Source organism: Pelobates fuscus, chromosome 6 (genome assembly GCF_036172605.1).
Source record: "Pelobates fuscus isolate aPelFus1 chromosome 6, aPelFus1.pri, whole genome shotgun sequence".
In the NCBI taxonomy this organism is placed as follows: Eukaryota; Metazoa; Chordata; class Amphibia; order Anura; family Pelobatidae; genus Pelobates; species Pelobates fuscus.
This window is the reverse complement of record NC_086322.1, coordinates 182,375,256-182,519,434: the sequence shown is the minus strand read 5'-3', so window position 1 is coordinate 182,519,434 and position 144,179 is coordinate 182,375,256. Positions and strand designations below refer to the sequence as shown.

At 41.7% G+C, this 144,179-nt stretch overlaps 1 protein-coding gene across 1 annotated transcript; it reads right to left on the bottom strand.

The window, feature by feature from the left end:
* Positions 1-36,288: 36,288 nt before the first annotated feature.
* Positions 36,289-117,970, bottom strand: NPY2R (neuropeptide Y receptor Y2). The gene is made up of 2 exons (XM_063458549.1): positions 117,732-117,970; positions 36,289-38,727 (listed from the first exon to the last, which is right to left on the bottom strand). Exon 2 carries the CDS (start codon positions 38,691-38,693, stop codon positions 37,527-37,529), a length of 1,167 nt encoding a protein of 388 aa, XP_063314619.1. The 5' UTR covers positions 38,694-38,727; positions 117,732-117,970; the 3' UTR covers positions 36,289-37,526.
* Between the last annotated feature and the right edge of the window lie 26,209 nt (positions 117,971-144,179).

Here is a 144,179-nt window from a genome sequence, read left to right as displayed (position 1 = left end):
TCGCCCGCCTGCCGCCACCAACAACACTAGCACCACAGCCGCTTCACTTGATCTGTCAGAGTTATTTACACATCAGTTGGAAGAAATGAGTGATGCACAACCATTATTGCCAGAGGATGTAGATAACAGGGATATGTCTCAGTCAGGCAGCATTAAACACATGGAGGTACGGTGTGATGATGATGATGTTGTACCCGCTGCTGCTTCCTTTGCTGAGTTGTCAGATACAAGTGAAGCGGTTGATGATGACGATGCATCCGTGGATGTCACGTGGGTGCCCGCTAGAAGAAAAGAAGAACAGGGGGAAAGTTCAGATGGGGAGACAGAGAGGAGGAGGAGACGAGTTGGAAGCAGGGGGAGGTCGTTGCAAGGAGCTAGTGGCACAGTCAGATAGCATGCATCGGCACCCGGGGTCAGCCAGACAGCACGCCAATCAACGCATGCTGTTGCCACCACCAGAATACCATCATTGCAGAGCTCAGCAGTGTGGCATTTTTTTTTGTGTGTCTGCCTCTGACAACAGCAATGCCATTTGCAACCTGTGCCAAAAGAAACTGAGTCGTGGGAAGTCCAACCCCCACCTAGGTACAACTGCTTTGCGAAGGCACATGATCGCACATCACAAACACCTATGGGATCAACACATGAGTACAAGCAGACCACAAACTCAAAGCCGCCATCCTCCTCCTGGTCCAGCATCTTCAGCCACGTCAACCACTGCTGTCCTCCTTGCCCCCTCTCAACCATCCGCCACTCCGTCTCTCGCCTTGAGCAGTTCCTGCTCATCTGCCCACAGTCAGGTGTCTGTCAAGGACATGTTTGAGCGTAAGAAGCCAATGTCACAAAGTCACCCCCTTGCCCGGAATCTGACAGCTGGCTTGTCTGAACTATTAGCCCGCCAGCTTTTACCATACAAGCTGGTGGAGTCTGAGGCGTTCCAAAAATTTGTAGCTATTGGGACACCGCAGTGGAAGGTACCCGGACGAAATTTCTTTGCACAAAAGGCAATCCCCAACCTGTACTCGATTGTGCAAAAGGAAGTAATGGCATGTCTGGCACACAGTGTTGAGGCAAGGGTCCATCTGACCACTGATACCTGGTCTGCAAAGCATGGTCAGGGCAGGTATATCACCTACACTGCGCATTGAGTAAACCTGCTGACGGCTGCCAAGCATGGAATGCGTGGCTCTGCAGAGGAGTTGGTGACACCGCCACGACTTGCAGGCAGGCCTGCTGCCACCTCCTCTACTCCTCCTACTCCATCCTCTTCCATAACCTCCTCGGCTGAGTCCTCTTCTGCTGCTGCGTCTTGCTCCACATCAACGGCACCCCCCCAACTCCCCAGGTACTATTCCACATCCCGGATACGGCAGTGTCACGCCATCTTGGGGTTGACTTGCTTGAAAGCAGAGGGTCACACCGGACCAGCACTCCTGTCCACCCTGAATGCACAGGTGGATCAGTGGCTGACTCCGCACCAACTGGAGATCGGCAAAGTGGTTTGTGACAACAGAAGAAATTTGTTGGCGGCATTGAATTTGGGCAAGTTGACACATGTGCCGTGCATGGCACATGTGTGTAATCTGATCATACAACGCTTTGCGCATAAGTACCCAGGCTTACAGGACGTCCTGAAGCAGGCCAGGAAGGTGTGTGGCCATTTCAGGCGTTCCTACAAGGCCATGGCGCACTTTTCAGATATCCAGTGGCGAAACAACATGCCAGTGAGGCGCTTGATTTGCGACAGCCCAACACATTGGAATTCAACACTCCTAATGTTCAACAGCTTGCTCCAAGAAGAAAAAGCCGTTAACGACTATTTGTATGACCAGGGTGCTAGTACAGCCTCTGCGGAGCTGGGATTTTTTTTGCACGTTACTGAACGCTCATGCGCAATGCCTGTAGGCTCATGCGTCCTTTTGAGGAGGTGACAAACCTAGTCAGTCGCACCGAAGGCACCATCAGCGACATCATATCATTTGTTTTCTTCCTGGAGCATGCCCTGCGAAGAGTGCTGGATCAGGCTGTAGATGAGCGTGAAGAGGAAGAGGAAGAGTTGTGGTCACCATCACCACCAGAAACAGCCTTATCAGCATCGCTTGCTGGACCTGCGGCAACGCTGGAAGAGGATTGTGAGGAAGAGGAGTCAGAGGAGGAATGTGGCTTTGAGGAGGAGGAGGAAGACCAACCACAACAGGTATCCCAGGGTGCTCGTTGTCACCTATCTGGTACCCGTGGTGTTGTACGTGGCTGGGGGGAAGATCATACCTTCAGTGAGATCACTGAGGATGAAGAACCGGATATGAGTAGCTCGGCATCCAACTTTGTGCAAAATGGGTCTTTCATGCTGTCGTGCCTGTTGAGGGACCCTTGTATAAAAAGGCTGAAGGAGAACGACCTGTACTGGGTGTCCACGTTACTAGACCCCCGGTATAAGCAGAAAGTGCCTGAAATGTTACCGAATTACCGCAAGTCAGAAAGGATGCAGCAGTTCCAAAATAAATTAAAAAGTATGCTTTACACAGCGTATAAGGGTGATGTCTCAGCACAACAGGAATTTAACAGGGGAAGAGGTGAAAGTAATCCTCCTCCTCCCACGACCACGCCGGCAAGGACAGGACGCTTTACAGACGTGTTGTTGATGGAGGACATGCGGAGCTTTTTAAGTCCTACGCATCGCCACAGCCCTTTGGGGTCCACCCTCAGAGAACGACTCGACCGACAGGTAGCAGACTACCTCGCCTTAACTGCAGATATCGACACTCTGAGGAGCGATGAACCCCTTGACTACTATCCCAATTTGCGATAGAACTTCTGGCCTGCCCCGCTTCAAGTGTCCTGTCAGAAAGGACCTTCAGTGCAGCAGGAGGTATTGTCACTGAGAATAGAAGTCACCTAGGTCAAAAAAGTCTAGCTTACCTCACCTTTATTAAGATGAATGAGGGATGGATCCCGAAGGGACTGACAGTGGGCGATACATTCGACTAAAAAAGGCCTGATGAAGGGGACGTAACAGGCATTAAACTGATAAGAATAGTACTACTTAACACACCACTCCTATCTGGTGGCACATTAGATTACACGCGCAGTGCCCCAAATTTGAAGTAGGAGGACCAACCAAGCATCTTTTTCCATCTCCCGGTTCCTAAAATCGATGCCATATACACGTCCCCTGATAGGGGACGTAACAGGGATTAAACTGATAAGAATAGTACTACTTAGCACACCACTCCTATCTGGTGGCACATTAGATTGCACGCGCAGTGCCCCAAATTTGAAGTAGGAGGACCGACCAAGCATCTTTTTCCATCTCCCGGTTCCTAAAATCGATGCCATATACACGTCCCCTGATAGGGGACGTAACAGGGATTAAACTGATAGGAATAGTACTACTTAGCACACCTTATAATAACGCAGAGAGAGGCAACGCAGAGAGAGGAGCCTGAAGAGGAGGAGTCAGAGGAGGAAGGTGGCTTTGAGGAGGTGGAAGACGAAACACAGCAGGCGTCCCAGGGGGCTTGTTGTCACCGTTTGGGGACCCTTGGTGTTGTACATGGCTGGGTGGAGGTAGAGACCTTCAATGACATCAGTGAGGACAAGGAACGGGACATGGCTAGCTTAGTATCCAACCTTGTGCAAATGGGGAGTTTGCGTTTGTGCAAATGGACTGTTTGCGGTTGTTTGCGGTGCGTTAAACGGGGAGTTTGGTCTGTCACTGTGAAGCGGATGTAACCCTTACACTACCTGATCGATACAACATCATACCTGATTTTTTAAAGCACGTTATTCCAAACAGTTTAGGAATGTTAGGTGATTTATGCCCTTTTTGGATTAAAACCAGACTCTGCATCAACTATGTAATTTTCCATGGGAGTTTTGCCATGGATCCCCCTCCGGCATGCCACAGTCCAGGTGTTAGTCCCCTTGAAACAACGTTTCCATCACTATTGTGGCCAGAAAGAGTCCCTGTGGGTTTTAAAATTCGCCTGCCTATTGAAGTCTATGGCGGTTCGCCCGGTTCGCCCGTTCGCGAACATTTGCGGAAATTCGCGTTCGCCGTTTGCGATTGGAAAATTTTATGTTCGTGACATCTCTAATTGTGATTGGATGACTCAAGACAAGGTACTGCAGCAACTAAAGAAAGTTAATGTAAACAAAGCTCCAGGGACTGACAGTATTCAACAACTTAAATTGAAATAAGTGAACCTCTGTTTTTTAACAGGATTTTTTTCTTTCAGGAATTGTACCGGAGGATTGGAGTAAGGCAGATGTGGCTTATATATTCAAAAATGGTTTTAAATCTGTAGTAAAAACAAAGAGAACGTTACCGGCGCTCTGGCCTAAATCCCTATGTACATTTAAACAAAATGGAGGCTTTTTAGTTTTATTCCAATGGCCATTTCAATATAATTCTCATCTGCCACATCAAGGCAAGCCCCAAAAGGTGAGTCCTACTCTAGCCATTAGATTTGCTGATATCAGCCAAGAATCTCCAATTAGACAGGAAGGGGCATTTTATAAACCCTTTCACATTTCACATCCCTGTGTACATTTTGTTTAAATGTACATAGGGATTTAGGCCAGAGCGCAGGTAACGTTGTCTTTGTTTTTACTATGTATTTTGAGCTGTTAGATACTAAGCTACTGCTGCTATAAGCGCAGTGCTTTATCTTTGTGGTTTTAAATATGTGCCTGGAAATTATAGACCTGTGAGCTTAACTTCTGGGCTGGGAAAGTATTTAAATGGTTATTAAGCAATAATACTAAGGAATTAATTGGCAATAACTTTATTTTAGATAGAAAGGTAGATAGATAGAAAAGCAGATAGGTAGAAATAATCAACATGGTTTTATAAAACATAGGTCATATGAAACAAACCTAATTGCATTCTATGAAGAAGTAAGTAGCAGTATAGTTCAGGAAGTTGCAGTGGATATAAACTTCTTGGATTTTCCCAAGATATTTGATACAGTTCCTCACAATAGGTTAAAGTTAAAACTAAAAGAAATTGATCTAGATGATTATTCTTGTTCTTGGGTAGAATGTTGGCTTAAAGATAGAGTACAGAGAGTTATCATTAATGGTACATTTCCAAGCTAGACACAAGTGGTCAGTGGTGTCTCCCAGGGTTCTGTTCTGGGACTGCTTTATTTAACATATTTATAAATTATCTTGAAATGGGCATTGAAAGCCATATTTCAGTGTGTGCTCATGATACAAAACTCTGTAAAGTAATACAATGTGAGCAGCATATTGCTTTGCTAGATTATGGAACTAGGCACTCAAATAGCAGATGAAATTGAATGTTGAAAAATGCAAAGTTATGCACTTCGGGGTAATGAATGCACAAGTAACTTACATCATAAATGGTAGTGAATTAGGGATAACACCACAAGAAAAGAGATTTGGGGATTGTTATAGACAATAAATTTGGCATCAATCTGCAATGTCAATCGGCAGTTGCTAAAGCCAGTAAGGCATTGCCATGTATAAATTGAAGCGTTAATTCTAGGAAGGAAAACATAATTTTGCCTCTATATAAATCACTGGTAAGACCACACCTTGAATATGCTGTTTAATTTTAGGAACTTGTTATAAAGAAGGGTATTATGGCATTAGAAAAAGTGCAGATGCAGGCTACAAAATTAATGAAAGGAATGGAGTATTTTAGTTATAAAGAAAAGTTAACAAATGTAAATATCTTTAGTTTGGAAAAATATAATGTAGTTTGGATTAGCCGTATTAGTCCAGTAGACAAGATGCCAAAATACCAGAGTATTGCAGTATGCAATGATACCTTTTTTATTCGACTAATTATTATGTTAGTCCAATAAAAAAAATATCATTGCATACTGCAATACTATGGTACTTTGGCATTATATATATACATATATATATATATTGCATTCACTATAAGAAACCCTTTCCTTTGCCTTAGACTATATCTCCTTTCTTCCAGTTTTATGTGACCTTGTGTTCTATGTATAGTCCTGTTTATGACTAGATTTCCAGACAATGGTTTATATATATATATATATGGTCTGGATTTCCTTTGTCTGGTAATCTATTCATAAACAGGACTATACATAGAACACAAGGTCACATACAACTGGAAGAACGGAGATATAGTCTAAGGCAAAGGAAAGGTTTTTTTTATAGTACGAACAATAAGGATGTGGCATTCTCTGCCTGAAGAGGTCTATACAGATGTTTAAACAGCAATTGGATAAATACTTGCAAACGCATATTACTCAGGGATAACATTAGAGGGGTTATATTTTCTTGATCCAAGGAGAAATCAGGCTGCCATTCTGGGGTAAAGAATGAATTTCTTACCTAGTTTGTTTCTAGATTAGAGGTGCTTCAAACTGTGCCTTTTTTTGGATCAACAGCAAAAACAGATGTGAGAAAGGCTGAACTTGATGGACGCATGTTTTTTTCAGCTATGTAAATATGTAACTAACTATGTAACTATGTATATTTCATATGACATAATTAGGTTAGTGTTAAGATCGTTTAGGAGTTAATGGCTTGTGTTAGTCTACTATAGGGGTTACTGTTTAATGTGTTATATATTGGGGTAGTGTAGAGGTTAAGTAAAGATCTTTAAAATGTGTTTTACCGCTCTGGAGTGTAATTCTCCGACATGAGCCATGTATATGATTACTGAGATTAGAACCTCCAGACTGCATTACGGTGTTTGAGTGTTCTATGCATTATTACATATTCGTTACAGCAAATAATTGTACAGATCATGTTACTGTTCATGCAGTACGGAATTCTAAAGCATGAAATGCAATTAAAAATACAATTTTATATATTATATACATAATATATATACATAATATATATACATAATATATTTATATCTTGCAATACTAGGATAATCAGTTATTAAGAGTAAAAGCTATATTTGTAATTTATTCCAATGAAATGCCACTTACTAAATAGAGATGTATTACTGTATTACACTACTTTGGGAAAAAAGAGAGAGACATGATAACATTTTCCATTACTTTGCTGAAAATAATTGTGCAAAGTACTTTTATATAATTATAAAATGAATGCACTATCTTAACCTTTCTACACACAGCAATGACTCCAATTATAAGATGAAATAGTTATATAACACTAAATCTTGCATTGAAAGAAAAAAATTAACACTATATGACTCTTTACTACCAAGTTCTCTCCATTTAAAATATTAGCATGACATTTATTTGAAACACATGATGGATAGCTAGAACTTATACATTGGATAAAAGAGCTCTTTCATGAAGAGATCGCTGTTCAGTAATTTGACACTATTTACACCGTTTAAATTATTCATTCATATTTTCATCTTTTACAGAAATATTGAAGGGATAAAAAGTTTTAGAGACAATATGGTAATCCATTATCCGACAATATGAAAGGGCAAATGCCCTCCATATATGTATTTGTAAGGTATATAATTTAACAGTACTTCCAGAATGTAAACACAGTGAAAGAGTAGCAAATATCACTAGTCGGTATGACATACTGTGAAAAGCCAAGATCACTGAAAGTGAGTAATGTTCTATATAAATAACATACTTATAATGGAACATTTTCCCAGAATTTCTTTATTTTCTTCAATATTTGAAAAAAAAATTACAAGCAGAAAAATGAAACACAGTAGTGCTGTGTCATTTTTCTGGGAACTTATGGTACACAGTTGTTAACTTACTCTATTCTATTATAGCCTCTTATTTAGCTCACCAGGATTGCATTGTGTATAGATATAGGTTCTACTTCAATATGGACAAAAAGCAGAAGACCATAATGTAATGCTCAGACATATGAGTCATTACATAATTGAATAGACTGCTAAATTTAAAATATGGTGAGACAACTATAACCCAGACTTAAAAAAAAATCCTATGGATGTCTCCCTCAGAACATGGATTGCTTGCAGTTCAGCTGTCACCTCATTCACCTTATGATTTTTTGTAATTTTTTTTTTTACAATCTTTATTTTTAATGAGTTTAGACAAGTATTCAAACATTAAGATAAGCGTGTATGTGAGAAACTGGATCCGGTTGAAGCACCATATTTTATAGTAAGGAGTATATGTTATGTGTAATACATTGTTTATCTAAGAGCTGTGGTCTGCTACTATTAATGTTATTAATTATGTTTTGTTTTTTTCTATATTAGGGAAAATGAAGAAATTCTAGTAAAGTACCAGTATATTATTTTTATTTTTTTTGTAAATATCGTTTTATTGAGATAGTTTCAAGGTAAACAAATCGCATTTAGTCTGTGAGCAGTGCGAAACACGCAGGTTTCAGTCATTCAAAGACTCGTTTGTGGTTTTGAGATACGCAGATCTCCAAAGAAGTAGTGGTAGTTAAGACTCGCAGGTCTCTGGGCTCAATAGGTTCCAAATCAGTATATTATTTATTTAATGCATAACTCATGTTTAGTAATTTTGGTTGGTTTTACCTAGAACATTTTTTTGATGTTGCTAAGGTCTTACTTGTTTTTAGACTTGTGAATGGTGAGAAATTTTGTTTCTGTCGAACCACTTCGTCTCAAAGCAAAATTGTTTTAGAACGGTTACATTTTACCTCTATGGCGGCTCAGCTTGTCCACATTTGGTTAATGAAATAATATTAGGGGAAATATGTATCAGATGTACAGAAAGGGTGTGAAAGTAGGCCATCCAGTATATATATTTTTCAGTAAACTGATAGCCTCGTTTTGCCATCATTTGATTTTCAATTTTAGATCAAGTGATAAAATGTAACCAATCGAGTTAAAAAGTGGAGGAGCTGTAAAATTTGTATAGCTATATATTTATTAAATGACGATTTTTATACAGCTCCTTCTTCATTCCCTCTACTGCTTACTAATCACTTGAGCTGTGAATTAAATCAACATTAAGTGGCAGTCGCCTAGCCATGATTCATCTTTTTTTCAATCAATCATCTCTTTGTATTTTGGTGCTCTGGGTGGGATTCCAAATTATGGTTCAACACAAACACGCTCATCCATAGCTTGAGTTGTTTGTTTGATTATTAGTCCATATGGTGGTCACCTGATCAGCCAAAATTCTGAATAATTGCAGTTTGTAACTAAATGGATTTCCAAGTCTAATATTTATTTATATTATTAGCACTTCCATTACAAAGATATTTCTAGTTTAGTGAACTTTGGGAAAGCTATCCACAATCTGCATGTCCTGACTTAAACCTATTATGAAGGTAATCCCCTAGTCCCTGGATAATTTATCATGGGTATAGCAATACCAAAGCTTTGTGGCATGGGAAGTTGTGGAGGACACAAGCTGCCAGCTTGGCTGCTGCAGATTAGTAGAAAGGGAAAGTAGACCTAACCAAAAAAAAAGTTAAAGAGATCCAGGGCTTTACCAGCTGACATTAGGGGCTCTCTTTAGCAATGCCCATTTAGCAATTTTCAAAAACAAAACATTTTAAAACCATTGATTAAGCTATCTCCTTGACACAAATATGGGATTTAAATATACAGTACTAAGAGCATTTACGTTTTCACTATTTCTAAAAACCTTCAGCCAGTGAGTCAAGTTTACTGCTGGATGACAAACTGAACATCAAGCTGAATTCTCAGGTCACTGCCACAGATGTAGAAAAAACAGGTACAGTGGAGAATTGAGAAAATACATTTTTTCTAGGCTGTTAGCAATTAGGTTTTTTCCAAAGGAGGAAATGCTGTATTTCCTTCACAAGTGATTGTTAACATAAAAAAATATAGATTTTTAAGAAGCTTCACATAGTAATATTTAAATGAATTCCAGGTGAAAATACATTTTACATTTGATACAGAGAGCAAATTAAAAAAACACACTTAGTATATATTTTATTATTTACATAAATAAAAATTGTACATTAATACAGATTGATTTTACAAAATGCATTCGTGATTAGACTTTTATAGTCAGGTAAATGAGTAATAACTGCATGAAAGTTGGTGGTTGCAAGTAGCATAAACCTTGGTAGAAAATGTCCTTTTTTGGACAATATATATATTTTTATCTATAATGTATTTTTTTGATCCATGGTATGTGTTATATAACAAATGTTTTCAATGGGTTTGATATTTCAACTTATTTATGTTCTACACAGTTATAAATATGCAAGTGAAAATTATTTAGTGTACATCATGTTTTTGGTTACATTACCCCTCCCATCCCAATCTCATAATTGTAAAGAACTTGCTTTCCACTCAGGGCTGGTGCTGTCATAAGACAAATTACACATTTGATTGAAACAATTTAAAAGGGGTCACTCGGTAGATCCATATGCCAGTGAGGTGAGCACCTCTGATCAGTGCAGAACTCAGTGAATGCCCACTGTCAATTCAATGCTTCTTTGAGAGTAACAGAGTCAGTGCTGGGTTACCAGACAGTCACTCTGATACCAGAGAAAGACAAAGCACTAACAGTGCTTGGCACCTGCTCCCCCTTGGCTTACTAGAAACCAGGCCCCATTCCCTCACCAGACCAACAAGTAAGCAATAAAGAAGGGGTGTGATCAATCATTAAATAAATAAATAATGCAGCCATTGGTACATTCAAGTGTATTATGCACAAACAAATAGAGTGATATTCAAAGTGAGAAAATAGAAAGAAAAAATATGATAAAAAGTTGTTAGGGAGAAGTAGGGTATGCAATGGACATCCCACTGAGAAAGAGCATTCTTAGCCCTGCCTCTATTCCAGGACCAGTCTTCAAACAGCAGAGAATAAAAATGACTACACTTGGGCTCCTTCCAATCCCTCTAGAAATGCTCTGGAAATGCACACTGATTGCATGCTCAAAGCCAGAAAAATTTAATTTTGAGAGGGCACTATTCGTTCTATGTCTGAAATCTTGCAATATTTGTTGTTGTTGTTTTTTGGTTTTTTTTGCAGTTTTTATTTAACAAAAAGTTGAAGTGCTAGCTATTCCAATGTTATGTTATTTTTTATGAAATTCAACTTCTTAGAAAATGTCCAATAATGTAAAGGTTGTTAACAGCATTTCCAGTGGGGAATATTTGGGGCATGTGGAGATACTGTGTCAAATTCCTTAGGCAGTTGTGTGCATTGACTGACCTCTATTCCAGGTACAATGAAAGCTCTCCAGGGTATCATTTGTACCATGCCCCAATTCAGTATAGGAGTTGGTTTCTTCTACTCTTGAAGACACTGTCACCATGTCTGTTTGATTACAGTGCATGGGGATGAGGGCTTTTGCTGAAGTTATGAAGTATATGGTAATGAAGCACAAACTATTTCATAATGGCTTGAGAGTGAATTTTATAATACTAAAATGCATGTTTTCTTATATTTCATTTTTCATGTTTTTGCGAACATATGTAGGAAGTTACAATCTATAATATATTTAAAACCCTAATGATATCTGTTGTAAGTGCAATATTTCTAATTAACATTATTAAAGAGGATAAAATTACATTGTACTACAGTTCTGCCCCAGCTGAGCTAGTGACAAGAGAAACACGGATACAATGGCTCTAGACTGCAAGCTCTGAGCAGCAGGGCCGGATTAACATAGGGGCTGATGGAGCTGCAGCTCCAGGCCCCGGCCCATGGAATAGGCCCATTTTTTTTTTTACACACTACTCTTAGGTTTGCCACCTGACTGGTATTTTACTGGCACAGCTGGTATTTGAGGCTGTCTGGCCATGCCGGTATTGCAGTAATACCAGCAATACAAACGCAGGTATTTTTCTCAGAATAAATGGAGATTACTCTGCAATACCAGCACCGGCCAGTAGGGGTCACTGTGTGTGGAGAGAGGCAGGTATAGGAAGTTACAGCATATCCCTGCCTCTCTCTACTACTCACTGATCCATGAGGGAGCAGCAACACAGCACAGAGTCCAGACAACAGCTCTACAGTAAGTGAGGGATGGGGGGAAAGATAGTAGGGACACATGGGGACACTGAGACACTAGGGGACACATGGGGACACTGAGACACTAGGGGACACTAAGGGACATATGGGGACACTCAGACACAGACACTAGGGGACACTGAGACACTAGGACATATGGGGACACAGACACTGGGAGACCTGGGAACACAGACACTTGGGGACACTGGAAAACATGGGGACACTGAGACACTAGGGGACACTGGGACACATGGGGATGCTGAGACACATGGGGACGCTGTGAGACATAGGGACATTGGGAGACACTGAGACATTGGGACACGGAGACACTATGTCCCCATTTCTCCCAGTGTCCCCATGTCCCCCAGCCAGTGTCCCTAGTGTCTCAGTGTCCCCAAGTCTCCCAGTGTCTGTGTCCCGTGTCTCTCAGTGTGCCTAGCGTCCCCATGTGTCCCTATATGTCCCAGTGTCCCCATGTCTATGTCCACAACTGTCCCCATGTCTCCCAGTGTCCCCAAGTGTCTGTCTCCCAGCCAGTGTCCCCTAGTCTCCCAGTGGCCCCTAGTCTCCCAGTGTCTGTGTTCCCATGTCTCTGTGTCCCTAGTGTCTTAGTGTCCCCAAATGTTTCAGTGTCCCCATGTCTTTCAGTGTCCCCATGTCTTTCAGTGTCCCCATGTCTTTCAGTGTCCCCAAGTGTCTGTCTCCCAGCCAGTGTCCCCTAGTCTCCCAGTGTCTGTGTTCCCATGTCTCTGTGTCCCTAGTGTCTTAGTGTCCCCAAATGTTTCGGTGTCCCCATGTCTCAGTGTCTGTGTCCCTAGTGTCTCAGTGTCCCAATTTCTCTCAGTTTCCCTAAATGTCTCAGTGTCCCCATGTCTCCCAGTGTCCCCATGTCTGTGTGTTCCAGGGTCTCTCAGTGTCCCCATGTCTCTCAGTGTCCCTGGGTCTCACTGTGTCCCCAGTATCCTAGTGACATGGGACACTGGGAGACTAGGGGACTGGGCGACATGGGGACACTGACACTGTGATACATAGGGACACTGAGACACTGGGTGACTTGCGAGACTGAGACACTGGGAGACAGGAAGACATTGGGAACAATCCATCTATACAGCAGAATCAAACTGTGAGTAGTTTGTTGGTGATTTTACAGAATTTTCTCTGATGTCACTCCTTGTGATTATACAAATGATTAAGGCTGGTATTTTTTCCCAAGAAAGCTGGCAACCCTAACTACTCTTCACATACTCTTGCTTAAAGGAGCACTACAGGGTCAGGAACACAATCATGTATTTCTGACCCCATTATGTTAAAACCACCACCCTGGCCCCTTCTTGCCTCCCTAAGTATGGTAAAATATAACTTGTATTCAAGTCTGCAGCTGCTGACTCTGCCTCTGAACTGACTGTCTGCTGACATCATCAGACGTGGTGGTCTGAGCAAATTACAATACTTGCCCATGGGATTGGCTGAGACTGTTAACTAGGCAGATCAGGGGCAGAGCCAGCACAAGTCCAACATAGCCCTGGCCAATCAGCATCTCCTCATAAAGATAAATTGAATCAATGCATCTCAATGAGGAAAGTTCAGTGTCTGCATGCAGAGGGTGGAGACACTGAATGGCAGTGCTGCACACTAGGCAGTACTGCCCCAGGAAGCACCTCTAGCAGCCATCTAAGGACTGGCCAGTGGAGTTATTTTCTCTGAAAAGACAGTGTTTACTGCAAAAGGCCTGAATGGAATGATTCTACTTACCAGAACAAATACAATAAGCTGTAGTTGTTCTGGTGACTATAGTGTCCCTTTAACCCCTTAAGGACACATGACGTGTGTGACATGTCATGATTCCCTTTTATTCCAGAAGTTTGGTCCTTAAGGGGTTAAGTTTGGAAGCTTAAGAGGAATGTATGGGAACAAAACCTGTGTGGACTGGCTGACAATAAAATTAGTTTAGGTAATGCTGTTGGTCTCTCTAACACTGTGGTATGTCCCCTCCTTTCTTCTACACTCACTACATACACCTTTTCTCTGTCTCAGACTGTATACCAGGAACTTCTGCCTGCTAGTAAGAAGGTAAGGAGACAAGTGGACCAGCGAGTGCTAGGGGACAGTCCTTAGAAAGCATGGAGTGAGCGCATCATTAGACCCATTTATGGCAAGCTCAGAATGCTGCCTGCATAGTATGCCCTTAGTTGGCCAGCCTGTAGGATTGGCAGGCAGCCTGACATGCATTCATGCCAGGCTGTCCTTCAAATTCTTTGGACAGACATGCCCCCTTTATGGGCATGTTCTCCCCTTTTGGAAGATCTGGTGACGTGATTCGCACCAGTGGCCCACCCTTTTACCCCGCCCATTGACTTCCTGCTTCACTGGACACTGCTGTTAGGGGGTATGGATTTACTTGAAAGATGAAAGCATAAATTAGAGAGAGATTAGCATAGAGTATGTGTTTTCTTATAGCTGCAGCCTATGAGTTTCCCTCCAACACCATCTCCATCAGATACATGACGCTTGGGAGGTATGACCGTTTTAGTGTTTTTGGTCGATAAGATTCTGTAAATAGGCCCATCATAATTGTCAGCACCAGGCCCACTGGGCTCTTAGTCCGGCCCTGCTGAGCAGGGTCCTCATCAACCTATTGTTCGTGTAACATTTTGTAATTGTCTAATTTATTGTTACATTTCCTCCTTTGATAATATTGTAATGTGCTGTAGAGTTAGTTCTATATAACCATATATATGTATATACCAACAAAAATAATAATAATAATAATATTAATAATAATAGTAATAAAAAATTATAAATATAGTTTAGCCAATAAAAAACAGAACATTAATCAAATTAAGACAACATGTTTTAAAATAATTTACAGATATAAAAGTAGAAGGGAATGTATACAATACACGCAGATTTTAAATATGATTATAAAATATAATTATTTTTTATTTTACTGTTTTTTGTTTGTTTTAAAGTATTTTTTTAAAATGTGGAATAGCTGACTACCTATTTATCTTTAATAATTTCTCTATTAACAACACTCCAAGATCTAGTTAATTTGTTTTTAGACATCTAGAGTTAGAATTAGACATACTTTAGTCTTATTTTGCCTCATTGAAAATAATGTTGATAATTATTTAATTTACATTAGCCTATTTGCTATAATTGCAGAACTAGGCACCTACACAAATGATGAGTCACATAAATGAAGTACAATAAGTATAGTAATTTTATCATGATCATATGTTATAATTTGCTTAAAATAAGAGGGATGTTTGTTCTATATTAACTATATACAGGCACGGTTAAAGATATGCATTGGAGTATTTACAAAAAAAGCACAAATTACACTTTTTTTCCCCCAGTATAGTTTTTAGTATATTTTACGTTAAAATATCCATATCCCACTACAGCAATCACTTAATCACAAAACAAAAATGTTGACTTTAAACCAATCTACATAGAATGTTGTCAGACAAGGCAAATAACTGGGGCACGGGAAAAAGAAGTGCAGAAATAAGTGCAGTTCAACAGCATCACACAGTCTAAGAAAGTAGGAGCAAAATATACATTTTATCCATATTTGTATATTTTATATTATTAGATGATGCTGTGTTCCAGTGATTCTCCTCCAATCCTCGGCAGACATTACTAAGTAGGAGAAGATCAGTGGATCCAGGTAGATGTCAAAATCTTTGAAAATTTTTTAACTACTTACTGTGGGACGGCGCCCATAACCACTTCTGTTGGCTGTTCTGTTGGCTATGGTGCCTAGTCGAACCCTTTACTATCGCCAACACTATATGCAAAACCATAATAGATTTCAGCAAATTAGAAAAATTGATAAAATGTATAAATGTGTTACTTTGTGCACAGTACCACTGTTTACTGTGATGGGAATTGTGAGAACTGTAGAACAATAAAGATATTTGGCAAAAGTGCTTTCAAAACTTTTTTACACATCAGCTGCAATTAAATTCTTAAACAGATATGAGATTTATTTTACATCTCCAGAGCTGATGTGCTGGTGCTATGTTTCTGGCATTAATCATTTTTTGAACATGTGCAGACTGCAGGGTGTTACAATTGCAGTATTTTTCTTCCTTACCACTTTTAAACATTGTATACGCATTTTATATAAACCAGCCTAGGGGAATATAAATTGCAAATCTCATATCAGTGTGACTCGGAGTTAGCCAGTCGATAGTTCTTCAGCTGTTAGTATGCAGCATAACCTTACCCAGATGGTGAACAATTAATAAATCAATGCTGATCTAATTGATTTGTTTCATAACTCACACAGCAAAATAAATGGTGAAGAAATAAACTACTAAAATAATTATTCCATAATGATTTACTAGAAACAGCCTCATTTAAGTTACCATAATGTGGCTCCTCTACCTAATAATTTTCCTCCAAATTATTATGATTGAGCATGGTGTGACCCATTGCACCAATGTAGCTGGTGGTCTGCTACAAACATCCTCAGATGCCCCAGACATTTCACAGGGTAATTAACTAAAGTGTGAATTCAAAGTGAATTGCAAATTTAAGGTCAACATTGGCAAACTAGAAATGCTCTCTGACTCCGCTGAGGCCTTAAATTTAAAAATCACCTTGAATTCACATTAAATTATCACTTTAGTGATTAATCTTTTCAATCTTCTTTGCATACTGCAGTCCACTTACCTGTTGTTTTAGTGACAAATGGTGCTTATTTGTTAAACCAGGAATAGCAGAAAATTGAAAAGAATATTGCAAATTTCATGCCAAAATGCGGAACTGGAGAAATAGTTGTTTTAGGTAAATATCTGCAGTTTTGTTGTCAGTTATCAAGTTAAAATTTTCTTCCATATTCTTTACTAATAAATCTATTAATGTGCAGAAATAGATGGTGAAAAAGGACTGACTGTGAATTCTAATTAAAGCATATTAGCCTGATGTGACTCTGTTAAATTAGATTCATTTAGATAATGAGCTTAAACAGCATGTCAATGTAATATAACTATTGAATGATATATATACCATAATAATGTATCAGAGCATAAAAAAATAATCATGTTATAATGGGACATTGTTTTATATTGAAAGGCATAAAGTTAACAAAAGGAAGAATAATTTATTGCAGTAAAAGAACTATGGTGAAGATTAAAGGTTCACTATATGGTCAGGAACACAAACATGTATTCCTGACCCTATATTGTTAACACCACCATCTAGCCCCCCTGGGTCCCTCATGCCTCCATAAATATAGCAAAATCTTACTGTATTCAAGTCAGAAGCTGTAGATCTGCATGCTGTTTGCCTAAAAAAAAAAAAAATCATCAGAAGTGGTGGTCTGATCCAATCACAATGTTTCCCCATAGGATTGGCTGAGACTGACAAGGAGGCAGATCAGGGGCAGAGCCATCATGATTCAAACACAGCCCTGGCCAATCAGCATCTCCTCATAGAGAGGAATTGAATCAATGAATCTCTATGAGGAAAGTTCAGTGTCTGCATGCAGAGGGAGGAGATACTGAATGTTTGGATGCATTTTAGGCAGCCGTGACCCAGGATGGATCTATAACAGCCATCTGAGGAGTGGCCAGTGACGTTATCACTAGGCTGTAATGTAAACACTGCATTCTCTCTGAAAAGACAGTGTTTACTGCAAAAAGCAGTAACAAATTCAATAAGCTATAGTTCTTCTGGTGACTATAGTGTCCCTTTATGTTAAGATATACAGAATCCTAAAGCATTATAGTGACACTCTAAGCATCGAAGCAACTTTAGCTAAATAAAGTAGTTTTGGTGTACAGATCATACCCTTACAGTATCACTGCTTAAAGGGACACTATAGTCACCTGAACAACTTTAGCTTAATGAAGCAGTTTTGGTGTATAGAACATGCCCCTGCAGCCTCACTGCCCAATCCTCTGCCATTTAGGAGTTAAATCCCTTTGTTTGTGAACCCTGGTCACACCTCCCTGCATGTGACTTGCACAGCCATCCATAAACACTTCCTGTAAAGAGAGACATATTTAGGCTTTCTTTATTGCAAGTTCTGTTTAATTAAGATTTTCTTATCCCTCGCTATGTTAATAGCTTGCTAGAGCCTGCAAGAGCCTCCTGTATGTGATTAAAGTTCAATTTAGAGATTGAGATACAATTATTTAAGGTAAATTACATCTGTTTGAAAGTGAAACCAGTTTTTTTTTTCATGCAGGCTCTGTCAATCATAGCCAGGGGAGGTGTGGCTAGGGCTGCATAAACAGAAACAAAGTGATTTAACTCCTAAATGACAGTGACTTGAGAAGTGAAATTGCAAGGAAATGATCTATACACTAAAACTGCTTTATTTAGCTAAAGTAATTTGGTGACTATAGTGTTCCATTAATACTCTGCCATTTAGGAATTAAATTACATTGTTTATTCAGCCCTAGCCACATCTCCTCTAGATGAGACTGACACAGCCTCCGTAAAAAAAGGTTTAATTTTCAATCATGAATTATGACGCACTGTGTGTATACCTTTTCCGTGCTCTTTTAAATAATAGCAGCCTATTAACAGAGCAGGGGATGGTAAATTCTAAATTACACAAATTTGCAATAACATAAGCTAATAAATGTAGACTCTATTTCAAGAACTGTGTAGGAATACTGTCTCAAACAGGAGAAATGAGGCTAGAACTGCATAAACAAAGGGATTTAACTCCTAAATGGCAGATAACTGAGCAGTGCATCTGCAGGAACATGATCTACACACATAAACGGCTTAATTACGCTAAAGTTGTTTTGGTTATAAGAGTGTCCCTTTAATGTATGTATAGTGTAATGGAAATATGTGCATCTTTTGCTTTTTATGTTCATAAGTGTAATTTCTAGAATAAAATATATAAGGAATATTGTAAAAATCAGAATTAGGAAAAAACATTAAAATTATTTGTTTCAAGTGATATGAATATTCTACTCTATTAAGCTAATGCAATTCTGTCTGTTCAATTTCTAGCATTCCTTTTTGAACTACCGTATATACTCGAGTATAAGCTGACCCGAATATAAGCCAAGGTCCCTAATTTTACCCCAAAAAAACTGGGAAATACTTGTAAATTTCTAAATAAAATTAGATCTTAAAAAAATTATATTAATTGAATATTTATTTACAGTGTGTGTATATAATGAATGCAGTGTGTGTGTATGAATGCAGTGTGTGTATGAATGCAGTGTGTGTGTATGAGTGCAGTGCATGTGTATGAGTGCAGTGTGTGAGTGTGTGTGATGCAGTGTGTGTTTGTGTATGTGTTGGTGGGGGGTGGGCATTTTGATTATTGTTATTTTATTAATTTTTATTTTAATCTTTTTATTTGTTATATTATTATTTATTTTATTAATTATTATTTTAATTTTTTTTGTTATATTGTTTTTTTATTATTATTATTTTTAATATTTTATTATTATTATGTATTTATTTTTTCCATCCTCCCTCCCTGCTTGATACATGGCAGGGAGGGGGGCTCTCACTTCCTGGTGGTCCAGTGGTATTTGTAGTTCAGTGGGGGGAGGAGGGGGGCTGGCTGAGAGTTTACTTACCTCTCCTGCAGCTCCTGTCAGCTCCCTCCTCCTCGGCGCCGGTCCGTGCAGCTCCTCTGTCAGCTCACAGTGTAAGTCTCGCGAGAGCCGCACTATGACCCCGCGGCTCTCGCGAGACTTACACAGGGAGCTGACCGAAGTGCTGAACGGACCGGCACGGAGGAGAAGGGAGCTGGCAGGAGCTGCAGGAGAGGTAAGCGCTCGCTGCCAGCCCCCACAGCCCCCTGTCTGTATTATGGCAATGTAAATTGCCATTATGCAGACAATTGACTCGAGTATAAGCCGAGTTGGGTTTTTTCAGCACAAAAAACTCGACTTATACTCGAGTATATACAGTACCTTTTAACAGTATGCTTTAGAAGGAGATGGAAATACAAAAATACCTCAGAGAATCTATCTGCCTTGTAAGGATGTAAAAATATAACTTTTTTTAGGACTTGAATTAAACAAATATAGCGTATGCCCTTAAAAAATATTTGAAATTTTAGTTTCATTAGTTAGTGGTACCCTCTTCAATGATCATTTCTTTTCTTTTTTTTATTATTACCTTTTTTGATAACTTTTTTGGCACTATATATTTTTAACAACAATACAAAGATAAAAAAAAAACAACACCACACATGTACATATGGTTAATTTCTCTAAGCCAAAAGCTTTTTATTTTTACCTCAATAATCACTTCAGGTGACTGTTTTCTTAAAACTGTTGACCCTACTTTAATAATGACTTTGAAGACGTTTAATTCCTTTTAATAAATGGAATATTATTGTTCCCTTACATTTACAGCATCTCTACCATACTAACTTTGCTTGCATACAAACGTCTAAAAATTATGTAGAATTAAGGGGAAGCAATCCAGGATCAGAAGAAGCTAAGCAGGCCCAAGTCATCATACTTCTACCAACATATTGAAATGGAAGAGTGTTTTCCGGTTCAGTTTTTTTTTTTTTTTTAACCAGCAATATATAAATACATGCTATTTATTTATGGTGTTCTTTTTGTGGGGGGGGGGGGGGGGGGAGGGAGGGGAGGAGGAGGGGAAGGGGTCTCGCTAATCTGTGCAAATGACATTGGCTGAAACATTTTGAAAAATGTATATAAACTTTAGCAAGCTTCAGTAGATAGCAATGTTGCTACTTCTCAACTGTTTTCTCATGAAAAGAGTAGTACTCTCGTTCAAGCTTTCCTGATAATTGGTTCTGAACATGGGTCTTGAATTAATTTTTTAGATAAACTCTTTGAAATATTTTCTCAGAATATTAAAATATCCAAAATATATCATGTATAAATATATATATATCAATATACAAATATTAAAATATTTTTTTAAATATTGAATACTTTTAAAATTCTAATTAAAAAAAATACATAATTTCAAAACCCTATGCAAAAATATTAAAACTGACACCACAGTGTGAGTCCCCTTTAGATCTCTACCCTCTAAAAGTTACCCTTTTTTGTATCTTAATTTAGTATGCATTGGGATGCCACTGAAGAGATTGTGGTAGATCATTTATTGCGTATAATGAAAGTTGTTATAACACTCCATGATTTGCAAACTGCATGTAGCTTAAGGTCCAAATCTGTATATATGGTTTTGTAGCCCAATTTACCATAACTTATGCATATTGGAATTACATGCTTTCATGTGTGTCCATGTGATAGTTACAATTCTTGGTTCACAGTTATTTTGTGACCAAACAATCACTATGTTCTGAGAGTTAATTTATGGCAAAAAACAATATTCAGAATTACTAACTCAACTCTGCACACAAACTAAATTTGTCCCTGTCACATAATTTATATAGACCTGAGCTTAAGTTACTGATTTTAGTTAGTTGATCGATGATACTACTTAAAATGCTTTAAGACACTGCTCAAATTTACGCAACAGAAAAATATGTAAATATTGCAGTGATCATTGTGGCGAAAGTAACCTCACCACATGTTCTTGCAGAGGCCTGTTTGCCAGCCTCCTGCCTCAGGACTATGGGCCATTCACAAAGGCTCATAAAAGACCTTGTTCGTGCCTTCTTGGCTATTCTGTTCGGTAGTTTGCATTCCCCTCCTATTTTAACATTATTATTATTATGATTATTATTATGATATTTATAGAGCGCCGTCAAATTCTGCAGCGCTTTACAATGGGTGGACGAACAGACATGTAGTTGTAACCAGACAAGTTGGACACACAGGAACAGAGGGGTTGAGGGCCCTGCTCAATGAGCTTACATGCTAGAGGGAGTGGGGTAAAATGACACAAAAAAGTAAGGATAGTATTAGACTAGTGACAGTTGCAGACAGTTGTCCCGTTCAACTACCGAACAACTGCACGAACCAGGGACCACGCGGGAGCTTGTTAACACCTATTAACAATTTGGAACGTTTCTCACCGCAGTGTTCTAATTGTTTGTACGCGCTGGAGTAGGAGAGGTTCACCCACTGGAAGATGGATCCTGGTCTTTGGTCCAGGGTGGATGGTGGTCGGCGAGTTCCCAGCCAAGCTGTAACGCTGGACATGGGGACTACGGTGCTGATGGTGTCTGGTGGAGTGCTTGGAGTCCTCTGTGAGCACTAGTAGTATCGATTGTCGGAGGCACCCAGGTAAGGGTGCGAGGCGGTCCGCCACATTTGGTGGCAGTTGTGGGATGGCTTCCTACTGAATATAGAAGCATCCTGGAGACACCGGAATTGTTATGGTTATGGATTTATAATGGAGGGATAGAGCTAGCCACCGTGCAATGGTGCAAATGGGTACCAAACCTACAGGGAGGCTGGACGGCAGGTCGAGATCCCCAACCAACCCCGCAGGAATACCAGGAGGACGAGGTAAGCGATTCCTCCACTTCATTTCCAACCGGATCCTGGGGTTAGTGGATGAGACTGCAATACCCACTGACCCCCTTCCAGCAGAAGAGCTGGCATCAGGACAGAGTCCTTGTTACAAGGCAGGATTACGTACCAGTCCCCCCAGCAGAAGCGCTGGCATCAGGGCAGAGTGCAGTTGACCTCTTCCCTCCCTTTGTCCTTGATCCAGGACCTCACAACCCTCTCAACTACCCAGCTGTAACACTGGCTGCGGGGCAGAACACCGCTGGTGTATGCCCACTGGGTAACCCCAACTTCAAGCCGGAGAGTGACCGAGAGACCGGGAGTACCAGATGCCCACTTAACAGCTGGGGACACACAGGACAGAGCCAGGCTACAGAAGTCACCAGGTCCAGTACTTGTTTATGGGTGGGCTACTCGACTAACTCAGGTACCAACTGACAGGAGGTCAGGTACCTGGTTAGTCTTACTTTGGGGGGGCAGATATGTGGTGAAAGTAACCTCGCCACGCGTTCTTGGAGAAGCCTGTTTGCCAGCCTCCTGCCTCAGGACTATGGGCCATGCACAAAGGCTCATAAAAGACCTTGTCCGTGCCTTCTTTATTTTGTTCAGTAGTTTGCATTCCCCTCCTATTTTAACATAGTCCCATTCGACTTCCGAACAACCGCACATACCAGGGACCACCCGGGAGCTTGTTAACACTTATTAACAATTTGGAACATTTCTCACCGCAGTGTTCTATTTGTTCATCTGGGTGGCCGCAATTCCTATGGACAACCACAAGGTGGCGGCCATCTTGTTCGCATGAACTCAGGCAGCGGTGTTTGGACATGAATCTCATGGAACTAAAATCGGACACAGAAACTCCTGAACACCGCTGGACTTCCACCATCGCCTGCATTCGGTTCTATACAAGTTAGAAGGGCACTGTTCATTGGGATCGTTCATCTGGATGAGGGGAACAAGCTCCAGGGTAAAAACATTGACTATGTTCGGTAGTTTATTATTTTTAAACTACCGAACTAGACTGACCGCAAGCCCTAATTCTCTGGAACTATTTTGGGCATGGGACCATGCGTGCGGTCGGTCAAATAAATGACTTCCAGGAAATTCCTGAACCCCTGAACTGATCTTGTTGATTTTTTATATGTTGGTCACCTAGATCAGGGCTATCAGGGGATGTAACTTTTGTTGGGTTTTATGTGTTTTGAGGGTACTTTTGGGGTGTTTGGAAAAAAAGGGTGTTTTTCTGTACCTGGAGATAATTGGATTAGATAGGTACAGTTCCTGATCCAATTATCTCCCAGGCAGAAGGGAGGGATTGTATGATTGTATATGGGAGTGTCATGCATTTCAACACCGTTGTGATTGGTTTGTAACTTTATACTATAGTTCCCCACAAGGTCCATGTGGGAGTACCCCTTGAATGGGGACTTGCATAAAAGGCCAGTGTGGCTACCAATAAATCAGTTCCTGCTTACCCTCAACATAGAGTCTCTTCTCATGTGTGGGGGAAATGGCTGCATCTACCCTGGGGATTACTCTATCACTATACTCCCCTGAGATTATAATCACTAGCTCTTATAAGAGCTGATCCTGCTATACTCTCTGGAATAGGAGAGGTTCACCCACTGGAAGCTGGATCCTGGTCTTGGGTCCAGGGTGGGTGTAGGATGGCGAGTTCCCAGCAAAGCTGTCACGCTGGATGTGGTGACTACGGTGCTGATGGTGTCTGGTGGAGTGCTTGGAGTCCTCGGTGAGCACTAGGAGCATCGATTGTCGGAGGCACCCAGTCGCGGTGCCAGGCGGTCCGCCACAATCATGTTTACCTCATATGTTAAGACCATTGAAGGACCCATCAATATGGAGGCACCTAACTTAAACACAATATCACAATATGGTATAACTGAAACCCAAACCACTTCATTATTGTTGCTGTAATCACTGTTTTTTATAGAGAAAATGCAGTGTTTACATTACAGCCTAGTCATAACTCCACTGGACACTCCTCAGATGGCTGCTAGAGGTGCTGCCTGGGGCAGTGCCGCACAGTGAGCAGCACTGATATTCAGTGTCTTCACCCTCTGTATGCCGACACTGAACATTCCTCATAGAGATGCATTGATTTAATTGATCTCTATGAAGAGATGCTGATTGGCCAGGGCTCTGTTTGACTTATTCTAGCTCTGTACCTGATCTGCCTCCTTGACAGTCTCAGCCAAGCCCATGGTGAAGCATTGTGATTGGCTCAGACCACCACTTCTGATGATGTCAGCAGATAGCATGCAGTTTCAGAGGCAGACAGGGGCAGAGCTAGTAGCTGCAGACTTAGTACAAGTAAGAGTGTCCTATATTTAGGAAGGCAAGAGGGGGACAGGGGGGGCTAGATGGTGGTTTTAACACTATACGCATATATTTTGTAAAAGGCAAGGCAAAGCAAAAAATAGCATTAATGTTTGTTTGTTTTTTCACCTACATATAAAAAAAATGTTGAGAAAATTTTTTTTGTGAACTTGGAAAATGCCATTATGACCAAATATATATAAGTGAGGCCACATTAAAAAGTGTATTAAATATTTTGAATTATAGTTCCACAATCTAGACACCAAAAGGTTGATCTCCCTGTACAATATCTCCCTAATATCCCTATCTACGAGGGACAGCCCCTATTTTGGGCCCAAATCCATTGACCAACATTTCTATCATAATATCCCTCTTTCATAGGAGTTTCACATTGTTGGTGTATCTGAGTCTAAACAGCAAAAATACTCACAGTAATGTGTCTTTAAATTACAAAAAAAATGTGTTTAGGAATCAGACTGGGTAAATAAGATACATTGTTATTGTTAAGATTCTATTTTAGTTTTATAAACTGATGTTGGTAATGACCTAAAATTTTTTTTTTTTTTTTTAAAAAGCCCTCATTCACACACATAGAATTAAAGTATCCCTCTTTGTCAATTTGAAATGTTGGGAGATATGCTGTACCAAGTCACCTTATATAGCCTGGAAACAACATTCAAAAATTGCAAATGACCGGTCATGTCTTGAGAAGAGGTGATTGAGCCAATACAACAAAAGAAAACCTTTAAATTAACTAAGATTTTGATATGTTATCTGCTATCTGCATATTTACATTATCTGTTTTCTACTCACCTTTCAAATACCTTGTCTTCATTTCTAGTACTGTTACCATGTGTTTGTCTATGTTATTATTCCACTGACTCGCATTAAAGAAAGTGGTTACCTAAAACATTTTGCCTCATCTCAGTAAGAGTAACATTGCTCTACAGTTTTCAATCCTGTTAGAACACACAAATTAGCTGTTACACGTGTGCACTAACACTAACACACTAATAACAGCTTAGCAAACACATTTTAGTTCTTTAATTCTGGATGAAAACAACTGTCATATAAGTACAAACCCATACTCTCCTATGGCAAGTGCCAGATGCAATACTCAATACATTTATTAAATACCTCCATGTGGGAAAGGCCTGACAGCTGACCACGATGGTCCATTGATACTGGAGCTCATTGAGAAACCTTTTATTAAGCCTAATCCAGGACATTGGCTCTCTGTTTTTTGGCACAATCTTGTATACTGCTAAGACGGAGTAGCCTGTCAAGTGTGAGGTCCGCTTTGACCCAACTCCAGTGAGCACAACCTTTGCAGCCTGCGGACATACCCGAGGTGGTGGAGGCGACCAATCCTCTGCCCTGGCCTGGAAAGAACCCTCTGTAGCGCCCTGTCCCCCCTCATCTGGACCGGTTAGGGTTATCCCGGTCCCCATTGACACACTCTCAAAGTCTATTTGCAACAGCTTCGTAACCCAGGTGACCCAAAAAGGCTATTGCACCGCAGCCTGCCTTTGTACAGCCCCTACCACAGCCACCAAATTCCAAAGCCCCACTTCCTCAGGCCTTCGACAGGCTGTGTGCCCAGTTCTGGGCGAAGCTAAGTGCTCGCTCACTCACCACTCCTGCCATAAGCTCAGGTGAAGTCTCCTGGCCCTGGCCGGCAGATAGGCGCAACATGGGGAGACCTCGACCATGCGGCCAGAGATGGAGGCCCAGGCAGGTGCCACGGAATGGCGCACAAAAGCCGCACACCGGTGTTGCAGCAGAGAATGTGGACTCCACAGCTGACACCTTTCAAGACCACACTGTACTCTGCACCTCACTCTTTATGAGCACTGTAGAAGGGTTACGGTACAGCAGAGCCGAATGCATACCTCAAAGTGGATCCGGAGTAGTGTTCCTAGGATTGGGCACTGCTGGCCTCATGGATCACCTGCACATATTTGTGGACTAATGAATTCCTGTGCCTATTGCCTCCCATCCTTGGGCATTGGCTGATTAGTCCTATGTTGATACCACATTGTAACGCTCAATTGTTGATAAGATGGAAACAACTGCAGATTTCTGAGTTTGATAATGTTTATTACTTTAAATAAAAAAAGATAATCAAATTGAACTGTCTCTTTAAGTCCTGGCAGGTTATAAACAGCAGCGGTGGTGAAGTTGTTTTAGGATAAGGTAAATTTAACACAACCAGCGAGAAGTTCCAAATTAGGATGCAGATAATTAATAAGTAGGTGTTGAAAACAAGGTTAGGACTTGATGTGGAGCAGATAGCGAACCACTTAGATTTTAGATGGTTACATATTAAGCTTGAGCCAATCTGGTTTACTTAACTTATGAAGGAGTGATAATCCAAATTGGTGATAGAGATTCCACAGAGAATCGAGGTTGCAGCAGGCAAGAGAATATCCAAAAACAGTCCGAGGTCGTAGGAGAGGAGAAGGAGGGTAAATGATTAAACAGTCCGGGTCCGATACACAGTAGAAGTAATTATTCAGTTTGAAATTCGCGGGAGCTTTCGAGTTGATCCAGCACTGTGGTGTTGACGCGGTCTCTCTATGAACCCTGGGAACGACCACGTCATAGGAGGGGGAGTGGCCGCGCTCCGAGAACCCGGAAGTCCACGGTTAGCGAATGCCGGAAGGTCTGACAGAACCCCCCTCATAAGAAGCAGCCACCGGATGCTGTCAACGAGGTCTGGATGGGTAGCGAGCATGGTACGCATTGATAAGTCGACGAGCATGCACCGCGGAGGACGACACCCATGAGTCTTCGTCAACTCCGTAGCCCTTCCACCGGACAAGATATTGTAAGGAACCACGATGGATTCGTGAGTCGAGAATCCTCTGAACCTCGTATTCCTCTTCACCTTGTACCAGAATGGGATCAGGAGTGGTAAGAACATCCCTCATGAAAGGGTCGGAGTGGTGTGGTTTAAGCAATGACACATGGAAGACTGGATGTAGTTTCATGGTAGGTGGAAGTTTCAATCTAACCACGTTTTCGTTGATGAGCGACAATATACGAAAAGGGCCAAGGAAGAGTGAACTTAGTTTCTTTGAGGGACGGTTGGTAACAATGTTTTTTGAAGAGAGCCATACCAGATCACCAACCTTGTAAGTAGGGGAAGGTCGTCTACCAGTATCGAAAAACTTTTTCTGAGCAGATGATGCATTTTTAAGGTTATCACGTAACCTGAGGAAGAGGGCAGACATGAACGAGTTATGGTTGGAGACGTATGGATTAGAAGAAGGAAGTCCTTGATCGGGGAATGAAGAAGGATGGAATCCAAAATTTGAGAAGAATGGAGTCATTTTGCTACTAGTGTGTACCGAGTTGTTGTATGAGAACTCTGCCATTGGTAACCACGTGATCCAATCATCTTGTAAATGAGAGCAATAACACCGCAAGTATTGTTCAACACATTGATTAACTCTCTCTGTTTGTCCGTTGGTTTGGGGATGATAGGCTGAAGATAATTTACGTTGAATGTTGAGGGAGGAACACATCTCATTCCAGAATTTGGAGGTGAACTGTGTTCCTCTGTCTGATATGATTTCTTCAGGAAGACCATGGAGTTTCACGATGTTGTTGATGAATACTTTTGCAAGTTCAGATGAAGAGGGTAATTTCTTTAAAGGAATAAAATGGGACATCTTGGTGAAACGGTCTACCACTACCAGAATGGTGGTATGATGTTGCGAAGGAGGGAGTTCTACCAAGAAATCCATTGAGATGGACTGCCAAGGTCTTTCTGGAACAGGTAGGCTCAGTAATTGACCGAATGGTGGATGATGGTCAGATTTTGATCTCAGACAGGTTGGGCAGTTTTTGACATAAGATTCTATGGTTCTGTCCTGGCGGGGCCACCAGTAATATCTTTTAGACAGCTCCAGTGTTTTCCTTGTACCAGGATGACCAGCCAAAGGAGAATCATGAATCAAGGAGAGTATTTTATTCCTAAGCAAGGGAGGAATGTATAACCTGTCTTTGAAGTAGTACAAACCGTCCTTTTTTGATAGATTGCCTTGTTTGGGAAGTTCAAGATCTTCTTCTTTAAGATGTTTAATATCATCAATTAATGACGAAATAATACCTATGATTTTAGGAGGTTGAGTTTCGTTTACAGGAAGATCTTGGTGAATTCTGGACAGGGCATCTGCCTTTTTGTTTCTGGATCCAGGTCTGTAGATGATTTGAAAATTGAAACGGGAAAAGAAAAGATTCCAGCGTACTTGTCTGGCAGAGAGTGTTTTGTTGGAATGAAGATATTCAAGGTTCCTGTGGTCGGTATAAACAATTACAGGAGTGTGTGTGTCTTCAAGTATGTGACGCCAGTTTTCGAATGCAGCTTTAATACTTAATAATTCTTTTTCTCCTACAGGATAATTTCGTTCAGCAGGAGACAAAGATCGTGAAAAAAAAGCTACTGGATGGAGAGGATCTTGAGGCGTTTGGTGTTGAGAGAGGACCGCCCCGATAGCTGTGTCAGAAGCATCCGTTTCCATGACGTAGAGAAAAGCAGGATTAGGTAGTTGAAGAATGGGAGCACTTGTGAATCTCCGTTTTAATTCATCAAAGGCTGCTTGAGCCTCTTCGTTCCAAGCAAAGGACCGTTTACTGCTATTGAGCAGGTTGAGGGGATGAGCAACCTTGGAGTAATTTTTAATGAACTTCCTATAGAAGTTGGCAAATCCCAGAAAACGTTGTAAGTCTTTAGTATTAGTAGGAGTAGACCAGTTGACAATGCAATCTATTTTGGAGGTATCCATACTTATTGAATGAGGGGAGATAACATATCCCAAAAAAGTGATTTCATTGACTTCAAATATACATTTTTCTGGTTTTGCGTATAATTTGTGTGTTCTTAATCTGGATAATACCCATCTCACGTGTTTTCTGTGTTCTTCAAGGTTGTTGGAGTAGATGAGAATATCATCTAAGTAAATGATGACACAAACGTCTAGGAGATCTCGGAAGATATCGTTAATGAAATGCTGAAAGGTTGCGGGGGCGTTACATAGCCCGAAGGGCATGACAAGATATTCGTAAAGACCATATCGGGTTCTGAACGCCGTTTTCCATTCATCATTGGCCTTGATTCTAACAAGGTTATATGCCCCACGAAGGTCAAGTTTAGTGTAGATGGTAGCTGTTCTTAATCTTTCAATCAACTCATTGATCAGGGGAAGAGGGTAACGATTCTTGATAGTTATTTTATTTAAAGACCTGTAATCGATGATTGGCCGAATAGTCTGGTCCTTGTTTCTTACAAAAAACATGCTGGAAGCGGCTGGTGAACAGGAAGGTCTAATGAATCCCTTACGGAGGTTTTCATCCAGGTATTCCTTGAGGGTTTTTAACTCTGATTCAGAGAGAGGATAAATGTGTCCAAAAGGGATAGGAGCACCAGGAATAAGGTCAATCGGACAATCATAGGGTCGATGAGGAGGAAGTGTCTCTGCTTCCTTTTTACTGAACACATCAGCGAACTCTGAATAGCTGGAAGGTATAGTGGATTCCCCAGTAACATGCAAAATGGGGATGTGTTGTAGACATGTTCCCTGGCAATATGCAGAGTTAAACGTGAGAGAGAAAGGAGCCCATGTAATAAGTGGGTTGTGAGTCCGTAACCAGTCTATCCCTAATATTATTGGATAAAGAGGAGAATTTATGACATCAAAAACAAGAAATTCAGAATGGACATAATTAGTAGTAGTCCTTAAAGGAACAGTTTCAAGACGAATGGGCCCCGAGGAGATTAAAGAGCCATCAATAACTCTGACAGAGACGGAATTACGTTTTTGAACACAAGGAATTTTATTTTTTGTAACAAAGGATGAGTCCAGGAACACCCCATTAGCACCGGAATCAATAATGGCCTTAGTAGTAATTCTTTCTTTGTCCCACTGTAATATGAGAGAGACAGAGGAGAAATGAGAGGTTGGTTTAGAAGGAAGTACACTCATTATAGTCGTGGTAGAACCATGCTTACCGCCTCTTGGACGTTTCAATAGGGGACAGTCTGGGACCACATGTTCTTGCGAAGCACAGTACATGCAGAGGTTCAGTTGTCTTCTTCTGGTTCTCTCTTCTGGAGTAAGAGGACTTCTCACAACCCCTATTTCCATAGGTTCAGCGGGAGTTATAGGTTTCTCCGGTGCCTTTGAAGAGGTGAAGGGTTTTTTCCATAGAGAGCTAGTGAGTGATTTCTCAGCTTTTCTTTCCCTAAGTCTTCTGTCGATACTGATTGACAGTTGAATAAGTGTATTTAGTGTAGTAGGTAGTTCAGTTCTGGAGAGCTCATCTTTGACAGCTTCAGATAACCCAATACGGAACTGGTTACGTAGAGTTATGTCATTCCACTGAGTTTCAGGTGCCCATCGTTTGAATTCAGCAATGTAATCTTCAACAGGCCGGTTTCTTTGCTGCAGTGTTCTAATGGTTAAATCTGCAGTCGCTTGTTTGTTTGGGTCTTCGTAAAGGAGAGACATGGCTTCAAAGAATTCATCCAGAGAATCCAATATGGGATCATCATTCTCAAGAAAGGAATGAGCCCAGGCCATGGGTTCACCTCTCAAAAATGAAATAACAGAACAAACTTTAGATCTTTCAGTGGGATATGACCGGGGTTTTAATGCAATCAACAACTTGCAAGAATTGATGAACTCTCGGTATTGGGACCTGTCTCCAGAGAATTTTTCGGGGTTGGAGACAGCAGGGTCACTAGCCGAGTGTGTAACTGTGTGAGGAGTATGGGTTTGCAAGTCCCTTACATAAGTAAGGATTCTTTCATTGGTGATCTGTAGATCTTGCATGCCTTGAGTGAGAGTATCCACTCTTTGGTTTAATCTGGTGACTTCAGAAGTGAGATCTGCTGTATCCATTAATTAGGCTGGATCAATCTGTAACGCTCAATTGTTGATAAGATGGAAACAACTGCAGATTTCTGAGTTTGATAATGTTTATTACTTTAAATAAAAAAAGATAATCAAATTGAACTGTCTCTTTAAGTCCTGGCAGGTTATAAACAGCAGCGGTGGTGAAGTTGTTTTAGGATAAGGTAAATTTAACACAACCAGCGAGAAGTTCCAAATTAGGATGCAGATAATTAATAAGTAGGTGTTGAAAACAAGGTTAGGACTTGATGTGGAGCAGATAGCGAACCACTTAGATTTTAGATGGTTACATATTAAGCTTGAGCCAATCTGGTTTACTTAACTTATGAAGGAGTGATAATCCAAATTGGTGATAGAGATTCCACAGAGAATCGAGGTTGCAGCAGGCAAGAGAATATCCAAAAACAGTCCGAGGTCGTAGGAGAGGAGAAGGAGGGTAAATGATTAAACAGTCCGGGTCCGATACACAGTAGAAGTAATTATTCAGTTTGAAATTCGCGGGAGCTTTCGAGTTGATCCAGCACTGTGGTGTTGACGCGGTCTCTCTATGAACCCTGGGAACGACCACGTCATAGGAGGGGGAGTGGCCGCGCTCCGAGAACCCGGAAGTCCACGGTTAGCGAATGCCGGAAGGTCTGACACACATATTCTTTACAGCTGTTATTTTATGTTTCATTATCTTACATATGACAGGCTGTAATTATACAGACCTGTGGCTTATGTTTTTTATTATCCCTCAGCAGTTAATGCCTTATGACACCATCTCTAATGTGTTTTTGGTGCCTCTCACAGACTGTCGGCCAGTGTGGTAATCTGACATGGCTTCTTTATTTAAGCATTGCAGGCTGTTGATATTCACTCTGTTATATAGCCCTACTTGCTTTCTGCATTGGCTAACTTCACTCAACCAGTGGAATAACCTTGTAAAATTATCTACAGTTCTATATGTTTATCTCTGACCATACCCCATATTATTGTGTTCCTGATGTTTTTCTCTCACTTATTACAAAATAGTGCAGTAACCTTGACATTTCATGTCCGACCTGAAAATAGTTTATTGTTATATATAATCTCGTGTAATGTCTCTGCACACGGGTTTGTGATTCTTTGCACTGCAAAAATAAAGAATGTAAAAAAAAAGTACCTCCACAACAAAGGCACTACTTACCATTACTTCAGAATTACACAGGTCCCAAAACATATCTGCATTAAACGATCCACGTCTTCATCTGTATGGTCACACAAAGACCCTCATGACAAACAACTGTCATGAGAAACCTCTGCATCCAGATGACTCACTCAAGAGTTAGTCTACCTAGAAACTATTTTGGTGCTGCCTTAACAGCTCCATACCATCCATTTTGCCCCACTTGTGTCACTGCTTTTAACTGCAACCATGGACTGTTCACATCCAACTGACAGAAACATATGGTACCTGTAATAAAACTATACCATCTCTATTGTCATAGAGATACATTATATATCTAATTGCTATTTGGGATATACAGTACAACTATTCCTCTCCTCTCCACCACCACACCCATAAATGTTAAGTTAATGTAACACCCATCCCTCGTCCTGTCTACATCCTGTCCTCCCCCCTTGTGTGACCTTGTATGGGAGCCAGAGGCAGCTGTACACTGGATGAGGCCTTAGCTAAATCTTAGAAATGATGGCCCATAATCCTTTCACCCACCTAGTTCCATTATCCTGTCATCATTAACTCTGCTCCATAATTCCAATTAATTACATTTTCCCAGCCCCATAATCATTTCATTATCTCTGCTTAATAGTCCTAATTACATTACCTCCATCTCCGATCCCATTCCCATTTCATCACCCCACCACAGATATCCCATAAATCCTTCATAATTTTTCCACATATATTCTTCAAGCAACCATAATATTACTCACGTTCCCAGTCAAATTACCCCATCCCTGTCATTCTATATTCTCCAGTCCCAGTCACATTATTCCTATGATTCCAACAACCCCATCCTCAATCACATAACCCTATCACTATAATCCCATTGACATTTTATTATTCACATAATTCCATCACTTCCAACCTCAGTCTCATTAACTCACATTAATCCCACTCCATTAACCTATCAAACCCAGCACCCTTATAGTCCCTTACAATCCCCATCCTTATAATCCCATCTTCACCATTCTTCCATACCTCATCCTTACAATTCAAATAACCCCTCACCACAATCACAATATCCACTTGCATAATTACATCAAACCTGTAATTTCCTCATCATCCCCAGCGCCATTATCTACTTCTACTTCTCAACCACAATCATATTACCTCTGCCGCTCAGATTGCTTTCATGCCCTCATCTCAATCACATCTTTCTGGTGGTCAAGTGGTGCATTTGCCGCAATTGTCCTCCATGTGCTCTGCGTGAGAGTGTGCTCCATTTGCAAGATCTTAAGTAATAACATATGTGGTCAAATGCTGGGACTACTTCTCTTAGAAAAACTTCCCCAAGCATGATGCACCCCCAATTACATCTAAATTCTGAATTAATTGCTGTGGAACTGCATTTCTAATATGCTCTGTAATTTCTGTGAAGATGGTTCTCCTACCCTCCCCTATCTATATGTATCTTACATAGATTTTTTTTTATAAAAATGCATTTATTGTGTTGAACTCCTGTTAGCACAGTGCAATGATGAAATGTTGTGTGTATTGTACATACCAGGAAAGGTGCCATTAATTATTGCAGCCTTTAATATCCTGTTGCGTTACAAAAAAATCCATTCCCAATACATCTATTGAATCTTGAATGTAATAAAACTGTTCCAGTATGCAGGGAGCCCACCTGCTTGTAATAATAAGCTCACCAGGTTTCAGAATATCAATTATTCTACATAAATTCATAATCACACAGAAAGTCTACCAGTGGAAGACATTTCAGCATAAATTAAGTTACATGGGTTCAAAAAACAGATTTAATTTCTAAAGAAAAAAAAAACATTTATTTTTCACAACTTTACAACTGTTGAACGTGTTCATTAATTTCCTATCACCTAGAGACACCATAAACGTACACACATTCCTACCCCATGTACTGAAGTTAAGATGCATGATGATTGCTTATTAACCACAAGAGTGTCCGCTTATAATTCATGTCCTCTCACCATGTGATCTGTGCAATGCACAAAAGCAAATATCTGCTGGCCCAGAGATAATGCTCATTGAGTCAGCCCTAATCTAATAGGTATTTGAATTAAATGATAGATGAATAGAGCCCTGTAATGAGCTGATCCATTCCTACTAAAAACAATGGTCCATCATTTATGATAAAAGAGCATAACTAAGTCCCACGGCAGACTGCCTTTTTTTGCCATAAACCTCAGATGGTATAATAAATGTAGCATACATTTTAGACAAAGTTGATTATTTTTCAACCTATATCAGACTGTCGTAGATTTGATGGGTGAGTTAACTGCAATAAGACTGTTTTACCTTAATGAATACCAGACGGGAAATGTTCTCTGTTCGTACAATGAAAGCCATTCACTAACTAATTGACTTTTGTCAATAGTAAAGAGCAGAATCGAGTGTATAAAAAAACTGAACAAAATTGAGACAATTGTAATAAAATGTTTATATCAGTTTAAGACATCATTGTCTTACTTATAATACTCAACGTACGAGAAACAAAACTATCAGACCTGAAAAGTCCAATAAGTTAAAGGAACTCTTAGAACCAAACACTCATATTCACTCCCTCCACTAACCAAATTTGTTGCAATTCAGTGTATAAGACATGAAAATAATGGCACTAGTGCCTGAACTTTTAGCAATACTATTCAACATCTGTGTATTTTTCAATACCACGCTGTTAAGCTCCTCCAGTGAAAACTTTTCAAAATAGACCCATTTTATGCCTTTGACCAGCCATTTCATTTTTAACTTCCATTTGAACTTTTAATGTAACACAAAATATAATGGTTGTTATAAATTTTTGATAATAAACTGTGTCCCAGTTCTCTAAAGACGAATGCTAAGAATTCCACTTGCACAAGCCATAGACAATTCCAAATAAAATAACTTTTTACACATGAAGAAATCTTACCACCACAGTAAGCATAGTTCACAATTCCTGGTGGGGTTTTTTTCCGTTACTTTTTTTTTCTTTTTTCTAGCATTGACAAAAATATTACAATGCATAAATGTTCTGGTTTGCTTTCCTTGGTGTTTCTGCTGTCTACATATAAACAGCTTTTAATGTATAATATTAAAGCATTATATTTACTTAATCTATAATACAAATATGCAATGCAGGCCTAAAAATGCCTTATCAGGCAAAACCAAAAAAAATCAACTGCCGTTCTAGGCATTGTGTGCAACTATACTTTTTATGTCATTCCTATTTAGTTAGTTCATTAAATTTAAATAGCACATTGCTCTGTATTTAGCAAGTCTATCTTGCCTCAGGGAATAGCCTTTTAGCAGAAATTAATAATTTAAATAAGATATTTTTACAGTTATTTTACAAAATGGCACACTAAGCAGTATGCCCAGCGTCTACAGAATAGCAAACAATGTAACTTAAAGGTAAAAATACATTTGAAAGAAATTTGGCACTGAGGAATCTGACTTTGGCGACACATGCAAGTAATCCCACCTGCATAAATATTGTATCAGGCAACTCCCACCTTCAGCTAATTATAGTTTAAATAATAACATGGAAAAATATAATTATATTTCTTAGTGCATGCATGTTCTTAAGAAAATACATGTAAACAAGTTGAAATAATACCATTTTATATACAGTAGCATAGCCACATTATGAATACAATTTACACACATATATATATCCACACATAAAAATACACATACACACACACATCCACACACATACATACGATGCATATATCATAAGCCAGATATATATTTAAAGAGGTCAACATAGCTATATTCTCACTAAATAACACACATATTTGCACACATCTCAGAGCTTGGCAAATGCAGCACTCCATTTTGTCAGACCTATTTACTTAATCCTCTAGCAATAAGAGATTAAATGAGGGTCATGGGGAACCTAACAAAAGAGCTAGGTGGAGATGGGGTTGAGGGGTTTGCTGTCCTGACCCAAATTTCTGCAAATTACAAAATACTGTAAATGTCAATGGCTTTGTCTGTCATCTGTATATACTACCAGCATTTTATGTTATGGTTCCTCTAATGCATCCCACAGAATATATTTTGCATTTGTTCTTTGGCTTTCCCATGCAATTTTCATCTCAAATAATCCTTCCAAAGTATGAAGCTAGAGACAATATTTTATTCCAGACACCTTTGTGGATTACAAGTGACATCTCAAGTGGAATCTCTTGAAGTCTTAGCGCTTGTCTAATTCATTATTTGCACTTCAAACTGTAACAGTACAAATGTCTTCTTTTCTAATCCACCTTAATGTTGTGGATCTTCAATAATCCTTGTTAATCAACAGGACATAGATCTTCGGATATTATTGAAGAAAAAGTAGATATCACAAGGAACACAGCGTTTTGCCAGATAGAGGAGCAAAGGGCAGGCCGAGTAAAAAATTTGCTAATTTTTTGTTTGTGTCATGGTTGTGTATTCAAAATTTGGTCAGCTGACATGTTTCACCCTATAGTGGATTGACTTAAATAGTTAATCTCGCTACTAGTAAAACCAAAACGCTAACTTGCTCTTAATAGGTGATAATTTGTAGATGTAGTTTTCCCAACTTTTGTTTTCTTCCTTTCAATTGGCTGTATGGTAATTAACCATTACCATTTAAGTAAGCCTTTCCCCTACTGCTGTGTTTTGTGAACTTCATGTTCCTGGCTTGTATCTTCATCATTTTTGTGTATTGCCATGACATCCAGTTGTAGGACAGCAGCCCACAGCAGCAGAGCTATATACACCTACTATATCAGCCACAACAATAGCAAGTACCAATTGAGTTGGAGTATCACATATTTTATTAAACATTAGTAGGCTGTATACAAGTCTCCTGACAGGTGTCACCACTACCATTAACTTCTTTAACCTCTAGCTGTTTCTTCTTCATTTGAAAGGCTACGGAGACTTCAGGATGTATAGAGTCCATCCTTTGCTCACATTTGAAAGCTGTTAGAAATGCAGTTCTGTAATTGTTATTCATCCATCCATATAGTATAGGGTTGGCAAAGGTGGAGCACATTGCAATAACATGAAATATTGTGTAAATAAATTTATATTCGTTTAAGTCCAAAACGTTGCTGTCGATGTCACTTGCTAGCTGAAAGGCATGAAAAGGGAGCCAACTGACAGCAAACACTACTACAACAGCCACCAACATCTTGGTTGTTTTGCGTCGCCGTTGATGATAATGGTCATTTCCTCCACCTGGGCTAACATGGTTCTTTAATTTTGTCCATATCCGGATGTATGCATAACAAATTATGGCTAGTGGTAAAATATACTGAATCAGCAACATTGATATGCTGTATATGGTGCTATAGTTCAGGTGTCCTATTGGCCATCTCTCGGAACATACTTGAATTTTAAAATCAGATGAGATTACAATAAGCGAGTATTCTTTAAAGATAGCCAGTGGGCTAGCTAGCAACGCACTGCAGGCCCAGGTGATGCCTATAATCATAAAGCAAATTTTTGTTGAGATTTTACTTTCAAGATGGTATACAATGCACCGATGTCTATCCAAAGCAATAACCATAAGCGTAACTGTGGAAACATGAACTGCTAGCCCTTGGGCATATGTAACCAAATGGCAAAGTACTGTTCCAAACTTCCATTCATCCAGAAGAGTGTACACCAGTGTGAACGGTAGGCATAGTGTATTTACCATTAAGTCAGAAACAGCCAAGTTGACTATGAAATAGTTTGTCACAGTCCTCATGGTTTTAAACTTGATGACTACATAGATGACAAGCGTATTGCCCATTACTCCCAGAAGAATAATGGAACTGTAAGCCAAGATGAGAATCACTTGCACACCTAACAGCTTTGTAAGGTCATTCAATTCAGGCTTAGATATATCGTTATATGGTGTGGTATGTTCAGGGAAATACATCCAGGTGTTAATTTCATTTTTAAGATCCTCTGTTTGGTTTTCCTCATTCCCCAGAGAAAATATTCCCATCTTCATGGTACCTTTTTCTGCTCTTCATCAAAAGAGCATCCTTCAGGAAACAAAGAAAAAGAGGAAGATTACATTAAATGGAGAAACAAGAGGTTAAATGTTAAATCATGGTCAAGCTATTGACAACTAGGTAATTAGAATGTTCAGGATGTTTTAAACCAGCCTCATGATTGGAACCAAGGGCATTTGTAATCTTATCTACATACATTCTGCAGTAGTCTAGGTAAATTCATCACACTTGAATAAATAAAAATGTATTCCCAAAGGAACACTCATACTTGATTTCTAATCTAAAAATATATATGCAACACCAGCTTTTGGATTCATTTTACATTCTAGCTATTGACTGCATGAATTAAACAGCACGTAGGACATCTGTGTCCCATCTAAGCAGGGACATAATTCCAATCACTGTCCACATAAATAAAGGTGAGGATAAAATATTTAATTCTTGTTTTATTATATTACGACACATATTAGGTTATGGTATATTAGACTGCAACCCTATTTTGTTTACACATACGCTATTCTATAATAAGATCTGATGAAAATAGGAAATGAAGTAATATGAAATACGTCCAAATATCAAATAATTGAAGTCATAGGTCAAACGCTTGATATAAATTTCTTGAAATATGAGCATTAATAAAATTAAATCCTTACATGCATGATGAATAATGTACATTCATTTTAATTATCTGTATTACATATAGGAAAACATACATCAAGTACTACATTTCACAATATTCAGATGGCAAACCAGCAATAATTCTATACTAATGTCAAATACACTGAGTCAGCATCACTATGATGGGTATTTTCCATATGACTAAGTTGTGTGTGTTTATATATATATATATATATATATATATATATATATATATATAATGTGTAATAAATGAGGGCTTGCACTCACGGTCTGTAGATAAGTAAAATACTTCTTGTTTATTTCAATTCGTTAAAACATGGTTGCTGCCATCAACGTTTCAGCCACTCCTGTGGCTTTCATCAGGATCAATTCAGCATACAAAACATTACATATACAAACTTCTGCTTATATATAGCTAATCAGATTTAATAATAAAATTAACAATGCTTACCACCTGTGTTCTCAAACGCCCGGCGTCTATCCCGATCCTGTGCGCATGTGCGAGCACGCCAATACCGGAAGTGGCGTGTTCGCATCATCTACCCGTTGCCGTGGTTACCCGAAACATAAACAAGTTCCACGGCAACGGTGTAGTGCTGCACAGCGCCAGGGCATCTACACGGTGAAAAAAAACTTAACCATAAAAACATACATCTACTATAAAACTTATCCTTTCATGTAGCAGCACTACTTGCATGGCTCACTAGCTTTATGACGTTGTGGGTATATATAAAGGGGAAGGCATACCGATCTTAATGAACTAATCCCTTTAGACATCACTATTAAATATCACAACCCCATATGAGCTTTACTTTGCATAATGAACTCTATTGCTTCTATATTCAAATACTCTTCACATAACCTCTACTATTCAAAGGACAGACATATATATCGCAAAGTGATTCCTATGTGTAATTAAAGTGACAATTAGTGTCTATGCATATATCAACTTGGATAAAAATAAGGTACCGTGTGCACTATCAACTATATTGTACTGTAAAGTGCTCTTAGTGTAATACTAAGTGTTATTATATACACTAAAGTGCATACAAGTGCATTATGTACATTTAAAGTGCTTTCAACATTTCCAAATGCCATCAAACCTAAAAGATGTCCCTCCACATTATTTAAAGTGATACTTATTGCATTTATATACATTAAAGTGATACTAATTGCATTTATATACATTAAAGTGCTCTCTATAATTAATAAAGTGAGACTCTGTGTCTTTATAGACAACAAAGTGCTATCTGCCAATCCACCTTGTTTAAAGTGATACTCATTGCTTTTATATACATTAAAGTGATGCTAATTGCATTTATATACATTAAAGTGCTTTCTGTAATTAATAAAGTGAGACTCTGTGTTTTTATGTACAACAAAGTGCTATCTGCAAATATATCCTAGTGGGACCTCATATAATTGAAGCTTATCATAAACCTCAATGTGACTTTAAAGTGATACTTGTTGCCTTTATATACAATAAAGTGTTCTTCGCTAATATATACACTAAAGTGTTAAATAGAATACTTAAATAGTTCTCATTATTCCTCTATACATTCCTGTACACACTGTAACTTACATGGAGAATATCTTCTATTGATAATATGGATGTGTCTAATCACATCCCTATACTATGCTGCTACTAAGGATAATCATATTTATTAAAACATAGCTTTACTCAAGAGAATTGCAAACATCTGTGGCCTTATTCAAATAAAGGGGGCATATGATAACTGCTCATTTAAACCCCTTGGTGCAACTGTATCCAGTTCGTAAATCCAGAAGGCTTCCTTGCGTACCAACATATTGCCCCTATTACCGCCTCTTATTGGTAGGGGAACGTGGTCAATTGCCACAAATTTCAAGGTAGTTAGGGCATGTCCATTGTCCAAAAAATGTTTGGCGACAGGTTTATCTGTGGTTCCATCTCTGAAAGCCGTTCTGATGTTGGACCTGTGTCCTCTGATTCGTTCACAAAGTTGGGTTTCCGTCTTACCAATATAACACAGTCCGCAAGGGCATGATAGTTTGTATATAATAAATGTGGATTTACAAGTGATAGTATACCTTATCTTGTAAATCTTATTACTGTGTGGATGCGTGAATGTGCGTGCCGGTACCATATGGCCACACGTCACGCATCCAAGACAGCGCACACTTCCTCGTATCTGCACCTTCTGAGGTATGGTGTAACTTTCTACAGGGTCTGTTCGTATTAGCATATCTTTGAGGTTTTGTTCCTGCGGAAACAAATTTTTGGGGGCTGCCTAAATTCACTAGGTAACGCTCCCTCAATTGCCAACATATTCCAATTCTTTTTGACAATATTGGATATCTTCTGAGCTTTATTATGGAATGTGATAGGAAAGACCAATCCTGGTCTTTCAATAGGGTCCTGTGGCTTGGTCGCTTTATCTTGTGCTTTTTCCAATGCACAATCTAAGACTCTCCTGTCGTATCCTCGTTCCAGAAATTTGTTTCTCATTTGTACCAATTGTCTTTGTCTGACTTCATCTGTCGAGTTGTTTCTTATGACTCTAAGAAATTGTGCATGAGGGATGGAATTTTTCAAATTTCTTGGATGTGCGCTGGTGTAATGTAGGATTGTGTTACGATCCGTGGGTTTGGAATACAAACTAAATTCAACTTTATGATTTACAATAGTGAGTTCCACATCTAGAAAATGAACTTTTTCCGTGCTGATATCCGCCGTCATCCGTACAGGTGTAGGTAGCATGTTAATTGATTCAACCATCTGTTGAGCTTGTTCAATGGTACCACTCCATAGTATCAGCACATCATCGATGAAACGGAAATATCTAATAATATTGTGTCGGTATGGTTTCAGTATATGCTCTTCCTCAAATATATACATGTATGTATTCGCATACATAGGCGCCATAGGCGCACCCATCGAGGTTCCTGAAATTTGCATAAACCACTGTTGTTCAAACCTGAAGTAATTGTTCTTCAGTACCGCTTCCAATATCTCCAATGTGTACTCGACCGGCGGGCCTCTATATACGGATGAGGTACACAGGACTTGTCTCATAGCCTCTATACCATCATCATGAGGGATGATGGTATAGAGGCTACTCACATCCATAGTTATCAAGATAGGATCCTGTACATCAATGTGAAGCTGCCGTAGAGACTCCAAGAGTGAGGGGGTATCCTTTACGCACGTGTGTAGATTCACTACTGTCTCCTTGAATTGTGCGTCTAACCACTTGCCTAGAGGTTCAAGAACTCCACCGACTGCCGACACTATCGGTCTTCCCGGTGGTGCGGTCTGGTCCTTGTGTATTTTAGGTATTGTGTACATGACTGGAGTCCTTGGTGATTTTTGTATGAGGTATGCATACAAATTTAGATCTATGTAATTGGCTCTTAATCCCATGTTCAATATCTCCTCTATTCTGGCTTGTGCCATAGTGGTAGGGTCCCCCTCAAGTTCTTTATATGTATTACTATCTCTCAGTTGCCTTTTGACTTCATCGGCATACTTGTCATAGTCCATTATGACTATACCCCCGCCTTTATCGGCGGGACGTATAACTATGGATGAGTCCCGTGCTAGACTTCTGATGAGTGAGTGCTGCTTCTTGCTGAAATTACTATGTGTCAAACATGGCTGTTGCAGGAGTTTCACAGATTCCGCCTGTACTGTCGATAAGAATGTTTTAATACTTGCTTGGTTACACTGTGGATCAAAGCTAGATTTTGGTCTGAATTTTGTAATCGCCTGTTCTTGATTGGAATGTTGTATTGACGGTTTGTTAAAGTGGTCTTTCAAACGCATCGTTCTTCCAAACTTAAAGAGCTCCACATTCCAGGAAAACAGTTTAGGGTTCGTCCCAGGAACAAATGATAGTCCTAATTGAAGGATCTCAATTTCTTCCTTCAGCAGTGCTCTCTGGGATAGGTTGAATACAGGTACTATCGTCTCAGTGGAGGTCTTCCACGGACAATGAATTTTCCCCTTGTTGCCTCTCCTTGTTCTGCGCCGTTTGCGCCTCTGCCTCTGCTTCGCGTTGTCGTGCCTGAAGGTGTCGTCTCTAAAAAAGTTCCACTTTCAACATGTGTATCTGTGTCTGAAGCCGATTCTCCAGAAGTAACATCCATAGTATACACTTTCGGTCGCACAATTCTCTTACGGAATCTCCTTGGTTTCTGTTGGTGCGCCCCGCTAAGCCATTTGTAGACCCGATGTTCCATATAATCTTGTTGTACATAATCAAACTTTTGTTTCTTGAATCTAATCAGGTCGTTTTTGTACTTGAGCATTTCCTCCTTTAATTTGTCCAGCATCTTAGTACCTTCTAGAGTGGCCAACAAAACAGCATGTTCCGTCTCAATCTCCATTATTTTGCGTGTAACAACTTCCATTTCTGCCCTCACGTCCTGAATTATAATGAGCATCAAATCTAATTATGCTTTATTAAGCACTCCTATCCAGTCTCGACATACCTTCGCTTTTAATCTCCCTATTGTAGGTATGCTCATAATGCGAAAGCCTCTAGGGATTCTTTTCACTTTATAATAGTCAGAAAGAAACAGTCCATGTAAATCCAAATCAATATGTTTACGTTGTAATCTCAACAGTTGAAAATATACATCTTTGGTTGTTATATTGCAAGGAAATTCATTACTGGATTGCACCCAAAGTATGGCCTCAGCTTCTTCTTGTGTAAAATGCAGGGTTTCTGCTTGCTCAGCATAACCCCCTGCTTGTAGCATAAAATCATCTGTATGATCCATGGTGAACAAAAGTTCCTTGTTGGTTTAAATCAGTCCGTTAGCTCTGCTTCAAAGTTAGCAGTTTAGGTGATATACCATCTGTTGGTGCTTGGGTTAGGAATATGGCTATCAATCAGCTTCCTTTTATATTGTATACAATGTTGCCCAGCACACACACTCAAAAATATGAAAAATGCCGGGTGCATAAAAAGCCATAGCCAAAAATACTATAATGTGTAATAAATGAGGGCTTGCACTCACGGTCTGTAGATAAGTAAAATACTTCTTGTTTATTTCAATTCGTTAAAACATGGTTGCTGCCATCAACGTTTCAGCCACTCCTGTGGCTTTCATCAGGATCAATTCAGCATACAAAACATTACATATACAAACTTCTGCGTATATATAGCTAACCAGATTTAATAATAAAATTAACAATGCTTACCACCTGTGTTCTCAAACGCCCGGCGTCTATCCCGATCCTGTGCGCATGTGCGAGCACGCCAATACCGGAAGTGGCGTGTTCGCATCATCTACCCGTTGCCGTGGTTACCCGAAACATAAACAAGTTCCACGGCAACGGTGTAGTGCTGCACAGCGCCAGGGCATCTACACGGTGAAAAAAAACTTAACCATAAAAACATACATCTACTATAAAACTTATCCTTTCATGTAGCAGCACTACTTGCATGGCTCACTAGCTTTATGACGTTGTGGGTATATATAAAGGGGAAGGCATACCGATCTTAATGAACTAATCCCTTTAGACATCACTATTAAATATCACAACCCCATATGAGCTTTACTTTGCATAATGAACTCTATTGCTTCTATATTCAAATACTCTTCACATAACCTCTACTATTCAAAGGACAGACATATATATCGCAAAGTGATTCCTATGTGTAATTAAAGTGACAATTAGTGTCTATGCATATATCAACTTGGATAAAAATAAGGTACCGTGTGCACTATCAACTATATTGTACTGTAAAGTGCTCTTAGTGTAATACTAAGTGTTATTATATACACTAAAGTGCATACAAGTGCATTATGTACATTTAAAGTGCTTTCAACATTTCCAAATGCCATCAAACCTAAAAGATGTCCCTCCACATTATTTAAAGTGATACTTATTGCATTTATATACATTAAAGTGATACTAATTGCATTTATATACATTAAAGTGCTCTCTATAATTAATAAAGTGAGACTCTGTGTCTTTATGGACAACAAAGTGCTATCTGCTATATAAAACTTATTTATAACATAATGTATATATAGATTCTAGAACCAAGAGAACAAGAATTTATAAGGTAATATAGCAGAACATTGAACTGTCTGATATGTAACTATTTATAGCTGTCAGATATGTAACTATTGCTCTTAAATACAGGATTCAAAGATCATCACCCACTAGTATATAAAAGGAAATTGTACCCATATCATATGCAGTGGTGTATCCTGGTTTTGTGCTGCCCTAGGCAGGACAAAACTCAGGCGCACCCCTCCCGCCCGCGCCACCCCCATCCAACCCTTCCCCCCCCCCCCCGCCCGCACCACCCCCACCCTTCCCCCGCCCCGCGTTCTAAATACACACTCACACACATTCACTTACAGATACGCATACACTAGCTAACAGAAACACACACTCGCTAACAGAAACACACACACACACTTACAGACACACTCACACTCACTAACAGACACACACTAACAGACACACACTCACTAGCAGATACACACACTCACACTAACAGACACACACGCACTAACAGACACACATACACACACACTAACAGACACACACTAACAGACATACATACACACACACTCACACTAACAGACATACATACACACACACACACTAACAGACACACACTAACAGACATACACACACACTAACAGACATACACACAAACACTAACAGACATTCACACACACACACACACTAACAGACATTCACACACACACACACATTAACAGAAATTCTCACACACACACACACACTAACAGACATACACACATACTCACTCACTCACATATTTAACACATTTTTTTTTTTTTTTAATTTACCCCCCCCAGCCTCCTTACCTTTGGGAATGCTGGGGGGGGGGGTCCTATTTCTCCCTGGTGGTCCAGTGGCTGCTGGGCTGCTGCTGGGCGGTCGGGCGGCGCTGCTGGGCGGGCGGCGAGGGAGCACTTCCTCTGAGCTGTCTGCTCAGCTCCCTCGCGCGCCGCACAGTGAGGCTGGGAGGCAGAGCCAGAATATGACGTCATATTCCGGCTCCCAGCCTCACTGTGCGGCGCGCGAGGGAGCTGAGCAGACAGCTCAGAGGAAGTGCTCCCTCGCCGCCCGCCCAGCAGCGCCGCCCGACCGCCCAGCAGCAGCCCAGCAGCAGCCCAGCATGTCAGTTAGCCGCAAGGCTAACAAGGCATTTGCCCTGGGCATTTGGGGGCGGCGTTTTTTGCCGCCCCCTGGAAAATGCCGCCCAAGGCAAATGCCTTGTTTGCCTCGCGGCTAATACGCCCCTGATCATATGGGTATGTTAATCTCTTGGTTTTAGAGTCTGTAAAGCTTTTATAACATAATGTTTTGTAGAAGATTTCACAGAAATCTTTGATCAATGCAGACAAGAAGAGAAGGGTATAAAATAAATGTATGGGGACTGGCTTGGCTGCTCATGAAGCAAGACATGTAAGCGAGGAGCTCCAAAACTCTAAACCTTTTTGCCCCAAATAATAAGCACAGAACCAGAGAAATGGTTTGGAATAAGAGGCTCCAGACCCCGGGCCCACATCAGGCAACATGATTCTTGATCTCTGCAGACAAGTAAAACATCTTGATAATAGAAACAATGTGAGAATACAGAGCCTACCTGAGTCAGAAGGTGAATCTGTGGCAGACATGCTTATAGCCCTATTCAAAAAAAAAAAAATGCACCAGATAATATGCGACTAGACTGGGCTGCTGTCTGAGCAGGGAATATGCTGATTTACTGTGATTACCGATATGCTTTCTCTTTATGATTTCTGGTATGTTTATATGCTACAATATTGATGGTATGTACTAGTTGGAAACTGCTGGAAAGTTGTCACGTGTGGCGCAGTTTGCCATGAGGTCGATAAAGGCCCCCTCCTTTTTTTTTTTTTTTGTGTATTTTTGATATATATAATTTTTAGTATTCTTAGTATTTTTATAGATTTTTTTTTTTTTTACTATCTTTTACTTTTGACATTTTATCTAGTCTTTTTTGTATACCTCCTACCCACCCCTAATTCACCTGTGGGATACGAATTGAGGTTTCTGTATATTCATATCTTTGGTAAACGATGTATAGATTTTTTAAGACTGTGTTATTATCTGTATAGGCACCTTTTTATATATTTTCTAATTTATATGCTTGTAGATACCATTAAATGGATATTCTTGCCATTGTAAGGTTAATATCATATTAAGATTTAAGTTAAATGATCTTCCCCCTTTCCCTGGATATGTTTAATGTGATTTTCTAAGTATCCAACAAATGTTTACAAGTTTCTGTGCTTGGAAAATTATGTGTACATACAAGTTATATCTAAATCCGTATGCATGATGATCCTTTTATATTGGATATTGAAATTTAAATTTTTAAATGTGTGTTTGTTTAATAGAAAAAAAAAAAAAAAACACACAGATTGTGAATAAATGTTTTATTTGAATTTGAAGTAATTATGGACAATGTGTGCAACTTTGGAGAGTTACAAGCCGATTGGATCATAAATAAAAGAGGATCTCCAGTGGGAGGAGATATTACTAGTTTGAGAAAGTCCCAAGAGGCGGGACGAAACATGACACGTGACCTGGTGATCAGGATACAAGGAAGTGAACTGAATACACACACCAGCCAGCAGCACCAGCCCCAGAAGGAGAGAGATTACACTGAACTGTTATCAAACTCCCCATGGTGTGGTGAGCTGCAGCTGGACTGTGCTTTTTACTATTTGACTATCAGTTGTTTTTATTTTTTTTTGTAAATCTTTCTTTTATTATGGCATATACGTCATGGGGTACATAAGAGAAAGAGGGAGGCATTGTGGGATAACATGAAGTAATAATATCAAGATGGTGTGCAATGCACCTCAAAGAAAGATTGCCATGGTTTTTTTTTTTTTTGTGAAACATTCAAGTAAACAGAGTGGTACAAGCTTGGGTAAGTAACAAAAGTAATCAAAATCAGAGAGAACAAGTAGCCCTGGTGCGCCATAACATCGTCTTCAGGGTAGACTGGTATACGTTTGCATTCATTGCCATGTCATTAGCTAGCTATGCACAGTTTTATATTGTGAAGGCTGGTAACAAATCAAATTCTCGCTTATATGAGTAGAGTAAAGGTCAGAAAGTAGGAGTCAGAGGAGTGACAAAAGGGAGAGCACCTGACATATATCTGAATGCCAGCATTCATTATGTAATATGTGATATAGGTATGCAAATGAGTTGTTGCTAGGTAGATTGTTATATACATTTTAGTGACACGACATAGAAATTATCATCGCTAATTCTGTCTCATTAACACGTGTAGCATTGCTGAGTGATCTAGCTATGCAGTCTTAGAAAATTAAACATGTTTAACGGTAACATTGTCAGTCTAAAGGCATTGTTGCTGCACATTCTGACGCTGTTATGGTCAAGCTAAATAAGACATCTGCTTGTAAACTTTTGAGGCCACGGCAGCTTAGACAGACACGTTTGTATTAAGTATAACAGTAGCATGACATTTATAATTACTGCGTTGAGGTTAAGACCACTGGGCTAATCCTCATTCCTATCTAGCTGAACCTTGCTATACATGGGTGAAAACACATTGATACCAGATTTAATAAAAATAACGTGTCAGGCTTTACGAACTCGGAGCCGGTAAGCTGGGTTAAGTCCCTGGTTCTCGTAGACGGTCATGCAGAATGAGTGCGGGACTTGGGAAGGTCGGTATGTATTGGGACAGTCCACCAAGGGAATCCTGTTGCCAAAGATAGTCCATTGGAACTTGCTGGGGTTCGGTGCCATAGTAGTGGAGTACGGTGGTGTGCACCCGACGGCCTCTCCTGGTTCAGCCGATGCCCACGTGTGGAAAGTTCGTGATGGCGGTAAGGAGTTTACCGGTGTTCTGGAGTGTTCGTGTTGCGGCGAACAGGAGTCTGACCGGGCTTTCCCGGCACCCAACTCCCCGCTCCACGTTTCTCCCTCTGCACTTCCTGGGTACTCGTCGTCCTGTTGTCGTGTCTCTTCGGCCCGAGGCCTTAGCAGGGGCCTGTGCCGCATGTCCATTGACCCCATCAACAGGGTCGGGGGCCCGAGGGCGTGCCTGAGCACAGCTATCCCCTCGGGTATATGGGCGGCGTGGGAGGATCACCTCCAAGTAGGCCCCCAGCTCGGAAGAAGGGTACACTGTCCCAGTATCGATTTTCTCCTTGTGAGCGGTGAGGTGCGCCATTCGGCCCTTGGGTGGTCCCCGTGGGTACCCCAGAGTGACTCCGCTAGGTAGGGTTGTTGTAGGGATCGTGACTGTGCGGCAGCGGTAGGTGATACGTCTGCCATTAGCCCGTTTTTTCCTTCTGCGGGTTTTCTGTGGTAGCGGTTGACCCTTTAGTGTTATGAGGCTATTGTAGTTTGGCTGTCGGCATTTGGGAGGCTGCTGAGGTCGCCGCTCAGTGTGGTTTTGTTTACCTCTGTCTGGCTTCCGTGTAGCTTGTGCCGGTCTCATGCGTTGCTGCAGCTTGGACCAGAATTTGTCAAATATGACCTCCAGGGTGTCCGGAACTAGGTACCTGGGGTCTGCTGTGTCCGATTGCGCTATTGTCTGGCCCATCGTCTCAGTGTCTGGTGCATCCGCCATCTTGGGTGGCTTCCGACCCGCTTGATAGTTCCGTCGGGTACCCAGAGGCGTTGAGACCGGAGGCAGAACAGGACTTTGGGAACCGGGATAACCCCTACCGGCAGGGGGGGGGGTAGGATGTGTGTGCCCCCTCGTCTGCCAGAGAACCGGGAGAGCGGCCGTCCCTCCTCGGCTCCCACCCGCACAGGCCGCTTGCCGCACGTGGTCCGCCTGGCACCGGAGGACCAGGTGTTTGGTATCCCCGGGTTCAGGTTGGTCTTTTGCACTCGATTAGTGCTGTCAGCAGTCTGTGTGCTCGGGTGGTCGGGCGTTGTGCCCGGAATCTTGGGTCCAGACTCGAAAGCCCACTCCTTGTGCGTCTTGTCTGTTTGGCAGTCAGGCTCCGCCCCCCAGTTGTTTTTATTTTTAATAAATGTTTTTTGCCTGACACTGGAGTCACAGAAGCATTTACCAGATCCTACGTACCCAAGGGGCTGATCCTCTCTGGGGCTCATACCACTCTACATTTGTGAGTTGCATTCTTAAAGAGACAGTTTATTTTAGTTTAAATTTTAATAATTGTATTGCACTAGGAGTGCTTTTTCTGTTCCCTCCCCCCTACTTTTGTCTCCTTAAAGGACCACTCTAGGCACCCAGACCACTTCAGCTTAATGAGGTGGTCTGGGTGCCAGGTCCTTCTAGGGTTATCCCATTTTTTTCATAAACATAGCAGTTTCAGAGAAACTGCTATGTTTATGAATGGGTTAAGCCTTCCCCTTATGTCCTCTAGTGGCTGTCTCATTGACAGCCGCTAGAGGCGCTTGCGTGATTCTCACTGTGAAAATCACAGTGAGAGCACGCAAGTGTCCATAGGAAAGCATTATGAATGCTTTCCTATGTGACCGGCTGAATGCACGCGCAGCTCTTGCCGCGCGTGCGCATTCAGCCGACGGGGAGGAGAAGAGGAGGATCGGAGGAGGAGATCTCTCCGCCCAGCGCTGGAAAAAGGTAAGATTTAACCCCTTTCCCCTTTCCAGAGCCGGGCGGGAGGGGGTCCCTGAGGGTGGGGGCACCCTCAGGGCACTCTAGTGCCAGGAAAACGAGTATGTTTTCCTGGCACTAGAGTGGTCCTTTAACTATAGATATCAACTGTACAGTGTAACAGGCTATACGTATATACACATATACACCTGGGCTTGTAGACACCCTATAAGAGATCACACTTGCTTGCACTGTATCATCTGTTTGTAAATACTTCTCAACACTTGAGGGGTTCTGTACATATGTATGCGCAACAGCACTTTTCTGTTTTGTGATTGTTTCTGTACCTTATTACCTGGGTATATTGTGGGTGCTGCAAACCTATTTATATTTTATCTTAATTTTTTGCGCCATCTTATCTACTGCACATTTTTTATGCCAGTTCTATACCTTTTTTCTGAAAGTGTTGGCTCTGGCCTTTTGGGGGTGAACTCGGGTGTTTACTGTAGGGGCATTGGGAGATTGCACTTGTATTGTGCGTCTCCAGTGTCGAAAGGTGGTCCATAATACTGGGGGGTTTGGGGTGCGCTCCTGTGACAGACGGTCATTGGTCATAGATGACCCCGAGTATATACGGTAATCAATATTTAATAATTTAATCTGCCAGTGGTTGTAATGTAGTAAAAGAAAAAATCTCAGGCACTCACTGTGATAAATCAAGCAGAGTTATTGCACATCTGCTTGATTTATCACAGTGAGTGCCTGGGATTTTTTCTTTTATACTAGTTCTTATGGAATATGCTGACCCATACTCAGTTTAGCCCCTGTAATTTTTCCCTCTGTTGTTCACTTTTCACATGATATGTGAATAAAATCTACATTTAGCTGCTATCCCCAAGCTAATCGATCATCTTCTTTTTTTTTTTCTGAACACTAAATACCATATCAAAAAATGTGTTCATCCATAATGCTAGTTGTTTGTTTGGTCATAACTCCATATGGCACTTTGGAGTTAAGTAATTCAGCCAAACAGCTGATTGTCCTAAATTCGGACAAATTGAGGGACGGAGCCTGCCAATCAAGCGAACCAGATGTGCATTGTTTGTGCTCCTCTGCCGGGACCCGGAAAGCTAAGTACTTTCTGGAGCCACTAGCTGCTACTCACCGCTACTGGCGACCATCTTGAAAAGGGGGAACCAGTTTATCAGGGATTACCAAACTTGGGCCCCTCCAGGGAAAGAAATACCTGCATCGAGGCTTGCGCCCTACCTTAGCAGGGACTGTGGAGAGATGGCCGCTCTCCAAGCTCTTGACCGGGCAGAGTGCAGCACATACCGAGCTACCCCCTCCCCCTGGACCGGTGGGGATCATCCCGGTCGCCCATCCCTTGACTTAGCCTGTGTATTTCTGCCGACTACGAGCTGCTGAAATTGCACAGCAACGTGTTGCAGGCTCTCTTAAGATGGCGGACACTCAAAAGCTACACGTGTCTAACTCGACACTGCCCATGACAACCATCCAAGACGCATTTAAGCGACTGCTTACTAATGTGGACAAGCTCTTTGAAAGCTTCCTTGCCAAGCTGTCTTCAAGCACCAAGGTGTTGCCAGCTCAAAACCGGAAGAGAAAAGAGGGCCGAGGCCGAGAGGAGGTGAGCGGGCCCTCTCTGGGCATAACCCTTCCACAAGCAACAAACCCCTCTGCAGTTGCCCCACCTGGGCTGAAGGCCCCAGGGAATACAATCCACCTGCATCTACCACATTGGCTGGGGACTCATCGCCGCTGGCGGCGCTCTACCCCCGGGATCTCCTGCCGTCCCCCACCTGGGAAAGACTCTGCCTCATGCCAGAGCCCCTGAGTCTGTGGCCCCACGATGCCGGCCTTCACAACGGCCCAGGGCTTCAGGGAGGATGGGCACAGCAGTAGTAGTAGTAGTTGACTACTACTCCAACCTTCACAAACTCTCTGTCCGTGGGATCGGTTGACGCCGGACTTCCAGGCACATTGGCATATTTTTCAACCACGATCTGCTGATACCTGTTCACAGAGATATATGTTTATGTGCTTTTTACTGATGCTTTCACTACTTAATCTGCAATGCAGCTAACATCAGGGAGTTTAGTCTCGGCGGCAACTCTCACCAATACCATTTTTGCTATAGCACACCGCCCTATGTTGATAACTCTTGTTCTTTAATGGTATGCACAGCTATGTAATGTCTTTTTTAAGCTTGCTTGACATAACCTTATACAATAGCATGTCACTATTTTTTAAAGCACGATAGAATCTTACTACGACCACTCATAGAGTCAGTTTGTTTAACTTGTACTGAAAACATTTTTGATCTCTCACCACTGACATACCTATAATGCTTATTACATTGTTCTGTACCTAACCTAAATCTACTAACTAAAAAATGGTGCTATTAACTAATGCCATGACACTGTTTACTGGGTATTTTCTCATTAGCTTGAACCTGCTGTTGTGGCAACTCAAGCTTGTTTGGAACTCTAAGCACTGCAAAAATAAAGATTGACAAAAAAAAAAAATAAAGAATTCAGACAAATTACAATTCGAAACACAAATCTAATAATTATATATTACAAATTCAGGCATTCATCAGACTTGTAACTACAAAGCGTTCAACGATAGAACATTTAAAACAATAATTGTAGAATTTACACATAAATTGACCGCAATATCTTCTGCTTTCATCATACATGAAGTAATGTTGAGTTATATTGATAAACTAGTTAGATATTTTGTTCAATCTAAAATTTACAGCACATGTCTGATAATATGAATCATATTTATTGTATGGAACTATTAATTTAGCATCATGAGTCTTTTTTTTAAAGGACCACTCTAGTGCCAGGAAAGCATACTCGTTTTCCTGGCACTAGAGTGCCCTGAGGGTGCCCCCACCCTCAGGGACCCACTCCCGCCCGGCTCTGGAAAGGGGAAAGGGGTAAAAACTTACCTTTTTCCAGCGCTGGGCGGAGAGATCTCCTCCTGCTCTCCTCCTCCGATCCTCCTCTTCTCCTCCCCGTCGGCTGAATGCGCACACGCGGCAAGAGCTGCGCGCGCATTCAGCCGGTCACATAGGAAAGCATTCATAATGCTTTCCTATGGACGCTTGCGTGCTCTTACTGTGATTTTCACAGTGAGAATCACGCAAGCGCCTCTAGCGGCTGTCAGTGAGACAGCCACTAGAGAATTAGGGGGAAGGCTTAACTAATTGATAAACATAGCAGTTTCTCTGAAACTGCTATGTTTATAAAACAATTAGTTAACCCTAGCTGGACCTGGCACCCAGACCACTTCATTAAGCTGAAGTGGTCTGGGTGCCTAGAGTGGTCCTTTAAGAATGAGCAGGCAAACATATCTTGTTTTTTTTTTATCTTAAAAGGTATTATACATTGTTTTCTGACATGGCAATTAGTCTGATTTGCCTGCTTGGACATTCTGTAAAGTAGTCACAATGAAAGATGTAAGGCTAGAGCAGAATAATAAGTAGAACAGATGGATTGAGCAGCCAGATAAATATTCAGTCTTTGGCTTGGGCTTACCCCTTGGGGGCTTACGGTGTGTTTCAAGACTCACTTCTGGTTCCTGTTCCTAAATTCGGAAAAACCCACAGTAATTACCACATGGATGCTTTCCAGATAAACCACTATAACTGATATTGTGATTTAAAGGAAGATGAAGCCAGTTGGTCTGAGATCAGTGCACTTGTTTGCTCTCTGTTCAAGTCCTTATTTGGCTGTAAAATATCAAGAATGATATCGCACTCAAAAGAATTTAGTTATCAAGAAGTTTTCATGAATCATATTTTCTTTATGTAAATATATTGCCATAAGGTTGGAAAGTACAAATGCTAAATATCTGGAAAATCAGACTGAGTAAAAGACACAACTTATTAAAAGTACAGTACTCATATACCCTCAACCAACACGTAAACACGAATATGTACACTGATAAAGCAAAATATACAAAACAGCATATACAAAAAAAACGGGCTTGTACCCTCTTATAGAGTAGCAGCAAATTTTAATAGCAATATAGCGTACAGAATTACTGTTTCTCCTAAAATGCATAATCAGCATAAAGTCCCAAGTCACTCCTGATAATAAAGAACAGTTTAGGCGATCAATCCATGTTACTGAATAATAGCCTCACAGCTCCCGACCGGGCCCCTGCAGACACAAGCTCACCTGGTGGCCCTGCACCATCAGCCCTGTGGGGTATCTTGTGGGCAATGGGGCTTATGAGGAAGCTGCTTTGGGCCCCCCAGGAGTAAGTGGGCTTAGGGCAGCTTCCCTATTTTCCCTGTGTTAAAGACGGCTTTGCAGAACTCTGTTCTGGGCTGCCTCATGTCAATTCTGTTCATATTTTGTATCTGTCGTTAGTATGCACTGCACAATGCCGACAGACGTGATCATCTTCTCCCTAGCCAGCAGAGTGCCTACAAGAAGACCACAATCCCCTCCCTCGCACCACCATTGCTCCTTCTCCGCTATCCTCGGTGCATTTTTTTTTTAAATTCTTTATTTTTGAGTGCAGAGTGAATTACAGGCGTAGATACTGACTTATTCAACATATGAGATCATAAACAATTTGTATGGGTAGTCAAGAAATACTGCACGTTTTTTTTTGTGATAATAAGTTTGAGACATGAGGAAGACAAGAAATTAATACAGTGATGATTTACACAGCTCTTTAAGCTAGGCATACATATCTAGTCGATTTACTAGGATTAAGTTATGCGGAAATTACTTGCTAGATATGAAAAGGTTGTTTAGAAACACCCCAGGGGTTCCCAGGTAGCTTTCTGCATGAGTCTGTCAATCTTGGTATAGAGATGGGTGTACAAGGAGGAATGCCATGGTATTAGATTGCTTTGGGATTGGTAACAGTGTTAGGCAATAAGGTTGAAGCCTGGTCCCCTTTAACCTATGCCTGTGGTAGGTAGGACATAGTCACCCCAGAGTCTGCGGATCTGAAAGGTTCGGCACTGGACTGCTGTCAGCTTGAATGCAAAGAGCCTCTCCGGTTCCCTGTGTGAGTTCACGACTATTTCCCTCCTCCTGGAGGTCCAGATGCTTGTCACCGGAGGAGGCCTGTGTGCCTGCCGCCGCAAGTTTTGCAGTCTCCGACATTTGCGGCACGTCTTACGGGTTTTGTGGACCACACGTCGGGCTTGCTGGCTTCTTGGTGTTTTCGGCGGGTAGGTGGTTTGGACTCGTGTCGAGTGACTTGGGACTCTCTTCTCCAATCCCACCTTCCTCTTCCCTCACCAGCTGGGAGCACGAACATGCGCTTTGAGCTGGCAAAACGGACCAAAGATTTCTCAGTGAGTACTGTGGCTTGTGATTGGTTCATGCACAGCCCTGGAAGGGGGTGCATGGAGCTTCATCAGGCACTGGATTCTAGGTGAGTAAAACCTTATTTTGTTCACAGGTTTAGAGGGGGCACATTTTCCATAGTGCGCAATAGGACATTTTCATTAATATAAGCTCACAACAAATCAGTTTTTTTTTCTTATACAAGGACTTGTCTTTCCTCTACAACAATATAAGGTTAAATGATCACTATAGTGTCAGGAAAACAAACCCGTTTTCCTGACACTATAGTGCTCTAAGGGTGCCCCCACCCTCATGGTCCCCCTCCCGTGGCGCTGAAGGGGTTAAAACCACAAGGGGTTTAGCCACTTACCTTAGTCCAGCGCTGGGCTCCCTCAAAGCTGGTGACCTCTCCTCCTCCGCCGACATCAGCTCCCGAGTGGAGCGGAATGCACATGCGCAGGAAGTGCCGCGCACACATTCAAATAGTCCATAGTAAAACATTTCTCGATGCTTTCCTATGGACGTTCTGCACGCTGGATGCAAATTTTGCATCCAGCGTCGCAGATGTGCCTCTAGCCGCTGTCAGGAAGACAGCCACTAGAAGTGGTATGAACCCTGCTATGTAAACATAGCAGTTTCTCTGAAACTGCTATGTTTACATCTAAAGGGTTAAAACCTGAGGGACCTGGCACCCAGACCACTTCATTGAGCTGAAGTGGTCTGGGTGACTATAGTGTCCCTTTAATGATTACCTCTCATGTGTTATGAATAAATTTAATTTCTTATAATATACACACAAGCAATCAATGAATGCAAATATCTTTTTTGTAGCCATTATGTATATTTTTTTTAGTTGCAGTTGTTTTATTTTTTATTTTTTAAAGATCCCGTAAACAAGGATATTATTATTGGTATTTATAAAGCTCCAACATTTTCTTTAAGAGATTTAAAAAAAAAAAGATCCCTAAAGAATTTGCTATGGATCTATGAAATTACTTCACATTGATCTATATACTGCCCACCCAGCGTGCTTTAGTGGTTATAGTGCTTAAAGTGTTGTTTTAAAAATGAGTTTTGTTAGAATGACTGCTACCTTCAATGGCCCCAAATATAATTATATGCTCTTTAAATGTCTCCAATTTGTGGCTGTATAATTCCTATGACCGATAGCCGTAATGATGCGCATCAATGAAAAATGATGTTGCTTGCTTTTTCTTTGCACATATTGTGTTAAAGATGTGTAGTGCAGGGGGGGCAGAGCTTGACTCCAAGCGGACCAGACGTACCTGCTAAGAGCTCCTGCGTCTGGGGCCAAGATTCCGGGTGTACTGCCCGACCACTTGGTGACACTGGCTGCAAACAGCAATCAACCTGACCGGAGGACACCACTGGACCCGGGGATACCCGACCCGAGGTTCCCCAAGCTTGTGCTGTCCAAATCGAGGCTTGCGGCCTAAACCAGTGGGAGCCGCGGAGAGACGGACGCTCTCCCGGTTCTCTGGCTAGCGGAGGGACGCTCACACATCGCTAGCCCCCCTCCCCCCTTGGGACCGGGGGGGATATCCCGGTCCTCCACAGAGTACTCACCCAAACGTTGCTGGGAAGCAGGGGGCATCCGGCAACCAAAACCTCCCGAGCTGTCCACACGAGGCACACAAGTTAAAATGGCCGCCGACATGACTTACACGACATGGGCCCACATTGAAGAGCGCATTGAAAAAGCCTTTAAAATCCTGTGGTCTCGATTACGTGCTGCAATCAAGAGGCAACCGAAACGAGACTTACCTCCACAGACATCAGCAACACGGCCAGCACTGGCCAGCACACTCACAGTGCAGCCGGCTCAATGGAGGGGAGGAAAGAGGAAGACGGCGCCTCCATCCTGCAGACACCACTCCAAGATCTGCCGCCACCCACCTAGACCTCAGCCCACACGGGGACACATACCCAGGCATTGCTCACAATCCCGGGTGCTCTATGCTCCTCGACAATGCCAGCTACAAGCAGGAGGGTCCCAGGATTCCATCCAAACCGCAGGAAGCAAACGGACTGTCCTGGACTGTCTCAGAGCATGGGGCTGGCGGGGTGGCCTTGTAGAATCCCAGTACTTGATTGTACCTTGGGGTAGGCTGTATGGATCAGTGGGCATAGGATGATGATCCACCTCAACAGGGCCCCACTCCCCACAGGCATCTAGACCAATATGGAGTAGTGCTCATGTCCCTGCACCCCCCATTTTCAGCAACTTACCGGTCCGAACAACAAGTTTAGTTTTAGTTTTACCTTATTTTGTGCTCATAGTTTATTTTAATCTTGCACCAATCTGTGGCATTAATCTAGCACGTATCGCCTAGATGCTCCGCATGGGCACTGTGCCCTCCCTTAACCTTAACATTTAACTACCACTTAGGCAGTCAAGCGAGTTATATCACCTCTTAGCCACTCAGCCAAGCAGGAGCACACTGGTGTAATCTTGTTCATATAATCCTGTATAAGGTCTGATGCTTCCCATGTTTTCGTGTAACCTAGTTTATCTCCTCATAGTGTTTGAAGCTTGCTATTGTAATTCTTGTTTGATCCTGTTTATACCTAAAAATTGTGCCTGATATGCATGTGTCCCGCATGTAAAGCGGAAGAAAAGCCTGAGGATTGCCTTTGGGGCACCACAGGCCTGCCTGTATCATTTTCATGCACTGCAAAAATAAAAAATAAAAAATAAAAAGATGTGTAGTGCAATGTTCATTGCACATAGAGTGGGTAAATAATGGGTTTCTCAAAATAATTTGTCCTTCCCTTCCTTATATCAGCTAGCCACATATTACTATCTTCTAGCAGTTCTGCCGTGAATAGCACTGCACCAGAGAAGTAAACAACAAATGTAACAACATTACAATTCACTGTGTAGTAAGAAAAGTTAATTTTTTAGGAACATTACATTGACTTTTATCCAGTCATCATCTGTCTTCTGCGTACTCATCCTTGACAGTTGCATAATGTATTAGAATCTTCCCCTGCCCCCCAAATAACAAATCTTGTATAAATCAAACCTTTGAATACGCTAAACATTTCCAGACAAAGTTGGCTATAATAAGGCTGAGTGCATTACAATTACCTGGAAACTAGTTTGTGATATGTAAAAACATATTTACATTTATTTTGTAAGTTAGTGTTATATCACAAAACATATAATAAATCTGCTTTAATTATTTCACTACATCAAATAAAAAAGAAACAAGGAAAATTACCTTCACATTTAGCAAGCAGTTAAGGAAGATAAATTGATTTTATAAAGTAATTACAATGAACATCTTCAGGAGTCTGAAGAACTGTACCTAGTTATACAGACTAAGAATTGTAAAAGCGTTTATATGGTCTATTTTCAACATCGCAATTTATCTGATGATAAATGCATCATGTGGAATAGAAAATTGCTCAAAGATATATAGATGGAATTGAAAATCATCTGTCCTCTTAAGGAAAATAAAACAACAATCAATCATCTCCGTTCATGGTATCAAAATATTTGTTGACAAATGGGTCACATAAAATAGAAATTGATATGAGATTCAAAGATTTGAACACTATGCCTGAGAGGCACTTCACGTGTCAGAATTATAAGGAAAAAAAAATATATACAGTAGTAATTTCTCAGAAGACATGCTCAGAAGCAAACAATGTAGAAGTTGTTGGCAAAGTTGTTGGCACAATGACAGTAACTAATCAAAAAAACACTGAATTTTAAGCAGATTGGTAAGTTGAACATCTCAAGTATATAATTCAATATTTTTTTGAAAGTTCTCAAAACACCAAATGAAATCACCAGACGCTGTAATGCTGTCAGTGAAGCAATAAAATACAAAGTCCCTTGGGTCCAATAGGCTAGAAGAGGACTGTTTAAAGGACCACTATAGTGCCAGGAAAACAAACTCATTTTCCTGGCACTATAGGGTAATTATGCCCCCCCCCCCCACCCTCAGGGCCCCCCTTCCGCTGGGCTGAAGGGGTTAAAACCCATTCAGCCACTTATGTTTCTCCATTGGCGCTGGGGAACTCTCCTCCTTCTGCCGATGTCAGCTCCGAATGCGCATGCGCAGCAAGAGCCGCGCGCGCATTCAAACCACCCATAGGAAAGCGTTTCTCAATTCTTTCCTATGGATGTCTAACGTCTTCTCACTGTGATTTTCAGTGAGACAGCCACTAGAGGCTGGATTAACCCTCAGTGAAACATAGCAGTTTCAGAGAAACTGCTACGTTTTCAGCTGCAGGGTTCAAACTAGAGGGACCTGGCACCCAGACCACTTCATTGAGCTGAAGTGAACTGGGTGCCTTTAGTGGTCCTTTAAGGCTGACTTCAAGTGCCACAGCCAAGAACAATAAGAACTTTTTCCTACTTTGAGATCAATTAAAATTTCCCTTTTGTTGTGCTTTAGTGTGTCAACACAATATGCCATTTAAAGACAAGTCCGAATTTGAAAGAATAAAAAAATCAAATAAAATTAATTGAAAAATGCTAAAAATATCTCATGTATATCATTGGGTATACAGAAACCACAGGGAATTTAACTCAATTAAAATATATATCTTGCAGTTTTACTACCAGGCTGTACCACAAGTAGTAGCATGCATTTAAAAGCTACATTCTACATACATACATTTAAGTACCACAGACGTAAATGCTACGTACATTTATTTAAATACTTATAATTAGGGATGTGCATGGGCAAAACATTCGGTTGGGTTTGGCACTTTCGAAATTCGGGACTTCAGCAATTCGGTACTCCGGCACTTCGGTTCGGCACTTCTCCAATTCGGGACTTCGGCAATTCGGTAATTCGGCACTTCCGAAATTTGGCATTTCAGGAATTCGACAATTTGGACATTTGGAAACATCCGAATGTACGAATTGCTGAAATTCAACCAAATTTACATTTGGAACAAAACGAATTGCACGTCTACTTATAATGTGCAGTGCTTCTAAATTTTATTCACCCCTACTCTGTTAAGCCATTCTTGCTCATAATAGGTGCTGCAGCAGTGTGACAAATGCTCTAATATCTGTTCATGAACTGATTTCAGAAATACCAAACACCAAATTTTTATCAAAGTTTTACCAAATCCATTTTGGGGGGACATTGCTTCCACCAATGCTTGACTGTACTTTCAGACTAACAGACTCAACTAACAACTATATGTTTTCAGCTATCAGCTTACTTTAGAAAACATTGTGTTTTTTTATAGTATTAAAGCATTAAATTATGGTATTTAAACATGTGTGTATTGTATTTTATTTTATTTACTTTTATTTATTTTTAGTTCTTCGAAGGAAGCATTAAGAAGGATTCCGTTAGTGCTAAGCACTATGTAATTGCAGTCTTAGAGGGCAAAACATTAATTTCTCATTGTGTCTCAGAATTGGCCCCATGACATCATGTCTGTGTTCGCCCAGTGATTAGTGTAAGATTTCCTTGCAGGACCTCAACTGATGAAATTAACAATATATGTGAGCAGCATGAGACACATTGTCCCTCTTATTGGCCATATGAACAGTTATGTCAGGAAGATGAGAAAATCAAACTTCACTAGCTGGGATAAATGTGCACACATACATTTAGTTAACATTGAGCCACTAAATGTGAATGTATGTAAATGTGAATGTATCTGACAGTGGCTAGTCCAATATGTCAATAAACACCTGACTCTTCCAGTGATAACAGGGGATTAGACAAAACTAGTATAGACAGTATAAATGTCCATTCCATAACAGGCCATTAAGTCTTAGATAAGTATTACACAAAGCAACATCAATGTACTTTGCAGTCAAAATACTTTGAAGATATTTGATATTATGCCATTGTATTTAATTTCACTTAGGGATTTTTAATTATATTTTTATTTTATTATATGTTAGATGTTTTAAACTATGGAGATATATATATTACAAGTATAATGGCACTCACCCTTGCTGGTGACACAGTAGTTAACTCAATGCCCTGGTGCTATCCCACGCTGAGATATACAATATATACATATAAAGAATGCACTCACCGGTTTTCCAAAGTTAGGAAAGTATTTATTCCATCAAAAGGTATATAATAAAGTGATCGACGTTTCGACCCATTCGGGTCTTCCTCAAGATCAACATATAACCATAAAAACAAACTTTATATAGGAAAAATAAAGTCTACTCACCAATTGTGATTATGACCCTCCTCCCCTTACTCGAAACCCGGAAGTGTCTGCCGGTCGTCACGTGATTTGCGTAATGACGTAACCACGTTGGGCGTGGTTACTAGGAAACCAGTGTATACAATAAACGACCGGTTTGATATGGTTCCGTGTGAAGTGAATAGTAAAGTCTGTGTGACTATCTATTGGGATATTAGTGAATATGATATACATCATGATGCTTTTATACACATATGGCACATTTTTCTTTTCACTTAATTGAATCTATGGAATGCTCCACATAATATGTGTTCTAATATGATTCTCATGATGTATATATCATATTAAGTATGGAAACTTAAGAGGGATGTAGGGTAGCAAAACTTGTGTAGACTGGCTGACAATGAAATTTGTTAACGTAAAGCTGTCTTTGCACACTATGCAAATGCTCTTGCTGCTTCAGTCTCTCTAACACTGTGGCATGTTCCCTTTCTTCTACACTCACCACATGCACCTTTCCTCTGTTCCAGACTGTATAACAGAAGCTTCTGCCTGCTTGTAAGAAGGCAAGGAGAGGAGTGGACATGTGAGTGCTAGGGGTCAGTCACTAGAAAGTGTGGAGCGAGCACATCATTAGACACATTTATGCCAAGCTCATGGTGCTGTCTGCATGGTATGCCTTTTGCTGGCCAGTATGCATGATTGGCAGGCAGACCTAATTTTTCGGGCTGACATGCCTCCTTTTTGGGAATGTTCGCCCCCTTTTGACGGTTCTTGTTACGTTACTCACATCAGTGACCCACCCTTTTACCCCACCCACCGACCTTCTGCTTCCCCGGACCTGCTGCTAGGGGGTATGTATTTACTATAAGATGAAAGCGAGAGATTAGCATAGGGTATGTGTTTTTTTATAGCCATATCCTGTGAATTTCCCTCATGCACCAGCTACGCTAGATACATGACGCTTGGGAGGTATGACTTTTAGTGTTTTCTGTAGATAAGATTTTGTGATTAGGCCCATGATAACTGTCAGCACCAGGCCCAATGGGCTGTTAATCTGGCTCTGCTCTTAATCTTAACACTTTGGTTTGTACAGATTGTGTCAGACAGTTCTTTCTATGTTTAGCATGTAAATTAACACCATTATTATTATGAAATAACCAGTCTAAAGACCAAAGACTACTATATATGAATTTCTAGCACTGGCAGAATAGATGATAAACTGATCTGCAGACATTACATAAATCACATTTAAGTGAACTGATCAGCACAGCGGATTATAACGTAAAATTGAGACAAACTTTATAATCACCATTTAGTAGACTATCAAGTGAAAATAGTCTACTGGAGGTTTTTAATATCACTTCAATGGCCATTTAAGTGTAAGATCACCTGCCATGTCAAGGCAAACTTCTCTAATGAAACTTGATATATTCATGTATGTTTGTGAGTGATTTACCTCATATTCACAGGGGTGTTCTATGTAAAACTGTATTACGCTATGTATGATTTATATTTATATTTTTCCAGGTTGTTATAATTTTATTTATTAGTATTTTGTGTTTTCCCACGTTCTTTATCTTTTGCATTTGTTTCGGGTGTCTTTGCGAGATACACCTGGGATTCCACTTTTTACGTATTATAAGTTTTGCTCACCTATTAGTGTTTATATATTTTTCTTATATATTGTCCTTCTGCTAATACTGATTATTAGAAAAGAAAGTGCTATGTTAAAATAGAGAGTGGTATGTTGCTGCCAATGACAGGTAGCGATATCTCTTACCTTAGTATGGCTAATGAATTGTGATCGCAGCTGGGAAACTAGAAAGGTCTGACACCAATCAAAATGGCATTGGGGCATCGAGGGAGGCCCTCCAGAGTTTGGACAGGCCCTGGGGATCACCCAAGCACCAGATCCACAGAGAGAATCAGTGTGGCTAAGCCTGATCATTCAGCCATCATGACACCCAATTGAAAATGATTCATGTCACTCTCACTCTGAGCTCACCTGACAGTCTGGAGCCACTAAAAATGGCCTGTCAATCTGGAGCCACTTAAAATGGCCCTGATACCCTGGGTATCAATTGATACATATGATTCCCTGATGTGAGCAGAGACTTAACCCTGCTCACACTACAATCTACCTATAAGCTTTAAATGCATATAGAAGGAGCTGCATGCTGTGCTGATTATATTACTTCATGCAGCTCATCAGAAAGTCTGGGTCAGCTAAAACTGACCCCCTTAGCTGACAGAGAGAAGCCACAGGTATCGATCCATATCTGGGGCTTCTTGGTGCTTCTTGGTGTGAACAGGGATTTTCTTAGAGCACTGCAAACAGAGCATCAGAGGTTAAGGAAGTTTTTAGTGTTTTTGCCAATGGTATACGGCAGGTTGCTTCCACACTGTCATAACACTCAGAATGACAGGCTGATGTGTATTAGGGACTTTAACTTGTGGCTTGGTGAATGGTGGCGGGAGCAAGGATTTGGCTTTATTTCTCATGGTAGCTCTGTTTGGAATGGAAATAAACTGTACAAAAAAGATGGTTTGCATCTTTCTCAAAAGGGAACAAATGTTCTCAGTGAGCAGTTCAGAGGTTTTGCTAGGATGTATTTAAACAAGGAGGTGGGGGGCAAAAGGGTGATAAAACATCAATCCAATTGTCCTCCCAAACAAGGACAGAAGGTGCCTGTAGCAAGTGTGTTAAAAAATGATAAGCTTAGAGTCATGTCTACAAATGCTCGCAGTTTAGGGAATAAGATCAATGAACTTGTGGCAATAATGGCAACCGATAGTGTAGATTTAGTCGCTGTTACTGAGACATGGTATAATGAGAAAAATGACTGGGACATAGCAATACCAGGGTACTCTTTATATAGAAAAGACAGGGAAGGCAAGAAAGGGGGAGGGGTGGCCCTGTATGTGAAGGATAGCATGAAATCTAGCCTAATAAGTTAGTGAGGTGAACATAGAGTCCGTTTGGGTTACGTTAGAATTTGGTAATCACACAATAATTCATGTAGGTGTGATTTGTAGGCCCCCAGGACAAATTGAAGAGTTAGATAATCTACTAGTTGAAGAAATAGCTAAAATGACAATGAAGGGGGAAGTTATCATCATGGGTGACTTCAATCTTCCTGATGTGAATTCGAAAACAAAAATAGCTACTTGTGCCAGGAGCACACATATTCTAAACTCCCTACTAGGATTGTCTCTCAAACAAGTCGTTGAGGAGTCAACTCGTAAAGAGGCCATACTAGATTTAGTGTTAACAAATGGAGATTTGGTATCAGATATTACTGTAGGTGAAAGTTTAGGATCCAGTGATCATAAGTCAGTGTGGTTTAATATAAGAACAGTGACTGAGTCACACCACACAAAAACAAAAGTTTTAGACTTTAGAAAACCAGACTTTTCTAAAATTAGAATATGTGTAAAGGAGTCATTATGAGACTGGAGCAATTTAAATGGAGTCCAAAAGAAATGGGATTATTTAAAAGTTGCACTACTGAAGGCAACAGAAAATTGCATTAGGCTTGTCAGTAAAAGCAAAAAAATCAAGAAACCACTGTGGTACTCCGCAGATGTGGCCAAAATAGTAAAAAACAAAAAGTTAGCATTTAGTAATTATAAAAAAAAACAGAGTGAGGAAGACAGAATGATCTATAAGATTAGGCAGAAAGAGGCTAAGCAAGCTATAAGAGCTTCCAAATCACACACAGAAGAGAAAATAGCACAGTCAGTAAAAAAGGGGGACAAAACTTTTTTTAGATACATAAATGAGAAAAGAAAAGTAAAACAAGGATTACCGTATATACTCGAGTATAAGCCGACCCGAATATAAGCCGAGGCCCCTAATTTTACCCCCAAAAATTGGGAAAACGTATTGACTCGAGTATAAGACTAGGGTGGGAAATGAAGCAGCTACTGGTAAATTTCTAAATAAAATTAGATCCTAAAAAAATTATATTAACTGAATATTTATTTACAGCGTGTGTATATTATGAATGCAGTGTGTGTGTATGCAGTGTGTATGAGTGCAGTGTGTATGAGTGCAGTGTGTATATGAGTGCAGTGTGTGTATATGAGTGCAGTGTGTGTATGAGTGCAGTGTGTATGTATGAGTGCAGTGTGTATGTATGAGTGCAGTGTGTGTGTATGAATGCAGTGTGTGTATGAATGCAGTGTGTATATAATGAATGCAGTGCAGTGTGTGTAGGTAGTGTGTGTATATGAGTGCAGTGTGTATATGAGTGCAGTGTGTATATAATGAATGATGAATGCAGTGTGTATGTGTGAGTGCAGTGTGTGTGTATGAGTGCAGTGTGTATGCAGTGTGTGTGTATGAGTGCAGTGTGTATATAATGAATGCAGTGCAGTGTGTGTATGAATGCAGTGTGTGTATGTGTGAGTGCAGTGTGTGTGTGTGTGTGTGTGTGCAGCGCATTGGTGGGGGTTGGGCATTTTATTAATTATTAATTAATTATTATCTTAATATTTTTTTTTGTTATTTTTTTTTAGGTAATTATTTTTTTATTTTATTATTAATTGTATTATTTTTTTTTGTTATTATTATTTTAATATTTTTTTTTCTTATTAGTTGTTTTATTAATATTTTTATTTTTTCGTCCCCCCTCCCTGCCTGTTAGCTGGCCAGGGACGGGGGCTCTCACTCCCTGGTGGTCCAGTGGATGGGCTGTAGGAGGGGGGCTGTCAGGAAGCTGTAACTTACCTTCACAGCAGCTCCTGACAGCTCCCTTCACTCTCCTCCGTCCGTGCAGCTCCCAGGTCAGTTTCCTCTGCAACTCTCGCGGCCGCGCGGAGCGTTGCCACGGTAACCCCGCGGCTCTCGCGAGAGTTGCAGAGGAAGCCGACCTGGGAGCTGCACGGACGGAGGAGAGTGAAGGGAGCTGACAGGAGCTGCTGTGAAGGTAAGTTACAGCTCTGCCAGCCCCCCTCTCCCCCCAGTCTGTATTATGGCAATGAAAATTGCCATAATACAGACACTCACTCGAGTATAAGACGAGTGGGAGTTTTTCAGCACAAAAAATGTGCTGAAAAACTTGTCTTATACTCGAGTATATACGGTAGTTAGATTAAAAACAATAGAAGGAAGGTATGTAGATGAGGATAAAGGTCTAGCTGACTGCCTCAATGAATATTTTTGTTCGGTATTTACAGATGAAAATGAAGGAAAGGGACCTCAGTTAAGAAAAATGATAAATTAGTCATTTATTACACGTGAGTTTACAGAGGAAGAGGTTCTATTTCAACTGTCAAAAGTAAAGACAAATAAGTCAATGGGACCTGATGGAATACACCCAAAGCTATTAAAAGAGCTTAGTGGTGTACTAGCAAAACCATTAACAGATTTATTTAACCAATCATTGTTAACAGGAGTAGTCCCAGAAGATTTGAAGTTAGCGAATGTTGTGCCCATTCACAAGAAAGGTAATAGGGAGGAGTCGTCAACTATAGGCCTGTAAGCCTTACTTCAGTAGTGGGGAAAGTGATGGAAACCATGTTAAAGGATAGGATTGTTGAACATCTAAAAACACATGGATTTCAAGATCAGAGACAACATGGGTTTACTTCAGGCAGATCATGCCAAACTAATCTTATTGATTTTTTTGATTGGGTAACTAAAATTATAGATCAGGGTGGTGCAGTAGACATTGCTTACCTAGATTTCAGTAAGGCTTTTGACACTGTTGCACATAGAAGGCTTATCAATAAACTGCAATCTTTGAGTTTGGATTCCAATATTGTTGAATGGGTAAGGCAGTGGCTGAGTGACAGGCAACAGAGGGTTGTAGTCAATGGAGTATATTCGAAGCTTGGGCTTGTCACCAGTGGGGTACCTCAGGGATCTGTACTTGGACCCATTCTCTTTAATATTTTTATTAATGATATTGCAGAAGGTCTTGATGGTAAGGTGTGTCTTTTTGCGGATGATACTAAGATATGTAACAGGGTTGATGTTCCAGGAGGGATAAGCCAAATGGCTAATGATTTAGGTAAACTAGAAAAATGGTCAGTTGTGGCAACTGACATTTAATGTGGATAAGTGCAAGATAATGCATCTTGGACGTAAAAACCCAAGGGCAGAGTACAGAATAATTGATAGACTCCTAACCTCACCATCTGAGGAAAGGGATTTAGGGGTGATTATTTCTGATGACTTAAAGGTAGGCAGACAATAGAGCAGCAGGAAATGCTAGCAGAATGCTTGGTTGTATAGGGAGAGGTATTAGCAGTAGAAAGAGGGAAGTGCTCATGCCATTGTACAGAACACTGGTGAGACCTCACTTGGAGTACTGTACACAGTACTGGAGACCATATCTTCAGAAGGATATTGATACCTTAGAGAGAGTTCAAAGAAGGGCTACTAAACTGGTTCATGGATTGCAGGATAAAACTTACCAGGAAAGGTTAAAGGATCTTAACATGTATAGCTTGGAGGAAAGACGAGACAGGGGGGATATGATAGAAACATTTAAATACATAAAGGGAATCAACACCGTAAAGGAGGAGACTATATTTAAAAGAAGAAAAACTACCACAACAAGAGGACATAGTCTTAAATTGGAGGGACAAAGGTTTAAAAATAATATCAGTAAGTTGAGAGGGTAGTGGATGCATGGAATAGCCTTCCAGCTGAAGTGGTAGAGGTTAACACAGTAAAGGAGTTTAAGCATGCGTGGGATAGGCATAAGGCTATCCTAACTATAAGATAAGGCCAGGGACTAATGAAAGTATTTAGAAAACTGGGCAGACTAGATGGGCCGAATGGTTCTTATCTGCCGTCACATTCTATGTTTCTATGTTTCATATACCACTTACCATGTCACATCTGATCATCAATGCCCCAATCACCAACCCATTCTCCTTTCCTCTATGCCCTTTCTCTTCTCAGACATATCCCCCTTTTTTGCTTGTCCTTTCCAATACCTGCTTCTCTTCTATACCACTACCTTTCCAATCAGTTAACTTTAACTTTCTATAGGATCCCCTCTTACTTTCTTGCTGGAATTGAGATGCCTTCTTCTTGGTATCCAGTGGTATGCGAGCTGCAAGGAGCTGAACCTTGGCCACTCTAAATGCAGCTTCCTACCTGCTCACTATGTAGTGATATGACTTCACTACAGTGTGAGATACTGGGAGCTGTGTTTAGAGCCAGCCCAATTACTGCTTCTTGTGGTTGTGCTTTGTTTAGTTGCACTGGAAGTGCTCTTATCTCTGAACATCCAGAGCCCCTGCCAGCTTTCTGACATCCAGCAGCAGTGTGCAGTCATGGGTAATTTACCTTGCAGCTATTCGTACAAGCTCAATTTCCACTTGGCTTTTGCGAGGGGTGGGTGAGAATTTTGGTATGCTATTTAAACTCAGGGCATTAAACCAATGCTAAGAACATCTCAATATCCATCTGTGTATGTGTTACCCCGTGTGGGGTTTGCAAAGGTGGCGGTCAGTCAGGCTGTGTCCATTATGTTTGGACGGGCAGTCAGTCTTTTTCCTGGGCAGACCCATCCATTTGTGGGTCACCAGTGATGCAAGTGGCATCACTGTCATGTTTCTCTGTAGTACCCACACTATTTGTCCATAGTGTTGTGAGGTATATTATAAGCCATGTGAGCCAATGTTTGACAGCAGGTACTGACCCATAGTGAAGATCTAAAATGTATATAAAGTTGTAAACATTTCTAGGTAAGTGTCTCTCACATTTTTGTTTGATTTTTATGTTTGATTTTAAAGGGTACCTTCAGAAATATTCTGTAATTTCCGTTAGACCAGCTACTAAGGTTCTCCTTTATGGAGTTTAGATTAGAATGTCTCTGCAGATGAGAGACCACGCTAGCTATATAAATATAATGAAAAGGTTTGTCCCTTTTTTACCCTGTATTGTATTTATTACAATACATAAAGTATTTCCGAGAAGAGTTTGCTGAAAGAGGTTATTATGTTTGTTGGATCCCATCCATCTGATATGAATCATCGAAACATCGTTACAAGAATTGAAAACGTAACAGAAAGTAATTGATTGCATCAAACCATGAAAATTGTTTGAAAAATAGTTTAAGTGGCAATTCAAAATTAATAACCACCTTAACAACTTGAAAAATGTATATGTACACACATTGTACTACACCAGTATTACCTAAATGAAGTTAATATATCAACCCCAACATGACAGATAATGTTCTGGAGAGTTATATATTAGGACCATCTCAAATTACTGCTCCTCTAATGGGGCAGTCAAATTTAACCGCAATGTACAGAAAGCAGTGACAACACATGCACATTGGATCTAAAAACCACTTTTGGATTCATGGACTGGTATATGACCAGGATAATAGCAGGTCAACCCCCCATAGCACAATAAGGGCAACCTTCCAATCCCAGTTATTTCCAAACAGTTATCCTTAATAGTAAGCTAATCACAAGCTTAACCAGCCTAAACACTAGGAGGAGACCATATTTAGTTCAGTTTAGTTTATTTTAACTGATTGTTTTATTTGATGACTGATATTCAAGTCTTCGTTCTTTTTTATCTCTTCTTTTATAAAGATACAAAGTACATGCATTTTCTAACTTGTATCTTACAAAATGCAAATTGTACTTAATACACTGAATGCAACCAAATAACGACAATAATAAAAGATTAAAACTAGACTCAGGGCTATAGGACCTTGCAGAGAGCAATGAAAAACACTTCCTGTATGGTCTGCCAACACCCTTTCCAGGTGGATCTGTCCCTTTGGGCAGAGCCAGTGACATGATTGCTTCACTTGCCCACCTCCTTTACTCCCTCTCACTGATGTCCTGCGTCTGTGCATAAAAAAATGTAAAAAAAAAAAACATTTATATTTCTTCATTTTAGATTTGTGGCTGGGGCTGTACACTGTGGCGTACATACCGGAGTCGCAGGGGTCGCGGCTGCCCTGCGACCCGGTATGTACGCCTGTGTGGCCAGCCTCTTCTCCTGGGGGACCCAGTAGCCGGCCACCTCAGGGCCCTCTGAGGCTGGCCCTGGTGTCACCGGGCTGGCGGGCGCACGAGGGAGCACTCTCCTCTGAGCATTCTCTGCCCAGCTCCCTCGCGCACCGCACTGATGCCAGAGCCGGAATATGACGTCATATTCCGGCTCCGGCATCAGTAAGCGGCACACAAGGGAGCTGGGCAGAGAGCGCTCAGGGGAGAGTGCTCCCTTGCGCGCCTGGCAGCAAGACAGACAGCCCGCCCGGTGACCGGCCGCCCAGCAGCACCACTGCACCCCAGGGAATCCCCTCAGCTCTCCCAAAGGTAAGGAGGCTAAGGGATTACATTTTAAAGAAACGTGTGTGTGTGTGTAAGTGTTAGAGTGTGTGTGTGTGTTAGTGTTAGAGTGTGTGTTAGTGTTAGTGTGTATGTGTGTTAGTGTTAGAGTGTGTGTGTTAATTTTTGTGTCAGTGTGTGTGTTACTGTTTGTGTGTGTCTGCTAGTGAGTGTCAGTGTGTTAGTTTGTGTGTCTGTTACTGAGTGTGTTAGTTTGTGTGTGTCTGTTAGTGAGTCTGTTTGATGTCTGTTAGTGAGTGTGTGTTTGTCAGTGAGTGTATGTTTTGTAAGTGAGTGTGTATGTGTCTGTCTGTCTGTCAGTGAGTGTGTATGTATGTATGTCGCTGAGTGTGTCTGTCAGTAAATGTGTGTGTAACGGATCGCCTGGCACCCCGACTGGGTACCTCCGTTAAAGGATGCTCCTAGCGTTTCCTGAGGACTCCAAGCACTCTGGCATACACCACAATCATCGAACCGATTCAGCATATGAATCTTCTCAAGCCTCTGAATGCTGTAGACCATTGAATAGGAACCATACGAATAGGCTTACACTCCTAGCAGTCAACTGGAACAGCATGCAATCAATCCTTCCCCCAATAATGAGACGACACTTCACTTTGAGGGTAAAACAGGAACTCTCGACTGGCACATCCAGCCTGGCTTTTATTACAGTTGTTGAGAATACAGGACCGCCCACAGGGAGGGACAAAACAACCAATAGCATAATGGTTACAACCCCCAGGTTCCCTCCCCTCAGATAACCCGTTAACATAATTATTACAGCCAGGGAAAATACAGTTTTTATACAGGTGCTATAACTTTAAAACCATACATCACATCTTCATAACAATTACATATTTGGAATCAGCACACTTTAAACATAAACCCTTCCAAAAATCAGCCGAATCCCTCCAGTGGATCAAAAGTTAGCTGGAGGTCCCTTTATGACCGACCGCAAGCACATTTTCCTGCCCAAAACAGTTCTATAGATTTGGGCTGTGCGGTCGGTCAATTTCATGCCGAAAAACGACTAAGTCCCATTTCGAACGGGACTTAGTCTCTGGAGCTGCAAGTTCAGTATGGAAGAAGGTAAGGGTCAGCGGTGTTCGGTAAAATGTGTAGCCGATTTCAGTTCCACAGAATCTTTAGCATACACCGCTGACCGCGTTCGACTGAACAAAGATGGCCGCCCCCACGTGCAATTAACCGGCAGTAACCTCACAGCCAGGGCCGGCGCCACCTGTAAGGCGACCTAGGCAGCCGCCTAGGGCGCAACTTATCAGGGGGCGCCGGATCCCTGTCCCCGCTGCGCCTCCTCTGCTGCGCCGCCTGAGTGCTTTAACAAGCCCCAGGCGGCGCAGCACTGCTGCATGGAGGGCGGCCGGGTTTGAGTGACCGGCAGGAGGGAAGCGCAGAGCGCTCCTTCCTGCCGGTCTCTCCATGTAGTGTGGCCGGGCGGCGCGGAACCCGGGACAGGAACCTCTGTTTCCTGTACCCGGCCGCCGGCGGACTGAAGGGAAGCGCTCACTGAGTGAGCACTTCCTGTCAGTCCGCCGGCGGCCGGGTACAGGAAACAGAGGTTCCTGTCCCGGGTTCCGCGCCGCCCAGCCACGCTACATGGGCAGGAGGGGAGGGTAAGGACCACTATGGGAGGGGGGATAACGGACCACTAGGGGAGGGGGGTGGAATAACGGACCACTAAGGGAGGGGGGGGAATAACGGACCACTAGGGGAGGGGGGGGGATAATGGACCACTAGGGAGGGGGGGGAATAACGGACCACTAGGGGAGGGGGGGAATAACGGACCACTAGGGGAGGGGGGGAATAACGGACCACTAGGGGAGGGGGGGGAATAACGGACCACTAGGTCGAGGGGGGGGGGGAAATAACGGACCACTAGGGGAGGGAGGGAGGGGATAACGGACCAATAGGGGTGGGTAAGGACCACTGGGGGGGAGGGGGGGTAAGGACCACTAGGGGAGGGAGGGAGAAGGGGGGGATAAGGACCACTTGGGGTGGGTAAGGACCGGGGGGGGAAGGACCATGAGGGGGGGGGGGGGAGGACCACTAGGAGAGGGGAGGGAGGACAAGGACCACTGGGGGTGGGTAAGGACCAGGGGGGGGTAAGGACCACTGGGGGGGGTAAGGACCATGAGGGGGAGAAAGGACCACTAGGGGAGGGGAGGGAGGGTAAGGACCACTAGGGGAGGGAGGGAGAGGGGGGATAAGGACCACTGGGGGTGGGTAAGGACCAGGGGGGGTAAGGACCACTGGGTGGGGATAAGGACCATGAGGGGGAGAAAGGACCACTAGGGGAGGGGAGGGAGGGTAAGGACCACTAGGGGAGGGGAGGGAGGGTAAGGACCACTACGGGAGGGAGGGAGAGGGGGGGATAAGGACCACTGGGGGTGGGTAAGGACCAGGGGGGGTAAGGACCACTGGGAGGTGGTAAGGACCACTAGGGGAGGTGAGGGAGGATAAGGACCACTAGGGGAGGGAGGGAGAGGGGGGGATAAGGACCACTAGGGGAGGGAGGGGGTGGATAAGGACCAGGGGGGTAAGAACCACTGGGGGGGAGAGTAAGGACCACTAGAGGAGGGGGAGGAAGGACCACGAGGGGAGGGATGGTAAGGACTACTAGGGGAGGGGAGGAGGGAGGACCACTAAGGGGGGAGATTACCACTAAGGGGGTGGTGGGAGTAGGGGAAGGTCTACTAAGGGGTTTGGGAGAGGGAGGATCACTAAGGGGGGGAGAGGGGAGTGAGAAGACCACCAAGGGGGGACTGCAGAGGGACAGGGGGCCAAGGGAGAGCACTAAGTGACACACACACACACACACACATACAATGCATTCCTACTCACACACAATACATCCCTTACGTTCTCTTACATAATTAATGCACCCCTTACAGACACACACTGCATTCAATTACATACACAGAAACAAACCTTGCACCCCTTACACACACACACACACACACACAGAAACACAGAAACATACAATGCATTCCTTACACGCAAACACACACTACATCCCATATAAACACACTACATCCCTTACACAAATTGCACACATAAAAAATCCCCAACTCATGGATGGGCATTGTAGGCGTATGCCCCCTGGGGGCCCAGACCTTGAGCTGTGTAAGGGGCCCTAAAAAATGGAGCTGCTTCCTGTTCGTTAATTGTTGTTAAAAACAGTCTCCAGAGAGCCTCTTCTACACCAGACCTGTGGAGCCAGACTGAGCCCATCATCAGCCTCTTGTCCTCATCTGGTGGTAAGTAGGCAATCCAATATATTATTAGTGGCACTAATCTCTAATTTACCTCACATTAAATGGATACTATAGTCACCAGAAGCACTACAGCATAATGTAGTAGTTCTGGTGTCTATAGCATGTGCCTGTAGGCTTTTTAATGTAAACACACTGTCTTTTCAGATAAAAGACACTTTGTGAAGACTGGCGTTGGCCCATATGGCAGAGCATATGGGCGGGGCATTGTGATGTCACATGGTGGGCAGGACATATGGGGGGCGGCAAAAAATGTTTTGCCTAGGGCGGCAAAAATCCTTGCACCGGCCCTGCTCACAGCCTGGGAGGTAAACACTTTAACTTCTGGGTGGTCCGCCTGTGTGGTACTTGGTTCAGTAAGCCCTATTTACTGAACCAAGTGGGGGAAAGCCAGGGGCAAGTTATTTTACAGGTCTGGGGACATAGTCTTAAAGGGGTATTGTTCACCAAAGTTACAAGATGTCCCCAGACGGTTCTTAAAGGGCCATACACACCCAATAAAAGTCCATACGTTTTCAGGGGCCATAGTCTTAAAGGGTATTGTTACCCAAAGTCTCAATATGTCCCCAGACAGTTCTTAAAGGGCCAGCAGCAGTACAATAAAATACCATTCACTGTGCTTATAGGGCCAGCAGTCGCACAATAAAATACAATATGCCCCAAATAATCCAGGGGCCATAGTCAGCAGGTAGGAGGCGGGCAAACAGGCTTCTCCAGGACCCAGTGGCGAGGTCGGTTTCGCCACAGTGTGTTTGTTAGCTAGTGTGTATGCGTCTATTCGTGAGAGTGTGTGTGTGTGTTTAAAACCCCTTCAGCACTTACCTTTCTCCAGTGCCAGACTCCCTTGGCGCTGGGGATCCCTCCGCCCCGATCCGCCTCAGCTGCAAATGTGCATGCGCCTTTAGCGGCTGTCAGTAAGACAGCCACTAGAAGCTGGATTAACTCTCGGTGAAACATAGCAGTTTCTCTGACACTGCTATGCTTTCAGCTGCAAAGTTAAAAATAGAGGGACCTGGCACCCAGACCACTTCATTGAGACCATGTGATCTGGGTGTCTGTAGTGGCCCTTTAAGTGTGTGTATCTGCATTCACTGACGTACATACCGCGGTCGCAGGTGTTCCGCGGGGGGGGGGGGCATGGATCAATTTTCGCACCGGGGTCCCATAGGTCATGTGTACGCCATTGGCTGTACAGCATGGGGAAGACAACACTACGATGACACTTATCTGTTTTAACATTGTGTTACTCACAGGCACTTCTTCGGATGAAGTTTGGGTGGGGATTTCTCCTTAATTACTTAACTGTCCTAATTTTGTGTAAATTTTGTGTAAAACATGCTACATACACATATGTAGGGCTTAATATTGGATGTTCTGATCTCACAATGCATCCAAAAATCCACATACAGTACAGCTTCTATCCTGCAATACACAGACACACTATAGCCCCATCCCCTAAAACACACAACAGCCCTTATACAGATCCACAAACAGCCCTCTGAACACACGTTACACTTCAAATAAGCCCATCAACATTCACACAACTCCACAACAAGCAACACTCCACACACAACACAATAGGTAGGTAGACTACCTACCAAAACACACATACTATACCACAAGCATCCGAACCCACACACAAAACCTTCAAACGCAGACATCACCACAGGCAGCCTCTCATACACATCATCTTACAACACCTTCTCCCAACCCTACATAGACATTTTACCTAACAAAGGTTAAAGGACAACTCTAGGCACCCAGACCACTTCAGCTTAATGAAGTGGTGTGGGTGCCAGGTCCCTCTAGGATTAACCTTTTTTTTTTATAAACATAGCAGTTTCAGAGAAACTGCTATGTTTATAATAGGGTTAATCCAGCCTCCAAATCCTCTAGTGGCTGTCTCACTGACAGCCGCTAGAGGCGCTTGCGTGATTCTCACTGTGATTTTCACAGTGAGAACACGCAAGCGTCCATAGGAAAGCTTTGTAAATGCTTTCCTATGAGACCGGCTGAATGCATGCGCAGCTCTAGCTGCGCATGCGCATTCAGCCGAAAGGGAAGATCGGAGGCGGAGAGGAGGAGGAGAGCTCCCCGCCCGGCGCTGGAATAAAGGTAAGTTTTAACCCTTTACTCTCCCCAGAGCCCGGCGGGAGGGGGTCCCTGAGCGTGGGGGCACCCTCAGGAACCTATAGTGCCAGGAAAACGAGTATGTTTTCCTGGCACTATAGTGGTCCTTTAACCTACACCAATATAGAATGATGTGTAGGTCCATAAGATTCTTACCCAATACAAATGAACAACAGCTTCCACTCAGGATATTCCAGACAGTATCCTATACATCAAATGTCACCAAACAGAATACAGATAATGCAGCTGATAATCTACAGAAAAGTAAAACAATACAATAGTGTAATACAGTTTGGAATTTGTTGCTATGTGCTGAATTCAATTGCACTCACTAGATGAAGACTTGGAAATCGTCTTAGGGTACCTTCCCTTGGATGATTGGGTGGCTGGTCCAGGGTTCACTTTCAGCTTTGGATGATTTCACCACAGTATGGAAAGCCAGACTCTGGATGTATCAGAAAATATAAACTGCTTTAATATATATATATATATATATATATATATATATATATATATATATATATATATATGTATGAAAATAAAAAACTGTGCTTTTTTCCTGCTTTAGGATTGTTTTTACTATTATATTTTTTTTATTGTGTCCCTGAAGAGGTCTCTTTCGAGACAAGACGTGTAGGGACGTTTTTTCTTGTATTTATATATATATATATATATATATATATGTATGTATGATAAAGCAGTTTATATTTTCTGATACATCCTGAGTCTGGCTTTCCATACTGGACCAGCCACCCAATCATCCAAGGGGAAGCATCCTAAGGCAATTTCCAAGTCTTCATCTAGTGAGTGCAATTGAATTCAGCGCAAAGCAAACAATTCCAAACTGTATTTCACTATTGTATTGTCTTACTTTTCTGTATGTTATCAGCTGCATCCTCTGTATTCTGTTTGGTGACATAGGCATTTTACCCTCTGGTATTTTACTTATGGGGATGCCAGATATAAATCACAAGCATCTTATTAAAGTTACACGCGCTGTGATGGACAAACACAGGCCATTTTCCCTATACTAGAGCACATCAGCAGGGCTCTGTGCATGGGATGTCAAACAGATTTGTCCTTTTGGGGGCATCTGGGTCATTGCCCCACCCTCTCTTGCATGGGGCAGCTCTGCCTTTAACCCCTTAAGGACACATGACATGTGTGACATGTCATGATTCCCTTTTATTCCAGAAGTTTGGTCCTTAAGGGGTTAAAAACTTGGTACATATTTTTCTCTCAGTCCTGCAGTATGTCAGGATAACTCAATTTTAAACTTGCCTTGTTCGCTACTGACCTAGTTAAATTAATTGATTACTCACCAAAAATGTAGAAGAACAGAGGACATCTGAGTGTTTGTGTATCATGTTCTTACACCTCTCATATTATATCTGCCCTCTGAGTGTATCAGCCCACTGAACACCTCTCTGTGTGTCCATACTCCCATGTGCAGTTGCTTGTGTAGAGTATAACAAATTCTGTTTATGCAGAAAAAATGTTTTATATCGCGGTAAGAAAAGCAGGAGGAGTAGAAAAATATAAATATAAATAAAAAATCTGTATTTATATAAATATTAAATATAATATATTTATATACATATATATTTAATAAATGTCTAATATTTACATATAAAGTATTATAATAACAGTTTAATTGATACGCTTTTATGAAGAAGTGGGTTTTTAATGATTTTTTGAAGGAGTGGAGACTGGGTGAGCATCTAACGGAGGAGGGAAGTGAGTTCCATAGGAACAGTGCAGCCCTCGAGAAGTCTTGAAGGCGAGTATCCGAGGTGGGAGTACAGACGGAAGATAGACGGAAGTCTTCAGCAGAGCGTAAGGACCTAGACGGACATACTTGTGTATTAGGGAGGATAGATCGGTGGGATCAGCATTATGTAGAGATTTGAAATCAAGAACCAGAATGTTAAATTGAGCCCTATATCTTACAGGAAGCCAATGTAGGAACTGACAGAAGGGTAAGGCGTGGGCGGTGCGGGCAGACGGGTGAGCCTCGCCGCCGCATTCATTATGGACTGTTAAGGTGCAAATTGGGAGCACGTAAGACCACTGAGAAGCGGATTACCGTAGTCAAGGCGAAAAAGGACAGTGGAATGGACCTTAGTCGCATTTGGCGTTAACTAGGGTGGGATGCGCGCAATGTTTTTGAGATGGAAGCGGCAGTATTTGGCGATAGACTGAACATGAGGAGAGAAGGAGAGGTCGGAGTCAAAGAGAACACCTAGGCAGTGAGCCTGCATGGTGGAGATGATGGTAGCACCGTTGACTTGGAGGGAGACAAACACAGGAGTAGCAATACTTGAGGGAGGAAAGACCAGAATTTCAGTTTTGGTCAAGTTGAGTTTAAGGAAGTGGCCAGCCATCCAGTTAGAAATAGCAGAGAGGCAGTCAGAGACACTAGTCAAGAGGGACGGGGAGAGATCAGGAGAGGACAGATAGATTTGCATGTCATCCGAATAGAAATGATATTGGAAGCCAAAGGAGCTAATGAGTTTGCCAATGGAGGCAGTATAGATGGAGAACAGTAGGCTACCAATTAATGAACCTTGGGGCACACCAACAGAGAGGAGTTGGGGAGAAGAAGTAGAGCAAGAGAAAGAAACACTGAAAGAGCGCTGGGAGAGGTAGGAGGAGCACCAGGAGAGATCAATATCTTGTAGACCGATATTGCGGAGGATGAGAAGAAGCTGTTAATGATCAACAGTGTCAAAAGCTGCAGAAAGGTCAAGGGGAATTAGGATAGAGTAGTGACCACAAGATTTTGCAGAAAGTAGATCATTGGATACTTTGGTCAGTGCCGTTTCTACAGAGTGCTTTGCGTGGAAACCAGACTGAAGCGGGTCTAGCAGAGAATTGGACTCGAGGAAGTCTGACAATCGCACATACACAACTCTTTCAAGGATCTTGGATGCAAAAGGCAGTAGCGAGATAGGACGGTAGTTGGACGGGGAGTTAGGGTCAAGGTTGGGCTTCTTTAGAATCGGGGTTACAGTTGCATGTTTGAAGGGCGATGTAAATATGCCAGAGGAGAGTTTTAGTGAGAGGTAGAGAAAGAGAAGAAGACAGAGTATGGATGAGATGCGAGGGAATTGGATCTAGGGAGCAGGTGGTGGGGCGGGAGGACTGGAGCAGAGCAGAAACCTCTTCCGCTGTAGCGGGAGCGGATGAACATAGAACAGCAGAGGGAGTGAGGTTAGGGGAAGAAGAAGGGGAAGAAGAAAGATGAGAGATCTCTTCCCTGATTGTATAGATCTTGTCAGTGAAGTGAGTTGAAAAGTCTGAGGAGGTTAAGTTAGTGGGTGGAGGAGGAACAATAGGGCGAAGAAGAGAGTGTGAAATAGTCATTTGGGTTCGCGGGATAGTTTGGTTATAAGGTTATTGAAGCAATTTACTTTTGCAGAGGAAAGAGCCAAGTTGTATGAGTGCAGCATAAATTTATTGTGGAAAAAATCAGACGCACAGTGAGATTTTCTCCAACAGCCTTCAGCAGTTCTGGAACATTTTTGAAGATATCGAGTCAGCTTGGTGTGCCAAGGTTGTTGTTGGGGGCACTTGTGAATTTAAATGTAGGAGGTGCCATGATGTCTAGTTGAGAGGAGAGGGTGGAATTGTAGAAGGAGGTTGCAGAGCTGGGACAGGTGAGGTTAATCTATGTATAATAATCAAACATTAATAACCTTTTCTTCCAAACAGTCAACAGGAACTCTAAATCACGAAACAAACAAAATAATTTCATCCATTGTCTGTTTCACTTACGTTGTTATTCATCTATATCGTGATTTGGATTAAGCACAATTTGTTTGAAAATGAATGCACAAGTCTATTTGCCATTATATAAGCAAACATCAACTCTAAATGTATCATAATTATAATTAGAAAAATAATTAGAAAAAACATTGCGATAGCCAGCTTGCAATAAAAGGATCACACTGTCTGGACATTTGTCATCTCATCTACAAGCTTGCCTTTCAAGCTGACTGTATTTCAAGACCATATAGAATGATAAAGGGAAAGTGTGGTCCACCCAAGCTGGCTGGAAAACGGGGGCGATACATAAATAAAATAGCACTTAACCAATTTCATATGTTATTTGCTGCAGGCACCATCCTGCTTATTAGATTGTGCTTTTATCTCTCTGCTAGAGAGATGTTACAGTCAACAAGAGCATGTGTTACACTGAAATAAGAATTTGCATGACACTAAAACAAATTTATATAATAATATATTTTAAATATATAGATTAAAGTTGATTTATGAAAAGTGATGTATGCAACATGTTATACAAATAAATAAATCCTTTATTTCCCTACACATAGCCCGTGTTATAGTAAAGCTGTGATTTATTATAGCATGTATTATGGTTGTTGTGATCTGAGACTGTGCACTAAACAATTATATTTATAACACCATATGTTATCAGAATTCTAAAATGTGGCTTTAAAGCAGTCATTAAGAGGATTTTCAACACTAATGGACATCTGCTTTATAAGAAGAAATCCATGGCTGACTATACAAATATGCATAAACATTCATGATTTGTATGTGATAAATTATAGCAATTTAGGAGATCCAGGAAATTATATTTGTATGCTCTTTGTCATTTATAGATAATAATGTTCCGTAGCTAATCTATATTGGTATCTGAAACAGGAATGTTCTGCCATAACTATCCTCACAAACCATTCTGCTTTCTACCATGGCAGATGGAAAAAAAATCTGTATTGTCACAGAAGCACAGACTAGTATGGAATTAACTATTTTAGCAGGACACGAGAATCACATTTTCGTAATAGTGACTTAAAGGAAAACTATAGTGCCAGGATATAAAGAACAATAACACAATCACAGTGCAAAAAGTATATGAATCCTCAGAAAACTTAAAAACCCATGAACCTTTCTCTTTTTGATAAAACTCACAAGATAAAAATGTGTCAATCAAGCATCTAGCTTTAGGGAGTGATCAGACCCAGGGGTGCATGGGATCCAAAACACGGTACCACCTCAAGCAATGAAAAGGAGCAACCCAAATCTCTATAATTTAGTTGAAATTTTTATTGTATCTAGTCCACATCAATGAAAGCAATCAAGAAAACAATTCAGTATAGCTGAGGATTTAACTGTCTGTGACCAACATTTTCACAACACTACAACTATGCTACAATGTGACATAATTTACAGTTCACAATTTGTTCATCATTTGTAACCCACTGTAGCTATTGCAAGCAATTTCAAAACTTGAAAGTACAGAGAATACTATACTCATTTAAGATTCTTATTACACCCATGACCCCGGTGTCAGGATTATTTTTACTGTACCGGACCAGTTGGCAAATGAAGGCTAAAAAAATAGCTATAGTAGTGTTTGCGGCTAGGAATCTGGTGGCATTGCATTGGAAAAAACAAAATTGCCCCTCAATAACGGAATTGCACATGAAAATACATCAATATTACATTTATGAAAAACCCATGATTCCACTACACAACAAAGTTAGGCAATGGGACAGAGGGTATGGACGCCTTGGTTGACCAACCAACTTTGACCCATAAAAAGAAAATAAAACACAAAAACATATATTTAAAAAAAAAAATTGTTGTGCAAAGAGTTTGCATACTACTATTAACTATTTGCTATGGTATGAATCCTTTCCTGGTTCTCCCTCTCTCACTTTTTTGTCTCTCCCACCTTCCCCCAAGCAACAAGGACAGGTAGATATACTCTCCCAACACCAAAATTGACACAGCCGCAATAACACGGCCGAGATATCTCGGAACCACTAATACGGGTATGGACAGAATAAGCACGTCTACGATATCTTGCCTTCAAGGGATATAGTAGAGGGACATACAGACATAGGTTGCATCATCGCAGACCAACAATAAACACTCCAATACTGTGACCATGGAGGAAAGTGTTTTAAAATAAGCTTCTAGAGATAGTATAAAGTAGTATTTGGAATACTATGACATATTGTATAATGCTGCACTGCCAGTGTTGTGAATTAATTACATTGTTCCCCGACCCTATTCTTTTTTCTGTATCCCTACATCTATGAAAATACTTTATAATATGCTCCCTTGCATATTTAATTATAGCTTCACCCGCCGCCAATGGGTGGGAGCTGGCAACGTTTATTTTAGAAACCCCTATTTATTTTAGTCTTCTACTTTAATGTAATAGCCATCACTCAATGCCCATAGTTGGTGGCTATCCAGTTGCTAATTTTGTATTACCAAGAGCAGCTCCTGGCTTCTTGCCGTCTAGCAGACTTGCCCATACCCTCAGCATGGCAAATAGGGGCATAGGAGAGGTGTAAAATCTCTCTTGTAATAAAGTGAGTTTCATACTGACCCATATGCTTTTTTTGTATTTTTTAAGACTAAACTGGTTAGTCATTAGGCTGATAAATGGGCTTCCTCCCATAATGGATTGACTAGGCACTTATGTATTGCTGCACCCATACAAATATCTAGTTCTGTTTATACCACCATGTAACCTTTTTCAGAGTTGAAACTTGATGCCCCACCCACAAGAATTTTACAATACCCACAGATTTTAGTACAAATCTAGAAGTTCCCTAATTTGATACAAATTTTATGTTAACATAGCTACAATTATGTTTTGCAGGAAAAAAAACTCACGTGCAGTATCAAATATAGCGTTAGTTTTGTATAGCCTGAGCATGTACAGAAATCATAAATCGCACTCCACACAACTCCACTGGAAAATGAAGGAAAGGTTATCGAAGAAATAATGGCTAGGTGGTTTAAATGTACCCTTCCATTTAAATTACAGGCAATAAACAGTAAAGTATTTTTGTTATTTTGTTTATTTGTTTGTTGTTTTACAATCATTTTATGGTATACCACCAATGTTTAACCCCTTAAGGACCAAACTTCTGGAATAAAAGGGAATCATGACGTGTCTCGCACGTCATGTGTCCTTAAGGGGTTAAAGGACCACTATAGGCACCCAGACCACTTCAGCTTAATGAAGTGGTCTGGGTGCCAGGTCCCTCTAGGATTAACCCTTTCTGCTGTAAACATAGCAGTTTCAGAGAAACTGCTATGTTTACCTATGGGTTAATCCAGCCTCTAGTGGCTGTCTCATTGACAGCCACTAGAGGCGCTTCCGCGCTTCTCACTGTGATTTTCACAGTGAGAAGACACCAGCTTCCATAGGAAAGCATTGAGAATGCTTTCCTATGGACTGGCTGAATGCGCATTCAGCCGATGACGTCGCTATGGAGGAGGAGAGGAGGAGGAGAGTCCCCCGCCCGGCGTTGGAGGGGGGCCCTGAGGGTGGGGGCACCCTCAGGGCACTATAGTGCCAGGAAAACGAGTATGTTTTCCTGGCACTATAGAGGTCCCTTAATTAAAAGTTACTTCAAGTTACCCTGCAGCAATTGAAAGGTCCGTTGCTATATGCATCTGTATGGAAATCTATTGTGTACCGTTTAAGTTTAACATGCAACATCTTGAGAGGATAAACCCATCAATCCAATTTAAAGGGAGACTCCAGACACCCAGACCACTTCTGCCCATTGGAGTGGTCTGGGTGCCAACTCCCACTACCCTTAACCCTGCAACTGTAAATATAGCAGTTTTCATAAACTGCAATACTTACATTGCAGGGTTAACTTCTCCTCTAGTGTCTACTAGACAGCCACTAGAGGGCACTTCCTGGTTTATAGCATATATTTTCTGTCCTATAGCATCGCTGGACGTCCTCACGCTATGTGAGGACCTCCAGCGTCGCTGAAATCCCCATAGGAAAGCATTGAAAGCATCTTTCAATGCTTTCCTATGGGGAGGTCTAATGTGTGTGCATACGCAATAGGTCTCCCACGGCGGATCGGGTGAGCGGATCCTGAACCAGCGCCGAAGGACATCGGCGCTGGATAAAGGTAAGTCACTGAAGGGGTTTTACCCCTTCAGCAACCTGGGATGGGGGGTGGGAGAAAGAGAGGACCTGCAGTGTCAGGAAAACAGTTTGGTTTCCTGGCACTGGAGTGTCCCTTTAATTTAACCACCTCTATTGAATGTTGCTTTCTTCAATAATCTTGGATAGTGGGTCGGTCCTGGATCTTGGATGCTGATTGGCTATTGGCCCCAACCTTGACAGTAGATCATGCAACTATTAACAATCTTATCACCTAACTGAGTTGATTTAATTGCTCCTATCCAATCAACAAATACATAAGGTGAAAATGTTCTGTTGTAAAGTTTAGGGCAGATTTATATTGAAATAAGGTTTTGACTAGAAGGGGCAGTTATGGTTCTGAAGTGTATTGCAGAATGATATAGTCTTGCATTTTAGTATGACAGATTCTAGGTAAGATAGCTGAAACAAACCATCAAAAGAATTGGCAATATAGAGGACGTTAGAGATAAACAGAGATTTTATTCTGTTCTAAAAAGAGGTCCATAAATGTAAAAGGGAAGGAGTCACAAATGGAATGTGCCTGCTGGTTACCCCCTTTCATACAGAAGCACTGTTTAAATTGGAAGAAATATTACTCTGTCAAAAAAAGTTATCTTACAAAAATCAATACACATTGGATATACATTAACTGCCATTTTGAGTAGATAATGTTTATTTATTTCCAAAATAATGATGCTGATAGACTATTGTAAAAAGATAAATCCAACTTTATGAGCATTCATCGGGTGATATATTACCGCAGGTGTTTTATACATCTTCACATCATGTCAGAAATGAGATGGCCATATTTCTGTGCATATTTTATAATGTCCTATTTTTTGTACACAATTATATTGTTGTGGATGGAGAAATATTTCTCCTTTGTCCTTTTTATTCTGTAATAATAATATTTGATAAAAAGTTAAATGGCAACTCATTGAGAATGCAACTAATTGATGTGCTTCTAAAGAGAACAGTTACATTGATCCAGACAGGGGCATAACAAGGTGTATCTAGAGACGTAACAGCACCCAGGTGCTGGAATTAAAGCAGAGCCCCCCTTGCTCCCCCCTAAACCATACACCTGAGTAAGATGTGTGTGGTGGGTGAGTGTGCTTGTGTAGGGGTTAGCTAAGAGTGATTCTGTTTGGGGCTTGGTTGTGTCTGATTGTGTTGTTGGCAGAGTGTGATATGTATGTGTAGAGTTGGTGGAGTGGGATTGTCTGTATGTGTGTGGCTGGCTAAGTGTGATTGTATATGGGGTTTGGCTGCGTGTGAGTGTGGAGTGATTGGCCCTGCTGGCGGATACTCTCCTAAGCCTGGCAATTCCCCGTGCTAATGCTAACACGCTGGTTTCACTGCCATCATCCCATATTCCCCCATCAAGTACCGGCTGAGCAAGTAACAGTGACAGGAAGCCTGTCACTCAATCTATGGCATTAGACCCTGTATGCTACTGGCAAACATGTCTAATGTTGAGGATTTAATTGAGTGGTAGGGGAGGGACCTATTTTAAAGAGCTTTAATTTAAAAATCATACATTTGTTAGCATATCTGGTAACACAATGTGCAGATGGAATTCAATGCTCTTTAATATATCTACACTTTAATATAATAATATAACACATTTATTAACAATACATGCATATTATATAGTGTGTGTATGCATATACGTAAAGACATACATGCACACATATATGCATATTACTACATATCAAATTACTTGATTAAAACTATTTTTTAACATTTTAACAAAACTAAAATTTTCATCCTTTCAAGGACACACACTCTCACTAACCCAAACATGCACTCATTGGCACCCATACTGTTTAACCAACACGCAATTTCATTGACAGTGTATGTGTATCAGTGAGGGCATATATCTAACATGCACTCACTGGCCTACACATACACACACTGTCACATACTCACTGACAGACACATACACACTCACTGACAGATACACACCCTCACTGATTTGACACATTTTGACAGACATACACATACACTGACAAACTCACACTCACTGACAGACACACTATCATGGCAAACACAATCTCACTGATTAATACACACTGACAGACACATACACTCACTGATTTGAGATACATTGACAAACGCACACATTGACAGACACACATATATTGATAGGCACACACATTGACCAGCACACATATTGATTGAGAAACACATACTGACAGACACATACATGTCACTGACAGACACACACTCTCACTGATTTGACACTGACAGACACTCACAGACAGACATATACAATCACAGACAGACACACACACACAAAAACACACATTGACAGACACACATACACTAGACACACACACTCAATGGCAGACACACACTTAATGACAGACACACACGCCACTGACAGGCACACATTTTCACTGATCTGACACACACTCACAGACACACACTCTCACTGATTTGGCACTGACAGACAATCACAGACATGCCCACATTCACTGACAGACACACACACAATCAGAGACAGACACACACTCATTGATACACACACTTAATGACAGACACACTATCACAGACAGACACACACTCTTACAGAAAGACATACACACACACACACACACACACACACACACTCATTGACAGACACACACTCACTGATGGACACATACACATTTTCTCACAAACTCACTTTTTTTTCTGGAGCTGATCCTTTACCTGGGGTCTAGTGTGGATCCCGTCCCTAGGGTCCAGTGTGGATCCTGTCCCTGGGATTCAGTGTATATACTTTCATCTTCTTGCTCTGCTCCATTGCATTAAAGGATGCCAGGGCCGGAGTGATGTCATATTCGAACTCCAGGCATCACTGCAGGGCATGTAAGGGAGCAGAGCAAGAAGTAGTAAGGGAGAAAGTGAGGTTCTCCCGAAAGCTTGTCATTAAAAAATTCTGTTAGTCCATTAAAAAAGGTATTACAAGATACAAATTGTATTTGTTTTTTACATCTACACCACTAGACTAATACGGCTACAATCTATACTTGAACACTATATATATATATATATATATATATATATATATATATATATATATATATATATATATATATATTTGTGTTCAGGGCATAAAAAGCCCTGTTGTAAGATAATTTTAATTTAAGGTGGCAAAAAGAAGTGAAAGCTACAATGGTTTCAATTGAATATTTATTTACAACCTGAAAGTCAAACAAGAATCTGTTATAAACACAGAATGCCCTGTCGTATGATTTTCTAGTATTGTCAGACAAAGCCAAATGTGACAGGAGTCTGCCATGAGGTAACAGATCTCTGAATCCAATGTCATGTCCTGCCATGACGGAGCCAGGGTAGCCACCAAGGCTGCCTTCGGTAAAGCTTTGTGGAATTCCTGAAATTGAGAGTGAGACAAATGATCAGCTGTTACGTTCTGAATGCCAGGAATATGGACACATACCAAGAAGAAATTATAGTTAGTCGCCAGCCAAGTCAATTTCCTCAGAAAGCTCATGATGCTCAGAGATTTAGAACAACCTTTTTAATTATAGGTAAAGCTGGATCGTGGCTATCAGGCTACTGGGTGGAAATAAGTTACTCTTAATAGTCAAGAAGTTATCTAAATAGTGAATAATTGTGGGGTATCTACAGGCATTGAGCAGTAGCCAGCATAAAGTCTCAGCGAAGGTATCGAAAATCCTGGGGTTACTTTTTGCACCAAAAGTGAGACGAGTGAAAAAATAGTAAAAACCCTGCGACTTAACACCGTGTAGATGCTACAAAGAAGGATGGATTTGGAGGAGCTTGAAGGCGTTAATGATGCCAGTCTTACTGAGCAATGCCCCCTTCCCTGCTGTCAAAATTGGATCAATAGCAATCAACCTTTGCTTGGCTGAACTTTACCAAAGACCACCCCTATAGGGTTAGTTCTCCAAAGACGGTGGGGAACTGAACGGCCCAAGTAGGAATCCTTGATCCAATTTAATCAGTAACAGAGTGTTAACCACTATTGGATTTGCAAGGGCGGACAGCAGGTTCTTACATTCTACAATGCCGAATGGCATGTAAATGATTCCCGTATGGAACCCTTTCGCGAATCCAGTCACCAAAACCTCCATCAAGTGGGGTGAGGGATGGTTATGTAATAAGTCGGTGAAACAAGTCACATTGATTGAGACCATGTAGGGTTTGGGAAACAATTTATTTGGACATATTGTCTTGGCATGTGCCCTAAAACAAAGAAAACACACATGCAATAACCGTCAAGCACTAAATCCACAGGAACCTGCATTAAAGTTGTCGCAAATCTGGGATTTACCCAGAAAAAAATATTGTGACCAAGCTTGTCCTAAATCACCTTCTCATGTTTAACTAAGGAGGTCGAGAAAGGAAAGTAAGCACCCAACTCTGGGGTATTAGGACATAGGTTCTTGGTATGTGAGGATGAAGAGCAAATACCACAAGCTGGGGACCTGAGGCCCGCAAAGTGCCTGCCAACTGTCTCCAGTCCATCTTGAAAAATTGAACTGAGCTAGAGCTGCAGACACCTTCGCGGAGAATGATCTGTGTTAATCATAAAATGATGTACCTCCATACTTATGCCCCAGGTCCACCAGCTTGTGTAAATACAGATCTAATTCCTCTCTGTGCTCGGGATAACCGAGCACACCTCGTCCCTATAAATACCAATGGCCAGGACAAACTCAGGAATTAACATCTTCCTATTCAACCTGGGGTGCCTAGCCTTCAGTACAACAGAGACATCGCCATAGGCATGCATCTTGTTCTCCAGAATATTTTGGGAGGCAATCAGCAGCGAAGCTAGATTGACATCCTTGCCTTTCAAGATATCTTTCGTAATATTAGCTTGCACCATGTGAGCTGGGTTGATAATTTTAGGGTTCTGTAGTGGACCAATGAATTTACCAGTTAGGGTGCCTGAGAGACCAGTAGGTTCTGGAATAACCAATCCAGATGGTGTCACTGGCCTATCACTAGCATCCAAACCTATCAGTAATCTGTCCCAACGAGGACAAGACTGATAGGGATTTGGCTGTAATTATACAAACGGCCGCAAAGAGGAGCAAAGAGCCGCATAACATTTAATCGCTCCATGTTTAAACGAACACTATAACAGACATGTTGTACGAATCGTAAGTAACGTTCGAGCGTATGAACTGGAGGCTGAACGGGTGAGCACAACCTAGCGAAAGCCAATGCATACGAACCGACAAGCAGTAAAATAATTAAACAAACTACCGAACCGTACTTTCATATGGAAGTTAACGAAAGACTACACGAAAGGCATACGAAATGGAGGTAAGTATGAGAATAGAGTTGGCCCGTGATGACACTGTGCGCCCACGACAGGGTCGCAAAGGTAAACCAACTCACTGTTACTGCAGCTTCGAGACAGTAAGTGGTAACGACCGTAGGAGAGGGGAAATATCCTAGAGACCATGGACGGCTGAAAAATTTAACCAGAAATGCACAGACACTCTAAGAGCAGGTAAGGTATCCACGAGGAAAGGTAAGCAAAATGGTGATCTGCTGCAGCCGGAAGTCCAGGTATGCAAATTACCAGACCAACAAAAATCACCAGACCAACAACGGTAATGAGGAGGTGCCTGGCGATCCTTAAGTAGGGAAATCATGCCCCTCTTACGACTACAGGCCCAGCCTTATATATATTATATATATATAATATATGTATAAAAGTATTGGGGCACACAGACGTTTGTGAAATAAGGGTCTTTCTGAAGAGCTCAATATACCTAAGCATTGTATTGTGATAGGATGCCACCTTGGCAATAAGTCAGTTCGTTAAATATTACCCTTCCTAGATATTCTACAGTCAATTGTAAGTAGTTTTATTGGAAAGTTCAAGCATTTAGGAACAGCAGCAACTCAGCCATGAAGCTGAAGGACACTTAAAGTCACACAGCAGGGTCTCCAATTGCTGAGGTATGTAAGAATTGCCAATGCTCTGCTAATTCCATTGTTGAAGAGTTCTAAACTTCCACTGGCATTAATTTCAGCACAACAACTATGTTGCGTGAGCCTCATGCAATGGGCTTCCATGGCCGAGCAGCTGCATGCAAGATTCACATCACCAAGTACAATGCCAAGAGGCAGATCAAGAGGTCTAAAACATTCCACCACTGGATTCAGAAAAAGTGGAAACGTGTTCTGTGAAGTGACGAATCACACTTCTCTGTTTGGCAGTCTGATGGGTGAGTCTGGATTTGGCAGATACCAGGAGAAAGTTACCTGCCTGACTACATTGTGCCAATTGTAAAATTTGGTAGAGGAGGGATAATGGAATGGGGCTGGTATTTAAGGGTTGGGTTGGTCACTTAATTCCAGTGAAGGGAAATGTTTATTCTTCAGTATACCAAGACATTTTGGACAATACTATGCTCCCAACGTTGTGAGAACAGTTTGGGGAAGCATGACTGTGCCCCAGTGCACAAAGCAAGGTCCATAAAGGCATGATTAGATACGTTTGTTGTAGAAGAAGTTGACTGGCCCACACAGAGCCCTGACCTTAACCCCATCAAACACCTTTGATATGAACTGGGATGGAAAGTGTGAGTCAGGACTGACCATCCAAATGGGCAACAATCCACAGAAGCACTCCGAAATCTTGTGGAAAGCATATATACAGTGGCGTACATACCGGGGTCGCAGGGGTCGCGGCTGCGACCGGGCCCGGCCCACCAGGGGGCCCGGCCGCCCTGCGACCCCGGTATGTATGTCACTGGGCCAGCCTCTTCTCCTGGGGGGCCCAAGAGCCGGCCACCTCAGGGCCCCCCGAGGCTGGCCCTGCTGTCACCCGGCTGGCCGGTCCTGCAGGCGCGCGAGGGAGCACTGTCTCCTAGGTGCTTCCTCTTCAGCTCCCTCGCGCACCGCACTGATACCGGAGCCGGAAGATGACGTCATCTTCCGGCTCCGGTATCAGTGCGGCGCGCGAGGGAGCTGAAGAGGAAGCACTCAGGAGACAGTGCTCCCTCGCGCGCCTGCAGGACCGGCCAGCCTGACTGCCCGCCGGGTGACCGGCCCCCAGGAGCCCAGCAGCACCACTGGACCCCAGGGAATCCCCTCAGCTCTCCCACAGGTAAGGAGGCTGGGGGGATTTAAAAAAAAGGTGTTTGTGAGTGTTAGTTTATGTTAGTGTTAGTGAGTGTGTGTGTTTGTGAGTGTGAGTGTATGTTAGTGTGTGTGAGTGTATGTTAGTGTGTGTGAGTGTATGTTAGTGTGTGTGAGTGTATGTTAGTGTGTGTGAGTGTATGTTAGTGTGTGTGAGTGTATGTTAGTGTGTGTTAGTGAGTGTGTTAGTGTGTGTGAGTGTATGTTAGTGAGTGTATGTTAGTGTGTGTTTGTGAGTGTGTGTTTGTGAGTGTGAGTGTATGTTTGTGAGTGTGAGTGTATGTTAGTGTGTGTGAGTGTATGTTAGTGTGTGTTAGTGAGTGTGTTAGTGTGTGTGAGTGTATGTTAGTGAGCGTATGTTAGTGAGCGTATGTTAGTGTGTGTTTGTGAGTGTGAGTGTGTGTTTGTGAGTGTGAGTGTATGTTTGTGAGTGTGAGTGTATGTTTGTGAGTGTGAGTGTATGTTTGTGAGTGTGAGTGTATGTTAGTGTGTGTGAGTGTATGTTAGTGTATGTTAGTGTGTGTGAGTGTGTGTGAGTGTGTGTGAGTGAGTGTGAGTGTGTGTGAGTGAGTGTGTTAGTGTGTGTGAGTGTATGTTAGTGTGTGTTTGTGAGTGTGAGTGTGTGTTTGTGAGTGTATGTTTGTGAGTGTGAGTGTGTGTTTGTATGTTAGTGTGTGTTTGTATGTTAGTGTGTGTTTGTATGTTAGTGTGTGTTTGTGAGTGTTAGTGTGTGTGAGTGTATGTTAGTGTGTGTGAGTGTGTTAGAGTGTGTTATAGTGTGAGTGTGTTAGTGTGTGAGTGTATGTTAGTGTGTGAGTGTATGTTAGTGTGTGAGTGTATGTTAGTGTGTGTTTGTGAGTGTTAGTGTGTGTTAGTGTTAGATTGTGTGTGTTAGTGTGTGTGTTAGTGTGTTAGTCTTAGAGTGTGTGTGTGTGTTAGAGTGTGTGTCTGTTACTGAGTATGTTTGTGTGCATCTGTTAGTGAGTGTGTATGTATGTCTGTCACTGAGTGTGTGTCTGTCAGTAAATGTGTGCGTCTGTTCATGAGAGTGTGTGTGTCTTAAGCACTTACCTTTCTCCAGCGCTGGACTCCCTTGGCGCTGGGAATCTCTCCGCCCCGATCCGCCTCTCAGCTCCGAATGCGCATGCGTGGCAAGAGCCACGCTCGCATTCAAACCGCCCATAGGAAAGCATTATTCAATGCTTTCCTATGGACGTTCAGCGTCTTCTCACTGTGATTCTCACAGTGAGAATCGCAGAAAATCCTCTAGCGGCTGTCAATGAGACAGCCGCTAGAGGCTGGATTAACCCTCAGTGAAACATAGCCGTTTCTCTGAAACGGCTATGTTTTCAGCTGCAGTTTTAAAACTAGAGACCTGGCACCCAGACCACTTCATTGAGCTGATGTGATCTGGGTGTCTGTAGTGGTCCTTTAAGTGTATGTGTTTATGCATGCACTTGCGTACATACCGCGGTCACACAGGTCGCAGCCCTGCGACCCGGTGCCCGCCGCCATGTGTTGCGGACCCAGCCCGCACAGAGTAAGCGCGCGGGGGGGCCCACGGATCAGTTTTCGCACCGGGGCCCCATGGGTTGTGTGTACGCCACTGCATATATACATGTATTTATATACTGTGTATACTATCTTCCAAGTTCAATTAATACTCCAGAAACTAACCCAGAATCCATACTTTCTGTAATTAGCAATAGTAAACAATTTCTGTTGTTCTAGCTTCCACTCTGTTAGCAACTTACCCCTTTCCTCTACCCACCCTCACTATTACCCCTAAATGATAATCATTTAAAAGAACATTAGTAAAGCATGTCAATTTACCTATGAATTAAGCTCCCTTCCATAATCTGTCAGTTCCATAGCTTGCATAGTTTGGCCTCTAACCTTTATCTAACCTCATTAAACCTTATTCTACAACTATAGCATATTATATTACTTGAATTTATAATGTATGTAGACTGTCAAAATGCAATCTGCAGCTATCATCCTTCAGAATGCATTTCACTTTTTTATATTTGTATCCCCATTCTTCAGGATGTTAGTTGGAGCAGATCCCTCATCACGTCCTCCTCCTGCTTATTTAAATTAGCCATCTCACTGTGTTTTCTTTACCCATTGTAGAGAACGCCACCTCATAAATAAAATTATTAATCATCATATCAACATCTAAACAAGTAGTGATTAGTATAATAAGCATTATTTTATTATACTGAGGGTGCATAATGTTTTTCATATCAGAGTAGCATTTTGATATGAGAGAAAAGAGCAAAGTTGCATTAAATTTCAAGCTGGAACATTCTGAAAAAATACCACTGCATCACATTTATAAATTTCAGTCGAACTGAATGTCTGCAGACATTAATTGTGGTTAACAACAGTGTATAATATAAGCCAGTCTGGAAAAATATAGTTGCATGTCTTACTTTCTTCCTGGATTTCATACATTTCTATGTATGTAGGTAAATGTGTGTGTGTATATATATGTGTGTGTATATATATATATATATATATATATATATATATATATATATATATATATATATATATATTTGTACCAGAGCTCGAATCCTCCAGGCAGGGCCGGATTAAAATAGGGGCTGATGGAGCTGCAGCTCCAGGCCCAGGCCCATGGAATAGGCCCATTGATTTAAAAAAATATATATATATATTTATTTATTTTTACATTTTTTTTTTCACACACACTACTCATAGGGATTCCACCGTTCTTTTATTTTATTGGCACAGCCAGTATTTGAGGCTGCCTGGCTGGTGCCAATATTGCAGTGATACTGGCAATACAAATGCTGGTATTTTTCTCAGTATAAACAAGAGATTACTCTGCAATACCAGCACTGGCCAGTAGGGGTCGCTGTATGTGGAGACAGGCAGGGATAGGAAGTTCCAGCATATCCCTCCCTGCCTATCTCTACTCACTGATCTGCAGGGGTGCAGCTACAGAGAGTCCAGACAGCAACACCCACCCTGCAGAGACAGCCTACAGCTCAGCGAAGTAAGGAATGGGGGGAAAGGCTGCAAGGAGACATAGACTGAGGCACTAAGGAAGACTGGGAGACATTATGGCAGACACTGAGACACTAAGGGACATTGGGAGACATTATGACACAGACACATGGGGACACAGTGTCCCTAGTCTCCCAGTGACCCCTAGTCTCCCAGTGCCCCCAGTCTGCCAGTGTCTCACTGTCTCCATGTCTCCTAGTGCCTCCATGTCTCCCAGTGCCTCAAGTGTCTCAATGTCTCCAAGCTAGTGTCCCTGGTGTCTCAATGCACCCTAGTCTCCCAGTGCCCCCAGTCTGCCAGTGTCTCACTGTCCTCATGTCTCCTAGTGCCTCCATGTCTCTCAGTGCCTCAAGTGTCACAATGTCCCCATGTCTCCAAGCTAGTGTCCCTAGTGTCTGTGGCCATGGTGTCTCAGTGTCCCCATGTCTCAATGTCCCCATATCCCCCAGCCAGTGTCTCTAGTGTCTGTGTCCCTGGTGTCTGCGTCCCCATGTCTTCAAGTGTCCCCTATTTTCCCAGTGTCCCCATGTGTCCCAGCCAGAGTCCCCTAGTCTCCCAGTGTCACTGGTGTCTCCGTGTCCCTAGGTCTCCCCGTGTCCCCAGGTCTCCCCATCTTCCTAGTGTCCTAGTGACATGGGGACCCTGGGATACATGGGGACACAGGGAGACATAGGGCATTAAGACACTGTGATACATAGGATCACTGGGAGACCTGGGGACACGATACTAGGGGACAATGGGAGACATGGGGCAATGAGACACTGATACATAGGAACACTGAGACCTGGAGTTATCAACACATGGGGGCACTGAGTCATGAGGGCAATGGGAGACATGGGGGGCACTGGGAGGAATCCATCTATACAGCAGAATCAAACTAAGTAGTTTTTTGGTGATTTTACAGCATTTTCTCTTATGTCACTCCTTGTGATTTACATCATGTGATGTCACCCATACATATTTAATTATGCAAATTAGTAAGGCCGGTATGTTTTTCCAAGAAAGGTGGCAACCCTAACTACTTTTCACATACTCTTACTTAAGTATGGAAACTTAAGAGGGATGTATGGAAATAAAACTTGTGTGTACTGGCTGACAGTGAATATAGTTAAAGGGACACTATAGTCACCAGAACAACTGCAGCTTATTGAATTTGTTCTGGTGAGTAGAATCATTACTGTCAGGCTTTTTGCTGTAAACACTGTCTTTTCAGAGAAAATGCAGTCTTTACATTACAGCCTAGTGATAACTTCACTGGCCACTCCTCAGATGGCTGTTAGAGATCCTTCCTGGGTAATGGCTGCCTAAAATGCATCCAAACATTCAGTGTCTCCTCCCTCAGCATGCAGACACTGAACTATCCTCATAGAGATTCAATAATTCAATTCATCTCTCTAAGGAGATGCTGATTGGCCAGGGCTGTGTTTGAATCATGCTGGCTCTGACCTGACTCTTTGTCAGTCTCAGCCAATCCTATGGGGAAGCACTGTGATTGGATCAGGCCACCACTTCTAATGATGTCAGCAGACTGCTTTTTTCTGAGGCAAACAGCATGCAGAGTTACAGCTTCAGGCTTGAATATAGTAAGAGTTTTGCTATATTTATGGAGGCATGATGGGCCCAGGGGGGCTAGATGGTGGTGTTAACACTATAGGGTCATGAATTCATGTTTGTGTTCCTGACCCTATAGTGATCCTTTAAGGTAATGCTGACTTTGGTCTCTCTAACACTATGGCATGTTCCCTTTCATCTACACTCACTACATACAGCATTTCTCTGTCCCAGACTATATACCAGGAGCTTCTGCCTGCTAGTAAGAAGGTAAGGAGACAAGTGGACCAGCGAGTGCTAGGGGATAGTCCTTAGAAAGTGTTGAGCGAGCGCATCATTAGATGCATTTATGCCAAGCTCAGGGTGCTGTCTGCATAGTATGCCCTTAGTTGGCCAGCTGCATGATTGGCAGGCAGCTGTGCGAAGCAGGCCGATGGCCTGTCACAGGGAGCCCAGCAGGTGGCCAGTGGGCCACCTAAGGGCACCCCCGGAGCGGCGCTTATTTAGTACTGTATGTGTCTGAAAGAAAGTATGTGTGTGTGTGTGTCAATAAGTGTGTCTATCAGTAAGTGTGTGTGTCTGTCAGTGTGACTGTCAGTGTGTGTGTGTGTCTGTCAGTAAGTGTGTGTGTCTTTCACTGTGACTGTCACTGTGTGTGTGTCTGTCTGTCACTGTGTGTGTGTCAGTATGTGTATGTCTGTTAGTGTTTGTGTGTGTGTGTCAGTATGTGTATGTCTGTTAGTGTTTGTGTGTGCCTGTCAGTGTGTGTGTGTGTCTGCCATTAAGTTTGTCAGTGTATGTCTGTCTGTCAGCAAGTGTGTATGTCAGTGTGTGTGTGTGTGTCTGTCAGTACGTTTGTGTGTGATTGTATGTGTCTAAACTTTAAGCACAGTATATAGGAGACATGGAAAATCAAGTATAGTGTCCCTATGGGAGTGGGCACCTCTAAAGGGGGCGAGTAGATACTGACCAGTAATATTAAAGTGCCCTTATGAAAAAAAAAGTGATATAAGCCCTCCTTTGGGACTTGTGGTAGTTAAAACTTTACTTTTAATAAATATATGTGTGATAAAAATAGAATACTTCAAACAAAAAGAAAAAAGGGAAAATATATTTATACACAAATGATAAATAAAATCAGGTAGAGACCCAATTCTTACATGGTGAAAGCCTGGTAGTCTGGGAACAATGGAGCCAAATGACAAATTGCTCCATCTAACCTGGGTTGAATTTGTCAGGCTTAGCTGAGTTTTAACCCAAAATCAATTGGATTCTACAAAGAGGACCATCTACTCTGACGGCATTAATAAATGAGCATGGATAACTTGGACGTACTCTGGAGAGGATATCTCCATATACTTGTCTTTGTAAACTGGCACTTTAAAATCTATTTGCATTCGAACGTATAATTTTTTTTTGGGGGGGAGGGGGTTGGATGGTGAGTTCCCACACTTTTTTCCCCAGGACTTAATCCCTGATATATACATATATGTATTTATATATACTACTGTTGGTACATATATCTACCTAATGTATTAGCACTGTCTACATCAGGAGTAGCAACCTTTTTCTGTATGAGTGCAAAATGCCAAGTCTGTAAATGGATCTATATAGCTAATATAATTGTATTAGGCTCCTTAATCTGGTACACTTATGAGGGTATCCCATTTATAGTATAAAAATACCCCACTAGCTATCCTTTCTCCTCTCTCGGATGCAGAGAGATTTTGCATCCATGCCATATGTTAGTGATGAAGTTTTCATATTATAGAAAAGTACCGTATTTTTCGCTCCATAAGACGCACCTCACCATAAGACGCACCTAGTTTTTAGAGGAAGAAACCCAGAAAACAATATATTCTGAACAAACTGTCCCATAGTGTTTCTTACTATGGGACAGTTTGTTCAGAATATTTTTTTTCTCCCCTGTCCCATAGTGTCCCCCCTCCCATAGTCTTCTCCCACCCCCTCCCCATAGTCTGCTCCCACCCCCTCCCCATAGTCTTCATCCCCCCTCCCCTCCCCATAGTCTTCATCCCCCTCCCCTCCCCATAGTCTTCATCCCCCCCTCCCCTCCCCATAGTCTTCATCCCCCCTCCCCTCCCCATAGTCTTCATCCCCCCTCCCCATAGTCTTCATCCCCCCTCCCCTCCCCTCCCCTCCCCTCCCCATAGTCTTCATCCCCCTCCCCTCCCCATAGTCTTCATCCCCCCTCCCCTCCCCATAGTCTTCATCCCCCCTCTCCTCCCCTCCCCATAGTCTTCATTCCCCCTCCCCTCCCCTCAGTCTTCATCCCCCCTCCCCTCCCCATAGTCTTCATCCCCCCTCCCCTCCCCATAGTCTTCATCCCCCCTCCCCTCCCCATAGTCTTCATCCCCCCCTCCCCTCCCCATAGTCTTCTTCCCCCTCTCCATAGTCTTCATAACCCCCCACCCTTCCCCTCCCCATAGTCTTCATCCCCCCTCCCCTCCCCTCCCCTCCCCATAGTCTTCTCTCCCATACTGTCCCCCTCCCCTTGTCCCATAATTACTTACCTGTCTTGTAGCGTTTCTCGGCAGCACAGGGCGCACCGCGGTACTGGAACTTGAATTTCATGTTCCGGTTTCCGGCGGGACTGAAAGGAAGTGCGCACACTGAGCTGAGTGCGCACTTCCTTTCAGTCCCGCCGGAAACCGGAACATGAAATTCAAGTTCCAGTACCGCGGTGCGCCCTGTGCTGCCGAGAAACGCTACAAGACAGGTAAGTAAAACTTCATATTCGCTCCATAAGACGCACAGACATTTCCCCTCACTTTTGAGGGGAAAAAAAGTGCGTCTTATGGAGCGAAAAATACGGTATTTGGTTTCCAACTGAAATATTGCTTAAAAGTAAATGTGTGAGTGATTTTTAGCATTAAGAGAAATGTGTGTGTTGTAAGCATTGGCATTTGGTATACTCAAGCCTGTGGACATGTATGAAAGGCCTGTCACTCCAGGGGGCCTGGCCACCCTGCGGACCCCTGTAACCCCTGGTTATATAACGCGACCCTAGCCTGCACGGTATATCTGCTGGGGCTGCACGTTCAGGAGCCCATTGTGTGGCCCATGCTGTTATGGCCACCCGATGGCAATGAATTTCCAGGGGGCCCAGTCAGAGTTGTGGTGATTTAACAGCGCGACCAGGCCTCTTTTGATGATGTCAGCAATCACCGTGCTGCAAGGGAGGAGGAAGGAGAGGAGGGAGTCAGAGTGGGACCTTTAACTTTCATCAGCCTGAGCCACTGGACCCCAGGGAAAGTCACCATCCTACAACTAAAAAGTAGTAAACAGGAGGGTGACTAAAACATTTTGCATGTGTGTCTGTGTCTCTGTATGTGTGTGTGTGTGTGTGTGTGTGTGTGTATTTGTGTGTTTGTATGTGTGTTTGTGTGTGTATGTGTGTGTGTGTGTGTTTATATGTATGTGTGTGTGTTTGTATGTATGTGTGTGTGTATGTGTCTATGTGTACCTGTCTGCATGTGTGTTTATATGTATATCTGTATGTCTGCATATCTGTATGTCAGTGTTTGCCATATGTATCTGTATGTGTGTCACTGTTTGAATCTGTATGAGTGTCATCATGTGTATCTGAATGTTCATCATTAAGTGTCTGTGAATCTGCATGTGTGTCCATGTATATATCTGTATGTGTTATATGGTGTATATCTGGATGTATGTCAGTATGTGTTTGTTTATCTGCATGAGTGTCTGTGCAACTGTCACCCCACCACACACACTGTCACCCCCTTCGCCCTGCCACACTCACAATAACTCCCCCCAATCCTATCACTCACCCATGCTATACTCACCTCCCATCTATCTGCCATGTTAACCTATCACACTTAACTTCTCTAGCAGTCACACTCATTTACCATCATTCTGTCACACTCGCCCCCTTTCACCCTATCAAATGAACCACTCCAATTCTGTCATACTCCCCCCCTCCCCCCCCCCTCCCCAACCATGCAAAACTCACCCTGTGGGGCATAAATGAAACACAGAGAGGGGCTGGGGTGTGTGAATGTGACAAATGGGGGAGCATGGGACATATGGGGGGGTAGATGTATGGGGGGGCCCAGGGCAATTTTAGCATCAGGCCCCGTGGCTTCTAGTTATGCCTCTGCCCATATAATAACAGACATGTAGGCAACCTTTCCCCTTGAATAGATGGAACCTTGCAGTCTCCGCGAGAGTAAAACAGGCCAACAAGTCTGTGTTTTTAACTTGGATTACATTGATTTTAGTAATAAAAGTGCAACAAGCATGCATTTTAAATGTAAAATGCGAATTTCAGGAGGTTTATGTATACAGTCAGTGTGACCTAAATGTGCACTGTCCACAGCAATACTGGAGTTTAAATGAGCCATACAAAACACATTTTATCCAGATGTAAATTAAACTCACTGAGAAAACACAGCATGATTCTCTCAATCTCTCTGCACCCATACCACCAACATCTCTTATTTCTATGGCACTACAGTCACATACCACCCATACCACAAAAATCATTGGAAAGATACTTTTGTGGCACATATACAGGGCCGGTGCAAGTATTTTTGCCGCCCTAGGCAAAAGAAAAATTATATCTGGATGTATGTCAGTATCAGGGGTAGCAACCTGTTTCTGTATGAGTGCCAAATGCCAAGTCTGTAAGTGGATCTATATAGCTAATATAATTGTATTAGGCTCCTCAATCTGGTACACTTATGAGGGTTTCCCATTTATAGTATAAGGATACCACACTAGCTATCCTTTCTCCTCTCTCGGATGCAGAGAGATTTTGCATGCCATATGACATATATGACAATGACATATTCCGCCCCGGTCTCATTAAGCTGCGCGCGAGGGAGGGGGAGCAGAGACAGAACAGCCTGCTCCCCCAGTGGCCGCAAGAAGAGCTTCCCCTGCGGCCGCCATTCAAGTTCTCCCTGCGGCCGCCAGCACACCTATCAGTCTGCCCACCCACACAGGTAGCAACAAGTATGTATGTCAGTGGGAGTGTTTGTGTCTGTGTCATGCTGTGTGTGTGTGTGTGTGTGTGTCTGTGTCATGCTGTGTGTGTGTGTGTGTGTCTGTCTGTGTCATGCTGTGTGTGTCTGTCTGTCTGTGTCATGGTGTGTGTGTGTGTGTCTGTCGTGTGTGTGTGTCTGTGTCACGGTGTGTCTGTATCATGGTGTGTGTGTGTGTCTGTCTGTGTCATGGTGTGTGTGTGTCTGTCATTGTGTGTGTGTCTGTCTGTGTCATGGTCTGTGTCATGGTGTGTCTGTCATGGTGTGTATGTCTGTCATGGTATGTGTGTGTGTGTCAGTCGTGGTGTCTGTGTGTGTTTTTAAAAATAGTGTATTACTCACCTTTTTTTTTTCCAACGTCGTGCTGGTCTCTGCCTCTATGACTGAGATCATCAAGCTTGATGATCTCAGCCAATCCGCACTGACACAGGAAGCGCCTCTAGTGACCGTCTGAGTGTCTGTCACTAGAGGTGTCACTAGGAAGCAATGTAAACACTGCCTTTTCTCTGAAAAGTCAGTGTTTACATTCAAAAGCCTGCAGGGACAGGCTATAGACACCAGAACCACTACATTAAGCTGTGTGTGTGTGCACCTGCTAGTGAGCTTGCTTGCTTGCATGTGTGTGTGTGCCTGCTAGTGAGTGAGCTTGTGTTTTTATGTAAATGAGCTTATGTATATTGGTGAAATTGTTTGTCTATGAGGCTGTGTATCAATGAGCTTGTGTGTGTCAGTGAGATTGTCTGTGTCTGCATGTGAGTATGCTTACTGTATAATTAAATGTTTTACTCTGAAAGGACCAATATATTATTTTAGAAAAAGCAATATATATTATATATATATATATATATATATATATATATATATATATATATATATTACTCAATCATCTGGAGTGCCAAGACATAGCCTTACATATTACATGCGACAATATATGGCGCAATGACTTATGGGGCTGGCATAGATTTTTTTTTTCCAGGGCTGCTTTGTATCCCCAGTCCGGCCCTGTACATATTTTAAAAGCAGCACATTCAAAAATGACACAGTGGAATACGAAACTGTAAAATAAAACAAAAAAAACTGCATATCTTAATGATGAAGTTTTCATACTATATAAAAGTATTTGGTTTCCAACTGAAATATTGCTTAAAAAGTAAATGTGTGAGTGATTTTTAGTATTAAGATAAATTTGTGTGTTGTATGCATTGGCATTTGGTATACTCAAGCCTGTGGACATGTATGAAAGGCCCTGAAGGTCTATTTCCATTTCCTTTACAGTGGCGGAACTATCGTGGTCACAGGGGTCACAGCTGCAACCGGGCCCGTCACTCCAGGAGACCTGGCCGCCCTGTGGACCCCTGTAACCGGGGTTCCACTGGCTATATAACGCGACCCTAGCCTGCACGGTAAATCTGCTAGGGCTGCACGTTCAGGAGCCCATTGGGTGGCTCATGCTATTATGGCCACCCGATGGCAATGAATTTCCAGGAGGCCCAGTCATAGCAGGCCTCTTTTGATGATGTCAGAGCTGGGAGAAAGTGAGTGCTCTGTCACTTCCTCCCAGCAATCACCGTGCCGAAAGGGAGGAGGAAGGAGAGGAGGGAGTCAGAGTGGGAACTCTGACTCTTATCAGCCTGAGCCACTGGACCCCAGGGAAAGTCACCATCCTGCACCCAAAAAGTACTAAACAGGAGGGTGACTAAAACATTTTGCATGTTAGTTTATGTGTGTCTGTATGTATGTGTATTTGTATGTGTGTGTGTATGTGTGTATGTATGTGTGTGCGCTTGTATGTATGTATTTGTATGTGTATCTGTATGTATTTGTGTTTGTACGTATGTGTGTGTGTGTATGTGTCTGTATGTGTGTGTTAATGTGTGTGTGTCTGTGTATCTGTCTGCATGTGTGTTTATATGTATATCTGTATGTCTGCATATCTGTATGTCAGTGTTTTCCATATGTATCTGTATGTGTGGCACTGTTTGAATCTGTATGAGTGTCATCATGTGTATCTGAATGTTCATCATTAAGTGTCTGTGTATCTGCATGTGTGTCCATGTATGTATCTGTATGTGGTATATGGTGTATATCTGGATGTATGTCATTATGTGTTTGTTTATCTGCATGTGTGTCTGTGCAACTGTCACCACACCACACACACTGTCACCCCCTTCATCCTGCCACACTCACAATAACTCCCCCAATCCTATCACTCACCCATGCTATACTCACCTCCCATCTATCTGCCATGTTAACCTATCACACTCACCTTCTCTAGCACTGTCACACTCATTCTCCATCATTCTGTCACACTCGCCCCCTCTAACCCTATCACATGAACCCCTCTAATTCTGTCATACTCATCCCCCCCAACCATACCACACTCACCCTGTGTGGCATAAATGAAACACAGAGAGGAGCTGGGGTGTGTGAATGTGACAAATGGGGGAGCAGGGGACATATGGGGGGAAGGGATGTATGGGGGGGGTAGATGTATGGGGGGGCCCAGGGCAATTTTCGCATCAGGCCCCGTGGCTTCTAATTATGCCTCTGCCTATATAATAACAGGCATTTAGGCAACCTTTCCTCTTGAATAGATGGAACCTTGCAGTCTCCGCTAGAGTAAAACAGGCCAACAAGTCTGTGTTTTTAACATGGATTACATTGATTTTAGTAATAAAAGTGCAACAAGCATGCATTTTAAATGTAAAATGCGAATTTCAGGAGGTTTATGTATATAGTCAGTGTGACCTAAATGTGCACTATCCACAATACTGGAGTTTAAATGAGCCAAACAAAACACATTTTATCCAGATGTAAATTAAACTCACTGAGAAAAAGACAGCATGATTCTCTCAATCTCTCTGCACCCATACCACCAACATCTCTTATTTCCATGGCACTACAGTCACATACCACCCATATCACAAAAAGCATTGGAAAGACACTTTTGTGGCACATATACAGGGCCGGTGCAAGGAATTTTGCCGCCCTTGGCAAAAAAAAAATGTGCAGCCCCCTCTCCCCCATGTGACATCACAATGCCTTATGATCTGCCATATGAACTAACACCAGTGCTGCACACAGTGTATGTTTACATTAAAAAGCCTGCAGGGAGAGGCTACAGACACCAGAACCACTTCATTAAGCTGCAGTGGTTCTGGAGACTATAGTATCCCTTTAATGTGAGGTAAATTAGAGATTAGTCTCACTAATAATACACTAGATTGCATACTTACAGCCAGATGAGGATGGTGATGGGCTCTGGCTGCAGTCTGGCTCCACTGGTCTAGTGTAGAACAGGATCTCTGGAGGCTGTTTGTAACTGTGGTCACAAAAATCAATGTTCTGGGAGAACGGAAAGCAGCTCCATTTTTTGAGGCCCTTTACACAGCTCAAGGTCTGGGCCCCAGGGCCTGACTGTGAGTATGCCCATAAGGCCCACCCATAAGTCCAACTATATGTTCCACCCATGAGTTCGCTCACAGGGAGTGGAGTGTGTAGAGGATGTGTTATGTGTTATTGTAGAGGATCTAAAGTGTGTGCTTATGGAATGTAGTGTATAGGGATACCAGTGTAGGTGATGCAGTAAGTGTGTGTAGTGGATGTAGTGTGTTTTTGTGTAAGGGATAGAAAGCATTGTGTTTTTGTGTGTAGGGGATGTATTGTGTGTTTCTGGATGTGTGTAAGGGATGCATTGTGTGAATCTGTGTTTGTATGTGTAAAGGATGCAAGGTGTGCTTCTGTAAGGGGTGCATTGAATGTGTGTAAGGGGTGCATTGAGTGTGTGTGTAAGAGATGCATTGTGTTTCTGTGTGTGTTTCTATGTGTGTAAGGGATGCATTGTGTGTTTCTGTGTATGTGTGCAAGGGGTGCATTGTCTTTGTTTGAAAGGGTTGCAGTGTGTGTGTGTGTGTGTGTGTGTGTAATATATGCATTGTGTGTTTCTGTGTATGTATAGGGATGCATTGTGTGTGTGTAGTGTGAAATAGAGAGTTTGTGGGGTCGGATAGGGGCTGTGTCCAACCAGCTCCTTTGTGCTTCTCTTTCCCTCCTTCCTTAGTCTCTCTCCCCTCTTGTCCCTTAGAGCTCTCCCCTCCAGTCCCTTAGTGCTCTCCTTTCCTGTCCCTTAGTGGTCTCCCTGTCCCCTTTCCCTTAGTGCTCTCCCCTCCTGTACCTTACTGCTGTATCCTGCCCCACTGTCCCTTATTGCTCTCCCCTGCCCCACTGTTCCTTAGAGCTCTCCCCTGCCCCCAATCCCTTAGAGCTCTCCCCTCCTGTCCCTTAGTGCTCTCCCCTACCGCTTAGAGTCTCTCCTCCACTGTTCCTTAGTGGTCTCTCCTCTCCCCCACCCCATTAGTGGTCTCTCATCTACCCCTCCCCCTTAGGGTCTCAACTCTCCTCCCCCTCCCTTAGTGTTCTGTCCTCTTCTTCCCCCTTTCCATAAATGGTCTCTCCTCTCCCCCCACCCTTAGTGGTCTCTCTTCTTCCCCTACACTTAGTGGTCTCTCCTCACCACCCTCCCCTAGTGGTCTCTACTCCACCCCCCTACCACCCTTAGTGGTCTCTCCTCTCCCCCACCCTTAGTGGTCTCTCCTCACCCCCCCCCCCATAGTGGTCTCTCCTCCACCCCCTCCTCCCTTCCATAGTGGTCTCTCCTCACCCCCCCCCCCCCCATAGTGGTCTCTCCTCCATTCCCTCTCTTTCTCCCATAGTGGTCTCTCCTCCACCCCCCCACCTCCTTTAGTGGTGTCTCCTCCTCCACCACCCCCCCCCCTCCCTCCCATAGTGGTCTCTCTTCACTCCCACCTCCCTCCAATAGTGGTCTCTCACCCCCTCCCTACATTGTCTCCCCCCATTCTCCTCACCACCCTCCCCTACCCTGTGTAGCATGGTCTGGTCTCCGGTACAGGAGCTTCTGTTTCCTGTACCCGGCCGGACTGACAGGAAGTGCTCAATGAGGAAGTGCTCCTGTACCGCGGACCGGAGTGGAACTTGGTCACGCTACATTGAGGGACTGGCAGGAGGGAGCGCTGTGTACTTCCCTCCTGCTGATCTCTCGTATCTTGCACCCCCGGGCCGGTGCCCCCTAATGGACACGCAGGGCCGGGCAGAGCTACAGCCGTCTGAGGCTCTCTATAGAGAGCACCTCTAAATGCACCGGCCCTGCACTTATATATACACACTGATCAGCCACAACATTAAAGCCACCTGCCTAAAATCTTGTAGGTCCCCCTAGTGCAGCCAAAACAGCTCTGGTGTGTTTAGGCATGGACTCCAAAAGACCTTTGAACATGTCCTGTGATATCAGGCACCAAAACATGAGAAGCAAATCCTTTAAGTCCTGCATATTGCGAGGTGGGGACTCCATCGGATAAGATTTGGATTATGGGATTTGTTCTAGTACATCCCACAGATGCTCAATTGCACTGAGATCTGAGGAATGCGGAGGACTCTTTGTCATGTTCCTCAAACCATTCCTGAACAATTTTGAAATGTGGCAGAGTGCATTATCCTGCTGAAATAGGCTATGGCCATCAGGAAACCTAATTTCCATGAAGGGTTGTATGTGGTCTGCAACAATCTCTAGGTAGGTGGTACATGTAAAAGTAACATCCAGAAAAATGTCAGGACCCAAGGTTACCCAGCAGAACCATTCACCCATATAACAGGAAGGAGGGAGAAAGCAAGGAGAGAGAAAAATAAATGAAAGCTTTATATGAAAAATAAATTTTCTCCTCTACCGATCAGATGTAGTTTGCCAAGTCTATTATAGCAAGCTGAAGTGGCATGGCACTGTCTTTAAAGACAGATAGTATTCTACAAATGACAAGAACAAATTGCAGATGGCTCCATAGCCATCACATTATGATGGCATCCTCCAGAAAGGGAAGTATCTATATAATCATAAAAATGTGATGGGACAGCAACTACCACCACATCTGGCCTAGGTAATTTGACGAAGAACCATTGCTTATTTGAAAATTACTTTGTTAAAGGACCACTCTAGGCACCCAGACCACTTCAGCTTAATGAAGTGGTCTGGGTGCCAGGTCCAGCTAGGGTTAACCCATTTTTTAATAAACATAGCAGTTTCAGAGAAACTGCTATGTTTATAATAGAGTTAATTCAGCCCTCAAATCCTCTAGTGGCTGTCTCACTGACAGCCGCTAGAGGCGCTTGCATGATTCTCACTGTGAAAATCACAGTGAGAGCACGCAAGCTTCCATAGGAAAGCATTGATAATGCTTTCCTATGAGACCGGCTGAATGAGCGTGCAGCTCTTGCCGCGCGTGCGCTTTCAGCCGAATGGGAGGAGAGGAGGAGGAGAGGAGGAGAAGAGCTCCCCGCCCAGCGCTGGAGAAAGGTAAGTTTTAACCCCTTTCCTCTCTCTAGAGCCCAGCGGGAGGGGGTCCCTGAGGGTGGGGGTACCCTCAGGGCACTATAGTGCCAGGAAAACGAGTATGTTTTCCTGGCACTATAGTGGTCCTTTAAAACACTGAAACTCACCTCTAACTTTTTTCTTGTAATAACTCATCTTTTTTGAAATTCATATTACATTTTGGAAATGTCACCACAGCCCAGTTCAGTTTAGGAACAGCCAGGACAAACATTGCAAATCAGGAGGGTAAATAGAAAGCATTGTTTAATTTGTCCTTTCTCTATGCTGACTGCTAAGTGCAATGTGCAAATGATACAGCTACTAACAAGGATTGCCAGAGACATAATACGGAGATGCCCATTTGCAGGATATAGAGGTGTGGATTTCTACATTTAATTGAATTTTCACACCCCTCACACACATATTAAGTAAGCTGGGATTTACAATTTAATAGTTGGAATGGAACGGGATAGATGTAGCCAATCAGGGCTGGATTTACGTGGCAGGTGCCTGTGGTGCCAAAATTCATATATCCAAATTTGACAACTGCATATGTGTAAATTTCTGAGCGTATTAAATACATTTTGAATCTTTGGGTGTATGCAGTGTAAATGCATGCATTGTTCAAGAAAATGTTAGATGTGATTAGGGTAAAGGGAGGTTTAAGTGGACACTCCAAGCATTTATGTGTGAAGAGTGTATCCTCTTTTTCCATTTTACAAAAAGTGCAAATTTTAAAAGAAATTAGCACTTTTGTCCATTAACCCAGAGCACCTGCCTTGCAAAGACTTGTCATTGCATGGCATTGCAACGTTTGTGAATCGACATCCACAGAAAGTCAGAGCTGAATTAGAAGAGGATATAGCTACTATTTTTTTTTTTATTTCGGCAGTGGCGTTTACCTATAAGGTAAGAGACAGGTTAATGTTTGCGATTACATAAGGCATTTATTGTTAAAGTGCTGAAAAATGGCTTAAACTTGAGAGGGAAAGGTTATGGTATAAGGGGTGTTTATTATTGCTAATATGTATTTGATATCATTGTTACTAGTAATAAGTAATTACTTTTTCATTATTTATAATACATCTTTGGTGATATCATCACCTACTAGTGATTCCTTCCTGATAACTGCACCCTGGGTTCCTAAGAGGGCATTGTCACCCTATATTTGACAATGAGGCTGCAAACGTGGAGACAGCCATTTATGGGCTCATAACTAAGATGAGCAGGATTTTGTGGGGACACCTGTTTTAAATGGTTTTAAACAAAACTATATTGCATCATTTGGCTCTCCTTGTTTGTATTACATTTTATATCAACTTCTGCAAGTGTTCAATTACACCATCATTTAAGAAGGTATTGCTGCCACCTCAAGGGCACAGAGGTCAGCATGTTTGGAGTCTTTATCTCTTTAAAAGGCTCCTTTAAATGTGAGTTTTTATTCGCTCACTTTGATATTAATTTATAAGTACTCAACCTCATATGATTTCTAGTAGAGCTGCATGAGCAGTGTATATCACTCAAAGCTGTCCCTGCTTCTTCTGAAAACAAGGGAAGATGAGATGGGAAGTCATCCCTTTCACTTCCTGTACAGCCACGTGCACAGACATTGGAGGAACTGTGACAAGTTCCTCTATAACTGTTTCTGCAGCTCTGCTCTCAAGCATATTAGACTGAGGTGGACTACTGTAGAACTTGTCAAGTCTCTTGGTACTTATCTGTGACAACCAGCCCATCTATGCTACAAAAAGGCATATTATAGGTGCTATAAAAAGGTGTCCCTACAGGACAAATGCCTGTAGGCAGGTGACTTCTCTTCCTAATTGGAAATCCGAGTCGTGGAGCCAATCCTGATGCCCACTGTGACTTTTTGGGGATTGAGTAGCAATGATGCTGCAGAAAAGCACAGTAGATAGCATACAGCTATAGTCATTGTGGAAGATGCACTAGCATTGCACTCTTTGCAGCCACTATACTAGCAGTTCACTGTTGACAAGAAGATAACACCTAAAATCTTGATGTAAAAATAAAATTCCCTAGCAATTTGTTTATTAAAATGTATTTCAGTAGATGAAATTGTATGCTGTATAAAGAGCTGGCATTTTTGAAGGACAAGTGCATTTTAAACAGTAGATCAGAGTTCTGGGACAAAGTTCTGGAGAAAGTTTACGAAACACTCCCTTCTCTTCACTCCTCATTCTAATGCTGTCACGAACATTCATGCAAAAAATACCATTTACCTTACATTTACATAGTGCGCCAAGTCAGTTGAGTACAGAAAAACAACATTACCTCCTTCCTCCAGCTATGTGTAAAGTGGGGACTTGATTCCTCACTTAAAGGAACACTTCAAGCACTATAACTACCACAGCATGCTGTATTGGACATGGTACCAGTGGTCTTGGCACCCTGCCAGGGTTACAAGTTAAACTGTCTTCAGGAGAGTTTCTGTTAGCAATACTAAGCTACGTCTTTCAGGTCAAACAGGCATTTTACTAATGGCATTATCTGAGTGCTCTAAACAAAACAGCTAAGCCCTGCACTGCTTCTGGCTCTCCTGAAATAGGTGATTGGTACCTGGCGGACCCAATTTGCAAATGGTTTGACTACATACCCTGGGAGGGTGCCTGGGCACTGGTGGCATCACAAGCCTTACAGCACACTGTTTTTTATGGTGCTCGGTGTGTTCCTTTGAGACTACATCAAAGCATCTTATTTTTTGGGGGGGAATGGGAGGGTAGTTCTGTGGGCCTCCTTTAGTATTTTAATATGTGATGTATTGTTTTAACCATTCAAGGACCAGGTGGCTGCACGCTATTTGTTTATAATTTCATACAGGATATATTTTCGGATATGTTTAGAGCAGATGGCTAGGCTTACAAACTAGAGTAAGGTGATATACTGCTGGAAAATTGACATAATCTAAAACAGTGCTGGAAAATCCCATTAGTGCTCTCCTTTCCTGTCCCTTAGTGATCTCCCTGCCCCCTTTCCCTTACTGCTCTCACCTCCTGTCCCTTACTGCTGTATCCTGCCCCACTGTCGCTTATTGCTCTCCCCTGCCCCACTGTTCCTTGGAGCTCTCCCCTGCCCCCAATCCCTTAGAGCTCTCCCCTCCTGTCCCTTAGAGCTCTCTCCTATCCCCCTCCCCCCCATCCTTTGGTGCTAACCCCGTCCTTTAGAGCTCTCCCTTCTGTCCCTTAGAGCTCTCCCCTACCCCTTAGTATCTCTCCTCCACTGTCCCTTAGTGGTCTCTCCTCTCCCCCACCCCATTAGTGGTCTCTCCTCAACCCCTCCCCCTTAGGGGTCTCTACTCTCCTACCTCCCTCCCTTAGTGGTCTCCTTTAGTGGTCTCTCCTCCACCCCCCCCCCCTCCCTCCCATAGTGGTCTCTCTTCACTCCCACCTCCCTCCAATAGTGGTCTCTCACCCCCCTCGCTACATTGTGTCCCCTCCCCCCTTTCTCCTCACCCCCTCCCCTACCCTGTGTAGCATGACCGAGCTCCGGTCCAGTCCGCGGTACAGGAGCTTCTGTTTCCTGTACCCGGCCGGACTGACAGGAAGTGCTCACTGAGGAAGTGCTCCTGTACCGCGGACCGGAGCGGAACTCGGCCACGCTACATTGAGGGACTGGCAGGAGGGAGCGCTGTTCACTTTCCTCCTGCTGATCCCTCATATCTTGCACCCCCGGGCCGGTGCAACCTAGTGGACGCGCCGGGCCGGGCAGAGCTACAGCCGCCTGAGGCTCTCTATAGAGAGCGCCTCTATATGCGCCGGCCCTGCACGTATATATACACACTGATCAGCCACAACATTAAAACCACCTGCCTAAAATCATGTAGGTCCCCCTAGTGCAGCCAAAACAGCTCTGGTGTGTTTAGGCATGGACTCCAAAAGACCTTTGAACATGTGCTGTGATATCAGGCACCAAAACATGAGGAGCAGATCCTTTAAGTCCTGCATATTGCGAGGTGGGGACTCCATCGGATAAGATTTGGATTATGGGATTTGTTCTAGTACATCCCACAGATGCTCAATTACACTGAGATCTGAGGAATTCGGAGAACTCTTTGTCATGTTCCTCAAACCATTCCTGAACAATTTTGAAATGTGGCAGAGTGCATTATCCTGCTGAAATAGGCTATGGCCATCAGGAAACCTAATTTCTATGAAGGGTTGTATGTGGTCTGCAACAATCTCTAGGTAGGTGGTACATGTAAAAGTAACATCCAGAAAAATGTCAGGACCCAAGGTTACCCAGCAGAACCATTCACCAATATCACAGGAAGGAGGGAGAAAGCAAGGAGAGAGAAAAAATAAATAAAAGCTTTATATGAAAAATAAATTTTCTCCTCTACCGATCAGATGTAGTTTGCCAAGTCTATTATAGCAAGCTGAAGTGGCATGGCACTGTCTTTAAAGACAGATAGTATTCTACAAATGACAAGAACAAATTGCAGATGGCTCCATAGCCATCACATTATGATGGCATCCTCCAGAAAGGGAAGTGTCTATTTAATCATAAAAATGTGATGGGACAGCAACTTCCACCACATCTGGCCTAGGTAATTTGCGGAAGAACCATTGCTTCTTTGAAAATTACTTTGTTAAAACACTGAAACTCACCTCTAACTTTTTTCTTGTAAGAACTCATTTTTTTTTAAATTTATATTAGATTTTGGAAATGTCACCACAGCCCAGTTCAGTTTAGGAACAGCCAGGACACACATTGCAAATGAGGAGGGCAAATAGAAAGCATTGTTTAATTTGTCCTTTCTCTATGCTGACTGCTAAGTGCAAATGATACAGCTACTAACAAGGATTGCCAGAGACATAATACGGAGATGCCCATTTGCAGGATATAGAGGTGTGGATTTCTACATTTAATTGAATTTTCACACCTCTCACACACATATTAAGTAAGCTGGGATTTACAATGTAATAGTTGGAATGGAACGGGATAGATGTAGCCAATCAAGGCTGGATTTACATGGCAGGTGCCTGTGGTGCCAAAATTCATATATCCAAATTTGACAACTGCATATGTGTAAATTTCTGAGCGTATTAAATACATTTTGAATCTTTGGGTGTATGCAGCTGTATAAATACATGCGTTGTTCAAGAACATGTTAGATGTGACTAGGGAAAAGGGAGGTTTAAGTGGACACTCCAAGCATTTATGAGTGAAGAGTGTATCCTCTTTTTCCATTTTACAAAAAGTACAGATTTTAAAAGACATTAGCACTTTTGTCCATTAACACAGAGCACCTGCCTTGCAAAGACTTGTCATTGCATGGCATTGCAACGTTTGTGAATCGGCAGTGGCGTTTACCTATAAGGTAAGAGACAGGTTAATGTTTGCGATTACATAAGGCATTTATTGTTAAAGTGCTGAAAAATGGCTTAAACTTGAGAGGGAAAGGTTATGGTATAAGGGGTGTTTATTATTGCTAATATGTATTTGCTATCATTGTTACTAGTAATAAATAATTACTTTTTCATTATTTATAATACATCTTTGGTGATATCATCATCTACTAGTGATTCCTTCCTGATAACTGCACCCTGGGTTCCTAAGAGGGCATTGTCACCCTATATTTGACAATGAGACTGCAAACTTGGAGACAGCCATTTATGGGCTCATAATTAGGATGAGCAGGATTTTTTTGGGGACACCTGTTTTAAGTGGTTTTAAACAAAACAATATTGCACCATTTGGCTCTCCTTGTTTGTATTACATTTTATATCAACTTCTGCAAGTGTTTAATTACACCATCATTAAATAAGGTATTGCTGCCACCTCAAGGGCACAGAGGTCAGCATGTTTGGAGTCTTTATCTCTTTAAAAGGCTCCTTTAAATGTGAGTTTGTATTCGCTCACTTTGATATTAATTTATAAGTACTCAACCTCATATGATTTCTAGTAGAGCTGCATGAGCAGTGTATATCACTCAAAGCTGTCCCTGCTTCTTCTGAAAACAAGGGAAGATGAGATGGGAAGTCATCCCTTTCACTTCCTGTACAGCCACGTGCACAGACATTGGAGGAACTGTGACAAGTTCCTCTATAACTGTTTCTGCAGCTCTGCTCTCAAGCATAGTAGACTGAGGTGGACTACTGTGGAACTTGTCAAGTCTCCTGGTACTTATCTATGACAACCAGCCCATCTATGCTACAAAAAGGCATATTATAGGTGCTATAAAAAGGTGTCCCTACAGGACAAATGCCTGTAGGCAGGTGACTTCTCTTCCTAATTGGAAATCCGAGTCGTGGAGCCAATCCTGATGCCCACTGTGACTTTTTGGGGATTGAGTAGCAATAATGCTGCAGAAAAGAACAGTAGATAGCATACAGCTATAGTCATTGTGGAAGATGCACTAGCATTGCACTCTTTGCAGCCACTATACTAGCAGTTCACTGTTGACAAGAAGATAACACCTAAAATCTTGATGTAAAAATAAAATTCCCTAGCAATTTGTTTATTAAAATGTATTTCAGTAGATGAAATTGTATGCTGTATAAAGAGCTGGCATTTTTGAAGGACAAGTGCATTTTAAACAGTAGATCAGAGTTCTGGGACAAAGTTCTGGAGAAAGTTTACGAAACACTCCCTTCTCTTCACTCCTCATTCTAATGCTGTCACGAACATTCATGCAAAAAATACCATTTAACTTACATTTACATAGTGCGCCAAGTCAGTTGAGTACAGAAAAACAACATTACCTCCTTCCTCCAGCTATGTGTAAAGTGGGGACTTGATTCCTCACTTAAAGGAACACTTCAAGCACTATAACTACCACAGCATGCTGTATTGGACATGGTACCAGTGGTCTTGGCACCCTGCCAGGGTTACAAGTTAAACTGTCTTCAGGAGAGTTTCTGTTAGCAATACTAAGCTACGTCTTTCAGGTCAAACAGGCATTTTACTAATGGCATTATCTGAGTGCTCTAAACAAAACAGCTAAGCCCTGCACTGCTTCTGGCTCTCCTGAAATAGGTGATTGGTACCTGGCGGACCCAATTTGCAAATTGTTTGACTACATACCCTGGGAGGGTGCCTGGGCACTGGTGGCATCACAAGCCTTACAGCACACTGTTTTTTATGGTGCTCGGTGTGTTCCTTTGAGACTACATCAAAGCATCTTATTTTTGGGGGGGGGAATGGGAGGGTAGTTCTGTGGGCCTCCTTTAGTATTTTAATATGTGATGTATTGTTTTAACGCTATTTGTTTATAATTTCATACAGGAGATATTTTCGGATATGTTTAGAGCAGATGGCTAGGCTTACAAACTAGAGTAAGGTGCTATACTGCTGGAAAATTGACAATCTAAAACAGTGCTGGAAAATCCAATTTTAGTGAGCAATTTTATCTTCACTAGAGCTTTCAGCAATAATAAAGCAGGGGCCACAGTTGTGTGGCAGAGATGTGAAGGTGCAGACTATATTCAATACTTGTGCTTTCATCTACAGAAAGGGTGGTCAGAGTCAAGCATTCTCTCTGTTTTAATGCAACCACAATCCATCTTAGCTGGCTTGTTGCCTAGTAGATGAGAATATCAATTTACAATTTGCAATCTAAAATGGACACAAGCTGTCTAAAATGCATTACTCCAAATGATCTCTTTGCTATGAGTAATGTGTTATCAACACATACCTTGTTTGCAATGCTTTCTTTAACAGACTAAGTTTTTGATCCTGCCTGTTGTATTGTGCTATGACTTTAGACGGGAATTCTGGGAACAATATCAGTATGTGAGACTGGAGGACCATAAACAGTGAACTAAGACAGGATTAGTAAAAATGTTCTGACTACCCCAAATATCGGAGGGCTGAAAATGAGTATTTAGCAACTGGTCTAGGAATTCATGTAAATATATCGATGAATCCCAAATGATTAAATGCCACTACTGCCTTCTAGGTATATGTAATATGTTTTAGCCACAAATAGTCATCATTACGTGATATATTATCTTATGTTGTCCTACAAGTCAGGTGGAAGGAATGGAGTCAATGTATACATTCTAAGTTCTAGAAGAGTAGCAGTCAGTAGGACAATTCCATTGAAATCCATGTTGATTGACACACTATTTGAACTTTTCTCTTTTGCTCTTTATGTATAACCCGTATGGAATGTCTCAAGCAAAACTAAATGTTCTCTCCATCTCTAAAGTTACATTTCTCATTTCTTTGAAATGCATGAGCCAAGTACAAGCCTCAGTAGCAATGTGCCTTTATATCAGTATTCTCACCTAAAACCACGTTTTACAGGTTTGCATAATATACTGCAACATATGGGCTTTTAAGATTAATCCGAAACAGAATAGTGTTAAATACAATAAAAGACATTTAGGAATCAGCTAGAGTAAATGAGCCGTTTTGATCATCTGAGTAGATATAGAGTGCAAGCTTCGGAGACAATAGAGGTCTGTTCTACAGTCAATTTATATATGGAACTAAGCTCTTCAGCTACTAGTTAACTAATATAAGAATGACCATTAACCAGCTACGTGTTTCCAGTATAGCAGAGAGCACCACACTGGCACCACGGCTGTTGTGATCTTCAACTCCAATTAGGTTTAGTCAGCTATAGAAAAACGAAATGTTTATTGATTCGAGAACTGACATAATATCACACTCTCCAAATAGAGGAAAATCTATATTTCTGTTTATGTCATCGGCACTAAATGAGTCAAACAGAAGGTCTGATTTTCATCCGTGTAAATAGGAGCACCATTCACAATTAAAATATGTATTGTCTGAATTCAAAGGAGGATTAAGTCAAGCCCAGTAGTTCAAACATTCTCCTTAATTGCTTACTCCAGGGCTGTCTGCATCACGACGTATTAATATGAATAAACCTATGTTATTTCTATGTGGATTACATAGGTTAATGAATAAAGTCAGTGTGTCTATTTATCATCTGTTATAAAAAGAACAATCAGTCCTATGATTAGACATCTGGGTGCTGCTGTTTACCCCCTCGATTTCCTGGTGTGCTCTGATTTATGTAGGGCAGCTAGTTAAGTATATTTGTATTGCCGTTTTGGGAATACCATCGTTTTTTATCACATAGTATTATTACAAATAAAAAGTTATTTCATAGAAAATACTTCGAGTTATGTTTTACAATGAATTAAACGATGGACTCTGCATAACGTGTAACTTTTAACTGTTTGAATAGCCTGCCTCATATTTGCCCACTTAATTACACAGAGCGATGCCCCAGCAGAGACATCCAGTTACTGACAGACACATAAATCCTCGCTCTGTGAGGCTTACTCACTTTTTGATGGAAAACCAATATTGACACAAATTAGCAGAGCTCTGCAAACCTCACAGGGGCTGTATTCATATATCAGTTCCTGCAATGACTCAAAGAGTGACAATATGGTATGAAAAGTAAGCTACAGCTTCATATCTAGACATAGTGTGCTATATTAACACGAGGTAGCATTCACAGCAATGCACGTATGAAGAACAATATAAAATAGTAACTTACAAAGTCAAGCTGTAATTTTTCTTTTTTTGTGTGTGTAAACTTTCTTTGTGAGAAAGTGTTATTTCGCTTTCATTTTCAGCAGATGAGATAAGGTGTTGCTTTGATATTCTGGCAGTTCAAAGTCCACATTCTCCCAGCTGTGTGCGCCCAGCAAAGGGATGGAGAGTGTATACACAGTAGGCAGAGTTCACGAAGGTGCTCTCAGGCAGATCAGCAGAGCCAGAGACAGTCTTCCAGCTTCTAGAGCAGGGCTCATATGATCCAAGGCACTGGAAAGCTGCTAATTAAAGTCCTTGGGAGCCAGGGACGCAGTACTAAAGGAGCCAGTCAATGCTCAGGCTGACTGTAAGTACCACTCCCCCATCACATCTCCTGCCTACACAGCCCTTAGAAAAGCAAAGTCTCTTAGAGTGTTGGAGACTGCACGCTGATATGAGGATAAGCAGGTTGTATCACTTTAATTTCATTGATGCAGTTACCCAGGGGACATTGTATCAGCTGCTACATGTCAATTTCAGATGCAGGAAACTAAATTATTATTTAAAGGTCTAGTGTTCAATTTTATTCTTCACTCTGGAGCCAGAATTCATTCAGCAAACGTATATCAGAGACTGCCAGTATGAGGGGTTAAGATACACTGCAAATAGAACAGCAAGCTGTTAACTCTTTGTTTCTAACAATGACCACTTAATAACCCTTGGTAATAGCAGAGAGCCAAAGTCACCACCTTTGAATTGGAGTTCATGACGTGTCAGTATATTTCATGCAGGTACAATTTCTGGGGAGCTAAAGAAACACACATGTGATTTCACTAAATAAATGCATCCCTTTCAAGCATTAATTACTGTATACAATCAGTATACTAAAATATAACCTCATTTGAGACATATTACAATATATGAATTATAAGAATAAAAACACAGCTGTTAAAGCAGATTTTTTTTTTCTTTCAGTTCTAAAAGAATTGTATTTTCCTAAGAAATGTAATTAAATATATACGTGCTGCATTTGTTATATATGAAGCATTGTAGGTAGTGATGATTATAACATGAACGCAGGATGTGATGCGATTAGTGGATCAGCAATGTGATTTACTGCACTTTTTTCCTGGGGCATAGATTAACCCCTTAAGGACCAAACTTCTGGAATAAAAGGGAATCATGACATGTCACACATGTCATATGTCCTTAAGGGGTTAAAGCAAAATATATATTTATATTTTTTGTGGTAAATCATTATAAATGGTGTTGGATTCCTTAGATTCATCTATGTGGGCAAATTGTATGTGCATTAACAATACGTATTTATCCATATCTCTGTCAAATTCACTTTACTTGTAATTAAGAATTTACTATTTGCTCATCTTCTAATCAATGCATCTGTCTTGCCCTATTAATGACAATGATTTTACAATATAGAGCAACCCGATCTTTTATTTACAGAGCACAGATTATTTGCCTTATGTAGCAATCAGACTGCCAGGGGGATTAAACTGCCAAGCACAAAGTCTTTTTGCACAGCAATAGCTATTTTTTAAATCCCATTCCATCCAGTGCCCAGTATGTTTAAAGCACGTACTTCATAAAACACTTATCTCTATCAAAGAACAAAAAGCACCATGCTATTTTCATAGCCCTATAAACTCAGAAAACATTTGTTGAAATCCACAGGATTCCAGCAAATGCTATTCTGATGTACATTCATTTATATTTGATATATATCCATCAGTATACAGATGTAACAATAATATTTTAAACAAGAAGAAACAGTAGGTGCTAGAACAAACCACACATTCCATAACTAAATAAAGTATAATTTGCAGATCCTACTGCTCTTGCCAATAGCTACGTTTCTAGAAAATGTTTTGATTAATATAATAGTATGGACATCAAGAGCTCTCTGTATAATGAACACATGTTGCTTTACAAACATGAGTCAAACAATAATCAACACATTTTTCAGTCATATTGATTGGTGCATAAATTAGTTATTGGAATGTTCAGATGACCATTATTTCTGTATTCAAAAGACACCAAAATACATAGTAAAAACAAAGTAATTTATATTGACCGTGTTAAAATATTTATGCTCTTATCCTTTCTCCTTCCAGTATATATAGTCGTGTAAACTTTTAAAGCAAAGTCAAATAAAATGCATCACATGAAGCACCTTCATTCAACGGTGTCTAATCTCTACCAGTGCCCAGAGGCCTCCAATCCATAAAACCAGCAAACAGCAAAAAAGCAGATAAACTTTATTTTGACTAAGCAGTACGAATCCTTCCTCTCATCCTGCATGCTTCTTTCTTTCTTTATATCATGCTTGAGACCTTACTCGAATACTTCCTCACTCTATTTACATGTTACAAGTGGCTGCAAATATCCTTTAATTCTCTCTGGCTATAACCTCCAAATTCTCCCTACTACATCTTGTCTCAACTCCCATTTTTTACCCTTAGATTGCATGCTCATGGGCTATCTAGCTAAGTACCTGGATTAAAAGAGCTCCAACGACTTGCTCTTTTTTTTTTGTATTTATCTGTGTATATTGTAATCTCCTTTTCTGGACAAAAGAGAGATTGTATATGGCATCATCCAGCCTTCTCTCTCTTTCTACAAAAATCATGCAATTCAAACTTAAAGAGTCATGAAAACATGCATGCATTTATAATGCATTTTTAAATGGGATTTATCTAAGCACAGCTTGCAAAAGCTTCTTGTCAGATACCTTTGCAAGCCCTCTTGTTCTAATTCTGCCCATACTTTCTGTGAAGTTTCATTCTTATAAAAACACTAATTCTTATGCAATCTCAATAACATGTATATATTTTCATTTTATAGTATTCTTGTTTAAAGCCTCAATAGCAATAACATTTCATCATCCATAAAAAGTCTTCTATAAAAGCCAACTTTAAATGGTGTAAAATGTTTCACTCTAAGACATCTTTATAATCTCTACTTGTTACCATCACTTTATCTGTAACTTTTCTGTTATAATAAAAATCTTGAAATATAAATTTCTAAAGAGAACCTTTGACAGCAGGGCTGCACTAGATGGAGCACAATTTCTAATTCACAAATCGCATAATAAAATTGTTTGCAGATGTAGACATCAGAATATGTTTATGCTCAATTGGAACATTTTCTGTAACAGCTACAGTAGAAGTTATATTAGACTTGTCACTTTCACAAAATCTACAGTACAATGTTCATTAATTGTTAAGTAACATTAAAATGTATAAATCACTTTTGGTTTTTGAAAAAAATCTAACATTTTAGTATGTTTTAACAAAGTGGTGGGCATAGTGCAATGTGACCATATGGTGGCACTAAACTGCTATATTTTTACATCTAAATTGGTGTTTTGAGTTGTTATATTTTCCCAATAATTTCAGGAACTGCTGCTGAGCTATATCGAATTATCTTGGAGATACTGACAGTACTAAACTATCAAACTACTTATAGGGTTATTCACAAAGATCAGAATCCCGCCAATCCTTATTATTAAAAATATTCCAGTATTATGGGGGCACTCACACTGCAAAATCACTCATCAATGTGTAGACTTTGCAGTACTGCCTCGGAATTACATTAAATGTAGATCAGATTTTACCCTGTTCAGATGCAACCAAATGACTGAAATCTGGAAACAAATTATGTAAATCTGCAGCTGGAGACTCAGATACAATGATAATTAGAAAGAAATGGAAGCAGTCTGCTTTCAAATTTGACCCTTCAGTATGCATAGAAAGAATAGCACCAGATCAAGTCTTTAACAAATACCTGATGCAACATTGTTTGAACTTGCCAAGCATCTCATTGCAGCAATAAATATCAAAGATTAGGCACAACAGGTCATGTCCTTTTTTTTTGGAGTTTAGTTCCCAATATATGCCTTAAATAGTCTCACCAAATATTCTCATTGCATATTCCATCAACTTCTTTGTGCAAATGTTATACTCTCCTAGTGTATACATCAAATGACATGATCCCTAAATTACCCACAATGCCATATTACTCAGCTCTTCTTCCCTGATCAGTTTCCCATTATGTTTTTAGCATGTCCCATCCTACTTCCACTAAACCGCCATCCCATTTTTATTTGCCATACAACTCATCCAAATCTAATTCTTTCCATGACCTAAGCCTATTTTTTCTCCCTTACCTCTCTCAGCCACAGGTCTCTCCTAGACTCAAAAAAACCTAATAATAATACGACCCTCTTCCCTTATTCTCTGCCCTTATTCCTATGTCTTTCCACTTGCTCCATCCTACTATTTTATCTCTATCTCTCTGTTGACCTGCATCTTCTTTGTGCCAAAGTAGTTATACAAATATACTGACATTCCCACAACAGCGAAATATGGCTTTGCAATATAGACAATCATGTGACATGGAGGAATAGCACAATTCTTATTGTAATAGATATGTTTAAACAACGTACATCAAGAGGTGGGTGTGCGTAAGCCAGTGTTACATTTGTAAAGATTGATACATTGTGGGGTAATTCAAAAGGATTGGCATAAATGTAAGAGTTAAAACTCAATATTAGAATAGAGGAGAGAGGACAGAAAAACGTAGAGGAAGGGGCCAGGACAGTATAGCTTCCAATTTAGAAGGATCCATGCTGAATCCTTGTTCAGAAATAACATAACCCAGGAATTGTACAGAAGTTTGGTCGAATAAGCATTTTTCTAATTTACAATAAAGACCGTTCTGCAACAACCTCTTAAGCACCATCCTAACATGAGTATGATGTGTCTTGAAATCCGGAGAATATACAAGTATGTCATCAAGGTAGACTACGGCACAGACATGCAGTAGATCTCTGTGACGAAACCAATCTCGCCACATTGTATTGGAGGAGCCTGGTTGCCCGCCTGCTGCCTTTGGACTATGGCCCTGGGAGATTGGGCCCTTTATAAACAGTATTCGGCCCTAACAGAGTGCATGTCACTCATTCTGGCCCTTTAAATACAGTGGGGCCATTCGGTACTTGCCCTGTGTGAGCAGTGATACCCCCCAGATAGCTATGCCATGGAGCCTATTCATATAATGAAAGACTATGGGAAAGACTTTGGCTCCATGGCAATTAAACTGTATTTGTGTGGTCTGCGTGCCATTCACCTAATAATGTGCACGCAGACCTGAGCTATCTGGGGATATGTTAAATGTCTGTGTTTAATGTATAAAATATGACTTTATGTATTTTAAAGAGTTTTATGTTGTTTTGCAACCATGTGGTTAATGGAGTCTGCCTCTAGTCCTGGATAATTAGATTTCTTCTCCAATTATCTCCAGGGCAGAAGGGAGGAAGCCAGGATGCATTGTGGGGATGTTTTACTTTTACTGTTTGAGCCAGGGGGAATAATAGTAACATTTGAACCCCTGGTCGATTCATGCCATTTTTTAATATGTTGTTCCCCTGAATGGATTGATTGTGGATATGTATTTTTATGTGAATGTGATGTATGGTTTTAAAGTTATGAAAGTTGTGTAAAAGTATATTTTGAACTGTACACATAATGGGATTAAGTGTCACACTAAGGGGAGGGGATGTGTGGGAGGTAACATCTATGTTATTGGTTATTTTATGCCTCCCCCTGGGTGTGGCCTGTATGTGTACTCATGTAATAAAAACCAGGCTGGGTGCCCAGCACCTCAGACCACTGCTTGACCCTCAACACGGAGCCTTGTCTCGTTCTTGGGGGGATTCACTGTATGCTGTTGGAGATTTGACTGCTAGGAGTGTAAGCTGATGTCTGCTTTTCCTATTCATCTGCTAGCAGCTATTTGTGAGGTTCCAGCTGGAGTGCTACCTTATTCACCTATATCCAGTTCGTGAGTTCTGATGTTCTGCAGTAGCTGTGCCTTTCTGAGAAAAGGGGATTATCGCCTAAACGGATTTTAACCCCACATATGCTGAAACGGTCCGTAACAATCTCTAAGGACATCGTTTATGAGATCCTGAAATACGGCAGGAGCATTACACAATCCAAAAGGCATGACCAGATACTCGTAATGCCCACTGCGTGTATTGAACGCCGTTTTCCATTCATTGTTCTCCTTGATACGAACAAGGTTATAAGCCCCCCTGAGGTCTAGTTTTGTAAAATATTTAGAACCTTTGACACGATCAAACAACTCAGTAATGAGAGGGATTGGATAGGCATTTTTAATCGTTATATTGTTTAGAGCTCTGTAGTCTATACACGGTCTCAAATCGCCCTCCTTTTTTGCCACAAAAAAGAAACCAGCACCAGCAGGAGAGGAGGACCTTCTAATAAAACCTTTACTTAAGGCTTCCCGTATGTACTCCTCCATGACCTGGTTTTCTTTCTCAGAAAGAGGGTAGACCTTACCCCTAGGAGGCATAGTACCCGGTAATAGGTTTATGGCACAGTCATACTCACGGTGTGGGGGTAGCTTATCTGCCTCCCTTTTTTCGAAAACCAATGCAAGGTCTGCATACACAGAAGGGACAGAAACAGAAAGTGGTTTAGCCGTGGGCATGTTGAGTAAACAAACGGGACGTACATTAGTCATACAGTCTCGTTGACAGGATTCCCCCCAGGAGAGTATATCTAAACAACCCCAATCAAGTGCTGGGTTGTGTTTAACTAACCAGGGAAAACCCAGAACGATGGAAGCAGTAGGGGAGTCAATAATTTGGAAGGTTAACCTTTCCTTGTGTAAAGCACCCACAGACATAACTATATCTTGGGTTTCATGGGTCACCAGAGGTTTCTCAACTGGTCTACCATCTATGGCCTCAACAGCCAAGGGTGTGGCCTTTTGGATCAAAGTCAAGGCTACAGTTTTGGCAAAGTTCTCATCCATAAGGTTGTCTGCCGCACCTGAATCGATCAAGGCTTTGGCTCTTATAGTGGTTTTATTGACCAAAAGAGAAACCGTAATAAATGGTCTGGAGATGGACACATGAGGGGACAAAGTCATAACACCCGAGGCCGACCCCTCCCTAGGCCTTAGGTGCTGTAGTTTCCCTGTAATTTAGGGCAGGTATTACAGTGGTGCCCCCTCTTTCCACAATAAAGACATAACCCCTCCCTTCTACGATACGTTCTTTCAGCCTCAGTTAACCCCGTAGCACCCAATTGCATGGGTTCGGGGGATGGTTGCCTAGGAGCGGGTAATGCTAGTAATGCAGTACTGGGTAAAGCAGGTAACACCCGTGTATCCAGCCGTCTTTGACTACGTCTCTCTCTAATACGGTTATCAATAAGGATTACATAGTCTATAACATCATCTAAAAGGACAGGCAGTTCTCTGGATGCTATTTCATCCAGTATGTAAGCGGCCAAACCCTCCTGAAAGGCTGTTACGAGGGCGTCGTTATTCCAAACAACTTCAGCTGCTAGAGTGCGGAATTCGATAGTATAATCCGCTACAGATCTGTTACCCTGTCGAACCCTAAGCAGAGCTTTGCCAGCAGAGGCAACCCTACCGGGTTGATCAAACGTGCGTTTGAATGCTGACATAAAATCTGCAAAGGACATAGGAGACATATTCTCCCACATGGGGTTTGCCCATGCTAAAGCTCTCCCGGACAGGTGTTTTATCAAAAAGGCAATTTTGGATCTGTCAGTGGCATAGGAACGTGGATTCATCACCAAATGGATGTCGATTTGATTGAGGAAACCACGACTTAATGCTGGGTCACCACTATAGCGCTGTGGCGGTGTCATATGGACTACATGTGCAGGAACGGGTACTGGAGTGGCAATGGGTTCGGGCACAGCAGCAGCCGCCTCCTGGACGGCAGGCTGCCAGTGTGCAGTACGAGCCTGTATGGTCTGCAAAGCTTGAGCAAACTGATCCATACGGTGGTCCAAGCCATCCATTCTAGCCTCCTGATTAACTAGGAGCTGTGGTATGTCAGCAGGTTCCATTATGGCCCTGTTGTTATGTCACGATTTGGGGAACCCAACACGCTAACACACACACAGACACACACACAAAGTGTGCAGTACCGGACCTTAGAGTGGCCGGGCTAAGCACACACAGAATAGTCAGGAGACAAGCCGAGTAAGGGGAACCAGAAAACAGAATAACGAGAAACAAGCCGAGGTCAAAGGGTAGGCGAAAGTCACAAAGTCAGTATAACAAGCCAGAGAGTATGTAACCAGAAAACCCAAGTTCAGAATCAATACTAGTAAGCAAAGACCACAACAGGGCACTGAGAGACAGGAAAGGTAAGTATATATATCCTTGCCTTAGTTCTGATTGGATAACTTCCAATCAGAATTAACAAACACACGTGGGGGATATCTATACCCCCCACTATGATTGTTGCACTGTCGCTTTAACGCCGGGTCACGTGAGCGACCCCGGCGTACTGATATCAGTGCCGGCTCCCAGTGTGCAGCGTTAGACATGCTGCCGCTGGGAGGAGGAGAAGAGGACGCGAGCGGCGTGTCAAGGGGAGAGGACGTCGCTCGCCGACCGGGAAGGGGAGGGGGGACCGCAGGCAGCGACGGACCAAGGGTGAGTGCTGCGAGAGGATTGCAGCCTCCCCTCACCGCTGCCCGCGGAGCCCTGACAGAGACCCAGTAATCCACTGAAGTCCCTGTGGGTGCTGGTGGCATGGTGAGTGTGTCGGCCCGCTCTTGTGAGTCACAGTGCTCAGGTAAGGTGTCAGGGGAGGCGGGGATATTCTCAGCGTGTGCCACTTGTTTCTGGAGCATGGTTCAGATGTCTCGGTGGTTGGACAGAGTGTTTGATTTTTGGGAGCGTCATCCCATGGCATGCATTTGGGACGCTGTTTCTTGTTCTGGCTGTGGTCGAGCCTGGTATGTAGGCTCACAGTGCTCACAAACTCCACCGAGGAGGGTCCCCAAGTCCGGGAGTGCCTGCGTGGTGTAGGTCCCAGGCCTGTGTCTCCAATTGGGTGTTTTATTGGGAAGAAAGAAGGGCATCAATTGGTGCGGCTATAGCTCTTGCTTCTATTGGGGAGTCTCAGGATGTCCGATTGTGTGAGTGGACGCAGATATGGGCGAGATTGTGAACGATGTCTGAGATGGCGTCTGTACAGCTCTGTTGCTAGCTCCGCCCTGACCTGCATCTTCTAAAAACTTCCATAACAGTTCACAGCACCTTGTTGTGCATGGATGTAGGAAGATGTCAGTTATTTGCACAGGTCATATTGAGCTCTTTCCAGTCAGGCCTCTTCATTGTGCTGATGTGATGCTGCATGTACTAGAGGATCCTAGATATGATGTCCAATGCCTGAAACCACAATGCCATATTACAGATGGGTACAAGGAATCCCAATATCAAAGTAAATATATTCTGTTTCATGCCCCTAGGTCCCCACATGCTAAAATGCTACTTGGCAAGCATCACGTTTTGTATTAAAAAATGCAGAAATTGCCCTTGCCATGTTCCATAAGGATCCCTACTAGAACTGGCACTTAATACAGTCATTCAAGTACTTGTATGATGTGTCTCATTACATGAAAGGTAGAAAAACAAGATAGTCCAGGTAATAAAAAAGAAGCATAAATCATGTTGTGACTGTAGAAACCGTAGTAGGAAAACCACACTCTTTTCCAATCCCATGTGCGTAGAGCAAGGTAGGATAAGAGCAAGAGAGGAGAGATTGTTTCACTTAGAAGATAGAAACATTAATTATCTACATTCTAAATGTTGCCTATAAATTGCTTCGATATGAACTGAACGATTTTCTCCACATTTTGCATTGTAAATTTATGTAATTGGATATGCTAACTTTATATCAAAACAATTACAACTTTACTTAATTAAGCAGTTCTCTCTTGCAAATAAAAAGTATAAATCATGTCATGACTGTAGAAACTGTAGTAGGAAAACCACACTCTTTTCCAATCCCATGTGCTTAACTGGACCTAAGATGGGCAAAACCTCAGTCAAATAGTAGATAAAACAACAAGATGGTCCAGACACTCTAGGTTTCATAGTAAGTAGATTTTTTGAAGAAACAGCAATGTTTTGACTTCTACTGAGATCTTTATCAAGCTTGATAAAGACCTCAGTGGAGGTTGAAACATTGCTGTGTTTCTCCAATAAATCTGCTTTATATATAACCTAGAGCACGAGTTTGGGGAAACCTGACCCAGAGTGTCTGGACCATCTTGTTGTTTTATCTACTATTTGACTGAGGTTTTGCCCATCTTAGGTCCAGTTAAACACATGGCATTGGAAAAGAGTGAGTCTTTCCTACTACAGTTTCTACAGTCATGACATGATTTATACTTTTTATTTGCAAGAGAGAACTGCTTAATTAAGTAAAGTTGTAATTGTTTTGATATAAAGTTAGCATATCCAATTACATAAATTTACAATGCAAAATATGGAGAAAATCGTTCAGTTCATATCGAAGCAATTTATAGGCAACATTTAGAATGTAGATAATTAATGTTTCTATCTTCTAAGTGAAACAATCTCTCCTCTCTTGCTCTTATCCTACCTTGCTCTACTAATCTAATTGAGGACTTATGGTTACATTCCAGTCTACCTGAGTTCCCTCCTGCCCATTCCTTTTTTTGCGACCATACAGTACATTGGTGCATAGCAGATTTGGGAGTAATACTGATTTTTTTTGGTATTGATTTTTTTGTTGTTGTACGTGTTAATAGAGGAAAACATGAACAATGGGTATTTATTTCCTAAATAGTGAACTGAGGTATAATGGAAATAAAATTGCACATTTTAGGCAAAATAGCCAGGTTGGAATAAAAGAAGACATGGGGTATGTTTATAACCCTGCTTTACTGGCTTAAAATTTGCAATTTGCTTTACATCCCAATGTTGTGTTTAATAAATAGTTTTTTTTTTTTTTTGAAGGTTCAGCTGCTAAACACATAATTTATTAGTGAAAAGGTTAAAATACATTTTATTCTCTAATGCTGATCTATTGATTACCTTATGTTCTACACTGTCATTATAGCATTACCTTCACCACATCTATTTTTTGACCCCATTCTACCCAGTGTCCCCATCTATCATATGATCTTCTTCCCCACAGTGCCTAGTCCATCATGAGAGCTGAGAGTGGTTAATGAGAGCTGGGAGTGGTAATGAGAGTTGAGGGGTTAATAAGAGCTGATGGGTTAAGATGAGCTATTGGGCTATTGAAACTGTGGAGAATGAGAGTTAATGCCTTAAATGAGAGATTAATGTAAGCTGAGGATGGATAATGAGAGCTGGGAAGGAATGTTAGTTAATCTGGGTAGAAGTTGTAATAAACCCCACCACTCTCAGGCAGGCATTTGACTTGCTTCAGTGGGTAAAAAGGTTTAAAATATATTTTTCTGCACCAGACTGATAAAAGAAATCCGAAACATGACCCACATTTATAACAGGTACAACAACAAAAATCAATTAAAAAATCATTATTCCTACAGTAAGGCGGTTTATAAGTGGGATACCTTAGGTTACCCCATCCAAATCAGCTTTAAAAACCCACAAACACAGTTAAGCAGAATCACAGTACTAATCTACAATTCTTTTCAGTAATGTGATTCTTATACCAGACAAAGGCAAAATTTAATAAAATGACAGTTATTATGAACAAAAATAGTCAAAGTGCATACATATGAAAAATAAATTACAAACATATAGTTCAAATAAAAAGGGAGAAAGGGAACACAAAACTCTAATACTCATTGCATTGGTAAAGTACCAGTCCCAAGAGAGATTTTGGTGAGGAAAGTAGAAATTCATTGCAAAATAGATTTGGCTGTCAAAATGAATTGCAAAATCTTTTAGGTTTTATCTTGGGTACATTCAATGTTCTGCTTATCCTGGCCCTGCTTGTGGGCAGCAGGGGTTTAGGAATTCCAGTTTTATGATGGGCAATTACTGTATTCCAAAACCTAGCTGAAAATGTACAGTGCTATATACTTTTGTACAGATGCTTTTGATCTCTTTATCTAGGTGAATCCAGAAAATAAAATTTGACTCCATATATATATATATTCATATATACAAAAAAACAAAATAGCATCTAAAAATCACTTCCCAAACTTTAAGTGAAAGACCATTTATTGAACCCACAATATGCATTGCAAGTGTGTACTGTCTGTCAAGCTTTATGACAGCTCATCTGATAAGGTCCAGTGTCAAAGTCATAAATCAAGCCGTAAAGGAATCAAAGTTGTAAATTCATTTGATCTGCTTGATTTACAAACAGGAAAACAAAACATGCCTTAATTGCCAAAATGTTTCACAGTATTTTCCAGACACCAACAAGATTTAACCAGATGCAACCCAGACACAGTTCACCTCATAGGTCTTAATTAAGGGCAGCCAACCCGGTCCTTACCGTGATGCCGTAATCAATCATACCACCATTCCATGCATCCAACGCATACATCACATTAGCTTAATCCTATTTTGACAACTAAATAATGGATCCACACTACATTAATTGACAATATTTTTACAATGAATAATGAATCATGCCCACTGGGCATGACAGAAGGAAAAGAGACATTTAGATGTGGGAGTGTATGAGAGGGACACATACAAGGGCAGCAAAGAGCTACAAACAACAAATACTGATAGTATAGGGAAAAAGATATACATAAAATGATCTGCATTTTTCTATTTTTTTCTCACATTTATTGTAAATTAGCTGAATGAAAACACAATCTACTAAACCCAGCAAATTCAACACATTCATCTACTCATTCACATTCCCCACATGCTACTCATACACAGCAACACACATTACTCACAGCTAAACACACAGCCACCATACACTTAAAATCCCCCATCACACACAACTCACACATGCTGTACCTCACACAAATACATGCTACCTTTTAAGGAACACTCCTAGCACCATAACCAGCATAGCAAACAGTAGTAACAATTCCTTCAGCTTCAGGCAAAGAAATCTCTAATGAGACAGAGAGGGGTATCTTTCTAAACCCCTAATACTTATTAACCATTAACAGGAACACATAGGGTGGGTGGCAGCATTGTAACATTGCTGTGTGATACAAAAGTGAATATAAACACACAAAAATGAGTAATGCGCTTGAAACCAAAGTAAGCCAGGTGAATTGTTAATGTAGGACCCACCTAAGAGGTTTGCCTTGATGTGACAGGTGGGTTTGCATCTAATGGCCATTGGAGTTACTAAATAACCTTCATTTATTTAAATATGCATAGGGATTTGGGCTAGTGTGCAGGTAACTCTTTTTTCTTTGGTTTTTACTGTATGTATTTGGGTTGATGCGTGCTATGGTCGTTGATGCCGCCCAGGAGTAGTGGGAGTTTGAGCGCAGGAGTTATGTTACGATGCTACCACCCACCCCGTGTGTTCCCTATTACTATTACTTGTTTATATACGTATATTATTTATTTTATGTACAAATGTGAAGATGTGAAGGTAACACAATATAATAATGCTAAAATCTGTGTAGGTGCTAGGTACATTCAAGAGAAGACTCTAAAAACTCAAATGCACTGACTAGCGCGAACATTTTGAAAAACAAAATGAAATGCTGTTCGTTGCGCACCTCTTCTTTGATACATAAAAATAATACTGTAAGCACTATTACTACTACAGTATGCTGTAGTGGTTAAAGTGCAAGGTGTGTGCTGGAACCCCCATAATGTTAGTGGTCAAACCATTTTTGAAAGGTTTGCCTTCATACCTGGGAGAGCTGGAAGCTCCTGGAGCTTTGTGCGTCTCACTCTCACAGTTACAATACAATCAAATAGGATATCCACAATAGGGCTTTTAAAGCTTACAGCTTTGTTTAACTTGCATACCGTATATACTCGAGTATAAGCCGACCCGAATATAAGCCGAGGCCCCTAATTTTACCCAAAAAAACTGGGAAAACTTATTGACTCGAGTATAAGACTAGGGTGAGAAATGCAGCAGCTACTGGTAAATTTCTAAATAAAATTAGATCCTAAAAAAAATATATTAATTGAATATTTATTTACAGTGCGTGTATGAGTGCAGCGTGTGTGTATGAATGCAGCGTGAGTGTATGAGTGCAGTGTGAGTGTATGAGTGCAGTGTGAGTGTATGAGTGCAGCGTGTGTATGAGTGCAGCGTGTGTATGAGTGTGAGTGTATGAGTGTGAGTGTGAGTGTGTGAGTGTGAGAGTGAGTGTGTGAGTGTGAGAGTGTGAGTGTGAGTGTGTGAGTGTGTGAGTGTGAGTGTGTGTGAGTGTGTGAGAGTGTGAGAGTTGCAGAGCCTTGGTGGGGGGTGGGTGTTTTTTTTTATTATTTAAATTATTATTATTTAAAAAATATTTATTATTATTATTAATTATTATTTTTATTTATTTAATTATTATTATTATTGTATTATTATTTATTATTTAATTTTTTTATTTTATTATTATTCATTATTTTTTTTTCGTCCCCCCTCCCTGCTTGATACATGGCAGGGAGGGGGGCTCTCCTTCCCTGGTGGTCTAGTGTCATTGGCAGTTCAGTAGGGGGGAAGGGGGGGCTGGCAGAGCTGTAACTTACCTGTCCTGCAGCTCCTGTCAGCTCTCTCCTCCTCCGCGCCGTCCGTGCAGCTCCCTCTGTCAGCTCCCACTGTAAGTCTCGCGAGAGCCGCGGCTCTCGCGAGACTTACACTGGGAGCTGACCGAGGTGCTGAACGGACGGCGCGGAGGAGGAGAGAGCTGACAGGAGCTGCAGGACAGGTAAGTTACAGCTCTGCCAGCACCCCTCTCCCCCCAGGTCTGTATTATGGCAATGCAAATTGCCATAATACAGACTATTGACTCAAGTATAAGCCGAGTTGGGGTTTTTTAGCACAAAAAATGTGCTAAAAAACTCGGCTTATACTCGAGTATATACGGTAAGTAGTTTTTGTTTTGATTTCTCAGATAATAGAACAAATACGGCTTCCTTTAACTTCGTTATGAGTGAATGCACCAGGAACAACCCAAAGATCAGAATAATTTCTTATTTTGGCAGATATCACTACAGAAGGTTCAAAGTGTGGATTTTCTGCAAAATAGTTTTGGGTCTATCAAGGCCACCAATTACTAAGAAATAACACCGGTACATGAAAAAATAAAATAGCATGTTGTGGTTGGAAGGTGATATCTGACTTTCCAAATGTAGCAGAAATGGGGAAAAAAAAGTGTTATGGATTTTGTTTTCATCTTTGCTACTTTGTCCTAAATATGATTTAGTTCTAGAAATACTCAATTTGACCTACTGTTTAGCGAATGGGTCCACATATTTGCAACACCTGCATGTAGCTGCAATGGAGGAACAAATAAATATGTGCATAACATGACGGTTTATTTAATTAGATGATTTAAAACAGAAGTGATAAACGTATAAAACACATTATAGAATAGTACAATTTGGTGGAACACTTTCGAGCAACTTTTCTGAAGCTATAAATAAGTGATGTGTCACACCAAAATATTGGATAAACACTCCTCTTGAGAATACGATGAATACAATGATCAGCAGAGAATATGATAAGTGTAGACATGTACGTATCATGATTCACTTGTGCCAAGCGAACACAAAGCAGAGAGATGCATCAACAGACATAACAAGAACACATGAATCATAGGAGACACAACTACCATCAAAAGCCATGGGAGCTGTCAGTATGCATCAAACACTTCATGTCAGACTAGGAGACATTTATCGTAATATTGTATAAGACCGATAAAGAATATTTTCCATTGTCATGGAATGGTAGATTACAATAGAAATAATTAAATTTGCCATGTGAAATGAGTGGACTAAACTGAATGCAAGAATGCAAGTCACAATGTAATGATTGCACAAGACTCCCTATGCCTGGATGCCAAAAAGCCAAAGACAGAAACTATCCAGAGCCATATTCTAGTTGTAGAAGAACTGATTGATGTTATGGAAACAAGTGGTATCTATCATTCCCACACAATGGGTCCATATAAAAAAAAAATATTCTAAAAGCACAACTTGAGCAAAGGAACACTTGAAGGAGATAGGCATTATTGTCACAGTTTGTTCATGTCAGAACAACTAATTATTCTATAAAGAGGTGAGTAAAGATAAAGATCAGAGTATTGCAATGGCTTTGACCCTCCTTAAATTGAATTTGCTATGACACCACATAAAAGGTTACTGTACAACTAAGAGCATTTGGTTGGAAAGGAAATATTTGTTTTAGAATGAACATTGGTAGCATGCAGAGAGTAGTTTGTGAGTACAATTTTGGTTCATTTCTCTTTAATTTTAATTAGGTTACTAACTATGGGGATACATTTTGAGCAGTGTAGCAGTGTTCACCTTCTCTGCAGAAAGATTTGAATAAATTAGCAGGTTAGGTAGGGAATTGGTGGTATATGAAATTCAATACAGATAAATGCCCAGTAATGCATATTGCATTAAGGAATCCACACACATTTTAAACCCTAAATGGAGATAAGCTATGGACAATAATAAACGAGAAATACTAAGAAACAACTATACACAATAGCTAGGCAATACGGTGTTACATTACAACAGATAGCTGCAATCATACATTTGAGACACATTACAAACAAGGCTTATTTACTAAACACTAAATTGAAGTGTACAGAAAACTACATGGCATCATTTAGGAAAAATGCTCCAACACAGCTAAAGGTACAGCTTGGCTATTTTATACAAACCAAAAAGAGAGGCTGTGGCGGAGAGCTGATTTCTCGCAGCTTAACTCCACCAATATATCCAGAGGATGCAGGAACAAGTAATAAATCCAAGAGAATATCCAGCACAATCAGCAATAAAATCCAATAGTATCCCATCACCTTTCCCAATCACTGGGCGACACACAGTATCAGGAGTAGAACTGAAGTTTTCCTGCTTTTATGAGATTCTCCCATGCAAGGGAGGGATTTACAGTAATTACGCATTGCACCAATCATACAGACATTACCTCCCACACATCTCCTCCCCTTAGCTTAACAGATAATACAATTATACTGCACATACTTTTCCCCACTTTATAGATGTACCCCAAATATGTATGATATACCTTTAAATATGGTACCCCCTGGTAGCCCTGATCTGGGTGAGAAACATATCCAAAAATCACCCAGATCAGACCAGGGGTTCGGGAGTTATAGGAGGGAGTTACCCATGATCGACCGCATGGGTAAAGATGCCGAAAATAGTTCCATGAAATCTGGCCCTGCGGTCGGTCTCTGTTCGTGCCCCAAAACTCCTGAATTGCTATATCACACATAATGGAGTCCTTAACCGGATGAATCCCCTAGTTCATGGGATTCATCCTACCGAACGATGGGCCGTTCGTGGGTTTCCTTCGGTAGTTTCTGCCGTCCTGGAGGTCTTAGCGGTGTTCGGCTAGTCGAGTGTCCATTTTGAGTTCCAGACACTCGACGACCAAACACCGCTGTTCGTGAGTTTAAGATGGCCACCCAGGGAATATAGCAGCGTGTTCGTATGAACAAAGGGAATAGGAGAAGCGATCAGGGAGATAAGTTACATGAATGATGTACATCAGGGTGGTTCGATTGTTCGGTACTTTGTTTGTATACCGAACAAAGTAAGTCCATAGATAGTGCAATATAAATCCGTGCATTCCAGGCATGAAAAACCTCTGCAGTGCCAACAATAAAACAATAGATGGGACAGCCAGAAGGGAGTTCCGCTAGAGAGGCAATTTCATTTGGTAAATCTGGAGAGGAAAACAAGAGTTTTCCAGGGTATGCCAACAACATTGAGTCAATATCATAGTAATTATTAATAGTACAACAAGAAACATCAGCATTGTTCCTATAGAATTCATAAAATGGCCCTGTCATATTTTTTCTCCTGTTGCTTTTCTCATTTTCTCTGTCTTAATGATAATACTCCCCCTCTTGCGACTTTCCTTTATTTACAAAAATTCGCTTTTCTATCTTGTGTCAGTTCTAAATATGTGATTAAGCATGGAATTAAGGAGACTATATGTAGCAGAATGAACATTTGTAATACCCTTTTTCATTCCCTTTGTTCGGCTGTCCATACCCCCCATTCGTCTACCGAACCCACATATGTGTGGTCCATGGGTTTGCATCTTTTAACAACCGACCACCCTTGGCTGTAAACTGCATATTGCTTGTTAAAGAAAGTGTTTCCCCTGTGTGGCCGCTTTTCAATACGTTACGTTACGTAACACACGTGTGCAAACAAACGGCGGCCATTTTTGTCTCTCGAAAGTAGGCAGCGGTACATGGTCGTGAACGACCTGGAACTAATTTTGGCTACTCTACCCGGCGAACACCCGGTAAACTGATACCGCTGCCCATCCAACTTCCAGAACCAGTCGGAGAATGGTGTGCAGGAGACCTAAACTACCGAACAAGAGGAACATTCGTATGCAAGCAGCCAGTGGGAGCCTTCGTCTGCATTCATTTGAGAACCGCCGAAAGTAGACCGGTCAAGCCTAAATTTCTCTGGAACTATTTTGGGGCTTCACCTCGTGGCCGACCGGTCAAAACTCGAATGGCGTTCTCGAACCACAGAACGGCTCTGAGTGTTATTTTGACAAAGTGGGCGCTCAGATCCCAGCTATTTGGTGATGTGACTTTCGTAAGGTTCTGAAATGATAAAATGTGTTTTATAATGTTTGCAAATATTGTATATTTTCTGTACAGGCACAGAGGAGGAGTCAGTGAACTGTTTACTTGTCCCTTGCCCCCTCTCAGGTCCATAGGGGTAATGCCCCCGGAATATGATTTAAGAAACCCCTTGCATGGGGAGATGCATAAAAGCCAGCTGTGGCTGAATAAAAATCAGTTGACTCCCAGAACTTTGTGTCGTCCAGTTACTGGGGGGATTTTGCCTTGGATATTTAATTGCTTCCTCAGCTCCAAGGATTATACAGCGGAGATATTTATGCCGGATATTGGAGCTCTGCTACACTGTCCAACCCCCCATGCATTGATGTTAGTCCTGCCAAAAACCAGAAGCAATATCACAGAAACAAATTGTCCAGCACGGACATTGGGACAGAATATGTTTTTTTTATTGAGGCGCCAAAATGAAAGGTGACGTTTCAGCACCACAAGGCCTTTCTCAAACCTGACATACACATATTCTATTAAGAGAATATATAGGTGTAATAGATACAGGGCCGGATTAACATAGGGGCTGATGGAGCTGCAGCTCCAGGCCCAGGCCCAGGCCCATGGAATAGGCCAATTTAAAAAAAATAAAATATTTTTTTCTTTTTTTTCTTTCTTTTTTACACATTACTCTTAGGTTTGCCACCTCACTGGTATTTTACTGGCACAGCCGGTATTTGAAGCTGCCTGGCCGTGCCAGTATTGCAGTAATACCGGCAATACAAATGCAGGTATTTTTCTCAGAATAAATGGAGATTACTCTGCAATACCAGCACCGGCAAGTAGGGGTCACTGTGTGTGAAGAGAGGCAGGGATAGTAAGTTACAGCATATCCCTGCCTCTCTCTACTACTTACTGATCCGTGGGGGAGCAGCTACACAGCACAGAGTCCAGACAGCAGATCTACAGCTCAGGTAAGTGAGGGATGGGGGGAAAGGCAGCAGGGACATATGGGGACACTTAGACACTAGGGGACACAAGGGGACACTGAGACACTAGGGGACACCGAGACACTAGGGGACATATGGGGACACTGAGACACTAGGACACACTGAGACACTAGGACACATGGGGACACAGACACTGGGAGACCTGGAAACACTGAGACACTTGAGGACACTGGAAAACATGGGGACACAGACACTAGGGGACACTGAGACACATGGCGATGCTGTGAGACATAGGGACATTGGGAGGCACTGAGACATTGGGACACGGAGACACTATGTCCCCATTTCTCCCAGTGTCCCCATGTCCCCTATCCAGTGTCGCTAGTGTCTTGGTGTCCCCATGTCTCCCAGTGTCTCCAAGTGTCTGTCTCCCAGCCAGTGTCCCCTAGTCTCCCAATGTTTGTGTTCCCATGTCTGTTTCCCTAGTGTCTTAGTGTCCCCATATGTTTCAGTGTCCCCATGTCTCCCAGTGTCTGTGTTCTTAGTGTCTCAATGTGCCTAGTGTCCCCATGTCTCCCAGTGTCCCTATATGTCCCAGTGTCCCCATGTCTATGTCCACAACTGTCCCCATGTCTCCCAGTATCCCCAAGTGTCTGTCTCCCAGCCAGTGTCCCCAGTGTCCCCTAATCTCCCAGTGTCCCCTAGTCTCACAGTGTCTGTGTTTCATGTCTCTGTATCCCTAGTGTCTCAGTGTCCCTAGTGTCTCAGTGTCCCCATTTCTCCCAGTTTCCCTAAATGTCTCAGTGTCCCCATGTCTCCCAGTGTCCCCATGTCTTTGTGTCCCCGGGTCTTTCAGTGTCCCCATGTCTCTTAGTGTCCCTGGGTCTCTCAATGTCCCCATGTCTGTCAGTGTCCCCATGTCTGTCAGTGTCCCCATGTCTCACTGGGTCCCACTGTGTCCCCATGTCTCACTGTGTCCCCATGTCTCACTGTGTCCCCAGTATCCTAGTGACACGGGGACACGCTGAGACATGGGGACACTGGGAGACTAGGGGTCTGTGTGACATGGGGACACTGACACTGTGATACATAGGGACACTGAGACACTGGGTGACTTGCGAGACTGAGACACTGGGAGCAATCCATCTATACAGCAGAATCAAACTGGGAGTAGTTTGTTGGTGATTTTACAGAATTTTCTCTGATGTCACTCCTTGTGATTATACAAATGATTAAGGCTGGTATTTATTTTCAAAAAAGGTGGCAACCCTGACTACTCTTCACATACTCTTGCTTAAAGGAGCACTATAGGGTCAGGAACACAATCATGTATTTCTGACCCTATTATGTTAAAACAACCACCCTGGCCCCTTCTTGACTCCCTAAATATAGTAAAATATGCTGCTGGATCTGCCTCTGAACTGACTGTCTGCTGACATCATCAGAAGTGGTGGTCTGAGCAAATTACAATACTTCCCCATAGGATTGGCTGATACTGTCAACTAGGCAGATCAGGGGCAGAGCCAGCACAAGTCCAACATAGCCCTGGCCAATCAGCATCTCCTCATAGAGATTCATTGAATCAATGCATCTCTATGAGGGAAGTTCAGTGTCTGCATGCAGAGGGTGGAGACACTGAATGGCAGTGCTGCACACTAGGCAGTACTGCCACAGGATGCACCTCTAGCAGCCATCTAAGGAGTGGCCAGTGGAGTTATTGTCTCTGAAAAGGCAGTGTTTATTGCAAAGGGCCTGAATGGAATGATTCTACTTACCAGAACAAATACAATAAGTGGTAGTTGTTCTGGTGACTATAGTGTCCCTTTAAGTTTGGAAGCTTAAGAGGGATGTATGGGAACAAAACTTGTGTGGACTGGCTGACAATAAAATTAGTTTAGGTAATGCAGACGTTGGTCTCTCTAACACTGTGGCATGTCCCCTTTCTTTTACACTTACTACATACACCTTTTCTCTGTCCCAGACTATATACCAGGAACTTCTGCCTGCTAGTAAGAAGGTAAGGAGACAAGTGGACCAGCGAGTGCTAGGGGACAGTCCTTAGAAAGCATGGAGTGAGCGCATCATTAGACACATTTATGTCAAACTCAGGGTGCTGCCTGCATAGTATGCCCTTAGTTGGACAGCCTGCATTATTGGCGGGCAGCCTGACATGCATTCATGCCAGGCTGTCCTTCAAATTCTTTGGACAGACATGCCCCCTTTTTGAGCAAGTTCTCCCCTTTTGGCAGTTCTGGTTACGTGATTTGCACCAGTGGCCCACCCTTTTACCCTGCCCATTGACTTCCTGCTTCACTGGACACTGCTGTTAGGGGGTATGGATTTACTTGAAAGATGAAAGCATAAATTAGAGAGAGATTAGCATAGAGTACATGTTTTCTTATAGCTGAATCCTATGAGTTTCCCTCCAGCACCATCTACATCAGATGCATGACGCTTGGGAGGTATGACTGTTTTAGTGTTTTTGGTCGATAAGATTCCGTAATTAGGCCCATCATAATGTCATGTCAGCACCAGGCCCAGTGTGCTCTTAATCCGGCCCTGAATAGATATATATTTAAAACAGATATAAAATTAAGTATTGTGGTGGAGTATCCTTCTCAATAATCATGATTGACATGTGAACAATAAAAGTGTGTAATATATTATGTGGTATTACATGTAAGCTAAGTCTCATGATAAAATGCATAAATATATAAAGAGCAAAAATACATAAATAAAATGTTAATACATTACAGATGTAGTAAAGATGGGCTGATATAAACTGCTGCATTTAATATTCACAGTGGTTTTACCAATACTTACCTATACACAAAACCTGGACTACATATATTAGAAAAACAATTTCATATAAGGAATATGCTGAAAGAGTATTAAAAAACATTGGTACAAAAACAAAACAGTTACATATGAGAAGGAAACAAGAAGAATACATCAAATGTTGTAGGAGTCTGCTACATGAACGAAGGCATGTAAATTACCTTAACCACATTGGAATCCAAATGTTAAGCCAAGAGCCAGGCCCCCTGCTGACATCCTTGGTAATCACCAACCCTGTAGCGATAAAATGAAATTGTCAACACTAGAGAAATATGCTCAGACCATAATATATGTTCATACAAAAAGGATCAAACCAGTTGAATTCTTTAATGCAAAATAAGTTATCTAAGACACTTTAAAATATAAACAACAAAAGAGGAGTCCCGATGTTGCATTTCTTACTACTTACTACTCTGTGGTTATACAAATATTGTTGTCTTCATTGCTATTGTATGCTGTATACCCTAGGGAAGGATATGAGCCCATTTGAGGTTTACCTTAAAAAGTATGATTAGATTTAACTCCCAATTTCCAATCTGCCATCACTTAAAGAATCTGAAACTACTCCACATATGGATGACTACTTCTCATAATTGACCAATATTATGTAATATGTGCATTACAGCAGAAATATAAGTGCAAAAATTAGACACAAAAGTTAAACATTTTGATGACCACTGTTTTTTGGGGCTAATTTAGTCTTTCTATCTATCACTCTCATCGTTTTCAATTCAGAGGCCAACATTTCTGCTGGATAACCTATTAGTATACATTTTATTGCCATCTCGTCTAATCTTTTATCCACTAAGTGATTAACTGAGACCAATCTCTTTACTGTCAAAAACATACTTCTGGGGATGAACCTAAAGCCACTTTCTGGATGGAAGCTAAAGTAAAGCAGGAAATAATGTATTTCTTTAGCAAAAATTTAAGTACAAAATCTATACCTTTCTACTTGAGTCAAAAAAATCAGATATGGAATTTCTACAAAATAAAAATTCACTGTAGTATATTAGGTTATTAGGCTCAGACTAATTAATATATCTCAGTAAATTATGTGATGACTCCAATATACCCATCCGCATAATACCAACACATTGTCTATAAACTGCCACCATTTGATAACATAGGACTTAAATAAGTTAGAGGGGTAAATAAATAACTTTTGTAAAGTTGGCATACGTCCGGGTTATGTTGGAGCCCATAACTGTAGAAAAAAAGTAATTGCTGAGCAAAAAGTAACAAGAAGTCTAAATGCTGAAAATGTGGTTGGGAAAAATGTGGGCAGAATGTTAACATGGAGAAGATGCATTGCATATGCAGAGAGACTAGATGCAAGGTGTAAGTGAATGCATGATTTACTAAAAAAAAAATACAGAATGTCCAAACCCCTATCTCTAGTTTTGTTTATTTGTGAGAGTGAACCTTTTGCTGAGATTTTATAGTGTTACAAGGGTTTAGATCTAACCTCTCTTCTGCTGCAAGGCCAGTTTTTGCATTGCTCCCTCAGATGATTGCCTATATGTATGTGTATATGTTGGTGATTATCTGTATGTATGTGTACACAGAGGTTATTGTATGTATGAAAATAATTAGGTAGTTCTATGGAAAAAATATATATTTTTGAATCTAAGGAAGAAAGGGATTCCAGGAGGTGAGAGGGAGAAAGGAGGAGAGGAGAGAAAAAGAACAAAAGCAATGGAGGATATGGGTATATGGGTTGATTGTCTGTATGTGTATATGGGGGCGATTATCTGTATGTATGTGTATGGATGTGTTTAGAGGTGACTGCTTATATGTATGAATATGGAGTTGATAGTCTAAATGTATGTGGAGGTGGTTGTATGAATTGCAATTACTAAATCATAAATATATGAATTTCATTATAAAAGGTACATTACTAATAATATGAGTTAATGATGGCTGCCCCTCCTGTCTTATGAGTATTTGCACGTAAGCACTTACTTTTTAATGTTTAAAAACACAAGTGACAACATAAAGGGCAGATGCTTATTTTGAATACCAACAGGTGTCTGGTGTCTGAATTCACACTCCTCCAAGTGCACTTGAAATAATAATTTGGGCTCCCTTGAATATACCAAAGATCACATTGGATCAATATCAATTGGCCTGGAAATACTGTGGACATTTGGGTGACCCTTGGATCAAAAGAGGAGATTGTGAAAGACTTTACTTTGATTCCAAGGTTCAAGCTTATAGGTGTAATATTAGATATTTTATATTAAAATTGGCTAACTTGGACTCAGTTAACGCTTAATGCTTAAAACAACACTTAGGACCATATATGTCTATTTCCGGGAGCAGAAAGCCCCCACCTGAGCTGTCTCTCCTAAATCAGTCTGTTCTTTCTCTTTCTCTGAACTTATCTGTTATATGTACATGACGTTCATCCCTATGTCTTATCTGTACTCCTTTCACCCTTTCACTCCCTTCCTCCTACTGTACTATGAGTGTTTGCACGTAAGCATTTACTTTTTAATGTATAAAAACACAAGTGACAAAATAAAGGGCAGATGCTTATTTTGATTACCAACAGGTGTCTGGTGTCTGAATTCATGCTCCTCCAAGTGCACTTGAAATAATAATTTGGGCTCCCTTGAATATACCAAAGATCACATTGGATCTATATCATGTGTCCCTTTAATATCTTTAAAATACACTATTGCAGGGGGCGGAGCTGAGCCGCCAAGCCGAGCGGTCGCATGCCTGCAGAGCTCCTGCAACACAAAGCCTGAAACTCGACTAATTTCGTTAAAATACGCACCAAGCCGACTAATATCCCGGAAAAGGGACACTGGAGGGGACGCTGACCTACTCCGCTAACGGCATCCTGAAGCTCCGGTTGAATTAGAGACACCCCGCGGATTGCGGCCTAGCTGGTTATCCCGGTCCCCACTGGCTGCCCCATTCACCCTCGAAACCCACAATCGGCGAACGCTGAGAGGGCCTAGACAGCCATGCGCCTCACCAAAATGGCGGACGGACACCCCGAGCCAATACTGAATGATCCACCAAACGACCAAGCGACACACACAAGCCTGGAACAGCGGTTGGATGAGCTCTTTGCCCGCTTCTGGGCACAGCTGGAGGCTCGAACCGAGGCTACCCAAGCACGGATCAGGGGGAGACCACGAGGGGGAAAAGTGCAAGTAACACGTGTACGCCCTCAGGGCACTCGCACCCAACAAGCAAAGAATATAAGCAGACAGAGCCCTGGGCAGAGGGCCAAAAGGGGGAAATACCCAGCACATTGGCCACCACGACAGAAAACCACCCGCCACAGGTGGCGAAAAGACATCTGGGGCCTCTGCCGCATCCCACATGGGGAAGACTTGGACCCGGATAGGTGCCCCCGAGTCTGTGGCCACTCAATGCGGGCCCCTCACAAGGTCTGGAGGATTGCTACGCGGTTTACGGGCCCGATACCCCGATGGACTGCGCCAATCGATTCCCGAGTATCGGGGTGGGGTGAGCATACCGACCCAGGCCCAGGACTGATTACCTGTTGCCAGCCCCTACCGTTAACCGCTGACATGAACCTGCATATCTAATGCCCCTCTACCACGACCACAACCTACCAAACCCTACCCAGCTGGCTGAAAGGTTGAGCGCAACACAACGGGACTACACAGTTCCACATGCCTCTCACACAGCACAGATCTACCAGCCTGCGGACTCATACAGAGGGACTGCAGCAAAACCCTCAGATAATTATTTTTTTTTTTTCCTCAAGCAGGGGGTCACAGTGGTACTTATTATTGGCGTAGATACAAGAAGGACTCCCAGTGGTTCAATACCCAGTTAACCTTTGACAAAGCAGTTAAATTGTACGGCGACGTTACCCTACGTTGTAGGTCAAATTTGGCAATTTAATCTGTTAATTTGGCCTATATACATACAGCGCAAACTATCTATGCATCACACATAATCTAGGTATTGCTACGCCGCAAAACATGCTCTCATATTATACCTACACTAACATGGCTAATCTAGCATTGTTAAGCATCAATGCCTTCATGCGACTACATATTACATATCGCGCTTCTCACATCACGCTACTCACTCACATCGGACTGACAATCTGAAACAAACTACAAC

What these genes read in the sequence shown, in the direction of transcription:
- NPY2R (XM_063458549.1), bottom strand. Translation starts at nt 38,693, where the DNA reads ATGAAGATGGGAATATTTTCTCTGGGGAATGAGGAAAACCAAACAGAG.